The 121,896-nt window shown below is 43.4% G+C and overlaps 1 protein-coding gene and 1 pseudogene across 5 annotated transcripts; one reads left to right on the top strand and one right to left on the bottom strand.

The window, feature by feature from the left end:
• Positions 1–24,739: 24,739 nt before the first annotated feature.
• On the bottom strand, positions 24,740–94,218 carry JADE1 (jade family PHD finger 1). Of its 5 annotated transcripts, none has more exons than XM_073641594.1 (11): positions 93,858–94,218; positions 76,032–76,110; positions 64,421–64,497; positions 63,590–63,747; positions 56,408–56,598; positions 54,549–54,760; positions 46,872–47,039; positions 45,603–45,719; positions 35,187–35,708; positions 32,877–32,997; positions 24,740–31,457 (listed from the first exon to the last, which is right to left on the bottom strand). In XM_073641594.1, exons 1-11 carry the CDS (start codon positions 93,867–93,869, stop codon positions 30,583–30,585), a joined length of 2,532 nt encoding a protein of 843 aa, XP_073497695.1. In that variant the 5' UTR covers positions 93,870–94,218; the 3' UTR covers positions 24,740–30,582. The 5 variants fall into 5 exon arrangements, with proteins under 5 accessions (XP_073497695.1, XP_073497712.1, XP_073497703.1 ...); XM_073641611.1 differs by lacking the exon at positions 93,858–94,218 and adding an exon at positions 93,758–93,790; XM_073641602.1 differs by lacking the exon at positions 93,858–94,218 and adding an exon at positions 93,195–93,432.
• Positions 94,219–115,454: 21,236 nt separating this feature from the next.
• LOC141161583 (uncharacterized) lies at positions 115,455–118,320 on the top strand (annotated as a pseudogene).
• The last annotated feature ends 3,576 nt before the right edge of the window (positions 118,321–121,896 follow it).

The following is a 121,896-nucleotide window of genomic DNA, read 5'->3' as shown; positions in this document are numbered from 1 at the left end:
AAGTTGAAGACAGTAGTAGTCATCAGCCAGCGCATGACCAGCGGTATCCTTGACAGCTGCTGGCTCACACGCTGTCCTCTGTGTGACAGCGTGGGAACCGCGATACCCAGCGGCACTGACAGTGACTTTAGTAAGGGCAATCGGGAAGAGCTAAGGCTAAGCACCAGAATTGGTGCACCAAATATGTTGCGCCACTTCTGGGGTGGCTGCAGGCTGATATTTGTAGGTTGGAGCCTATTATAATATTTGGAGGGCTATGTGGGAGCCTTTATATTGTATGCAAGCAATTACACAGTGAGAAAGTTTGTGTGTGGTCCATCATACTGTTTGGAGAGCTATGTGGGGGCTATTATTCTGCTTGGAGGGCTAGTGGGGGCTATTATACAGTGTGAAGAGGTGTAGGCCCATTATTCTGCATGGAGGCCTGTGTGGTGGTCATAGTTGGGGATCATACAGTGCTGGGGCCACCATACCTTACCGGCTGAGTTGAGGGGGGTACAGTAGGCTCATCATACTGTGCACATGGAGGGTACTGTGGAGAAATGTACTGTGGGGGTATCATACAGTGTTTGTGGGGCTTCAATAGTATGACAATTATTTTGTAGGGGTTGAAAAGTTGTGAGATATGCTCTTCTGGGAAGGTGGAGCAATTAAAACTTCTACTATAGGGCCCCTTGATTTCTATGTACACCCCTGATCTCCAGCAAATCCATAGACAATGAAAGGAGCGATGGAAGCTAACTTACGATCTGGAAACGGAGCTTAGAGAAGTGGAGCTGTGTACATTAAATTTCCTGCAACATGTTTGGTCACACTATATCAAGGGCGAGGAACCTTTTTTCTGCCAAAGGCCATTTGAATATTTATAACATTATTTGTGTGCAGTAGAAAATTATCAACTTGAAATTTATCTTGCTATATTTAGTCAAACATTTAATTTACTCACCCCTAATGTGACGGCTGGAAAGCTTTTCTTTCATGAGGCAGGCGATTTTAAATGGTAATGATGATGCTACTCCTCGCAACTGATTTTCCAGGTTTGCATCAGTCTGGAGCACAGTTAACTCTTTGCAATAAGTTTTGTAAAGAACTAGCAGCATTAAGTTGTTCCGAATACATATGTGGATTGCACTGTATGTCTCCTCACAGTGGGTAATTAAACACAGCTTATGTTACATTTATAGAACTCACGCAGTGGGAGGTTTGATGTGTATACATCACATAGGAGACATTAAGACTGCTGCATATAAATCACAGAGAAGACACCAAGACTGCTGAACATACATCACAGAGGAGACACCGAGACTAATAATAATAATAATAATAAGACTGCTCTATAGACATCTTGTAGGAGACACAGAGACTGCGGTATACATAGCATAGGAGACACCGAAGCTGGTGCATATACATCACATAGGAGGTGCTGGGGCTGGAGCATACACATCATATAGGAGATGCTCGAGCTGGAGAAAATACATCACATAGGAGACGCTGGAGCATATACATCACTTAGGAGACACTTGGACAGGTACATCACATAGGAGACACTGGGGCTGCTGTCTTCATCGGTATTACAAGAGGGCAGAGAGTGCTGACTCCACCTACAAAATACATCTTAATGCTTGCAATTAAAGGGCCAGTGACCTGCAAATCGAGGTCGCCAGCCCGAGCACTGTGGTCTCCAGTAATCTGCCTTGGGGCGGAGAAAAGGACATCTCCCCACCCTTGAACTATATGGTTACATTTGTCATCTTTATTACATAAATTAGAGGTATGTTTGTGCTCTACAGTATAAGAAGAGTTTTGTCCAGAGATCATAAAAGACCATGGTGTTTTTCTTGAATGTGACATTCTAACCACTATTACAGCAGTTTCACCCAGCACATACCGAAATACAGAAGTATATCCGTTCTCATGAGACAGATTCGGAATTGCCTACAGTGCTCTAGCATGACAGCAGTAATCACCATATCCCCATGGAGTTACTTGTGCACCCCTGTGGATTTACACATTAAAAGAAAATGCCGCTTCGGCGCTCTGTGCTTTTAACAAGAGATTTTATCATGATTCTGATCTCAAGAACATGTCATAGTTTAAATCTATTTAAAGTTTTAGTATCTTTTCAAAAATGCTGCTTTTCTCATTGTAATAATTTTAGTTTACACTGCCTTTTCAAAGTACTTACTTCCACTCCCCCCCCCACCTTAGTGTTTTTCTTATTGTGTTTCATTACAACCTAGAATTAAAATGGATTTTAAATTGTATGTAACAGACTTGACAAAATAATCCAAATTGTTACAGTGGAAAGAAAAATGAAATATCTAGTCTAAAAAATAGGTAATTGAAATGTTGTGTATTCTTATATACGAAGTACAAATATACACTTTCTTAGCTATAAAACTCCCAAAAGAAGATCAAAGCCAAATAATTTTAGAAGTATGCAAATCATTACATGATGGTCAGCATAAATATACTTGTTCTGAAAAGTCCCCAAACTAGCAACACCTGACACAAAGCCCCGAATTCGTCAAGACCAGTGTTGTTTACACCGATCTTGATGAGGAGATATGTTGGAGTCAGACGTTCCTGATTCATGAAGAAGTGGACCTCTGTGTACACCTCGCCACAAATCCTACTCCAGCCCCTGCTTGAGTAAGATTTTTCGTATAGTGAACGCTGTCACTCACCTTGAATTTGATTAGCGGGAGTCGCCACAGCCCTGTCCTGACAAGTCCAGAGAGGTAGATCTGTGTGTCATCAGCATAGAGGTGATAATGAAAGCCGTGAGACCATGAGCTGTCCCAGATCCTAGACAGGGCCAAGTCTGTGATGCCAAGAGATGAGAGTCTGTAGTAAGAGCGTATGGTCTACTGTGTCGAAGGCAGATGACAGGTCTAGGAGGAGGAAGACAGAATAGTCTGGCTTGTATTTGACAGTTAGTAGGTCGATGGTGACTGTAGTCAGTGCAGTTTCAGTGGAATGGTGAGGTCAGAAGCCTGATTGTAAGCTGTCAAAGAGGGAGAAGGAGGAGAGGTGGGAGGACAGTTCAAAATAGATGTGTTGATCCAGTAGTTTGGAGGCATAGGGGAGAAGTGAGATGGGGCGATAGGTAAACATAGGATGGGTGTATCAAGGTATGTTTGAATCATGATGGGAAGATGCCAGTTGTTAGTGACAGGTAGAAAAGGAGGGTTAGGCTTGGGATGAAGACTGTAGTACGGTTTGGAATGAGGTGGGTGGTATTAGGTCAAGTTCACAGGTGGTGAGATGTGATTTGGAGAGTAAAGATGATCTTCCGTGATGGCGGAGAATCCGGTTAGTGAGGAGGAGGAGAGTTGAGTCGTTATAAGAGAAAAGGGGCTGTTGGGACTTTAAGCAAAATCTTTGCTCTATGTTGTCAATATTCTGCTTGAAGAATGAGGCTAAGTCTTCAGCTGAAATGAGAGGAGAAGGAGGGGAAGCTGGTGGACAGAGGAGGGACTTGAAAGTACTGAATAGCTGTTTAGGGTTGTGAGACACATATAATATAAGAGATGAGCAGTAGGTTTGTTTTTCTGCAGTGACCAATTGTGCAGCATTTTGAAAACTTCTGGTACTGGACTCCACTCTCTTTCTTTGGCAGTTGCACAGCGGTACGCCTTGTAGATGAGGTGCAGGAAGAACATGTGCTCCAGTAGATGACAAGCGCTGCATTAAGTGGCCTCTGCTCCTCTTCCTCCACCTTAACATCACACACAGTACAGTCCTCAGAAGTGTCATCCCAATTACCCTTGTTTTCACTCACGTCACAACTCTCCAACCGGCCAACTGACTATGGGAAAGCACAGATGGGCGAGTCTGCAGAGCTGTTCACACATTCTATTCCAAGGCATCAGAGGTCTGACCCAAAGCTTCACAGACTCAAGAGGGGTAAAGCATGTGTAGCGATGCCCAATTTTTTTTTCAGTTGATCCGGGCCCGGACAAAGTAGGGTCCGAGAAGACTCCAAACCCTCGTCACCAGACATTAATCCCTGGGGGTGTGCATGGATGAGTTGGAGAATGAAATAAATACACACCAGAACATGGAGAACTAAACTAATATACAACAGGGGTTTGAGAACTAAACTACTAAACAGCTAAAGTTGGAGAATGAAACAATTACACACCAGAAAATGAAGAACTAAACTAATAGAAAACAGGGGTTGGAGAACTAAACTAATAAGACAACAGGGGTTGGAAAACTAACCTACTAAACAGCTAGGGTTGGAGAACTAAACCACTACACACCAGGGGATGGAGAACTAAACCACTAGACACCAAGGTGTCACTAGACAGCAAGTGTTGTAATCCCCAAGGCTTGCAGGACAAACCTCTGTATCTAACACTTCCTCCAGTGCTTCTGCATCCTCCACGTCCTCTAGGGCCTCCACCTGCGCCCTCAACGTTTGCCTTACTGAGACAGACGTGCAGAGAGAATCCCCCCCACCTCCGTACTGCGCAGCCAGGTCTCACCGCAATCAGGCAGTGTTAAAATTAATATGCCTTGGAGATCGCAGTCATACAGCTGAAGAGTTGTAGACAGCTCTCCAGGCCGAGTTTGAGCAATGTCAGTCTCCACGGTACCTGGAGCAAGGGAAGGCCGTGTGCGATAACAGTGCAAACCCGGTGGTGGCCCTAAGCCGGGGCAACCTCAGACATGTGCCTTGCATGGTTCGCATCCTCAACCTGATGGTACAGCAATTTCTCCGCCACTATCCCCGCCTGGATGCGTTGCTGCAGAAACCATGGTCTCTGCGTACTCACTTAAAATTATAAAAATGAGCAGGATCTTTAGTATAAAAGACAAACTACTAGACAACAAGCAAACTCCTTCATGATGATAGAGGCCACCATCTCCTTAGCTTGCTGGTACTTTTCTGTGGGAATAAGCTTGTCTCCAACCAGCCAGGAATATCCAGTGAATGGCACGCCATGGTTTGGTATAAGCACCCAGTACCAGAAGCAAAGCCATCCACAATTTCCGTACGTCAGGAATTTTATTTGGTAGACTGGCTGAGCAAATATTAGTTTCTCACAAAGGAGCTGAAGACACTGAGTGGTAGTAGGTGCAAGTTTCTCCAGCATGACCTGTTTGTTATTGTTAGATATCAGACGGAGAACATAACTGGGCTTTACCAAGGTGCCATATTGCATCTTAAGTCTTATAGACCATGCACTTGCGGCATTACATTCTACAGGATGGTGGGGAAGGAGACAGTAGGTTGTGGAGTTGCATTAGCTCTGGTGGTGTTGAGGTGAGGTGGCAGCGAGGCAATGGCAGGCTGTAGGCTGTCTTGAAGAGATGGGTTTTCAGGTTGTGTCTGAAGGATCCGAATGTGGTGGCTAATCGGACGTGTTGAGGAACAGAATTCCAGAGGATGGGGGATATTTGGTAGAAGTATTGGAGGTGATTGGGTGAGGAGCAAATAAGTGTGGAAAGAAGGAGGTCTTGGGAGGACCGGAGATTATGGAAGGGAATATATTGGGAGATTAGTTCAGAGATATACAGAGAAGAAAGGTTATGGATGGCTTTGTACGTCAGTGTTAGTAGTTTGAACTGGATACGCTGGGCAATTGGAAGCCAGTGAAGGGATCTTATAGTTTGCAATCTTATAGATTGCTAGAGCCAGTCCACAGTAAAAAAGCAGCCATAGAGTGTCCGGGAACCTTCCCACACACTTTTCTTAGCCAAGGCTGCTTCTAGGCAGGGTTGGACTGGCCCACCAGAGAACTGGAGAATCTTCCGGTGTGCCCTGGCTTCTTCATCAGGAGAGTTCCTAGTACAAACCTTTCAGGTTGTGATGATGATGAGGCCATCCATCTCCTTAGTTTTCTGTTACTTGGAATGAAAAGCGCAAGTATGCAGCCAGCCAGCCATTCACCCACAGGCCGCAATACTAAACTGCCACATTTCTGGACATCTGCTTGCACTTGAAATGTTGCCTTTTTAGCCTCGTGGAGGCGGAAGCTTTTCACAACCTCATGCCGGCGGTGGCCGGGTCTTCATACTCTGTCCCCAGCAGCCACTATTTCTCCAGGTGTCGTCCCCGCCTCCCACAAGCACGGGTCCCAGAACATTACTGCTGGTACTTTTCTGTGGGAATCTGCTTGACTCCTACCAGCCTGGAATATTTACAATGAACTATGGTATGACGCCATGGTATTAGCACTGCCCCCAGTACCAGTACCAGTTCTCAGGAATTTTATTTCGTAGACTGAGTGGCTGTCCAAATAAATTAGTTTCTCACAAAGGAGCTGAAGATACAGAGTTGCAGTAAGTGCAAGTTTCTCCAGCCTGTTAGATGTCAGAGGGTGAACGGCAGCACATTGGATCAGTGTTCAGCACTGAAGCCTTGCAGCGCTGGGATCCTGGGTTCAAATATCAGCAAGGACAACATCTGCCAGGATTTTGTATGTTCTCCCCATGTTTGCGTGGGTTTCCCCCTCAGTAAAAAAAAGCTGCCATACAGTGTCCGGGAACCTTCCCACACATGTTTCTTAGCCAGGGTTGCTTCTTGGCAGGGGTGGACGAGCCCACTAGAGAACCGGAGAATCCTCCAGTGGGCCCTGGCTTCTCCATCAAGAGAGTTCATAGTGCAAACCTTTCAAGTTGTGATGATGATGAGGCCATCCATCTCCTTCGTTTTCTGTTACTTGGAATACAAGCGCAAGTATGCTGCCAGCCACCCACCCACAGGTCGCAATACTAAACTGCCACATTTCTGGACAGCTGCTTGCACTTGAAATGTTGCCTTTTAGCCTCGTGGTAGGGGAAGCTTTTCACAACCTCATGCCGACGGCGCTGGTGCTCCACACTTGGTCCCCAGTCACCACTATTTCCCCCTGTGTCGTCCCCACCTTCCACAAGCACGGGTTCCAGAACAGTAACCGTGCCCTCCCCAGTGCACTTACTGGGAAGTACCGCCTAACCACAAACACATGGACAAGTAAATGTGGCCAGGGACGGTACGAAGCCAATCCACAGTAAAAAAAAATCAGCCATAGAGTGTCCGGGAACCTTCCCACACACTTTTCTTAGCCAGGGATGCTTCTCGGCAGGGTTGGATGTGCCACCAGAGAAACAGAGAATCCTCCGGTGGGCCCTGGCTTCTCCTTCAGGAGAGTTCATAGTGCAAACCTTGCAGCTGCTATGGGGCTCTTTAGTGGGGGAGAAAGGTGGTCCCTCAGAATCTAATCCTCTGATGGGCCCAATGTTCTTCAGTCTGACACTGCTTCTTGGTGAGAGTTGTATTTCACCACTGCCATATTCTTTAGCTCGGTGAAAGGACTGGCATAGAGGGAAACTATATCTACTCCGGCTGTCATTTCTCCCAGGAAGTCCTCTAATGCAGCTTGTTGCATAAGCAATGGCATCCCGTCCAACATCAGCTCATACTTCTCGATGGTGCTTAGTCACAGACAAAGATCTTTCTTTACGCCTTGAATTTAATCACTATAGAGTTGGAAAATGGCCTGATCTGCAATGCGTTTTGAGAAATAACGTGAATAGACAAAGCCACGGTTTAGGCCACTGAAGGTTATTAAGCGAAACTCATACAGCTTTCCTACAGACTGAAAATGGGGTATCAAGACTTCCAAGACTTGCCTATCCTCCCCAAGAGGACGACTGTCCATGTTCTCCTCCTCATTATCACCCAATCCGCAATGAGATGAGGCTGGGCTGCATAGTTCCTTGCTCCGCCTGCAATACCTCCTCTTTAACTGTGAGCACCAAGCGTTTCAGTAGACAGAGAAACCGCTCACCATCTTGGTGGAGTCCTCAAAGTGGAGGACGGCACAGATGTCAGACATCCATGCCCACTCATCCGTTCTTATGTGCGGAGGCTGACCTGAATGCCGATGGGCGTGTTGAAGCTGGTACTCAACAACTGCCTTCTGCTGCTCATAAATCCTTCCCAACATCTGCAACGTTGATTTCCAAGATGTGGTGACATTGCACAAGACGGCGAGCTGGAAGCTGCATATGCTGCTGCAGCAATGCCAGGGTGGCGGAAGCTATAGCTGACTTTCTGAAATGGGCACACACGAATTGTACTTTCACAAGCAGCTCTTGCAGATCAGGGTAGGTTTTGAGAAACCGCTGAACCACTAAGTTGAGAAAATTTAGTGCTCTCTCATCACTAATGTGTACCCCTGTGTGGAGAACAATATCAGCACCAAAAAATTAAAAGATTAAATATAGCCTGCTTTATATACCACGGTACTAAGAAAACCAATTTCGATTATATCTTGTGTACCCCTGTGACAAAAATATTTGCACCAAATAATTAATTTCACTAGAGTAGAACTAGTATAAAGTGGTGACCGACATCTCTTCCACTACAGCCAAACCCAATAGATGGAGACTTAATCAGGATTCTCCACATTTCCAAAAATTAATGGCAGACACCAGCAAAGTGGTATCAATTTCACTAGAGTAGAAGTAGTTTAATGGAAACAGAAACCTCTTCCACTACAGCCAAACCCAATAGATGGAGACCCAATCAGGATTCCCCACATTTCCAAAAATTAGTGGCAGAAACCAGCAAATTGGCATCAACTTCACTACAGTAGAAATTGTAGAATTAGGAATGACACGTCTTCCCCTAAAGCCAATCCAGTAGATGGAGACTCAATCAGAAGTGTTTACATTTCCCTAAATTAGGGCCTAACACCACCAAAGTGGCATGAATTTCACCAGAGCAGAAGTAGTTTAATGGAGACAGAAATATCTTCCACTACGGCCAAACCCAATAAATGGAGACACAATCAGGAGTGTTCACATTTAAAAAAATGAGGACCTAAAACCTCCAAAGTGGCATGATTTTCACTAGAGTTTAAGTAGTATAATGGGGCCTGACACTGCTTCCACTACAGCCAGTCCAATAGATGGAGACATAATCAGGATTCTCCACATTTCCAAAAATTTGTGGCAGACACCAGCAAAGTGGCATTAATTTCACTACAGTAGAAATTGTAGAATTTGGAACGACACCTCTTCCACTACAGGCAACCGAACAGATGGAGACTCAATCAGGAGTGCACCATCCTCTCTAGTCGTTCACCACGTGTCAGACTTGTACTCTGTTGTGCAGGTGCACGAGCTGGTCTAAAAAATGTGTGAAAGGACTCACAGAAATTGCTTTTGCCACTTACATTACTCCTGCTGCTAATATTTTGGCATTGACGAATTGACATGCCAGAGGTTGGAAGTGTAGAGCTGCGATGAACTCTGTGTGCCTCACTGCTCGCTTGGGGAAAACCTATCTTAAGGTTGTGTAAAAGCATGTTTCGATACTCCAGCATTCGCGGGTCCCTTTCCAGGGCGGGAAGGATCTGGCAAAATTTACTCTTATAATGTGGATCTAACAGAGTGGCAACCAGTCGTCAGCACTATTTTGAATCATAACTATACGGGGATCATGTTGCAGATAGTGAAGCAAGAACGCACTCATATGTCGGCCTCTTTCCTGAGGTTCAAGCCCATGCTGTGTTGGTGGCTAGGTAATTCTGATGCTTGTTTCCTCCGTTCCCACCCGCCAAACACAAACAGAGGGGATGATTATCCCTTTCATGTTCTGACTGTTGCTCGCCCATCACCTCTTCCTCTTCCATTCTTTCCTCGCCTTCACTAACACCTTCACTAATAGTTTTTCGGTATCGCCAACCCCCTCGATCGCAGTGAACCACCCTCCCTTGGCACCCTGAGATGTTCCCTAGTGTATGACGTTAGTAACAGAGGAAAGTATGTGGATGAGGCCTGTATAACATACGAGATATTCTCCAAACTAATTCAAACTGAGATATCCCCTGCTGTATAACGTTAGGAAACAAAGAAAGTATTGTTTGACTGTGGATGAGGCCTGTATAACATAGAATATACAGTGGTGGCCAAAAGTATTTGCACCCCTGCATTTCTGTCAGAGAATACTCAGTTTCTTCCTGAAAATGATTGCAATCACAAATTCTTTGGTATTATCTTAATTTAATTTGTCTTCAATGAAAAAACACAAAAAGAATTGTCCTAAAGCCAAATTGGATACAATTCCACACCAAACCTAAAAAAGGGGGTGGACAAAAGTATTGGCACTGTTTGAAAAATCATGTGATGCTTCTCTAATTCGTGTAATTAACAGCACCTGTAACTTACCTTTGGCACCTAACAGGTGTTGGCAATAACTAAATCACACTTGCAGCCAGTTAACATGGATTAAAGTTGACTCAACCTCTGTCCTGTGTCCTTGAGCATGGAGAAAAGAAAGAGGACCAAAGAACTGTCTGAGGACTTGAGAAACCAAATTGTGAGGAAGCATGAGCAATCTCAAGGCTACAAGTCCATCTCCAAAGACCTGAATGTTCCTGTGTCTTCCGTGCGCAGTGTCATCAAGAAGTTTAAAGCCCATGGCACTGTGGCTAACCTACCTAGATGTGGACGGAAAAGAAAAATTGACGAGAGATTTCAACGCAAGATTATGCGGATGGTGGATAAAGAACCTCGACTAACATCCAAACAAGTTCAAGCTGCCCTGCAGTCCGAGGGTACAACAGTGTCAACCTGTACTATCCATCGGCGTCTGAATGAAAAGGGACTGTATGGTAGGATACCCAGGAAGACCCCACTTCTTACCCCGAGACATAAAAAAGTTTGCCAAAACTTACCTGAGAAAGCCTAAAACGTTTTGGAAGAATGTTCTCTGGTCAGATGAGACAAAAGTAGAGCTTTTTGGGAAAAAGCATCAACATAGAGTGTACAGGGAAAAAAAGAGGCATTCAAAGAAAAGAACACGGTCCCTACAGTCAAACATGACGGAGGTTCCCTGATGTTTTGGGGTTGCTTTGCTGCCTCTGGCACTGGACTGCTTGACCGTGTGCATGGCATTATGAAGTCTGAAGACTACCAACAAATTTTGCAGCATAATGTAGGGCCCAGTGTGAGAACGCTGGGTCTCCCTCAAAGGTCATGAGTCTTCCAGCAGGACAATGACCCAAAACACACTTCCAAAAGCACTATAAAATGGTTTGAGAGAAAGCACTGGAGACTTCTAAGGTGGCCAGCAATGAGTCCAGACCTGAATCCCATAGAACACCTGTGGAGAGATCTCAAAATGGCAGTTTGGAGAAGGCACCCTTCAAATATCAGGCACCTGGAGCAGTTTGCCAAAGAAGAACGGTCTACAATTCCAGCAGACCATTGTATGAAACTCATTGATGGTTACCGGAAGCGGTTGTTCGCAGTTATTTTGGCTAAAGGTTGTGCAACCAAGTATTAGGCTGAGGGTGCCAATACTTTTGTCTGGCCCATTTTTGGAGTTTTGTGTGAAATGATCAATGATTTGATTTTTGCTTCATTCTCTTTTGTGTTTTTTTCCTTGCAAGCAAATTAAATGAAGATAATAAGACAAAGAATTTGTGATTGCAATCATTTTCAGGAAGAAACTGAGTATTATCTGACAGAATTGCAGGGGTGCCAATACTTTTGCCCACCACTGTAAGTTCCAACATATTTCAAACTCAGATCTAGCCTGCTGTATCACGTTAGTCACAGTAAAAAATATATTTATTTACTCTGCATAAGCTCTGCATACAGCTGAGTTTCACCGCCACTAAATAGTATGTGGCTTTTAGCAAAGTGTATCACGTTTGTGACACCAAAAAATCTTTGGTGGACTGTGGCTAGCAACAGAAAAAATTTTTTTTTTTCACTCTGAAAACAGCTGAAATTCACCGCCACTAACGTAGTAGCTGACGTATAGCAGAGTGTATGACGTTTTCCACACAAAAAAATCTTTGGTGGACTGTGGCTAGCAACAGAAAAAAATCTTTCTTTTTTACTCAGAAAACAGCTGAAGTTCACCGCCACTAAGGTAGTAGCTGACGTATAGCAGAGTGTATGACGTTTACCACAGAAAAAAATGGTTTGTGGACTCTGCCTAGGAATACAAAAAATACTTTTTTTTTACTTTGAAAATAGCTGAGTTCAGCGCCACTAAGATAGTAGATGGCTTTTAGCAGACTGTATCACGTTTGCCACACAAAAAAAATCTTTGGTGGACTGTGGCTAGCAACAGAAAAAAAATATTTGTTTTACTGTGCATAAAGCTGAAGTTTATCCACCAAAAAAATGACAAACTGGGCTAACACAGCTTGCACTATCATATTAGGAAATGAAAAAAAAAAGGTTTTGTGCTCTGCACTGACAAGCTCTGCAGATAGCTGAATTTCAACCCCATAAAATCAAAAAGTGGCCTACAAGGGCTTGCTTTCTTGCTTTATCACATTAGCAAGTGCAAGAATAGATTGAAGGTCTTCATGGAGCACAGTACAACCAATGCACAGCACTGTTCTGAGTCATAGGCCCTGTTCTTTCTATGAGAATCTCAGTAATTGCACAAAGAACAAAAAAAAAAGGGCTGCAAGGTCGATTGAACAGGTACAGAGCACAGGACCTATCCACACTATCTGACTTCCAGCGCCCATCTATCTAGCTAATATCTCTCATTACACAGGACACAGCACACTCAGCAGCGTCTATCTCCTTCAGTGACATGCATAAAAAGGCGCTGAGGGAACATGTCCACTTTTTATATAGGGAGGATGTGATTTCAGCAGCCAATTGCAGAAGCCCTTGTGTCTGGGACACTGTGGATGCTTCCTGAGCTCTGATTGGCTAGCCGCGCTTTCCTGATTTAAAGTTACCGCCTACAGGAAAAAAAAAATAGTGTGCCGCTGATCTGAGCTATCACCAGCCCCCCCACTCATCTGCCACGTCTCCCCGCTCATCATACACAAGCACTATGGTAGCAAAACTGTAAAAAACGCAGTAGTTGCCCCGCAATTGCGTAACCAGGTAAATTTGCCGAACGTTACCGATTTTACCGAATTTAACAAATTTTGCTCACCTTTCCGATCACGAATCCAAATGTGCCACATTCGTGTCGAATTTAACTTTTGAGATCGGATCTCGAACATATTCGCTCATCACTAATTATGATATTGCGTACACTTTTGTATATGTTAACATACAAAGGTTAAGTACATATACTCACGTCATCCCAAAGGAGCTTTTAAACATCATCCGTCTGGAATATCGGAGAAGCAATTCACCAAGACAGAGAACCCCTGGAAATATCACAATACGGCATGGGCGTCCCACTTATGCAAGTATTAAATACAACACTGTCCAATATTCCAAAGAGAAGAAGAATGACCAGCACCTTTGCATTAACACTCACTCCACTTGCAGGACTAAACACCTATCCCGACTGGGTGCTTATCTTCTACGAAAGAATCAAAATGTCCATGTGCACATGAAAAAAGAGAAGGCACTCACCGGTCTGTTAAAAGCTTTCTTCTTTATTTCTTCATTTAACCACTTCATGCCAGAGCCTGTTTTTGCCTTCGTGACCAGGCCAATTTTTTCAATTCTGACCACTGTCACTTTATGAGGTAATTACTCTGGAACGCTTCAACGGATTCCCCTGATTCTGAGAATGTTTTTTCGTGACATATTGTACTTCATGATAGTGGTAAAATTTCTTCGATATCACTTGCGTTTATTTGTGAAAAAAAAAGAAATTTGGCGAAAATTTAGAAAATTTTGCAATTTTCAAACTTTGAAATTTCATGCCCTTAAATCAGAGAGATATGTCACACAAAAGAGTTAATAAATAACATTTCCCACATGTCTACTTTACATCAGCACAATTTTGGAACCCAAATTTTTTTTTGTTAGGAAACTGTAAGGGTTAAAATTTGACCAGCGATTTCTAATTTTTCCAAAAACATTTTTTTAGGGACCACATCTTATTTGAAGTGACTTTGAGGGGCCTTTATGACAGAAAATACCCAAAAGTGACACCATTCTAAAAACTGCACCCCTCAAGGTGCTTAGAACCACATTCAAGAAGTTTATTAACCCTTCAGGTGTTTCACGGGAATTTTTGGAATGTGGAAGAAAACAATGAACATTTAACTTTTTTTCACAAAAATGTTACTTTAGACCCAATTTTTTTATTTTCACAAGGGTAACAGGAAAAAATGGAATACACAATTTGTAGTGCAATTTCTCATTAGCGCGCTGATACCCCATATGTGGGGGAAAACCACTATTTGGGTACACTGCAGGGCTCAGAAGGGAAGGAGCGCCATTTGACTTTTTGAATGTAAAATTAGTTTGAATAATCAGCAGACACCATGCTGCATTTGGGGAGCCCCTGATGTGCCTAAACAGTGGAAACCCCCCACAAGTGACACCATTTTGGAAACTAGACCCCTTAGGGAACTTATCTAGATGTGTGGTGAGCACCTTGCACCCCCAGGTGCTTCACAGACGTTTATAATATTGAGCCGTAAAAATAAAATTTTCACATTTTTCCCACAAAAAATGTTTTTCATCCCCTAATTTTGCATTATCATAAGGATAACAGGAGAAATTGCACCATGAAATTTGTTGTGCAATTTCTCCTGAGTACGCCGATACCCCATATGTGGGGGAAAACCACTGCTTTGGTGTACAGCAGGGTTCGGAAAAGAAAGGAGCGGTATGTTGGCTGGGATAGGTTGCAGACACCATGTCACATTTGAAGAGTCGCTGACATGCCGAAAGAGCAGAAACCCCCATTTTGTAAACTACACCTCTCAAGGAATTCATCTAGGGAAGTAGTGAGTATTTTTTAATTTTTAAATTTATACCATTGGGCAGTGAAAAAAACATAATTGTATTTTTATTGCAAAAAAATGTTTCACCCTCAGATTTTACATTTTCACACAGGGCAATGGGTAAAAATGGTGCCGAAATGTGTCACACAATTTCTTCCAAAAGTGGCAATACCCCATATGTGGCTGTATCGTACCGCTTAGCCATACGGCGAGATCTGGGGGGGACGGAGCGCTATTTGACAATTGGAGAACAAATTATTGTAGAATAGGCATTTGGATTTGGGAGCACAAAATTTTCTGAATTTCTTTTCGGGGGCAAGGGCCATTTCGCTTTTCCAGAGCCTTTCTGCTACCAGTAACTTGGAAGTCCCTTATATTTTTAACAGATGACGGACCTGAATGGGAGCTAGCTTTTTTTGACGACTGAGTTAAAGCTTTTATTGGGAACATTTTATGTAACATTTATCCGGCGCTCTACGCTGAGCACTTACATCGGGGTTTCCATCTAAATTTCCAAGTGATGTAATTCAGATGAAACCCCTGCAGGATCCATTCACTATAATGAGGCAGCAGAGTTACTCTGGACTCCGTCTGGCCTCTGTTTAGCGGTGTCCTTTTTTTCAGAAGTGCACAAAACTGTGGCCAACCGCTCTTTTATGCACACCTAAAAAATCTGACACAGTGGGATCACAGGCCAGACGGCATCCACAGTGGCCTATATCTGCCTCATTACAGGGAATCTTCAGTCATGGGTTCCGTCTGAATCACGTATTTCAGAGATTTACACGGAAACTGTGGTGTAAGTGCTCAGCGCAGAGCGCAGGATAAGTGTGAGCAGAGCCTTACTGCGATCTTTGGGAGACATAATAAACAAATCAGTAGCAGGTGAAGAATTGGATTTATTTATTTTTTACGCCGTTCCTCGTGCGGTATAAGTGATGAGATTACTTTATTCTTCGGATCGGTGTGATTACAGAGATACCAGATTTATATCAGGTTTTTTATGACTGACAGCTGTCACACACTGAGACACTTTTTTTTGCAAAATCTAGTTTTTGCATCGCCATATTTTGAGAGCTATAATTTTTCCATATTTCAGCCGACAGTCATGTGAGGGCTTGTTTTTTGCGGGACGAGTTGACATTTTTATTGGTACCATTTTTGGGTACGTGACATTTTTTGATCGCTTTCTATTCCGTTTTTTGGGAGGTAAAATTAACAAAAACCAACAATTCAGGAATTGTTTTTGGAGTTTTTTTTTTATTCCGTTCTGCGTGTGGTAAAAGTGATAAGGCAGCGTTATTCTTCGGGTCAGTACTTTTACAGCGATACTACACTTATTGTATTTTTTTTTATGTTTTGGCACTTTTACACAATAAAACAATTTTATAGAAAAAATATTTTTTTTGCATCGCTTTATTCTGAGAGCTATAACTTTTTTATTTTTTGGCTGATGGAGCTGTATGGCAGCTTTTTTTTTGCGGAACAAGATGACGTTTTCAGAGGTACCATTTTTATTTCCATTTTGCATTTTGATTGCATTTTTTTCCACTTTTTGTTTGGTGATATGATGAAAAAGCATAGTTTTTTGCTCTGTTTTTTATTTATTTTTATTACGGTGTGCACAGAAGGAGTTAATTAGTGTGACAGTTTTATAGCTCGGGTTGTTTCGTACGCGGCGATATCAAATATGTGTACTTTTTTTGTTTTTGCATAAATATACGGATTTATTGGTTTAATATTTTATTTATTTATTTTTATTTATTTTGTGTTTTTTTTTTTTAACAGTTTGAAAACATTTTTTAGACTTTTTTTTTACATTTTTACTTAGTCCTGTATGGGACATTAATTTTTATTTTTCTAATCACTGTTCTCATGCAATGCAATAGACATTGCATGAGAACTTTGCTGACAGTTTCACACTGTCTGTCTCCTGCTGGACTCAGCTGCAGGCTGAGCTCAGCAGGACACCATATATGGCAGAACTGGAGGCAGTCATGTGACCTCCATCTGCCATAACAACGGCAGGTCCTGGAAGACATCAGGGGGCCTTCGGTGAGGTAAGTGGACGATCCCCTCTCCTCTCACTATCTTCTATATGCCGCGATCACTATAGATCGCAGCATATAGAAGATAGCAAAGGGTTAACATCATTGGGACATGATCCAATCAGGTCCCGATGATGTCCCCTGCCAGAGCTGTCGCTCTGAACTGCAACCGCAACAATTGCAGGACCCTGGGGGTCCTGAGCGCTGCGGGACCGCCGACCGTTCATAAACGTCAGCGCTGCACAGAGCCCAGGCAGCGCAGACGTTTCTGTACAGTGGGCGGTCATGAAGCGGTTAAAATCACAACAAGCAGGGGGGAGTATATGTGCAAGCTCATCAAGAGAATGCCAAGAGTGTGCAAAGCAGTCATCAAAGCAAAAGGTGGCTACTTTGAAGAACCTAGAATATAAGACATATTTTCAGTTGTTTCACACTTTTTTGTTAAGTATATAATTCCACATGTGTTAATTCATAGTTTTGATGCCTTCAGTGTGAATGTACAATTTTCATAGTCAAGAAAATACAGAAAAATCTTTAAATGAGAAGGTGTGTCCAAACTTTTGGTCTGTACTGTAGGTAATTTGGGAAAATCTGAGAAAATATTATTTGCATAATAATTTGGAACACAGTGTAGGGAGGCAACCTTGCCTTACTCACTCAGGACTTATTACCATGAAGCCATGAGACAACTAGCTGACATGAGAACTTATAAAAAAATTAGGATCAGACCCAACGCGTTAATATGAAAATGATTTACAGTGTTTCTTGAAACAATAGGTGGAGCAGGGATTAATTTCCAATAAAACAGCAGAGAAACTGCATCCCCAATTCCCTAGAAAGCCCCACTGGTACTTCATTCCCAAAGTCCACAAATCTATCAAAACACCCCCCCGGACGTCCAATAATTTCAGGGGCAGGTTTGGTCACTGAACCTTTATCGAAATACATGGAGTAGTTACTCAAACCATTATTGACATCGATTCCCTCCTATTTGAAGGATACCAGTGCTTTCTTAGAAGTTTTAAAAGATTTTGTCTGGCAGGATGATTTCTCACCTGCCTCGATTGACAGAGAAAGCCTTTACACAAGGATTCGGCACAAGACAGGTGTAGAAGCTATAAAATCAATTCTAGTCAACACGGACATCAGCATTAATATGATAGAATTCATTGCAGAAGGGGTTAATTTAGTTCTCACACACAATGCATTTCAATTCTCGGATGATTGGTTCCTGCAGAATAACGGGACCGCAATGGGGACATCTGTCGCTTGCACCTTTGCAAATTTGTTTGAGGATATATTTATTCCCCAATGAACACATATCTGAGATATATTAGATTATATCTCAGATATGTTGATGATATTTTCGCTGTGTTGTCTGGGACAAAAGGAGAAATTTGAGGATTTTGTCAACTTTTTATATTCCACTAATGACATGAGCATGGCTTTTACCTCCTGTTTGGGGGGGCACCAGCTAGAATTTCTGGACGTCAAGGTTAATGTAGACAACAACATTATAAGAACAGAAGTATTCAGGAAGCCTTCCTCTACAAATTCCCTGCTATATTATAAAAGTACGCATCCATTTTATATGAAAAATTCATTGCCGTACAGTCAGTTCTTGAGACTGAAACGGATTAATTCACAGGACAAACGATTTTTTGAACAAGCGGAGGAATTAAAAAGCAGATTTGTAGAGAGAGGCTACCCTGAGACCGTTCTAGACAAAGCTTTTCAAAAAGCAAATGATTCCACTTGAAGTAATCTGTTACAAACAGGTTGAAATAGAAAGAAGGACAAAAAGGAGAAAAGATTTATTTTCAATTTCAAATACAGTGCAATGGATAGGGCAATAAGATCTGCTATGCTTAAAAAGTGGCATATCTTAAAAGAAGTGATGCATTAGCTGAATTAGCAGAAAGGGGCAATATAGTGTCTTGTAGACGCACTGATAATTTGAAGGATAAATTAGTCTATAATAGATTGAAAAGGTATAAAAAAAATTGGCTAGGAACAGATTCCCCAAAGGGTAACTTCAAAAGTGGCCATTGTAATTCTTACCAGTTTCATATCACAGACAAATCTATAAAGGTAGGGGACATTAGTCAAAGTGCGAGATTTTATATCGTGCCACACCAAATCTGTTGTATATGTAATTCTATGCCCATGCGGCTTCTATTATGGAAGACAATCTGCCCCCTAAATTCCATGAAGATTATAAATCAATTCATACTAAAAAAAGGCTCCCACAGATTAATTCAACACGTATGGGATTGTCATTCAGGGGACGCACGGATGTTGCGCTTTGCGGGTCTAGAGCGGGTCCACTTGCCGATACAGGGTGGAGAACTACATAAACTCCTCCTTGTGGAACCTGCGATAAAAAAAAAAACCCTTTAGTCCCCATTACAGATTAGCATTTTCTTGTTCTTTTCTATGTGGTGAAAATGGATTTGTTATTGTTAGTATGCCCAACTGTTCCTTGGGGTAGCCGTTCTTGCCAGAGTCTCTGACCTCTGTTTTTTCCTAGCTTCTGGACACACGTGGTTGGAGAAATCTCCCTGTTTTTCTGTTCTAATTGCTCTTTGCCCTACTGTACTGTGATGAACTGTAGCTAGAACACAGACCATATTTTAGGGGGTGGGTGGCACATAATGAGTAAAGACAGTTCATCAGTGCTACCCCCTTCTCCCTATCTAGGCACTGAGTGTTCAACATCCACTGTCTTTTTGTGAGGACGGTATATGGTGGACGGCCAGTTAGGGATATATATTCCTTAAGTAGAAATTGAGGACAGCTTGTTTTTAAATGCACCTCTTTCCTGCTTTTTGCGGTCCCCTAATAGTGTAATCCTCTAATAGCGTGCGACTGCTAAATGCACAGCGCAACCTCAGAGTGCGCAGTGCTTTCCATTTATACATGCATGCATTCCGGTAACCGGAAGTGATATGACATCATCGGAAATGAAGACCAGGCGCGAGGAATGCGCTTCATCGAGGTGACTTGCGTTCCAAGTGCCAGAAGTCGGTCAGACGTGACTGGAAGTGACGCAGCCGTGAGTTGTATAGGCGGCTGGCATAAAAAGCAGCTCCAGAGTAGGAGCTACTATGGCGTACATGATCAGATGGAATGACCATTTAGGAGGATATGAACTGGTTATCTTGCAGTGCTGGAGCACTCTCAGTCATGAAAGCCTCCCCTGCCGAATCTAGATGAGAGAAACCGCGTAGGGAGCATCGTACTTCCATCTTCCTCTATTTTTTACCAGTTTGAGACTGGGAGTTTATACCACACTGGTAGGGAGAGAGCCATAGCCTATTGCAGGACTTGGTAAGACTGTTCTATGATTATTTACAGTTATAGTACTATGCATTTCCGAAGATATTTGTTCTGATTAGTGACAGACACCTCATCACTATAGCCATATGTGCCTTTATCCATCACATGAGTTTTTGCCACCAGGGTTGTAACAATTTTCTTTTGTGTGTGTATTCTGTAGGGATTCAGGTTTCTGCCATTAAAGGTTGTTAAATATATTCGTGGTGAAATTTGCATATATCTGGTCTATTTTGTGCGTTTGGTGAACTATTAAATCATCTCTACCAATTATTACACTACTACGGTTACTCATGAATTTATGTATTGGGTCTGCACCTTATCCAATACGGATGTATATCTGGAATTAGGGCTATACTCATGTGATGAGGAAGTGTATACCCAGTGATTTTCTATGTGGAGTTTATGACTGTGTATGTACCCTTTATGGTAATTCTTGTTTCTATAATTGGAGCAAGAGGTTCCTTTTATACTTACATTTGACAATTTTAATGTATATTTATTAAAAGTTATATTTTATATACCACTTTTTGCTTTACCTATTCATATCAGCCCACAGCTGTTTAACCTTTGCTAGTTAAAATTTATAGGAGGACCCTACTTCATTTTTTTTGGGATCCCCCTGTAAACTAACCAGTAAAGGCTACACAGGCAGCTGTTAATAGCCTGGGAACCTTTAATGCCAATGGTCCCTTTCCCAGATTATTAACATCTGCCCCCAGGGGTCGGCTTTCCCTTGGTTGTTTTTCTTTTTATTTAATACACACTAGACACACACACCGGTCGCTGACTATAAACTATCATCAGTGTCGCAGCTCTCGCTGATCGCAGGGAGAGCAGGCGACAATGATGACAGTTGTAGTTCGCAATATACACAAACGCCGGCCACTGACTACATCTATCATCAGAGTCGCCTGCTCTCACTCATCACAGTGAGAGCAGGCAACAATGATGAGAGCTGCCTTCAGCACCCAGGAACAGCGCAAACTGTACGGATTTTTCCCAGGCGCTGGTATGTGTCACACTAATGACACACGGATGTCATCCATGTGTCATCAGTGTGCGGCACGCATTTAGTCTGTGGTGCTGGTAAAAAAACGGACATGTCTGCGGGTTTTTCACATAGACACACGGCCGGTGTGAAAAACCTGACAAGTGCGCACCACCATTGAGTACAATGTGTGTGCGTGTGTCCGTATTTGCAGCCCTTAAAAAAAGGACCACATATGGACATGAAAAATGGACGTGTGAAGGTGACACATGTCACTCTTAACAGGAACATATATTGGGAACAAAAACTTTGATTGCAAACAAGACTGTTCACAACTCTTGAGAAACCCAGCTCGTTTTTAATAAAATTGTCCCAAATCTATTTGTTTTACTTAGACAGTTATAGGAAACACACTTGGTCCAATGGCAAATTGGGATTAGTCACTTTAGTAATCCCATATTTATGATCTGTATTAGGGAACTCTTACTCAAAAGAGAGGGATTCTCTCATCAGGATCCTTACGCCTTGACCACAGGGTAGATCAGGTACGTTTTTTTTTTTGCTCTGCCTTTTTGTTCTTTATAGCACAAAGAAATTTTGGTCCTGTGGTAGCGCTGCAGCGAAATTGAGCACTTAGGCTGTGTGCCCACGATGCGTTTTTCAAGCGTTTACGCTGCGGAATTTCCGCAGCGTAAACGCTTGATAAACCTTCCCCCATGGTCTCCAATGCAATTCCGCACTTTCAATGCCCATGCTGCGTATTTTTCCGCAGCATTTTTGCTGCGCTCAAAAATACGCAGCATGTCCATTAATTTTGCGACACGCAGCGCAATTGCCGCCATTGACTTGCATTAGAATGCGCCAATTCCGCTAGACTGCATCTGTACTTGCGTAATTGGCGCGTTCTAATGTGCGGATGGTACCAGGGTGTAGAGGAGAGGAGAGTCTCATCCAGACCTGGGTACCATAGAATCTTTAAAAAAAAAAAAAAAAAAAAAATTTGAAATAAAAAATAAAGTTTATACTCACCTTCCGATGTCCTCCCGGTGTTTTGTCAAGCCGTCCGGTCTCTTGCAATGTTCGCGCGGTTGTGAAGGACCTGCCATGACATCACTGAGTCATGTGACCTATCACATGACTCAATGACGTCACCGCAGGTCCTTCACACCACCGCAAGCAATGCAAGAGACCGGACACAGCAGAGATGACACCAGGAAGACACCGGAAGGTGAGTTTAATCTTTTTTTATTTTACCATTATTCTTTTTTTTTTAACTATTACTTGGTCACACTATATAAATCCATGCCGGTTGCATGGATTTATATTGTGTGACCAACTTGTCAAGCACTTTTCCAAGTGATGCTAAAATCGCTTGGAAAACGCATGTAAAAACGCTTCTCTCTGGCAGAAAAAACGCATGTAAATCTGCATGTGTTTTTTTCTGCCAGAGAGAGGCAAAAACGCTCTGCATCAAATCTGCTACGTGGGCACATAGCCTTAGTGTCAGGTTTTACAGAAAAAAAACAAAAACAAACTTATCCTGGAAACGAGAGCGAGAAAGAGAGGGAGCGCGAGACAAAGAGCGAGCGCGAAAGAGAGCGTGAAAGAGCGCGAAAGAGCATGCAAAATTTTCCAGCTTCAAAGTTCGTGCCCCCATTGATTTCTATGGGGCTCGGGTACAGTCCTGGTATCCAAACCAAACTTTGGAGACTAAAGTTCGGTCGAACTCAAACTTCCACGGGTCATCTCTATTTATAAGAGATTTGGAGAGGGGTTGTCTTTTCAAGATAGAAAGACCATTGCTTACACTTCCTGAATATAAGTTTATAAATCAATTTTCTCAACTACTGTATGAATGAGGAAGGTTATCGGTTCTATGATTGATTTGTTCTGTCATTAACATATATTATAATGATCATTTGCATCCAAATGATATTGATTGATCAAAAAAAGGGTTCCACAAATAAAATCAGACATAATTGACTTGTAAAGAGATATTATAGCTGTAAAATTCTACCTTAAAATCAGTATGATACAAAACAGAATTTCATAATGAAGAATTCAAATGAGGACAAGACTCAATCATGTAGCAAAATGTACAGCATTTATTCACATACAGACAAAAAGGCACAATTCTACGTAGTATCAGAGCTGAAAAAATAAAGCTGTAATTTACTAGCTTATAAATATTTAAATAAAAGTAGAAAGGGACAAAAGCAGTGAAAGCAGGTTCAGCAGATTACATAATGAAAAGAAATGGCCATAATCCTCAGGTTAACTTCATAATTGTACACGTTCTGCAAAATGACAAATCAGTGAAACAATCAGGGAAAAGATCAATAAATTACAGACCTCACACTACATTGTCTCACTAATCGGGACTTTCCCCATAAAACAATAGAGCCTGCAATAACCAGGGGTGAGTTTCTTAAAGAGGTGGTCTTTTGGGGAGATTTCATTGTATGCCAAATATAATTCAAGGGTAGCCAAAAGTTACCAAGAGAACTAGCATTGATCCAAAGAAACAGACCCCATAATCTTTCTTCTCTGTATTCAAATAACCAATATGTAACATCAGTATGAATGACGGGGTAAAGTGAAAGGTACCCTGCCCATTAAAGAGGGGGGTCCTGTCCTATCATCAAATAAGCTAGTAGCCACCCAAAAGGGAATCTGCATTTTTAGATTCATTTACCAGGCTTTGGCCAATAGAAGGTCCTATTAAAGACCTAGTCTGGTAAGAGACTCCAAACGCAGACTCCTTAATATATAGAAAAAATAGTCTCCCATAAGATTAACAGCCGAAAATGTGCAAACCATCCTTCATATTGCTGACCTACTGACCAGTTACCACCGATACGACGGCTGACTTTGGACCTGGCAAATATTCAAAGGAGATTATAGTTGACTACTGTAGTCATGTAATACTGTAGTAACAAATCTGTGGTAGCCCGCAGCTCTGCTGGCATTGGGTGGTACTAAAAGTGGCAGTGCGACATCAGCAGCAGAAAGAAAATGGAGCCTAATCTTTAGTTATAAAATTGTAGGGCTTGAATGGGCTGACGTAAGTGTAGTGAAGTGCGGCACCACGCAGGAGGAGCACGCCACTGATAAGATGCCGCACATTACCTGGCGTGAGCTTCTGCACATCATACTCCAGTGAGTCCCTTCATTACAGACTGGTGTGCGCAACGCTAGTGTTAATGAATCGGCAGCGTAGTGCGACTAAGCTTATTCCTAAGGATAGGTCTCTCCCATAACTGTTCTGTAAGTGATGTGGCAGTCTAGCCCAGGTCTATACCGTATAGCTGGTGGTCTTTCTGCAAATAGTTCTAAATTCTGCTGTCACCCATGTGCCAATGGGTTTTGTTGCGCTTGCCATGGTTAGTCACCAATATCAGGAGAAGATAGTTCATTTTTGTATATTATGGAGAATGTATATGAAATGGAAATCTTAGGGTAGAAAGACAAAGCTTTCTTCAAACATTGGAGATTGTCATCAGGTTTTCTCTTATTTAAAAAGAAAAAATCCCCAAAATCTCAAGTTGAAACATTAAAGGGAACCTGTCATCATGAAAAAGCAGTCCAATCTTCAGTAACAATGTTATAGCGCAGACAGATTAGCAGATCAATATATAATTTTATGAGAAAATATTTGGTTAAACTGTTTTATTCATTTAAACATCTGATGTTTGGTCCACTGGTTAGTCCCATCAGTGACTGACAGCTGCCTATGTATAAGACTGCATACACATATAGCTGTCAGCCACTGATAGGACCAACCACTGAACCAAAGATCTCAAAGAGCGGAGGATTAAATTATTAAAACACAGATTATACTGACTCTTTTCTTACAAAACTACCTACTCAGCTCCCCCGCTCTAACATGGTGCCAGCAAATTGGTCTGCATTTTCCTGATGACAGGTTCCCTTTAATGTTTGTGTAGTCTTATAGCACCGGCAGAACCATCCGTGATTACAGCAAGCAACCCCGACTGTCCGTGCCATGAGGTGGAATAAACCAGAGCTGCCTGTGGGTAAGTAAAACTTTATACATAAAAACTAATTTTACAGAATAAATGACGGCCTTGTAGGAGGTCATGGAGGACTGAAAAAGAATGAAGCCTATTTTTAAGAAAAGTCATTGACACAAATGAACTGGCATGTAACAGGAGCTCGTATTTTCAAGATATAGATAAGCAGTGTAATGTCCACTTCTACACTCAGTTATCCTACCAGTCACTACAAGCCGCACATCCCATCTTCCAAGACTCTACAGGCTAGAAATCAGAATTACCGGCACAACTACGAGCCGGACAAAGTTCTAACACACCTCATCCATTAGAGTGGCCATGACCTGGGAGAAATAGTGGGATTCTGCCATTACAAATGTATAGGGGTTCTGAATGTCTTGTCACTTAAAGGGAACATGTCACCAGGAAAAACGCTACTAACCTGCCGATATGGGGTTAATCTGCAGGTTAATAGCGTTATTAACCTGTCCGGAACTTAGCCGAACGCTGCGGGGAGAAAATTAACTTTATCCCCCCCCTGCAGCATTCGGATTTCAGTCACCGGGACGCCTGAATACAGAGCAGCAGCTGTAACCGCGTCCCCGGCAATGACTGCCAGCCGGCCCCAATGCAGAGCGAGTGTCAGTCTGGGCCGAGGGCGCGGTTACAGTTACTGCTCTTTACTCTCTGAGCGGGGACTGAACCTGTAACTGAAACCTGCGGGGGAATAAAGTTCATTTTCTCCCCGCAGTGTTTGGCTACGTGCAGGTTAGTAATGCTATTATACTGCAGATTAACCCCATATCTGCAGGTTAATAGCGTTTTTCCTGGTGACAGGTTCCCTTTAATACTAGAAAATAGTCTTAGGCTATGTGCCCACGATACAGAAATGCTCCGGATTTTTTCCTGAGCGTTTCTGCATCTCCCTGGCAGAAAAAAACGCATGCGGATTGTACATGCGGATTGTACATGCGTTTTTCCTGCCAGGGACAAGCAGATGTGAAGCGTTCTTCACATGCATTTCCACATGCGGATTGTACATGCGTTTTTCCTGCCAGGGACATGCGGGTGTGAAGCGTTCTTCACATGCATTTCCGCATGCGGGTTGTCAAGCGCTTTCCAGGTGATTTTAGCATCACTTGGAAAGTGCTTGACAACACTATATAAATCCATGCAAACAGCATGGATTTATATAGTGTGACAGTAAAGAATGGTTAAAAATAAAAAAAATAAATCTACACTTACCTTCCGATGGCCCCCGAAGTCTTGCTTCGCTCCGTTCTCCCTTGGCAGCAGCTCGCGGTACACTGAAGGACCTGCCGTCACATGACTGACATCAGCACAGGTCCTTCAGTCCACCGCGATCTGCCGGCAAGTGAGGAGGAGCACAGCGGGGGCCATCAGAAGGTAAATATAACATTTATTTTATTCTTTTTTTCACAGGTTCTATGGTACCCGGGTCCGGAGGAGAGTCTCCTGTCCTCTAGACCCTGGTACCATCCGCACATTGAAATGTGTGGAATGCGCATCTACATATGCAGTGATGCGTAATCCATGCGTTCCAATGCAAGTCAATGGCGGCGAAAACGCAGCACTTCAGCAAAATAATTGGTAGTGCTGCGTTTTTTTCAACAGCGGAAATTTCCGCAGCATGTGCACAGCACATGCGGATTATCATTGGGGAACATGACAGGCCTTCTACCAAGCGTTTAACCGTTTCTGCAGCGTTTTTGCCGTTGCGGAAAAGCTTAAAAAACGCATCGTGGGCGCACAGCCTTAGAGTATACCTCTAGATTGGAAATACACTTGCCATGATGTTAGGGAAATGCATTAAACGCAATTTCCTAATACACCCCCTATTTAAATAATTAGTCCTGATGAAGAATAAAGCGCAGGGAAGCTGTGAGGAAAATGCATTTCTGGTTGGTGCCCTTCAATCCTGCAGACGAGCTGTAGGTTACCACTTGCAGTGGGAGCAGCAGGGAATTTGCTTACCCCAGGGGTGTCCTGACACTTATTTGGATGAACGCTTTTAATAAATGTATATATTTCCGTTTCTCATTACATTAGCAAGTGGATGTAAAATCTGCAGGTACACTTTAATTACTAGCTCTACTAGAAATGTTTCACAATGGCTGCTACTATAGGAACTATAGCCTTGTATTAAAAATATGCTGCAAAAATGTATTCATCATTTATTTTATCTCAAAAAACTAGTAACAGCATAAGAAAAGAAAAAAAAAGAGAAAAAAAAGTGTCCCCTGTCTTTTCTGCAATAAATTTTTCCTTAAACTATAAATCTGAGAAATGTTAATTCTCTTCTTCATGTAATAAGGCCTGACCCATTGCCACAGTCACCCATGACAATGTCAATCACTTGTTTTAGACTATACATTATTGGGGTCTAGGCATCTATGGTAAAACTGTCACACATTTGATCTACCCTATTGGAAGTACCCTAATGGGGGAGCAGGCTGCATAGTTCTCATTTGTAGCCTCTTGTATTATACACCGTTTATAGGATCATCAGCCAGCTCAGGACCAAGTCACTTCTTAGTGGAAGAATAGCAGACAGATAAGGCATAGGTTCTAAAACACAACCCACAATAGTGCAAAATTAACTATGAACGCCATCTGAACAAATTCTGAAATGGCTTTGGAGAGAAGAACTAGAATTTTCATTTTGCTTGTGACATTTCAAAGTATTAACAAATAGATCTTCATGTATTACAATGCTTCACCCCCGCCAATGCCAAAATAGAAACACAAAAAATTGTGTTAAAGGATTTCTCCTAACACTGAAAGCTAACGCTCAGTTATCTCGTAGACAATGAATGGAGTGGTGGAGTGCATGCACAGTCCCTGCTAATTTCCAATGGGGTGTTTTAGAGCCCCGTTCTACGTGGCTGGACCCCACCAATCAGACAGTTAACACCAACCTAGGGGAGAGGCAATACCTTTTGATGTTGGACGCAACGCTTTAACAATAGCAACCAGCAGTTCAGGACATTGGGGAGGAAAAAACTTCTAGACCCCCTAACAACGTGACCTTCAAATAAGTGTCCATCAGCAGCAGAAGGCATCATACAGCTGAGTAGAGGAAAATAAACCCAGGTAGTGATAACAATCAGGACCGAGTAGAATTACACCTTAAAGGGATTTACCAGCTTCAGAAAACACCTGTACCCAGGCACAGTTTCTTACAAAGTGCTCTTTACTCGCCCTCCCCAGACCCAGATCTTAGTCTTCGCCACTGATCACAGGGTACACAGTGCTGATATCATATCGACAGTGCTGCAGCCAATCACTGAGCTCAGCGCTTCTGCCAGAGTAAATGGTAAGAGCCATGGAGCTCAAGTATTGGCTAAGACACCGGGAGCAGCAGTGGAGACTCAGCGCTGGACCCAGGGCGGGAGAGTTAAGAATTGTTTGGTTTTTTAATTAAAAAAACTTGCGCCAGATGACAGGAATGTTTTGAACAAAATAAATTGGGGGAAACTACTCACATGGCTAAAGATGGCCATAACCAATACTTGTGTAAGCCCCATTTCTACAAGATCGGCCAACCATCTACTGTGTATGGAGGTGTCATGACTCTCCCCTGTCAGGGCAATTAAGGACCAGGATGCTGGATTTTAAATGCTAGATCCTTTCTGGGGTGTAGGCCACTACCTGAGCATGCTGTGGCTTGCTACACACGAATGCTCAGACGAGCCAAGTGTGCATGTCCATCAGAGGGAACAGCTATCTGGCTACTTTATTCTGAAAGGTCTTTAGTGTTAAGGAAAAGAACAACGTCACTCATTGCATCCCAACACTGAAACAATGCATACAAACAAGGTGAAGTTGAGATTCAACAATACATACACTAATGTGCTGCCTATAGAAAAATACAATGGTGGAGACCGAGGCAGGTTTACAAGATTTAAATAACCTGTACGGGATTAGAAAAAAAAATCTGCATCAGAAGCAGCCCGAGTCTTGTCCATTGGCTGTGCCTGGTACTGCACAATTCAAGAGAATGGGACTGAGCAGCAATTCCAAAGACAACCCAGGGATAAGAGCGGTGCAAATCTAGAAAAAAAAGTGAGTCTTTTCCACAATCCTGAAAACCCCCTGGACTTTTTTGTGTTCTTTTCTGGAATGAAACAAGAGAAAACGCATAATAAAATGGTGTTTCCATAGTGAACATCTTGGAAGATCTTCTAAAGCCATAAAAATGTTGGCATAATCATGAAATGGTCAGATGTGTGCAGGTAAGGTCAGCTCAAGGTGAAATGTCTAAACACAGTGTTCATAGATCATGTCACAAGTACCAAAGAAAGAGTCCCTACCTACGGTATGCTTTCCCAGGTCCTCTCAGATAAGACACCATCACAATTACTTATCAGAGCTGAATAGTGCAGGAAGCATGCGTCAGTGTTCTCCATTTTAGCTAATCTGCTTAGATTTGGCTCTTCATTGTCTATACATGTATGCCACCTGTGACAGCTGAAGGAGCAAGCACACCACTGATCATATGCACAATTATGGAAACCTGCATCCATGTTGTGTATAAATCCTTCATCCCCGGATATGGAAGGCGATCAATTATTGTCTGCATTCAATACCCCACAACTCAACGGAACAAGTTCTGTATTAGTGAATACCCAAAAAGTGGGAGCGGAATGCATATTCTGAAGTCCCCCGCGGTAATGACCCATATGTACAGGGGCATCAATCTCAGCAATAGTCTTGCCCACCACTCCAGTGTAGATGGAAAGCTATGTCTTTTGGTTGCATTTCCGATGCTAGACATATAAAACAAAGATTATCTTGCAAATAAAAGATGGTATATAAATACGCCAATAGCCTAGAGGCCTCCTATGTAAGGAGTACGAGACCCAGACATGCACTGGGGCAAAGAAGTATGGACAGCTCATCAGTATGTGTGTACAGTGCAGTTTTATTTTGAGGAAGGAGATGCTCCCTTTTTTTTCCAGTTCCTCAAAACTTCCAAAATAATTTCAAGTGGATATAGCATCACGCACTCACCAGAGCCATTATATTATTGATTCCACTCCACCAAGTACCCAACACAATTGGCCATTGTGCTAACATAACAGCTTAACAGGCAAATTAAAAGATACTTAAGACCATGCCTGGAGATCAAAATAAGTGCAAGGAAATGTAACGGGCCAGAAGTGCAAGTTGGTGTACCCAAACCCCAAACCGTGTATTACTCCAAAATGTATACAGTGTGCTTCCACATGGACAAATGAAAGCACTTCCAGTGCGGCCTACCCTCAAGCTTGTAAACCTGCCTGATAAACATACTCTATGCCTAACATAAGCAGATGGAGGAAAAGAAGGGAAGATATTGTGGGTAGGAAGAAAGTCCTGGATTTTCAAGTGCAAGTAAACACACTGGAGCAAGTATAGGAAGAGCGGACTATTGACCGATCCAGTCACAAGTCTTTCTAGAGAACCAGTCTGTCCTGCGGTTCCAGCTTGGAGTATATGACAAGGTGGTCCAGTTACGAGGCTAGGATGCTTCTCCTAATAATGTCTGTCTTGTATCCTCTGCTGGATGACAGCCTCTGTAGTGGACACTTCTCTGTGGATTCGGTTTCAGAGTCACTCATCTCCGCATCGGGCATGTAGCCATCATTGTCACTGACTAGCTTTAGTTTATCTTTTGTCCTATCATTTGGAGAAACAAGCCCTATGTATTGGCAGTTCGTGTTTGATTGACAAGTTTCCTCTTTTTGTGGCTGCCTCTCTCCTTTCTTTGGAATTCGGAACCCCCCCCAGTTTTTCACAGGGCTTGTAGGCACTTTTACTGAAGTCTGGTTACAATGTATTTTGATGATGGAGCCACTGTACCTAGGTAAGCTGTTTCCAGCTGAGGACTTTTTTGTGGCTATGGTGGTCGCCTTATTACTACACTGGCTTAGGGTTTTCTTGTTTTCCACAGTCTTATCCACTGGCTCTCCTGTCCTCAAGGTCTTCGGGTGCAGCTTATGGGGCTTTTCCTTTAGCTCTGCTTTTATAATATCACACCGAGGGCGGCTGTCTCGCCGTTTCCTGTGCTCTGGCATACTGGCCCCATTTTTCTGGTGGATTGGTGAAACCTTGACAATGGCCTTTTCCATAGATAACGCAGTAGACTCTGCAGGTACTCCATCCCTCTTTTTATCACTGTAGGTAGATCGAGAGTACTGGGATTTCATGCTGCTCAAAGACCTTTCTCGGTCTCTATTCTTTTTGTGAGACACTTTCATGGAACGCCCCAAAGAAGAACCAAGTTGTTTCCTGAAGAAAGCAGAATGCCACTTCAAATCTTCAATTTTTGGAGCATCTGGACCAGATGGTTGTGTATTAAAAAGAAAGTCGCTTTCTGAAAAGGCACCTGAAAAAAAATATATAAAAAAAGGTCACAATGAGTAGTGAAATACAAAGACACCAACATACAGAGTGTATAGGCTGCCCTTTTACTCACTAGCTCATCTACCTCACCCTATAGGAAAAGGAGATTGGGAAGTGATCATGAGGACATTCATTGCCAGTTCTCATGAGTAATTACATGTACCCACTTTAAAAGGACCGCTCAGTTCTCCGGACTTGTTTTAGGAAAAATGGCAATACAGAAGCCTCTTAGATTAGAACTGTGCATTTGGCCTTTCCGCTCTTAGTCCTCTTGGAAATTTATGGCTACGGACACATCCTACTGACAAGGGACAACATGGTAACACAAAGTTGTGAATTTACTTTTTGCTTTGTAATCTGAAAGCAGCATGATATAGGGGCTGAGACCCGAATTCCAGTGATGTGTCACGACTTTGTGTTGCAGTTTCAGGAAAATCAGTGTTTTATCAGCAGATTATCACAAAAGCAGAAGCTGCCTCGTGCCTCCTAGTCATCTGATCGGAGTATTGCTGTCCCACCACTGATTGTGCATGGACAAAAAGCTATCAATATACACAGAAAGCTACCAATCAGGGGTGTGGGCAGGTTACACAGGGCTCAGCATTCAGGGAACTGGCAGATTTACAGCAGAGAAAACAAGGGATTTTAGCAAAATGATACCATGCAGCCCAGTAAGTGACACGTTGCTAGAATTAGGGTTTCAGCCACTACATTACGATGATCTCAGGTTAGATAGAAAAAACCTGATGACAGATTCCTTTTAACATACATGTCAAGGGAGCTAACAAGTTCCCCTTAAAGTGACTGCAGACCTGTGTATCCTCCCATCACACACACTGTACGCTGTGAAGATTCTCCGTGCCGGGAGCAGGGGGTCTGTGACTGCAAGTATTTGACTTGCATACATGCTGTTACATGCCGACTAGATGGGCACAGCCTCGCTCAATGCAAGTGTATTGATACAGTCTATCTAGTCGGAATGTGGCTGAAAGTATGTAAATCTCAAACAAGTGGACACATGACCGTCTGCTCCCAGACAATCCACATGCGAGGATTAACAAGTCTGCAGGCCAATTATTGCCATCAACAGTTTACAAGCAGTCACAATAATAATAATAATCTTGTAATGCAAAAAACAGTGTAATTTTGATCTTTCTTGACTTTCAGCCTGTATAAAATTCTAGGCATTGCCACATAAGTGGGAATTGTCACTCATACAGCAGCATTTACATAAGGGTGTTGTACTAATGGAAGGTCCATCGGATGATCGGTAGTGATTCAGCCATCATTCAGCATGATATGTGGCAGTGTTTCTGAAGTCACGCTCCTAAGTTACACCGAGTTATGAATTCAGAGCGATACAAGCAAAAGGTACATGTTGTAGTTCTACCACGTATCTTACCAGCGCTGCTTCTCTCCTGATCCAACAGCTTTGTGTACAGATTAAAGATTTGCTCCTGAACTTTACAAACAGAGCGCTTCATCTTCTCCCTCCTGGTCACCATGTATGTGAGGTTGCGTACCTAAAACAAGGGAGAAAGGAAACCTCAGCTTGTGGATACAGCATTTGTTTAGCACACAGGATGCAGCTTGACTTGACACCAGAATCCTCCCTTGGCTCGATCGGGATTACTACACCACAGCAGATGTACAGACGACAATGTAAAGCCACAGGATTCATGTAACAGAATCCAAGGGATAAGCAGTGCGGGAGACAGTCCAGACAGTATCCCAGCTCCAATGTAATGCACTCTTACCAGAAACCTCAGGGAAAAGGAACGGACCTGAAACCGCTACTGGTTAACTGCCAGTAACCCAATATCTGGTGCATAGTCATCAAAAATCTGTTAGTTTATGTGGAGAATGTATTCATTTTTTCCTGTTCGTTGCGGTAACTAATATTTTGTCTTGTAAATGAAAACTTTTCTGTTTCACAGCACTTCCAGCAATAATAGTTACATAGATGTGGACACTACAAACACTGAAAATTGGCTGGAAAAAAAGAAGGAATTTGTAAGCTGGCACCATGCAAAGGAGGTCTGTCTTCCCTACTACCAGCTATATTAAAGAAGTGCAGTGACAAATATGGCCGCAGAAATTTACACTTCGATACGTTCTGCTGACTATGTCCACCATAACAGCCCCTTTTTCTTTGCTGTAATGCATACTGAATAATAAAGACACTTTACAAACAGTATTGATTTAAAAAAAAAAGAAGTTATGTTCTTTTACTTCAACTCCTATGTAGACCTATGTGTCTCCATGGTAACAGACTACAAATGAGCATGATGTAGTCAGATCCCTCAATCACACTATTTTCTATCTGTGGAGCACTTTTATTAACCAACCGGATTTATATTAGTAAAAAGTAAGGGAAAGATGGAAATAGTATAACTGGCCAGTTACAATATTTTCCAACTTTCACATACACACACACACACAAACTAACCAACCCACCCCCTTCAAGGAAAAGTGTTTTGTCTGTTACCATGGAGAGACACATGTTTGCATAGAAGCTGGGAAAATAGTGCAATGTAAAAAAAAAAATAAAAAATTCTGACCAAACTGAAAAAAAAAACAAAAAACTACAACCTCAAAGAAACAGGAGATATTTTTGTTGTTGCACTTTTAATTTTTTTCTCCCTTACTTCCAAGAGCCATAGTTTTTTTTTTGTTGTTATTTTTCCATTGACCTAACCATATGGGGGTTTTGTTTTTTTGCAGGACAAATAGTATTTTTTTAAATTACATTTTACAATACAATGCACTAAAAAAAAAGAGAAAAAAAAATTCCAACTGATCGTGCATTGGTGGAAAAAAAAATGCAATTTCACCATTGTTTTTTGGGTTTAGTTTTTATAGGGTTCACTGTCTGGTAAAATGATGTGGCAACCTGATTCCTAAGGGCACTACAAATACAGCAATACCAAACCTAGGAGATATAGATAGATATCCATTTTAATTCTGAACTTTTACATTTTTTTTTTTTTTTTTTTTTTTTTTTTAATACAATCTGTGCCGAAATTATTTTTTTTTAAGATCAGTAACTTTTCCTTTCATGGATCTGTGCAAGGGCTGATTTTTGTGTATCACGCTGTTATTTTTAGATACATAATGTATGACATTTTGATCACTTTATTGCCTTTTTGGTGAAATTGTGGTACCTACAAAAAACACCAAATCAGGCATCATTTTGGCTTTCATTGTATGGGATAAATATTTTCATATTATATTAGTTGAAGCAATTATGCACACAGCAATACCAAAAGGGAAAATTTAATCTTGGATATATTGTTTTCTTTTTTTATATTAAAAAAAAAATATTTTTTATATTTTTAAAAGGGAATTGAACCTGCAATTGCTTGATCGCCTATCCAATACCTTAGTGCTGCAGTATATTGCGAAACTGATGATTTCCTATGATGGCCAGCCATAGCAATTGCTCGGGGTGACGATGGCTGGCAGAAGCGAAGGTTGCCATGTTGAAGCCCCTTAAATGCCGCTGTCACAGCTAACGGAGATTGTATCAGTTGCTTTGGGTGCAGGATATGTAATACAGCCAACACTCGAGCTGAATGGAGCAGGCTCCGCTAGGTCATCAATGGGTTAAATAGAGCCAAAGCAGGCTTATTTGCAGTCCTCCGATGTACCGATTTACAACCCCCTTACATCATATGAACTTACAATTGAGCAGAAGGAAACAAGCGCTCACCCGTTCTAGATCCTGTCGCAGATGAGTAAATAGTTGCAAACGACGAATCAAGAAGTCTTGTTCCCGCTTGGCCAAGTTGTCTTCCTCGTCCTTCTTAGGAGTTATGAGTGGTTTGTTAACATTGGCTTTCCTCTTCAGTTTCCAATACTGGTAAATAAAGTCTGTGACATCATATGGGACTTGCATGGCCTGACTCACATCCTGTACATTGACAAATGTATAGAAGTCGTCCTCAAGCTGCTGGAGCTTCAGCTTCCGTTGGCTCGCGTGCTTCGCCTCCTGCTGGCAGGCAGCAAGACCTTGTAACTCATCCAAGCAAGATGGGGACGCCCCGGCTGCGTCATTAAAGTCACTAGTGCTCTCAATGATCTGCCCATCCTCTGTTTTCTTGCTTCCACTATGCTTTGGGCAATAAGACTTAAATTTGACTTCATCTTCTTCTGTCAGGATGGTCTTCATCTCCAGGCCGCGATCAAAGGCGCATGTGACGTGAAAAGCAATCCGGCAATTTTTAACAGAGCACTGAAAGCAAAAAAAACATGGCGTTAGAGATTTCTACAGACCAATTCAAGGCAAAAAGGAGCAGACTCAAATCATACATCTGTAATAAGGAGGAACTTGACGTTATGGCTGCAGGGGGCACAGCTGAACAGTGCAACAGCATTTGCTGCGAGGCTAAACCCTTTTGGCTAGCTTCCTGTACAGAAAACTGAGCCCACCACATCGCTATCATGTAAGCAGAAGGAAAAGCCCACTGTTCTACATGGCCACAGTGAACAGACTGAGATCAAGATGGATTTTGCATCTACTATATGATGGATTGGACAATGCATTATGGATTCTGTAAGAATTGTGTGAACAGAGACCAAAGTGAGTGAAGCCCCAGTCCCCTTACACATAATTATCTGATTACTTATAGGAGTATGTAAAACACAGAAAACACTATTTAATCTCAGGACACTTCCACATGTGCCGTTCTGATAGTTTCAGGAGTGGACAGTAAAAGCAAAGGGAAGTATATAGAAAAGATTCTACTACTTTCTTTTCAACTACTAATTTTGTGATCAAAACCTGAACACGGCACTAAAAAAAGTCAAAAAGGATGAACATCTGCCATGAAAGGTGAAAATAACTTGTAGTGTATGTGTTTAGTCGTGAAGCAGCAGCAAAGCCACTATAAAAGACGGCAGTGTCTTCCTGAAGTGTCTTCCTATAGCAAAAACTATGCGGGTATGCCGCCATCTGCACATACTCTTAGGAAGTCTTCACATAGAATTTAGATTATTTTTTTTTGCTGAGACTTCGGAGCAAACACACTCCAATCAAAATGAGCGTTTTTTGAGCTCCTTGTGATTTTTAAAGAGTTTCTGCTCCGAAAATACAGCAAAAAAACAAACAAAAAAAAAACGAACCTCAATGTGAACACACCCTTACGGGAAAAAAATAAATAAATCAGTGACTCTACAGCAAAAGTTGCATGTTGTACATGTGGATTCAAAGATTTCACCCCTGCTACATAGCAAGCAAGAAAACTGCAAAAGAAATTGACAACTATGAAAACCTACACGGCATGTGAATCTGAGGAGCAGATGAGATCTGTAGAGTCCGGCCCTGTAATCCTCTGCCGTCTGCAGCACTTCGGCCCCGTGTGGACTAATGGAAGCAGATAACGGCCAGCAAATACAGGTGCAGGGCTTACAGACAGCACATGTGGAGGAGACCCAGATTTACAGGCATCAATAACATTAATATTGCCCATTACCTGTGACTAGTTGGTGGAAGGGGCCTTCCTGCCCCTTATATCCTCGCTACCTCCACAGTAGATGTTCATATTACTTAAGCATTAAATGAAAGGAAATACAATGCAATCTAATCACACTTGGGCTAGGTCCACACTTCTACTGTTTGTGTTTTGTAGGACGTATACTCTTAAATTGCAACAAACTGTAAATCAGATGTATATGGCAACTAAAATGGGCAAAACATAGTCAAAGCTATTTTCTTCTGAGTAAGTTGTATTTTTTTTTCTTTTTGCAACATTAGGAAAAGCATAGCTGACTAGACTTTTTGCCTATATACATATCACCCGTGTACTTTTTTCTTCATTACTCTCACTGGGCGGATGTTTTGAAAAGTAAAGCAGTATGTTTCATATAACTAACATCTAAGTTATTAATGAATTTGGTGAGGCTTTACTTCTCTAAACACATCCTCTGCAGCGCCCCAAAGTGTTTAGGCAGACGGAGGGTTACTTATTGCGCATGTTTGCATGCATTTTAGCATATTCTTCTTGGCTCCGATGTGCACCTCCACGCCACACTGTTCAGCAACTCACAGGTGGGGGGCACGGCTCCAACAGCCCTACCTAGCCACGGCTACTGGAGGTTTTCAACAATGGACCTAAACAGGACTAAGCACAGATCACCGATGACAACCTCCAAACTATTATACGGATTGTTACAGCACAAGACCTAATACCAGTCAGACACACTGGCCACGGGAAAATGGTGTCAGACATCCGGACAGAAAAAAAAAAAAAGAAAGCATTTTTAAACACCTAAAATAAATGAAAATAATAAAAATGTATTTTGACCAAGAAATCTAATTGAATTACATGTCATTTCAGAACATGATCAATGGATGCAGACAGTGTGTGATACGGTGTCTCTGATTTTAACAATATGTTCAGGAGTAGTTACGTTTATACAGTCTTACAATTATTAACGGCCCTGTGAAGGCAGCCATGATGCTGATGGCCGTCGGTGAGAAAGAGTTGGACGCCCCCGCTCTACTATATAGAGCTCTGTAGATAAGCAGCTTATAGCCACCATTGAGTTGTGGGGGTTGTGACAGTGCCCCATTATTGTATGGTTGTTACCTGGTAAAGCATAGACTTTTAGACATGATGTACACTAATAGAAAAAAAAAAAAATTTCTGAACGTCTCTAGTGAGCTATAGCCTGTAGTTGTATATTTCTGCTGCATTTGGTAATAGCCAGGGCTGTCCATTGCAGCGTGTGTAAACTGGCTTTCCGCTGCAGAGAGTGTTTTAGGCTGTGCTACATGACAGCTTTCTAACCTCAGAGACTAACACACAATGACAACAGAATATTTCAATGTTCCCTCTGAAAAGAAGCCAATCTCTGGGTTTTCTTGCTCAGGTTGATGAAAGGGAAAACACACAAGACAGTTATTAACCGGCTTTACATCATCTGAGACTACGCCGGACTGGCGTCAGAAATCAATACGCTGGACAAAATAAATATACAGGAGCAAAGGAAACAAGAAAATACAACAGCACAAACTACAAAAGATGTTATTGGAAAATGAACAGAAGACTGCGGGGCGGATGGAGCTGATCAATAGATGACTGCCATCACCTGGGCAATGGCGACTATCAGACCATGGAAAGCTTATAGTCATTAGCCCCTGGCATGTCAATGACTGGCAGCAATTCCAGGGATCGGCGCTGTTCATTTACAAGGCCGCCCGCTGCTGTCTATGGACAGGCTGGAAGGTTACCCTATCACGTACATGCAGAACAGTTTAATCACACATTATAGTCATCTTCAGCCCTCGGGGATTAGAGAAAAAAAACACCAGAACAAAAATAAAACCCTATAATTACATCTGTGATTATGTAACATCCCCGAGAGATGAAATTCATCCTGTTTTTATGATGCCCACAGGGGAGCGGATAATAATGACTGGAACACATTAAACATTATTCTATTTTTAAGGTTGCAAAGCTTAACCCTTTTTACTGCTAGAAGTTAGACAATTTTCACACTTTTGACAGGAAAAATGAAAGCATAAAAAACCCCAAACATACAGTACAGACCAAAAGTTTGGACACACCTTCTCATTTAAAGATTTTTCTGTATTTTCAGGACTATGAAAATTGTACATTCACACTGGAGGCATCAAAACTATCAATTAACATATGTGGAATTATATACTTAACAAAAAAGTGTGAAACAACTGAAAATATGTCTTATATTCTAGGTTCTTCAAAGTAGCCACCTTTTGCTTTGATGACTGCTTTGCACACTCTTGGCATTCTCTTGATGAGCTTCAAGATGTAGTTACCGGAAATGGTCTTCCAACAATCTTGAAGTAGTTCCCAGAGATGCTTAGCACTTGTTGGCCCTTTTGCCTTCGCTCTGCGGTCCAGCTCACCCCAAACCATCTCGATTGGGTTAAGGTCTGGTGACTGTGGAGGCCAGGTCATCTGGCGTAGCACCCCATCACTCTCCTTCTTGGTCAAATAGCCCTTACACAGCCTGGAGGTGTGTTTGGGGTCATTGTCCTGTTGAAAAATAAATGATGGTCCAACTAAACGCAAACCGGATGGAATAGCATGCCGCTGCAAGATGCTGTGGTAGCCATGCTGGTTCAGTATGCTTTCAATTTTGAATAAATCCCCAACAGTGTCACCAGCAAAGCACCCCCACACCATCACACCTCCTCCTCCATGCTTCACAGTGGGAACCAGGCATGTAGAGTCCATCCGTTCACCTTTTCTGCGTCGCACAAAGACACGGTGATTGGAACCAAAGATCTCAAATTTGGACTCATCAGACCAAAGCACAGATTTCCACTGGTCTAATGTGCATTCCTTGTGTTCTTTAGCCCAAACAAGTCTCTTCTGCTTGTTGCCTGTCCTTAGCAGTGGTTTCCTAGCAGCTATTTTATCATGAAGGGCTGCTGTACAAAGTCTCCTCTTAACAGTTGTTGTAGAGATGTGTCTGCTGCTAGAACTCTGTGTGGCATTGACCTGGTCTCTAATCTGAGCTGCTGTTAACCTGCAATTTCTGAGGCTGGTGCCTCGGATAAACTTATCCTCAGAAGCAGAGGTGACTCTTGGTCTTCCTTTCCTGGGGCGGTCCTCATGTGAGCTAGTTTCTTTGTAGCGCTTGATGGTTTTTGCAACTGCACTTGGGGACACTTTCAAAGTTTGCCCAATTTTTCGGACTGACTGACCTTCATTTCTTAAAGTAATGATGGCCACTTGTTTTTCTTTACTTAGCTGCTTTTTTCTTGCCATAATACAAATTCTAACAGTCTATTCAGTAGGACTATCAGCTGTGTATCCACCTGACTTCTGCACAACACAACTGATTGACCCAACCCCATTTATAAGGCAAGAAATCCCGCTTATTAAACCTGACAGGGCACACCTGTGAAGTGAAAACCATTTCCGGTGACTACCTCTTGAAGCTCATCAAGAGAATGCCAAGAGTGTGCAAAGCAGTCATCAAAGCAAAAGGTGGCTACTTTGAAGAACCTAGAATATAAGACATATTTTCAGCTGTTTCACACTTTTTTGTTAAGTATATAATTCCACATGTGTTAATTCAGTTTTGATGCCTTCAGTGTGAATGTACAATTTTCAAAGTCATGAAAATACAGAAAAATCTTTAAATGAGAAGGTGTGTCCAAACTTTTGGTCTGTACTGTATTTTACCCATGTGCCCACAAATCTTCCTTCATGCAATCTTGCACTAAATGATACATTATGTAAAATAAGCATACAAGTGTATGTTTCAGGTCTGTCCTAATCAGAGCCTTAGATGAAGGGCACAAAGTACAATGTGTGCAGTCAGTACACCCCAGTTAAGACTGGGCTTAAATGTACATCAAAAATGAAGAAATCAGAGTTATAATCAGGGGCAACGGCTTATCTTCTCTCACCTTCCTCTCTGATTACTAAGAGTGGTGATGACCTGTACTGATGGTCCGGTGTCACTTCCCGGGGGTCACAAAGGGTTCTTCCTAATGTCTGTCAGCAATGAATGTGAAAGTTCACAGTTGTCAAATTGATACATTTCCAGGAGGAATGACAGAGGAATATCACAGCACATGGTTTTAAGAAGAGATGCTCCAGGATCTTATGGAGAATGCAATGCTTATAGTCTGGTGGCTTTATTGCCTTTTCTGCATAGTTCATGGTCAGGAGTGAGCCATAAACAAACTAAAGGTACTAAAAATCATGTCTATCCACATGGTCTTTATATAACTAGGGACAGAAGAAACGCTGGGCAATAGAATGGAGACCGAGGGAAAGGAAACTTCTACCTGCAGCCAAGCAACAAGTGGACTGGGTACAAAGTGACAGAACCATTGTGCAGTGGAGCAAGGATTTACTTGGTTTCTTATTTTTACAGCCCAAGGTCATGCTTCCACTGCCCAGGTGCAATGTGAGTGGTCTTGGAGGATACATGTGAGGTTGTACTAATGAACTTTTTTTTTTTTTTTTTTTTTAAGGGTGAATTCCACCAACTAATTTATAGGGCAATGGCAGTAAGAGGGGGAGGGGGTGTTACAAAATGTGGACATGAACTTTGCAGATACTTTGTCAGTCATATATATATTTACATCTTCAGCATGTCATTTTTTTATTTTGCTAAATTAAAAGGCATGTCCATAGTGGACCATTAACCCTTCGTCCTCTGTCGGGTCAAGAAGTTCATGTGTACCTGGCCTTATAACAATGCTGTATATCTGCCACGTTATAACACCTTCCAATGCAAACATATATTTCATTACCTACATATTTACACACACACATTCACTACACAGACTCATGCACACAATCTACATTCATTATATTATTATGTCTCATACATGCATATACTTATGCACACACAATGGTCAGCTTCTTTTCACGTCCTGGGCTGAACTGAAGACTCCAGAAAAGGGGAGCAACAGGGACTAAAGTGAGGATAAGTAGCGGGAACTCTAGTGTATCGGAGCGGTGGAAACTTTGGCTTCCAGATTACTGGCCCAGCAGTAAGTGCCCTCACCAGCCGGCTGGGTGGCACTGTTCACCAGCGCAACAGTGACCGTTTGTAGGAAATAAGATTCAGGGCACAGGCCCCAAATTAAAATGCCTAGAGATGTCCCTGCGCACACCAGTTACAATGTCGGCATTTAGAATTACCTCTCGGTACATACCTTTAAGCCAGTTTGCATCATGCTACCACATCCTTTACATTTCTGCTTTGTCTAAATGAAATTCATGGTTTTCTAATAGTGATTTCAGATACAGAGTCGCTTTCAATCTTACAGCAATTCTTCCTAATTCTAGATTTGATAAGGTTACTCATAGGATTGTATTGAGAAGATAATACAATTGCTTTTTGATATGCTCTTTCAAATCATTTTGGAGTGACATTAAGCGGGTAACCCCAGTTTTGTAATCTTGAACTCAATTCAAGGGAGTATGTTAAAAAGGAAACTTCATAACCGTTAATGCAGCACAACTGTAAAAGACTGCCCATTAAGTGGTATGGATGATAATCCTAATGCTATAATTTATTAGTTACTGTAGGATTGGGATACCCGCGCGTGTGAATAATTCGGGTACCTTCAATTTTACTTGTAAAATGCATTTTCACCTTATTTTTATTTCAAATAGTTCACAAAGTTATCAAACACCGATTGAGTTCCCCACCACATTGAATTATTTTTGAATTTTATGCATGATATTTTTCAATGTGTAACTAAAGGGTTGAATGTATTGAAGACTACATTAATCTCTAAATGCCCCCGAAATATCCGCAATAGTTGGGGCCATCGGCGTCCCCACTGTTGTTCCTGCTGATTACTGGTTACACCAGCACAGCCAAGCACAAATTTTAGTATCTCACAAATAAAATCAATCCAATTCCAAACTGAGTTAGTCAGTCTCCGTCAGCACAGCACCCAGAGTACGCCGATCCACCAGGATGGCTGTATTGTACTTTACTGTATTCAGATTGCCTTATTGGATTGCAGTGCTTCTATGTGATGAGTGATTTTTAACTTCATGTCTGTCATAATTTGTGCTGTTGGAAGAAAACCAAAGACTAGCTCCCTGTTATTGTTATAGGGCGAATACTGCTGGAAAGAATTTGCAGAATTTCAAACCCCAAATATGTGCATGTCGCTCTTTCGCACACAAGTCCAGCAATATTTTTACATGACAAGTCAGTTCCTCCATTACTGAGAAATCAGCATTTGAACTGATATGCAAATGAGGCTGTAGATCTGAAGCCTCCATCACTCCAGCTCTATTCCCCGCCCAGCCTCTTACTACTTGACTTACAGCCTATTTTGCTTTGGGACATAAGGCAAATGAGCCTAGCAGGAGGTGACTATGCTGAGTGAGGAATAGAGCTGGAGTGACAGAGAATTCAGATCTATAAATTGTTCTTCAGCTTCATTTGCATATGTATTGAAACGCTGATTTCTCAGTTAAGGAAGAATGAACTGGCTATGTAAAGGTATTGTTGGACTTGTCTATGAAAGAGCTACACTTGTATATAAACAGTCTAGGGTGTGAAATCCTGCTGACAGATTCCCTTTAAAGAGCTATATACAGTACTGTGCAAATGTTTTCGGTAGGTGTGGAGAAAAAAAAATGCTGCAAAGTAATAATGCTTTAAAAAATAGAGGTGTCAATAGTTTCATTTATTAATTATATTGCAGATGTTGTCCTTGGTGGGAGATGAACCCAGGACCCCAGCGCTGCAAAGCAACACTGATTACTGAGCCACCATGCTGCCCAGCAGCCAAAAGAAAAATTGTGTGTACAATACTCTACAGGGTGGGCCATTTATATGGATACGCCTAAATAAAATGGAAATGGCTGGTGATATCAACTTCCTGTTTGTGGCACATTAGTATATGGGAGGGGGAAAACTTTTCCAGATGGGTGGTGACCATGGCGGTCATTTTGGATCCAACTTTATTTTTTTCAATGGGAAGAGGGTCATGTGACACATCAAACTTATTGAGAATTTCATAAGAAAAACAATGGTGTGCTTGGTTTTAACGTAACGTTATGCTTTCATGAGTTATTTACAAGTTTCTCTTTGTTTACAGCCATTGACATGTCTCAGAGGTTAACACGTGAGAAGTGGATAGAGATTGTGTTGATGTTTGGTGAACGCAGTACCCGTGTCATTGCAGCAGATTTCAATGCAAGACACCCTACGAGACCACCCATCTCCCATGCTACAGTTCGCAAACTGCTTGCCAAATTTCGTGAAACAGGTTCAGTGTTGGATTTGCCGCAATGTGGACGCAAGAAAACGGTCACTAATGAAGAAACATCAGTGGCTGTCCTAGCTTCATTCAGCAAGAGCCCACAGTGTAGCACTCGCCGCATGTTATTGAAGAGTGGCATCAGTCATACATCCCTTCGGCGGATATTAGCTACTCACAAATGGCACCCTTACAAAATCCAGCTGCTGCAGCATCTTGACGAGGATGACCCAGATCGGTACACTGAATTTGCAGAATGGGCAACACAAAAACTGGAACAGGACCCTCAGATTACACAGAGCATTATGTTCAGTGATGAGGCAAACTTTTTTGTGAATGGTGAAGTTAACAAACAAAACCACCGCTATTGGTCTGACACTAACCCACAGTGGATAGATCCCTCCACGACTGTTGGAACACAAAAATTGATGGTATGGTGTGGTATATGGGGTTACAAAGATAGTGGGGCCATTCTTCATCAATGGAAACCTCAATGCCACTGGATATCTGAAATTGCTACATGATGACGTGTTGCCCTCTTTATGCACTGAAGATGGCACGTTCCCTGAGTTTTTCCAACAAGATAGTGCACCACCACATTATGGGTGTCAGGTCCAAGCATTCCTACATGAACAGTTTCCTGGAAAGTGGATGGGTCGTTGTGGGCCAGTTGAATGGCCACCAAGGTCTCCCGATCTGACCACCTTAGACTTTTATCTTTGGGGTCATCTGAAGGCAATTGTCTATGCTGTGAAGATACGAGATGTGCAGCATCTGAAACAATGGATACTGGAAGCCTGTGCTAGCATTTCTTCTGCGGTGTTGCTATCAGTGTGTCAAGAGTGGGAGAAGAGAGTTGCATTGACAATCCAACACAATGGGCAGCACTTTGAACACATTTTATAAGTGGTCATAAACTTGTAAATAACTCATGAAAGAATAAAGTTACGTTAAAACCAAGCACACCATTGTTTTTCTTATGAAATCCTCAATAAGTTTGATGTGTCACATGACCCTCTTCCCATTTAAAAAAATAAAGTTGGATCCAAAATGGCCACCATGGTCCCCACCCATCTGGAAAAGTTTTCCCCCTCCCATATACTAATGTGTCACAAACAGGAAGTTAATATCACCAACCATTCCCATTTAATTTAGGTGTATCCATATAAATGACCCTCCCTGTAGTTTTGGACATTTGGATTCTTACACTTGCTTTGCCTGTTTAACAAAAATGGTGTCGATTGGTATATTTCTCTGAAATTCCTTTTCAGGTTTGCCTAAAAAGCATAATAAACCGTTTCTATTTTGAGTATAGCTGCAACTCTAATATTAAAAAAAAAAATCTCTAACAACCCCTTTAAAATAGTTACATTAAGCAAGCCTTACCTGTATGCAGGCCCCAAACTTATCATTACACAAGTTGCAGAGAAGAGCCCAGCGACTGCTGGGTATGTGAGACACTTTAGTAATGGGCTCCATCTTTTCTGGACTGCCAATGCTCACCTAGGAGAACAACAATATATCATTATTACACAAAAGGCTCTGCAGTAGCTGCAATAAAACCTCCCACTAAGAAGAGTGGGAGTAAATATACGAATAAGAAGCAAAAAAAAATGCTCGAGAAATTTATATTTGTTCATAGCGTGGTAAATTCTTACATTTAGGTAAGATGAAAACAGGAAATGCTCCAAGTATAAATATACTGTATATACAAATAATTTTTTTAATGGAAGCCAGTGGCAGACACATTCATTCTCAACAATGAAATTGCAGCAACAAGAAGGGAAGTCATGGGATCATGGAAATTACAGTACTGATAGACATTTTAATGATGTGCAAATGATGAAAAATAATTTTCGAAACATTTCGATTTAGTCAGTATCAAGTATGAGCACCATTTTTTCAAAGTGTCTTAGATCTGTTTTTCAACACGACAGTGCAAGACTGCATTTTGATTGTGCTACTGTGAGCAGCGTGCGTGGCTTAAACATGCCACCATCGCCTGTACCAAGACTTGTCTCTCATCAAGCATATATATGGCATCATTAGTTGGTAAAAAAGGTGCCAGCAGAAGATCTTGATGATTTGATAGCAACCAAGACGTGCAAGTGTGTATATTTCTGCGCTCATACTCAATACTAAATAAATTGAGTTGTTCTGAATATTTTCTTTCCCTTTTTTCATCATTTGCATATCACTAATATGTCTATCCCTCCTATGATTTCCATAGTTCTACAACTTTTCCTTCTTGGTACCATATAATATAGATAAGCGTGCTCTACTGCAAGAAGTTACATTCGTGCTCAGAAGATAGACATCGGAAAGGTTGTCAAACTTTGGCACTGAAACATGGATAAAGTCAGAATGGTTTCGTCAATGGTGCTTATTAAACCAAACAGAGGTATGTGTAATATATATATTAGTATGGTTATCTGTTTGAGGGAATGTTGGCCCCACTAAAGAAGCAGGTCTAGTTACGCTGCACTTTCCCTTCTTGGTGTTGCAATTTCAATGATGAGGAGCATATGTATCAGTAAAGGAATATATACAGCCACACTCGAAAACCACGTTACCAGTGTCCAAACATGTGTAGATGATATGGTTATCAATTGAATAAAAATGACTGACTTTACTTAGAGAAAGAACATTTAATACCTCAGGAATCCACAGAGCACAGCTGACATGGACCCACTTGGTGCCACTGCGTGTGGGCTTCATAGCCCCTCCTTTCTTCGGGCACAATAAGCACTTTGGCTGTACCCCTAAGGCACAGGTCCGGCACAACCAACTTCCTTCCGGCACTTTCAATATGCCATAACATGCCTGAAACCAAGGGAAGAGAGGATCATTAGCCTGCAGCATATACAGGATCAGGGCATCTCCAAAATAGAAGGACCTATGTGGTTTACTGAGGGAAAAGTACCTACCAAAAGATGCATGGGAGGACCCCACAGAAAGCTACTGTAGCACGAACTGATGAAACTCCATCCACTTCTGTGAGTGTATCAGTGTAGTGAGCGACATCAGCAGAGAAGGGTGGGCCTGCCTACTGTGCGCCTGGGCACTAACTTTAGGCAGAGTTTGCTCTGGGAATCAGAAGCGGTGAAAGTTTCCAACATGCAAATCAAGGGGGCATAATGGTGCTTAAAGGGGTTTTCCCACGAACAAAAGTTCCTTTTAATCAATGGCCGTGTCTGACCATGTACTGAACATACCACAGCTCCTGGGCAGTGGCGGAAGCAAAAGACCATACAGACAGAACATCAGGGGATCACAGAGGATTCATTTTGTGAGGTAAAACATTTCACTGCCTGTTTTAAACAATATTTTACCTCACAAAATGAATCCTGTGATCCCATGCTGTAATATCTGTATTGTCTCTTGCTTCCTCCCCTGCCCAGGAGATGTGGTATGATCAGACCAGATTCCGTACACGGTCAGACACCGACAATTTTTAAAATGAACTTTTGTTTGTGGGAAAAACCCTTTAAGCTCCTGTCCACGCCAAGGATACATTCTCTGCAGCCCCCTCATCTTCATACGATGAAATGTTATATCCTCAGGCACTATACCAGTAACAGGTGCAGTGCTAGTATGATATTTACAGTGTCTAAGTCCCCTATATCACAGTATAGTTTGAAATGCTTTTTGAAATTGACAGACTCCCTTTAAAGAACACAGTCTGGGGGAAGAGGGTGTGCGGTTACATGCACCCATCCGCCCTGCGACATGATTGCGGAGTGCCAATGACAGCCGGGGGTCAGCTGAAGACCCATGTGCCTGCCACAACGGTGCTCCTGTGAAGACCAGACTGTGGCTGGGCTTCGCAGTAGACTGTGATTTTTGACAATATGCTTCTGTACTATGGTATTGCTGTATGTAGAACAAGCAATAACACGACTAAAAATAAATTTAGAAAAAAAAAGAAAAAGCTTAAAATCAATTCACCTCCTTTGTTTTATTAAAAATATAGAAATGAAAAATAAAACATTTGGTATTGCTGTGTCTGTAAAAGTCTGATCTATCAAAATCTAAAGTTAAAAAATAAAAACATCAGAATTGTGATTTTTTTTGGTTACCACAACTCTGCCATAAAACACAATGGGAAGCGATCAAAACATGATACCAATCCCTAAATGGTATCAATAAAAATGTCAGCTTACCATGCAAAAAACAAGCCCTCAAACAGCGCCATCCATCTAAAAATATTACAAGTCTCGGAGAATGTAAAAAACAAAAACCTATATAGCTTGGTATTGTGATAATTGTGCTGATCTGGAGAATCATATTGCGCGGTCATTTTTTAGAGCACAATTAACGCTGTAAAAAAAATTAAAAAAACAAAAACCTTCACTTGGAATTTTGTTCCCCCTTTTCAGTACACTGAATGGTAAATGAATGGCATAATTCAAAAATAATGCTAGTCATTTAAAAAAACAAGCCCTCTTATGGCCATGTCGGTAGAAAAATAACAGAAGTTATGGCTCGTGGAATAAGGGGAGGAAAAGACAAAAGCACAATTACGGGTGGAAGTCTTTGCCTCAATGGGCAGAACCTATACAGTATTACAGCCATACCCAAATTCAGAGCACAAGTTCATTATTCAGGTTCCTGCTAAGTCCCGTGCTTATCTGCACATTATTTAATTATGTCATTACATTTCACAGAAAATCTATTTGGCCTTAACCATACAGCAGACAGCCGGGGAATGATGTCAGGCCTCCATCCCGCTTCTTTACCAAGTGCGCGGTGTCAGCCATGAAGCACGTATTGGACAGGCCTGTCATCACTCACATGACGTGAACAGTTACAATCTACGTCTCAGTGTCAAACATCTCTTAATGCTAAGAAAACACGTTTCTTATCAACTTTAACCAAGACGACTATTTGTCTCTATCACATACATTACTGTCACCAAAAGTGCTGAACCTCGGATTGCTATTATTAGTCACATGACCAGCCCATCATTAATCATCAGACCATGGATATTATGAATACTGTACAGTAGGCAGCATATGCTGTATAAAATGCGTGTTCGCGGTGTACACAGTGTGACGGGTAATTAATACCGGGAGGATGACGACTGTGACAAGCCTGTCGGCGGCTTATAACCCCATAACCACAGAGGCCTCAGATCACCTTGTACTCCATCAAGCGCTGGCTGAAGTGGTGACAAGTAATCCTGCATTACTATGTTACTCACCATCTCACAGTCAGAGGAACTTGGTATCCAACACATGCCAAGAGAACACTATCCACCTAAACCCCTTCCCAACCTGCCAATTTTCTATATTGTGTGGTTTTTCATTTTTTCCTCCCCTTCTTCCCAGAGTTAGAACCTATTTATTTTTCGTCCACATCGACGTATGAGAGCTTTGCAGTCAGATAAGTTGTAGCTTTAAATGACACTCCAGGTTTAGTCAAATAGCATAAAAAAATAAAATGCATAGTTGCAGTTGTTTGAGTTTCGATTTCACACCATTCATTGTGAGGTAAAATGACTCTCCAGGTTAGTACAATTGTGGCGAAAACAAATATATATTATAGTTGTACTTTGTTATTTTTATTTATGTAGAGGGGGGAAGAAAAATTCAAAAATTTGCAAAAAAAAATAAATAATCCACTTGTTTTGCCATTTTCTAAGATGCGTAACATTTTCATTTTCCAGCCGATGCAGCAGTATGAGGATGTGTGTTTTGAGTGGGGAGCTGACGTTTTTATTGATACATATATTGATTTATGCATTTATTGGCAGCACCTCTGCTCAATTGAAAAGTCAATTCACCTTCGAGTAAATGCTCCCAGATCTGCAGTGGTGCACAGCCAAGTGAATGTGAATCATCAAATCGAAGAAAAAATAAAGGTAGCACTCACCAATTTGTCTGAAAATATCTTTTATTTCTGCCAACAATTCATGTTAGCAAGCGGTGTTGGACGGAGACCCCGAAGGGTGTGCAGGTGGGAAAGAACTGAGGACAACGGCCGTTTCGCTGCCTTCCGGCGCATCAACTGGTCCAAGGTGTCATGAATTTCGATAGATTTTTGCTTTTTTTTTTTTTGCTGCGTTGTGTCATCCAAAAAAAACACAATTCTGTTTTGTTTTTTTCCGCTCTTCTGACGTCATTTACTTACAGGTAACTTAATGTTAATCAGACTTTTATGGACACCAATACCAAATATGCTTTTTTTTTTTTTCATTTCCTTATTTTTAAAGGGGGGTGATTCCAATTTTTGGAATTTTTCTTATTGTTAGTGAAAACGGATTTATTATTTTTTTTTTTTTATCAAGTACAATCATTATATCCCATACAGCATACTGAATGATTGATGGGTCTTCATATATATGGCTCATCCATAAACTCAGATCAAGCTTAACCCCTTTACAACCCAAGGTGGTTTGCACGTTAATGACCGGGCCAATTTTTTCAATTCTGACCACTGTCACTTTATGAGGTAATTACTCTGGAACGCTTCAACGGATCCACCTGATTCTGAGACTGTTTTTTCGTGACATCTTGTACTTCATGATTGTGGTAAAATTCATTTGATATCACTTGCGTTTATTTGTGAAAAAAAACAGAAATTTGGCGAAAATTTTGAAAATTTTGCAATTTTCAAAATTTTAATTTTTATGCCCTTAAATCAGAGAGATATGTCACGCAAAATAGTTAATAAGTAACATTTCCCACATGTCTACTTTACATCAGCACAATTTTGGAGCCAAATTTTTTTTTTTATTATTGGGGAGCTATAAGGGTTAAAAGTTGACCAGCGATTTCTAATTTTTCCAACAAAATTTACAAAACCATTTTTTTTTAGGGACCACATCATATTTGAAGTCACTTTGAGGGGTCTTTATGACAGAAATTACCCAAAAGTGACACCATTCTAAAAACTGCACCCCTCAAGGAGCTCAAAACCACATTCAAGAACTTTATTAACCCTTCAGGTGCTTCACAGGAATTTTTGGAATGTGGAAGAAAAAAATTAACAATTAACTTTTTTCACAAAAATGTTACTTTAGACCCAAATTATTTTTTTTCCGCAGGGGTAACAAGAAAAAATGGACCCCAAAATTTGCTGTGCAACTTCCCCTGGGCAAGCAGATACCCCATACGTGGGGAAAAACCACTGTTTGGGCGCACGGCAGGGTTCGGAAGGGAAGGAGCGCCATTTGACTTTTTGATTGTAAAATTTGCTTGAATAATTAGCGGACGCCATGTTGCATTTGGGGAGCCCCTGATGTGCCTAAATAGTGGAAACCCCCCACAATTGACTCCATTTTGGAAACTACACCCCTCAAGGATTTTATCAAGGGGTATAGTGAACATTTTGAACCCAGAGGTACGACACAGAATTTGACAACATTAGGTCATCATATTGAATAAGCTGTCATTAGTCTTGAGCTCAAGTGCTCGCTACTTGAGTTTGCATCGGGTACTCAGGTATGCACCATGTATCAAGGGTGCTCGAGTCGCCTGCATGTTTCACAGTTATTAGACACCCAAAAAAAAAAACATGCGGGGATCGCTCGTGCATGGCAGGCAATCCCCGCAAGGTTTTTTTGGCCGCGAAGCATATGGGGCGGAGACTCGAGCACCCACGATACTCAATTCATACCCAAGCACAAGATGCAAACTCAAGTAGCGAGCACTTGCGCCCAACATTGGTTGCCATATCATTTTTTTTTTTTTTTTTTTTTTTTACTTTTGAAAAAAAAAAAATAACCCTAACCCCAACCCCAGCGTTTAATTTTTACGCCGTTCCTAGTGTGGTATAAGTGATTAGACGACTTTATTCTTCGGGTCGGTGCGACTACAGAGATACCAGAATCATATCGGGTTTTTATGATTGACAGCTGTCGCACACTAAAAGACGCATTTTTTTGTACAATTTAGTTTTTGCATCGCCATATTTTGAGTGCTTCACAAATTAATCCGTAAAAATGAAAAAAAAAAAATTTCCACAAAAAAATTTCTTTTTTCATTTTACGGATTAATTTGTGAAGCACCAGGGCGTTCAAAATGCTCACCACCCATCTAGATAAGTTCCCTGGGGGGTCTAGTTTCCAAAATGGGGTCACTTGTGGAGGAGCTCCAATGTTTAGTCACACAGGGGCTCTCTAAACGCGACATGGTGTCCGCTAACAAATTGGAACCATGTTGCGTTTGGAGAGCCCCTGTGTGCCTAAACATTGGAGCTCCCCAACAAGTGACCCCATTTTGGAAACTAGACCCCCCTGGGAACTTATCTAGATGGGTGGTGAGCATTTTGAACCCCCAGGTGCTTCACAAATTGATTCGTAAAAGTGAAAAAAAAAAAATTCCAGAAAAATTTTCTTTTTTCATTTTAATTTGTGAAGCACCTGGGGGTTCAAAATGCTCACCACCCTGGGGTCACTTGTGGGGGAGCTCCAATGTGATTAGACGACTTTATTCTTCGGGTCGGTGCGACTACAGAGATACCAGAATCATATCGGGTTTTTATGATTGACAGCTGTCTCACACACACGCATTTTTTTTGTAAAATCTAGTTTTTGCATCGCCATATTTTGAGAGCTATAATTTTTCCATATTTTGGCCGACAGTCATGTGATGGCTTGTTTTTTGCGGGATGAGTTGACATTTTTATTGGTGCCATTTTCAGGCACGTGACATTTTTTGATCCCTTTCTATTCCGATTTTTGAGAGGCAGAATAAACAAAAACCAACAATTCAGGAATTGTGTTTTTTTAACATTTTTTTATTCTGCTCCGCGTGTGGTAAAATTGATAAGGCAGCTTTATTTTTCGGGTCAGTACGTTTACAGCGGTACAACATTTATATCGCTTTTCTACGTTTTGGCGCTTTTACACAATAAAAGCTATTTTATAGAAAAAAATATTTTTTGGAATCGCTTTATTCTGAGAGCTATAACTTTTTGATTTTTCGGCTGATGGAGCTGTATGCCGGCTTGTTTTTTGCGGGACAAGATGACGTTTTCAGCGGTATCATTTTTATTTATATTCGACTTTTTGATTGCGCGTTATTCCATTTTTTTGGGCAGTACGATGATAAAGCATTGCTTTTTGCTTCGCTTTTTTTTTTTTTTTTTTTTTTTACAGTGTTCGCTGAAGGGGTTAACTAGTGGGACAATTTTATAGGTCAGGTCGTTCCGGATGCGGCAATACCAAATATGTGTACTTTTATTGTTTTTTTTCATAATATTTATTGATGGGTACATTATATTTTTATTTTTGGTGGATTATTTTTTAAAAAAATATTTTTACAATTTTTTTTTATATTTTTTTTTCACCTTCTGACAGTTTTTTTATTTTTATACTTTGTCCCACTCTGGGACTTTCACTTTTTTCATTCTGATCGCCTGCATAGCATAGGGATGGAGCACCATCCCTGTGCCATGCAGGCTCTCAGCGCTGCACAGTGAGAAGATAGTTTGGTCATGTACTGCACATGACCAAAAATCTTCCTGCTGTCTGGTGACCCGGATGTTGTCATGACGACATCGGGTCGTCATGGCAACATCCGAGAAGCCGCCGCAGACAGCGCTGGAGGCCGGAAGTATTGCGATCACCTCCCCTTAGGGGGTTAATATGCCGGGAGCGGTGCGGGACCGCTCCCTGCACATTGTTCCTGGGTGTCAGCTGTGACAATCAGCTGACACCCGGCGGCGATCGCGCAATGACATACTAATACGGGTCAGGCTCTTAAAGCCCAGGGCACTGACGTGTATTAATACGTCATGACTTTAAAGGGGTAAAAGGAAAAACTGCTGCCTAATTAATGGCAATCATTACTATGCTATAAACTGAAAAAGGGGCTGCGACAATACTTGTCAGAGCAGTTTGCCAAATTTAACCACCCCCCATAAAAGGTAACAAGTTAAAGGGAATCTGTCACCAGGTTTTGCTACCTCATCTTAGAGCAGTATAATGTAAAGAGACCCTGAATCCAACAATGTATCCCTTAGATTACTGGGTGCAGTAGTTGTGACACAGAGTAGTTAGATTTAGAATGCAGCAGAGCTGAGAAAGCTAATCCCACCCCCACCAGGCTCTCAGTGTACATATCTATAGACAGTGAAGTGCCCATCACAAGAGGGGGTATGTCGGACTACCAGTGACCCTGCTCTAGTCCAGAAATGATATGCTACTGGTGCTAAAACAATCATTACAAATAAAACCAGAGCTTGATAAGCGCGGCATCACTGAAATCTGTGTTTTAACCCCTACCTCGTGCTGTCTTCAGATTACATAGCAAAAACCTGCTGACAGATTCCCTTTAATACATTGTGCAGTCTATAAGACCAGAACACATGACCAATATACCTTACCTGATGTACACAAATGTTACATTTATCACAGAAGACCATTTCATTGCCATCCTCTCCATCTGGGGACTGGCAAACATCGCATACGACATCCTCGTCATATTCTATTCCAAGGCCTTCCTGGGTCTCGATGGCATGGTTCATATTGTCATAGCACCTCTGTTCAAACTCCTCCATTACTCGCTCCATGACGTATTCATCCAGTTGTGGCATGCCTACAAATCAACAAATTAAGGATGAGCCCTCATCGGGCACTATGAAGGGATGAGAAGACCTTTCACAATTGTGTTGTAGGTTTCATTAGGTCTAATATGGCAGGAGGCATAGAATGGCGTGTAATGTTATTCTTCCTGTCAGAACGACAAACCCCACGGGGATCTGCGGTGTGATGAATCCTGCACAGTTTTGAGTCTTCCACTATGATTGGAAACCACAATTCATATATTAATAGAGACTTAAGCCTCCCAATCCTGTTAAATTCTCCACAAAATACAAAAAAACTGCCGCTTTTAGCAGTGTCTACTTGTGCTTTTTGGAAAAGGGGACCAGTGAACATGAAAATTCGCTTGCCCCGTTTTTTGGCCTATTATTGCCATGGAGCCATCTTACACCTTCACAGTTTGTTTGTTGTTTTTTTACTTTGAAATGTCTGATGCAGTTTTCTTAAAAAAAAAACAAAAAAACTTTAAGGCTATGTTCACACAAAACTCAAAATTTTTTTTGAGGTAGTAAAAAAAACCCACAAGATTTCCAAGCAAAAACAGCCTCCGGAAAAGTTCCTACTTTGGGAAGTTTTTTATCCCCTGAAGAGTTCGGATGGCGTTTTTTTTTTTTTTTTTTTTCAGTCTTTTGATTGGACAGTGCGGAGAGGTTCCCTTCAGGATCCGCTTCAGAGAAGGGACATGCACTTTTTTTTCCCACCAGGAGTTTTTCAAACAAAATCACTTCAGGAAAAAAAAAGGCTTTTCATATGATTAGTAAGATGGAATTACAATATAAATGAAATGGAAGAGGTTTTCAAGAGTTTTTTTTAGATTTTTGAAAATGCTAAACTCAAAATAAAGAAAAAAAAAAATCCTCAAAAAACATATGCACATATCGTTCTTAGAAGCGCACAGTTCCCCTGCCTCCCTGCTTGTCACGGGGGTAATTAACGCTTTGCACTCCTGAAGATTGACAGCTCGGTCGAGAGGCTGGTCCTGTCTGCGTGCTATTACATGCTGCTAGCAAGGGCAGCATCAGAGAAACGCAGACGCGGCACTGTTCCCGACAGCTTCTGAGCAGCTCTTGCAAACTCTAAGGCAAAGAGCTTGTAAGCGCACTCTCCATGCCTAGGAAACAAACTATCTACTATTTATACACTGCAGAGGCGGCTGGTAACCAAAGCAACAAACAGCATAATATGGAAAATACTTGCGTACTGGAGAAAGGAGAAGATTTTTAATAAGAGGTTCATTGCAAAGTTGCTTATTTTTACAAGCCCTTTGCAATCTTACCCATTTAAGAAGATGATACAATCCTTTTAATGAGATAAAAACTAACCCCGCATGACACTTCTTTTACATTTCTGAGACTGCTGCAGATTCAAGGAGAACTTTGATCATTTCAGGTTTTCAGTAAAAAAATGTCAGGGGCCATGGGATATGTGATCGAAATTAAGCCCTTTTATTCTAGAAATCAGTGATTTGAGATTACAATCTTTCCCAAATTTTAATAGCATATATATAAGTGAATTGTTATTTTCCTTTTTCATGGGAGAGATCACATAAATAGGACAAACCAATTCTGGCCTTTACCAGCTCTGCACAGGAGATCCTGGCTTCAGCCTATATAACAAGTGTCAGAAGATCAGTTACAATTACCCATGTCTCTGAATTCTTCATTAATCATCTCCAGCCAAGTGACATCCATCTCATTTAGGTCATAGCGACAAACACCATCTGCCAGAGTGTGGATATCAACGTATCCCAGCTCAGGAGGATCTGACCCCGATGAATGGATGTATTTTCGAGGTCTAGTGTATGAGACCACCTTGTCTGTCTCAGCAATAGCCCTAGGAGAATAAAGAGATATAGATTAATGAAAATGTAGTCCCGGCATCATAAAGTATTGCTAATCATTTTTATGAATTTCTCATTAAAGCCGACTTTCCTTTATACAATATTACACCTTGTTCTTAACTCGAAGGGGTTTTTTAGGTTACCAAAAAATAACACTCTTAAAATCAAAGTAGCTGATCAGTTTATACCATAATCAGCATTCATCATACCAAATAACCTGTACATATAGTCAAAAAAAATCCAATATCACACAAAAAGGAAAAAAAATAATGCTTAGACTTCATCATCACACTGCGCCCCCTGCCCAGTTAAAGGATCGAGGCCTCGAGAATCAGCAAAAAATGGGATTCTTCCTAGGTCTAAGTGATGCCATATTGTCCAGAAGCCTCCTGATGAAGCAGGGGAAACACGTAGAGGCACAATAGTTCCTTTAATATCTGGAATATAGGTTGCATTGGGGTGAGACATCGTTGAGCGGGGGCGCCAGCTGCACTGAATTTAGTGTGCAAACCTCCACGGCTAGGCAGGGCTGATAACAGGGAATAATAGGGAAAAAAAGGGAGGTATTCCAGCTTCAACGATTTGCAAAATGTATTAAACATAAAAAGAATCCACGGAAAGGTGGGCACAGCAACGCGTTTTGAATACAAGCCCATAACTGGACTAATAACTAGCTAATCTAAAGTGCCAAAGTAAACGCCCATTTACACAAGCCAATAAAACTGTGGAAGGAGCGTTGGAAGGAAAAGCTCACAGAAAAGGTAGGCTACGTGGCCATGAGTATTTTGTGTGTTATTTCTGCTGCATATTTCAATGCTTAAAAACCAAAAAAGATTACATTTCCTGCACGGTGGGTGAGATTTATGTAAGTTCAAGCCCATTGTGTTTTTTTTTTTTTAAATGAGCAAAACGCTTGTTTGTCGAGTGCAGCGATTTTTTAAGCTTGCTGAAAAATCATTGATGGTGGGCGCACATGGTCCTGAGTGAGCCGGAGATGTGCCGCTGATAACACCATATTGCAGGTTGATGGTTAGCTCATGTGTCAACTCATCTGTACAGGCCAGTAAACCACCGCCGATTGATTTGCATGTTGCCAATCGGCCAGTCGTAAGGGGCTATAAGACCAGTAACTAATTGCCACCGTCAGTATTATATAGTAGTGGTACACATAAATCAGTGCTTGTATAAACGGAGATCAGTTGGTATTTAATGGCTTACCTAAACTACCAGCAGTTCCAGTAATCAGCATTTATCATACCTAGTAACCTAATCCGTACGTAATGTAAAAAATGAACGCCGTCTACCATCAGACAGAGGAGAGGAAGGAAATACCAAGTAATGATATGCAGGTAAACAGCTGCCGTGTCTCCGCAGGAGCCCTCTAAACAAATCTGAATGTGAAATAATACACAGGCAAGCACACTGATTTGCCTTCCCACGCATGCCTGCAAACCGCTGTTACAAGTCATCGCTTCACAGTTTGCAGTCCCTCAAAGTGCATCCAACGCTGAGCCTAGACTAGAAATTAGACGTCAATTTCCACCTTTCAGGCACAGCTGGGGACTATCAACTGGCGGCTAATTTGTCCAGGAATGATTAGAACCATGGTGGTGGCAAACTCCAGCAAAATGCATGCTTTATTCAATAAGCCCAACGAAAAATAATGACATGATCAGTTCACCAATCATAACATTTCATCACACGCCACACTATTATGTTAGGAGAGAAAGTCAGGGCATCCCAGGCCAACTACTTATTGGGATTTCTATCCACCTGCCATAGGCTAATATTTATAGAAAAGCTGGATGGCAACCAATACTCCCATTATTCTAGCTTCCAAAGGTGTCATCCAGCTTTCCTGTAAGGACTCATCCATATGTCGGTTGCCTTCACGAGTGAGAAAAACTGACAGCGTTTCAGTGATTTTTGGTCAGGTTCATCCGAATTTGGTCCCAGTGTCTTTATTTTTTTCACATGCAAGAAAAACGATGTCTTTTTATATGCAACAGTCCTTGAAAATCTGACTGCACTCGGATGCCATCAGAGTGCTGTCCAATTTTTTTCATGGACCCATAGACTTGCATAGCCAGGTCTGATCAAACACTCAGATCAAAATCAGACATATCTCCGCAATTTTGCACAGACCACTCGGTCCGCACAAAACCACGGACATATGAATGACCCCATTAACAATTGTAGGTACGAGTGCCAGTCGTGAAAAACACGCATAGCACTCATATGCTAAAAATGGATGTCTGAAGGAAGCCTTATACTGGATGTGAAATGTACATAAGAGGAGACACACACTTAAAGGGAACCTGTCATCATGAAAATGCAGTACAATCTGCAGCCAGCATGTTATAGAGCAGGGGGAGCGGAGTAGGTTGATATATAGTTTTGTGAGAAAAGATTCAGTATAACCTGAGTTTTCATCATTTAAACCCCCATTCATTCTGGGATTTTTGGTCCAGTGGGTGGTCCTATCAGTGACTGACATTATCTCTATGCACACTTACAGAGAAACCTGTCAGTCACAGATAGGACCACCTGCTGGACCAAAAATCTCAGAAATATAAAAGGAAGAAAACACAGGTTAAACTGAATCTTTTCTCACAAAACTGTATATCAATCTGCTCACCTCCTCCTCCTCTATAACATGGTACCTGCAGATTGGACTGCATGGTGACAGGTTCCCTTTAAAGATCTGAAAAAGAGATGCTAATCCACGAGGATGCTGCAATGGCAACCGTAAAATCTGCCACCCAGCCTTTCCAAAAAAAGCTACGGTAAAAACTGGCGTTCTCCAGCCAGATGTCCCATCAACAATAGTGGTCATCTGTGAGACATCAGCATGTGATCTCATCCCAGGGAGTGACATCCTCCCCTTACTTAGAGAAAAATGGAAAGTCTTTACAGCAGAGATTTATAGCGAGGTTTGTAGGGAGAAATATTGGCCCCTCTGTGATCTAAACATTTATGTAGGAACTTGTGTATTTCTTCTTCTACTTACAGGTGATATTACTTCACTACAAGCACATGGGGTATACTGTGGCTCGGAACAAGCTCAGCATTCAAGGGGTATTACAATTACTACAAGTTAGCACCAAATCAACACAGAGACCCCCTACACGTTCAAAAGACTTCCCTCAATTCTGCAGCATTTCTGCAACAAAACTGCATGCAAAACATGCAGATTATGCAGCAAATATCAGTGGGGTTAGACTGTCTAAATTAGCCCTAAATCAAATCAGTTACCCCCCTGGCATCTAAAGTAAGGTAAAGCCAATGGAGTGCCAACCATGAAGGGACACCGGAGTGCTTCCCCTGGGTGATTCTGCTTGGTAGTGGGCAATACACTTGTCAGTAGACTTATTTCAGCAGCATCAAAAAGAGAAAGCTCCACAATATATTATGGCTAAAACCTTATCTGCAGGTGAAGACAAACTGGAGATAGATTTAGCGAAATGCACTAGAATGTAACCAGAATGTGCACAGCCAAAAGGGTCTTCCATGACTTACATTATAGGCCTGATTCATCAACATCAGCGTTGTTCACACTGGCCTTGATGAGGGAGTGTGCTGGAGGCAGATGTTCCCGATTCATGAAGAGGCGCACGCCTCTTCATGAATGTGAAGCACCTGACGAGAACCGTGTGCTACAGTCACTGAGACTGAGATGACATTTTTGGTATAGCCACAGATCGTCATGAATTAGATGAGTTGGGGCGCCGCACGCCCGTCCAACTCCCATTTTGGCGGAGCTGGGAGAAACTGGCATGAGAATGCTAAAATTTAAGCACAACTCCGAGTCGCACCCAAATCTTGTGACTTTACAAAGCTTTTACACCAGAATTCTGGCACAAAAGCTTTGATGAATCGGGACCTATATATTTATTATGCATTGTAGACAAGTGGAAAAAGGTGTGGTTTGATTTAGAAAATGGCAAGTACTTTGGTGCAACTTTATCCCATAAAGTAACCTAACTAAGAGATAACATGTCAAACAGCATGAAGCACTAAAAAACAAACTGAGCTTAACTTACCCCGTGCCAATTGGCTGCAGCACTGTCAACGTGATGTCACTCCTGCAACCAAACCATAGGGCCTAGGGCAGCGGTGGAGAAACCAAGCCATAGGGCCTAGGGCAGCGGTGGAGAAACCAAGCCATAGGGCCTAGGGCAGCGGTGGAGAAACCAAGCCATAGGGCCTAGGGCAGCGGTGGAGAAACCAAGCCATAGGGCCTAGGGCAGCGGTGGAGAAACCAAGCCATAGGGCCTAGGGCAGCGGTGGAGAAACCAAGCCATAGGGCCTAGGGCAGCGGTGGAGAAACCAAGCCATAGGGCCTAGGGCAGCGGTGGAGAAACCAAGCCATAGGGCCTAGGGCAGCGGTGGAGAAACCAAGCCATAGGGCCTAGGGCAGCGGTGGAGAAACCAAGCCATAGGGCCTAGGGCAGCGGTGGAGAAACCAAGCCATAGGGCCTAGGGCAGCGGTGGAGAAACCAAGCCATAGGGCCTAGGGCAGCGGTGGAGAAACCAAGCCATAGGGCCTAGGGCAGCGGTGGAGAAACCAAGCCATAGGGCCTAGGGCAGCAGTGGAGAAACCAAACCATAGGGCAGCGGTGGAGAAAGCAAACCATAGGGCCTAGGGCAGCGGTGGAGAAACCAAACAATAGGGCAGCGGTGGAGAAACCAAACCATAGGGCCTAGGGCAGCGGTGGAGAAACCAAACCATAGGGCCTAGAGCAGAGGTGGAGAAACCAAACCATAGGGCCTAGAGCAGCGGTGGAGAAACCAAACCATAGGGCCTAGAGCAGCAGTGGAGAAACCAAACCATAGGGCCTAGAGCAGCAGTGGAGAAACCAAACCATAGGGCAGCGGTGGAGAAACCAAACCATAGGGCAGCGGTGGAGAAACCAAACAATAGGGCAGCGGTGGAGAAACCAAACCATAGGGCCTAGGGCAGCGGTGGAGAAACCAAACCATAGGGCCTAGAGCAGAGGTGGAGAAACCAAACCATAGGGCCTAGAGCAGCGGTGGAGAAACCAAACCATAGGGCCTAGAGCAGCAGTGGAGAAACCAAACCATAGGGCCTAGAGCAGCAGTGGAGAAACCAAACCATAGGGCAGCGGTGGAGAAACCAAACCATAGGGCAGCGGTGGAGAAACCAAACCATAGGGCAGCGGTGGAGAAACCAAACCATAGGGCAGCGGTGGAGAAACCAAACCATAGGGCAGCGGTGGAGAAACCAAACCATAGGGCAGCGGTGGAGAAACAAAACCATAGGGCCTAGGGCAGCGGTGGAGAAACCAAACCATAGGGCCTAGGGCAGCGGTGGAGAAACCAAACCATAGGGCCTAGGGCAGCGGTGGAGAAACCAAACCATAGGGCCTAGGGCAGCGGTGGAGAAACCAAACCATAGGGCCTAGGGCAGCGGTGGAGAAACCAAACCATAGGGCCTAGGGCAGCGGTGGAGAAACCAAACAATAGGGCAGCGGTGGAGAAACCAAACCATAGGGCAGCGGTGGAGAAACAAAACCATAGGGCCTAGGGCAGCGGTGGAGAAACCAAACCATAGGGCCTAGGGCAGCGGTGGAGAAACCAAACCATAGGGCCTAGGGCAGCGGTGGAGAAACCAAACCATAGGGCCTAGGGCAGCGGTGGAGAAACCAAACCATAGGGCCTAGGGCAGCGGTGGAGAAACCAAACCATAGGGCCTAGGGCAGCGGTGGAGAAACCAAACAATAGGGCAGCGGTGGAGAAACCAAACCATAGGGCAGCGGTGGAGAAACAAAACCATAGGGCCTAGGGCAGCGGTGGAGAAACAAAACCATAGGGCCTAGGGCAGCAGTGGAGAAACCAAACCATAGGGCCTAGGGCAGCGGTGGAGAAACCAAACAATAGGGCAGCGGTGGAGAAACCAAACCATAGGGCCTAGAGCAGCGGTGGAGAAACCAAACCATAGGGCCTAGAGCAGCGGTGGAGAAACCAAACCATAGGGCCTAGAGCAGCGGTGGAGAAACCAAACCATAGTGAGTAGGGCAGGGGTGGAGAAACCAAACCATAGTGAGTAGGGCAGGGGTGGAGAAACCAAACCATAGTGAGTAGGGCAGGGGTGGAGAAACCAAACCATAGTGAGTAGGGCAGGGGTGGAGAAACCAAACCATAGTGAGTAGGGCAGGGGTGGAGAAACCAAACCATAGTGAGTAGGGCAGGGGTGGAAACCCAGTGCAGGACCCGCGGAGGATTAGTAAAGCTCAGTAACTGAGTATATGGGCAAAAGGTTTTTTTTTTTTTTTTTTTTGAAAGGGGACATTACAGTTATGCAGAATTGATAAATCTACCCCAATGTTGCACCTCATTTATTATGTATTTTTAATACTTTTTGCTCCTCTCTGGCTTAACGAGAAAAGATTGTGGCTTTGTTCAAAAAGGGAGGAAAGCTTAAAGATGTTACACATGTACAAACTTCTACGGTATAGTCAACTAATAGGTGATGTGTAGTTAGACAAGTGTCTAAATATGCGACAAATTCTCATGTGCTAATACGTGAATGTGCACAGGATCATTTCTAGGTTTATCACAAGCTGTATTATATAGGACCCAAACTTTACAGGCTAAAATAAAGCAGCCATTTCCAGTAAGCATTTCTCCTGTACACCCCACCCAAGTACTAACAAACTTCTAATAAAATATTTAACTAGTTACTTCCCCCTACTTGTACATTAATCTTCTAATTCTAGGCTGCTGCATTAATATTGACTGCACAGCCAACAGTGGCATTACAGTAGTGCTATCACACGGCCGGAGAATCCAGGCCTGGCAATTACAGCATGCTACAACCAGCATTTATAGAGGATCAGCGAGCAGCGGGATTTATGGGTTTCTGCTTCATGGTGCAAAATAAACGTCTGCAGCATATGGAGATTTCCTGGGTGTATAATCTGTGCTGTACCGCGTGTTAGAAAACAAGCTGCAAATTCTCACCTGGCGACGGGCTCCAGGATAAACTCGGAGTTCACAGGCACTTGCACCCCCTTTTCCCAATCCTGCCGCCATGGATCAGCTAGCACATAGTAGTCCTCTGGGTTCAGCTGGTGGGAGTCGTGCAGCTTCATGGCCGTGATCAGGTCTGTGCGGAACACCTGCATGACAGCATGGAGCGATTACCATTATAATGCATCCCATTACTATGCTGGCAGGACCAGTATGATCACCAGGGTGGACATTAACTGTAGATGGCCTATCCCGCTGGGCCAAATAATAGCTGCATGGCATTAAATATGACTCATCCAGTCAGCCGGATTGCCAGACACTGGAGAAAATGTTGTGAAAGCTAATGAAATGCACAAAATAATACAATTAATCACATCCTCATTGTTAAAGTACCACTTAGCTACTGTTTGTACAACGGATATCTCACTATGGGATCATGGAACTTATAATGGTCCTAGAAGGAGAGATCCGTCAGAAAATCTCAAATACAATATATAAAATGACTAAACATCCAGGATTTTTGCATACTAGCCGTATTAACGGTTATTGTGGGATTAGATCACGTAGCCGAGTAAGATGTAATGATTGCCATTTATTATACAATATCAGAATCATTTAGGAATTTTTGGTTTTATATTTTAAAATAAAAGTAAAAAATGAAGGGATATAAGTAGTCTGATCTTTATAGGACGGCATCAGGTTCAGAAAGTCATAAGGTACAAGAAACAGACAGATCGGCCGTCACCTCCGACTGATCACAATTACCATTAACTATTAGAAGTACACTGTAGAAGAAACCTGCTCTAACCCCCCGCACAGTACCTCAGAGGGCTTCCGATCTTCATGTCTTGAGAGTCTGCCATGTCGAGACCTTGTCTGAGACCAAGATGTGGACAGGCCTGTAAAACAAGCAGCAAATGGAGAATTAAGGCAATAGAAAAATCAGGCATTTAGAGACTATGCATCCTCCCGGACAGAACTCCACTAGACTGTTTCCGGTGCACTTAATACAAGTATATTGTGCGACGTCAAACAGTTGGGGTCTGGTCGGGAGTATACATATCGCATACTTGTGGTCTTGTGACTGCCGGCCCTGGCGCCATCACCGGCGAATCCTTGCAGCATGCGGTGTGTGCACTGGGAGGATTCACACTGTGTGTGACTGCTGACTTGTCAATTTAGCCAGGACAACCCATTTAAAGCAGCACTCCAGCCTTTATTTTATTATTTCAGAGCTGGTGTTGTGCCACTAATCTGAGTTCCTTGAGCCTAGTCTTACACTTACCCGCTGCAGCCTTCTCTTCCCGCCGCTGCACCATCTTGCGACCACAACTTCTGATGACTGGAAGTCAGAGATAACAGTCGCAGCTGTCAACTCAATGGCAGTCTGAGACCCTCGTTCTGCCTCTCAGACTTGCATTGAGTTGGGACTACTGGAGCAATCTGCAGGTCACAAATTGCTGGAGACCGACAGGAGTGGAGCCGATAACAGAAGACAGCGGCTGGTGAGAAGACTGAGGGCAGATAATTTAGATTAGTAGCACCACTCCAGCGCGGATATAAAAAAAGTGCTTTAGAGGAATGGTGCTTTAGAGGGGTATTTGCCTCTCAAGACATTTGTGTCATAGCCAATTTTGTCCAATAATGGTTTTGATAGATGTGACCCCACCTATATTGGGAACGAGTCCACCTTTCCCTGACTACTGTCAGGGAAGAAGTGTTTGTGAATGTGTGACTGAATATATAAAGACATGTGGGCTTCTCCAGCAGGCGTCATATCAAGACCAGTGTATAAAAAGGCCTTACATTTTCCCTGCTGTGTTTGTGGCACAAATCAATTTTATATTATAGTTTCAATGTATTTTGGTTTGAGGCTGCGTGCCCACGTTGAGTATTACAAGCGTATATGCTGCGGAATTTCCGCAGCGTAAACGCTTGTAAAACGCATGTATATCCGCACCCCATGGTCCCCAATGGCATTCCGCAATGTCAATGCCCATGCATGTTCATTAATTTTGCGTTTCCGCATGCGGAATCAATGTGCGGATGGTACCCAAGTCTGGAGGAGAGGAGACTCTCATCCAGACCTGGGTACCATAGAACCTGTAAAAAAAAAAGAATAAAATAAAGTTTATACTTATCTTCTGATGTTTTCCCTTTGTCGCGCTGTTGTGTGAAGGACCTGCCACGTCATTGAGTCATGTGACCCATCACATGACTCAATGACGTCACCGCAGGTCCTGCACACAACAGCGTGAGCCGCTCAAGACTCCGGACGGGGCAGAGAATGCATCGGAAGGTGAGTATAAACTTTATTTTTTTATTTTTTACCATTCTGATTCTTTTTTTTTAACTATTACTTAGTCACACTATATAAATCCATGCCGGTTGCATGGATTTATATAGTGTGACCAAGTCGTCAAGCACTTTTCCAAGTGATGCTTAAATCACTTGGAGAAGTGCTTGATAACCCGCATGCGGAAATGCATGCAAAGACGCTGCAAAGACGCCTCACAAACGCTTCTACCTGGCGGGAAAACTGCATGTAAAATCCGCATGCGATTTTCCCGCCAGGGAGAAGCGTAAAAAATATACGTCAGTTCCGCAACGTGGGCACATAGCCTAAAAGAAAACAAAAAACAATGAGTTGGCATTGTACCCAGTCACTTATTGGGTAGGGGGATAATAAATCTGATGTGATATAAAGATATGCTGGGGAATTTGATTAGTTGTACATGAATATTTTTTTCTCGCACTTTAGTCCACTGGTGTTTCGCTGCTCCACTCACTGTTTATGGGAAAAACGGTTATAATTGTACGTACTAATAGGCAACAGGCAGCACGGTAGCTCAGTGGTTAACACTGTAGCTTTGCAGTGCGGAGGTCCACCAAGGAAATCATTCTGTTTCCCATGGGTTTCCCAGTGGGGACAGTGATAATGTCTGTAAAGTGCTGTGGAATACGATGGCGCTATAGAAGAGAGTAAAATAAATAATTTAAATAGTGTACTAAAAACAGCCTATTCAACTTCCCCAAGCCACAGCAGGCCAGCCCCCCTTTCTCATAACGCAGTAACATTATGCACCCTCATCCCGTCTCCCCACACAGGAGAGGGTGAGCGGTCCCGATGTGACCCATCAGTGGTCACAAGAACTCTACATCTAAATTCTAGAGTACTTCTCAAAAATTATGTAAGTTGCCAGGCACTTTACATTCGGAATAAAAGGGGAAGTGCAGTATTAATACTACCCTAAATATAACAGCTTGAACTTTTGCGTCCTACAATAGCTGCGGAGTACCTCCTTATTATGACCTCTTGTGGCTGACAATATTAGGCAGCAAAAACAAAATATGTACTGGGCCAAAGTTAAAGGAGTATTCCCAAAACTGAAAGGTATTCCTTATCCACTGGACAGGATATAAGTCAGTGATCTCTGGGGGAATCTCAGTGATGGAGAACCATGGATGGAGTGCATGCTCATATCATGGCCTCTGGGACTGCCCAAGCATTCAGCTCCATTCAGAGCCCGTTCTCAAAATCATAGGGGTCCCAGCAGTCAGACCCCTAACAGTAAGTAAATTACCACTAACCTATGGATAGGGAATAACTTTCAATTTTGGGATTACCCATTTAAAGATAAATGTATAGCAGATAATTACATATATTTTAAAAGGGTTGCCGAGTTTAGAAAACCTATTTAGGGATCCCCCATCTTTTGGAGTGAAGAATGGTCACAAAGAGCATCTCTGGGTCTGGAGGCTCTGTCCTGTGCTAGATTACACAGACAACACACTGATATAAATGAGAACTGTAATCCTTCATTTCTACTGTGGTGGCACTGATTGGAAATTGAACAGTTAAGGAGAGGTGCCTCATAGATTACACTTCATCACTGGGGTCCGAGCAGGCCGGCACTTTGTCTTCTGTTCATTATTAAAAGACCCCTTAGTAGCAATAGTCCCCTATATCTATGTGCCAGAGCAGCTGTTGCTCAGGCAAACCCAGCCCCACCCATGTATCACAAGTATGGCCAGTCATGTAAATGGCCGCTTTCTGCACCTTACACTTTCCCTGGAGCACGGCTATGAAACAAGTCCTGTTTCCAATAGGAAACCACTTTGCTCCTCATCACAGCAAACATGTCCCATGGAATATGGGATTACAGTGTAATCCTGGCATCTGCAGCTCGGCTTCCTTACTGAACTGTAATCGGATCCTCACTCCATTCCTGCTCATGTCAGTGCTGATCCAGCGCCCGCTCAGTGCTCGGCAGCGTTGGAGTCATGCCTGCAGCACGTTTGTCACGCTGGATCAAACAGGACTGGAATTTCAGATTAAATATGACAACAGCATCATCGCTCACTGACTGACATCTAATGGCCTCACAGTAATCTACTGCAGACGCCATAAACCTGCTGAGGGGGGAGTTACAGAAAGGTTATGTAAATCCACAGCAGCCACAATGGCCTCTGCCCTTTTACTATAATGGAAAGTGATTTCAGCTGCCTGAGGTTTGCAGCAAGTTTCTGCATTTGACTTATTCCTTTCCAGTTCTATCACATTGTATACTTACAATAAAAAAGATGACTGTAATAAAAGCAGGACTATTAAAAATGATAAAGAATGATGGCTACAGCACTGACATGTGTGAGGCAAAGGCAAGGCCCCTTATAAGGGTCATAGACATACAAAGGACTATAGGAAAGCCCAGAAAGATGCCACCTGTCAGTGAGCAGGACTTACTGCGACAGTGTGCAAATAAAGGAAGCACCAGAGATTGCGAGTGCTGTGCTCGGCTGACTGTCAGTACTGCCATTAGAATGAATGGAGCGCCTTGGCGCATGATCAACCTCCGCTCCATTCACACGGGGCTCTGCAGAGTTTTCAAACTTGGGAATACCCCTTCAAGATTCCTGACAAAGGATAAAGCCCCCATACCCATTACGCTGAGGGCAGTTGAACCCGCCAATATCGGAGGAATTGGTCAACACCAATGTGTATGGCGGCCTCACAACTCTCCACAACAGATGAAGTTGGGGGAGACCAGGATCAGAAGGTTAAAATTTCAATGACTGATCTTTATGCGCTATGAGAGAAGCTGAGTGTTCCGGTGTTTGAGGCGAGATGGCTGTTGCTCAGGGGTCCTTAAATTAAAGGGAACCAAAAAATACAATATTAGTTTGCAGCCACTGCTGAAATCTGCAGGGAAACATCGTTTTAAAACATGTTTGGCACTGCTAATGGCAGAGCAGCTGCGGAGGGAAAATGAAGATATACTCTCCTCGCTTCCAGTCCTGGAGGAGGCGTTGAGGCAGTGAGCAGTCAGAGCTCACTATGTAGTGAGTACACTGTGATCACTCCCCTTTATCAATGACTGACATCTTGCTCTGCACACAGGATGTCAGTCAACAAAGGGACATGATTGCTTTCTCTCCCTGAAAAGACTACTGGAGCTGTCTTGATGATGCACGGTTCCAGTCACCAGTCCGCTGCAGTCAGTCAATCACAGGCCTCAGTGGTCAAGTGATCGAAGAACGGGATGTACGGCCTGCTCAGATCCCAATGGGATGTACGGCCTGCACTGATCCATAGAGGTGACAGCAGGTGAATACGTTTTATTTTGATGACATTGATGCAGCTGGTCCAATTTCCTTAGAGAATGGACAAGGACAACCCCTTTAAAAGGGAACTGGTCACTCAATTCATGCTGCCCAAGCTACAGGCAGCATGAATCAGAGCCATATTTGTAATCTAAAAATGCACGGCACATCCGGTGTTAACACAAAAATATAAATTGCTTATTTTAATCCACATAAAAAAAACAAAAACACCTGTCCCATGAAATCTTACATGACATACTGACGTGTTACTGGCGCACACCTCGCCCTTACTCATAGTCTAACATACAGCATCATGGGACTGCAATATGAAAATAATCACGTGTGAACTTGTGAATATTATAATTATGCAATGAGGATAACTCACTGGTCTAATCAAAATACTCAATAAATCAAAACCAAAAAAAAAAAAATCAGCCAAGAAATAATAAATGGCTTTTATAGTTCATAACCTTTGGCCACTTAGTATCCAATGTGCCCAACATTAGATTCCATAGCCAAATTCCTCCCTTTGTGGGACATTTAACATGTTCAATGCCAAAAGACTCAAAATCATTAACACTACGTGCATGAGGTTAAACAAAGTGCTGGAATTAGGGCCAGGTATGTTTTATTCTGAAAGACTGTGGCGGATAAGAAACATAGTATGTAAAGCAGCGCTCCAGCTGAGTGACAGGTCTGTTCCACGTGTGTACATATGAAGAGACCTGTCACTCAGCTGCAGCGGTGCCGGACTAGTGAAGTCAATTCCTGTGGTCCTCGGCCGGAACTTCATACCTGACTGCAATATAGCAGCCAGGCTCCGATTCACGCTGGCTACGATTCGGGCAGCATGAACTGAGTGACAGGTTCCCTATGAGTACATAGGAAAAAAAGCATGTTAAAATCCACATTGCACAAACATTGTTTTGTGATGTATTTTATGGCAACACTTTGTATATATTTATTTAATATGGGAAGCCTAAGCTGCAAGACAAGTGACGCCATTATATAAAGTATGTCCTATGTGAAATACTCGGAGGGCGCTATGTAAGATCGCCGCCATCCACACAGCCAGCACACGGAATACCACTAGCTGAGCTCATGACAAGCTGCACGTTTTAAAGGCCTCTAGTGGAAAATGATCTGAGTCATATGGTTTCAATGACTTTACTTGACAGCCTGTTACATAGATCAGCCGGGAAATCCAGAGTAGGGGAATAGAGCTGTAGAGCAGCCCGTCTGCTGTGTGAGGGCTGCACTCCAGTATTACAGTACAAGCATGTCATAGCCTCGTAGCTGGAACCTGCCTGCAGGGACACATCACCCATAATCATGCTGCAAATTTAGGTCCTTTATCAGAAAACACCACAAGTGGGAAGTGCGGAGGTGCCGTTCACTAGCACCAGGGAACTGCTATAGGCAGACATTATACGGTCATGAGTCTGCAGTGTCACGCCAACAATGGGAAGATCTGTGCTGCTGCCTGTTATTCAACCAATAGAAGTATTGGAATTACTGGAGACCACACAAGCAATGTCACTGGCCAGGTACGGAGCCGTCCGCAGCCCTGACATGTCTGCCTGCGATCACTAACCCTGTAGCCTTAGCATTACTGTTCAGTCTCTTCCTTCAGATCAGAGACATTTGGGGTTAGAACTAGTGAATCTACATTGTGATGCCCTAAAACTCAAGGAGGGCCCGTCAGCATTGTTACCATGACTGGTCAGTTTTAGCATTCCCTACAACATAACCATTCTGAAGCATCTTCTCTTCCAAATCTGCATTGTGCTGTTCCTCTACTATTCCTCCTGGAAATACATGAACAAACTGACAAATGGGCATTACCATTTTCATTGTCCCTTACAAGCGGGACACTGTCAGCCCTAACTGGAAAGTGACAGACTGCAGGGACTAGCCCAGGGGAATGGTAGCACCTAGTTATACTTTCTTTATACTTTTTTTTAATCAGATAATTTTTTTTATTAGTCAATTTCAACTCTTTTTCATTACAACACACACAATAAATAACCCAACAACATTGTATGCCACATAAGAGAAAAGAAATATCAATCGCACTCAACTGAAAAAAAAAACTGACTATCTTTATACATTTATAACAAAAACCTTAAGAGATGAACTGGAATATAAGTTGGTGTGATTGCAGCATGTAGGCACATGTTCACACGGGCCACTAAACAGTCAAAACCCATGGCTGTGTGTCCATTAGTTGGGGTCTGTGCCTGCTCTGCCCTTATACATATCTTAGGTCACTTGACAAATGATAAGATTTTAATACCAGAGGTTAGGACTGTCCCGAATAAGGTCACCTTGATGTGGTGGGATGGCTTTTACGTTTTTTATAAATCAAAATTATGTTAACTAAGCACCCTACATTATTTTCATGCACTATTGCCATTTATTTATTTACTGCAGGGTATTTTCTTATTTTATTTTTATCTTGGGTTTTGTCAGTTTATACATTTATAGTAGGAATAAGGCCTCATTCAGATGTTGCTGGTGTGAACCTACCCTAACGGGAATGAGAAGCTTGGAAATGTCTTTATTTGATGGATGTCCCATTTATAATAAGCATTTATGGTAAAAGCAGACACATGGACCAAAAGGGAATGAAAATGAGATCCACCACACTGATGAAAAATGGTTAGTATGCAAAAAACCCAGATGTCTAAATGAAGCCTGAGGAACTGCACAATAAAGAAAGCTAGGAAAAGACGCACCAGGGTGATCATATGATGAGGAATCCTGCTGTCAGTGTCAAATGGGAACCCAAACATTAGAAATGGTGAGATTTGTCCATAAATCGCACTGTGAAAAAGGCCAGACGATAACGGGTACATTTTCTACACTTAAAAAACCCTGGATGGAACATGTACATAAAAATCGGATTTGTAAATGAGACCTAAATTTGGGGCCAAGATTTTAAAAATCATGTTGCAAAAATGTACTTGCATAAACGATCCTGATATTTAGTGCCAAGCTGTCAACCTGAGGCCTCATGCAGATATTCAGTTTTCACCTGCGTTTGACACAATGATGACAATGGGATCTAAGTCATTGATGAAACTCCAACCCCTTTTTTTTTTGTGTATGAAAAAAAAAAAAAAAAAAATCACTGACGTCTGAACGAGGGCTAAGAAATCAACAACATTTTTGCAGCCCCATTTGTGCTCTGTGTCATTAACATTTGGAACTTATCTAATATATTAGCACTTATACAACATGCTGAATACAAAAAGTCTATACTAGTCTAAAACTAACCTGAAAATTCACATACATCTCAAAATAGGGTAAAACTATCCAGTCTCTTGTGTGTGATGTTATTAGCAGTCACACGTATAAACCCATTGCTGGAAGCTGCAGCATGGCCACCTGTGCCTATCCACATGCTACTGTCAGGACTACAGCCAAATCATGACAGGTGAGCAAACAACCTGCACGCCCATGCTGCCACAATAAGCAATTCTCTGTTCTTCTACACACTAAGCAACACTAATCCTCCACAAACTGAAGCAAGGGCTCAGAAAACATTGTTTTATCCAGTGGTACAAGGCGTCAGGAGATGCAGCTCCCTAGTGTAGCAAGGACATGTGTGCGGTATGGACCGAGTGATCGCCAGCCATACATATCTATGGGTTAGTGTGTGAACACAGAATACATTGTGTAATGAATACACTAATGACACGGTATGTTTATAGCATGAACTACTTCATTACAAATGTTATTAAAGGGCCACTACACCTATAAATGAAGAATACAAGTGAAGAATGGAGAATATCACCTAAAGGCATGTTCACACAGTAGTATTTGTAAGCCAAAATCAGCAGTGTCAAAAAAATGAAGAAGTTTTCCCACATTCTTCTATTATACGTTTTCTTTGATTGTTACACTTCTGATTTTGGCTTAATAAACTTGTGTAAAATATTGACCAAATACTGATGTGTGAACGGGGACAATAGTCTACTTTCTAGGAACACTCGTTTCACAAAAATCGTGCAATCTAAACAGGCTGCTAGTCAAAATGCTCGTTCATTGGGTGAAATGATCTTTTGGTTTGCACAAATAGTTGTCCTGTGTAAACAGGTCTTGTGGCGCGAGAAAAATAGTAGCTTATGCACACTGAAAAATGACTGACCATTCAGTGCACCCATTTACGGCCTACAGGTACGTCATAGGTCACCTCCCTCTTTGTGGTGCAGGCTCCGGCGCTGAGCCCGCACTTTTTCAGGCACATGACAGTTGATTTCATCAGCTGTCATGTGCCCCTAACAGCCGCTGTTGACATGTTAAATGCCGTAGTCAATCTCTGACAGCGGCATTTAACATGACTGCGCCGGAAGCGTGTCATTAGTTCCGCCCATCACATGATCGCGTGCCGCCGATGTTACTGGCATGACAACCCGGGGTGTGCAGGAGACCCCTGTGGTTGTCATTGCCAAACTGCAGTGAGCGCCGACCAGTGGCCAGCGCTCATAGCAGATTAGCATTTTTGTTATACATAGCAGGGCTGAAGCCCTACTGTGTGTAGCACAGGCGATCGCATAATTGCAGCTTCTAGTCTCCCATGCAGACTATTGAAGCATATAATAAAAAAATAAAAAAAAGGTTTTAAAAACATAAAATTCAAAAATATAAAAGTTCAAATCGCCCCCCTTTCGCCCCATTCAAAATAAAACCATTAAAAACATTCAAAAATACACATTTTGTATCACTGCGTTCAGAATCGCCCGGTCTATCAATACATAAAAAGAATTAATCAGATCGGTAAACGGCGTAACGAGAAAAAAATCAAAAAGCCAGAATTACGTTTTTTTAGTCGCTGCAACATTGCAATAAAATGCAATAACGGGCGATCAAAACATCATATGTACCCCAAAATACTATCAATAAAAACGTCAGCCTGGCACGCAAACAATAAGCCCTCACGGGTCTCGGAAAATAGTGCCATTTTTTTTTTTATTTTACAAAGTTTGGAATTTTTTTTCACCACATAAATAAAAAGAACCTATACATGTTTGGTGTCTACAAGCTCATAATGACCTGGAGAATCATAATAGCAGGACAGTTTTAGCATTTAGTTAATGTGGTAAAAAAATAAATAAAATAAAACTATTGTGGAATTGCACTTTTTTTTGCAATTTCACCACGCTTGGAATTTTTTTTCCCTGTTTTCCAGTACATGACATGGTAAGATCAATGGTGTCGTTCAAAAGTACAACTTGTCCGGAAAAAAACAAGCCCACACTTGGCCATATTGACGGAAAAATAAAAAAGCTATGGCTCTGAGAAGGGGAGTAAAAAACAAAAAAACTCAAGGGGGTGAAGGGGATAAATAACAGCCAATGGCTCAATATTTTCCAATCAGCGGTTATTTATGCAATAAAATCATCTCAAGCGTATGATCACACAGCTTCTTGACGACATAGACTCCTACAGAGAACACAAGGGTTAACTGCCTACTGAACTCCACATTTATGGCTGGGGGGTATATGGCTTAGTCAAGGAGACAACGCTTAAAGCACTCCTCCCATTAAAGATTTTATCCTCTTAATATATTGCCCCCTTTGCCTTTCTACCCAGCTAATTCTTCTCTTTTCTCTGCTCTATATAGAAACAGGTCTCTTGTCACTGTAGGACACATCCCCCTCTTCAGCTCCTGACCCCGCTGCTCCGCTCCTCCCCCTACCAGACTTTTGCACTGACTCATGACTTGTGCAAAGAAAATTGCCCTCCTGTTTCTACATAGAGCTTAGAAGGATTCAGCTAGTCAGTTTTTAATCACGTGATGTCATAGAACTAATGGAAAAGAGAAGAATTAGCTGGGTAGAAAGGAAAAATGAGCAATTGTAAGTACACAGTGCTATATAATATGATGAGTGCAATATATTAAGAAGATAAAAACTTGGAGAATAGGAGTACTTCTTTAAGTGCTCATGCAGGCGTCCGTGCAAATCAGTCCGAGCAGAGACCAATGCATGGGCCGGCCGTGGGGCTACCGACCCGAGCGCGACAACCGCAGAAATATATAAAGCGGTCACGCTCAAATCGGGAAAGCCGCAGCCAGTCCATGCAATGCGGTCTGAGATTGGATAAAGATCTACGGACATATGAATGAGCCCTTACACTCTGTGCTCGCCATCAAACAGAGCCGAGAGGGGAGGTTACTGCCGCAGCCAAACACAAGACAGTGAGGACAAGGAAGGGGGGGATATGGCGAAGCTCCTGTGACACACAATAACGCTTTACTTACTTCACAGTTATAATTGTAACAAGACAAAATAGGATCCAAGGGAAGGTGGTGGGCAAATTTTAATTGTGTATGCTATGTTTAGTATTCCTCTAAAACTCAAGTTTTCTTTCTCCAGTGGGTCCGATAGCAGAACGTTCTTTGTACTGTCAGACCAGCTGGCAATATACTCATATAAGATCCGGCACAGATCTTTAATATGCAAGAACCCCTCAGGTACAGATGGTCTCGGAGAATGAACCTACACATAAGCGCCACCTCTACTTCTTAACTCCAGCAGTGCTTTTGTGGCTCTGTACGTGATGAATGGAGGTATCCAGTCTTCTTACAAGCAGGTCCGGCAGCACAGAGAACCCAGGGGAGACTTAAAAACAAACTAGAGCAGGTGGAGCAGTTTCTTACAGCAGCCAATCCAAAGTCATCCCAACCTCTGCTATGAACACCTGCCTGAACTACCAGAATGACTTGATATAAACCATAGGGAGTGTATTATTTTTCTCCATCTCCATAAAGCTTCCTGTAATCTTGTTTTGGATAAATACGTATGAGGATAATGTGAAAACTTACTGCCATTGTCATCTGAATCATCACTGCTGCTCGGCAGGCGTGAGCGTTTCATGGTTTGCTCTGGGATACTACACGCAACCTGCAAGTTAAGAAAAGAAATGTGTCAATTGCATCAAACCTGATACATTGCTACCAATAACCAATATACCTGCCCCATGTACAAAGCCCACAAGTAACGTTTCACCATTAGTGAGTTGCCCCTATTCTGGCAGAAAGCAGTCATGAATCCACTATGTGGGCAGCGGTGACCCAATGTAAGACTATGTTCAAATACAGAGTTTTTGCAGCACATTTTTTTTTGCTGCGGTTTTATTTCTGCAAATTAAAAGCTGATTCTTACAGTACGTACCCAAGTTACAACAGTTCAGAAATCAGATGCACCCGCTTGTTTTTTTCCTGACTGAATCCGAACACTGCAGCGTTTTCTGAAATCTGCAGCATGTCAATACTTTCAGCGTTGTTTGCAGCATTTTTTACCCATAGAGAGCAATGAGAACATTTTTGGGGAATAAAACTAACTTTATTAAACATACTGTAGACAAAGTACACCCCAAAAAATGGCACAAAACCAGCGTATTCAATGCAGCGTTTTAACAGCCAAGAGAGCAGGTTTTGGTTGCAGAAAAAAAGCAGCAAAAACACTGCATGTGAATGTAGACTGATATTTCATAAATTTTCATCAACATTAAAGGGAATCTGTTACCAGGTTTTTGCCACCTAATCTGAGAGCAGCATGACGTAGACACAGAAACCCTGATTTCAGCGAATTGCCACTTACTGGGCTGCTTGCTGTAGTTTTGATAAAACTGCTGTTTTATGAGCAGATCATCACTACAGGACTAGTAAACCTGCTGCCATATAGTCCTCCTTATTCATGAGCTCTGCATAACCACCACCACCACAGATTGGAAGATGTATGCCTATGCACAGTGTACATAGAAATCTGCCACTCCGTGGCATGGGTGGGGTTATACAGAGCTCAGCATTCAGAGAACTGATAAACAGCAGAGAAAACTTTATCAAAACTGCAGCAAGCAGCCCAGTGATGAATCACAGGAATCAGGATCTCTGCACCTACATTCTGCCTTCAGATGGGGTAGCAAAAACCTGGTGACAGATCCCCTTTAAACTGTGATTACAGAGCGGTTCCCTCTTTTCTAGTAAAGAACAAAACGGCCTGTGACTTCTTTCTAATGACGCATAGGGAATTTCTTCTATTGTAATAGGAGTTACTTTTCCACACTGATCAGAATAATGAACGGCCGCTGCTAAATTTAAAGGAACAATTTCTCAAATACTTTTTGGCTCCGATTCACAATCGTCTTTACGCATTTTTTTCTGAGTAGTTTTATTTATTTTTTTTCCTTTTCAAAATGTCGTATTTTTTGAGCTCTTGTACTCTAGTACAAAATCTGTGTAATTGAAGACTAATAACCGACATTTTAAAGGATTGTGCAAATGTTTGAATTTGTGCAAAAAATCATCATCATCCCGCATGCACAATTTTGAAGAATTTGTAGCAAAAACAAGCGGGGAACACCACAAGCCAAAAAAGAAGTAACTTAACCCCTGCTCAACATGGCTATTTTTTGTTTTTGCTTTTCCCTCACCTTTTTACAAAAGCCATAACTTTTTTATTTTTCCATTAACATAGCTGTATAAGGGCTTGTTTATTGCAGGAAAAGTTGTGGTTTTGAATGACACCACTCATTTTATCATGTGATGTACTGGAAAGTTGGAAAAATTTCCAAATGCAGCAAAATTGTGAGAAAAAAACCCCGGTTTCAGTTTTTTTTTTTTTTATATAGTGTTCATTATATGGCAATATAATTCTCCAGGTCAGTAGGATAACGGAGATACCCAAATAGTGAAATAAATTCAGAAATTTGTATTAAAAAAATTCCTTGTGTCACCATGTTCCGTAATGTTTTCAATTTTCGGTTGAGGGGGATGTGAGGGTGCGTTTTTATACCCTGAGCTGACGTTTTTATTGATAGTATTTTGAGGTAGATAAGATGCTTTGATTGCATTCTGTGTAGTGCTGTGGCAACTGAAAAACGCAATTCTGGCATTCGGATTATTTTTGTCATTACAAAGTCTACAGATCATGTTAATTCATTTCATATTTTTATACATCAGACTTTTACGGACGTAGTGATACCATACGTGTATTTTTTTTTTCCTTATATTTAGTGGAGGAAAAGTGGTCGTGATTTGAACTTTTATTTTTAAAAACGTATTCTTTTTTCCATTCTTTTATCTCTGTATTTTAGAGTCCTCCTAGGGGACTTGTACTATACATATCAATACTACAGTACTGCGAGTATAGCACAAATCACAGTCACCTAGAAACACCATCCTGAAGCTAGCGTTCACAATGCACAGGGATATTCAGCTGACCCTCGGCCGTCATATCAACTCACTGATGCATCTCAATAGCATCATGGGGCGCCAATGGGCACATAGAATTACGTGCCCCTACGTCGGCGGGCTGTAAGTGCCACTGTCAGAGATTGACAACAGCATTTACCAGATTAACAGCTGCCTGTGGATCTGCTAGAGGCAGATGATGGCTGAACATCATAGCAATCACCTGCCAGGAAAGATGCGGGCTCAGCTTATCAGCCTGTATTAAAAAGTCAGGGAGCTGCACTAGGGCATAACTGTAGACCCTATTGAGGCAAGAGGTTAACCATGCCTCCTTCACCCCCCTTTGCGTTAACTCTTTAGTTCATATGGTTGTTCACCTTTGGGTATTTTCTATGCTTAATTAAATGAATATACTTTTGGCTAGAAATAATTTTTGTAAATGGGTTTCATAAAAAACAAAACCAACTTTCCTCCGTTTGCCTTCTATAGCCTCTATATTGCACAGGCCATGGCTATAAATTCACATACATGAATCGGATTTGACACTTTGTAGCCCACATGAATCCGGGGAGCAGGACAATCGAGTATCCAGGTTGAACTTACTTACATCTAGCATGTATTAGGAACAAATGGCAAGATTTTCTACAAAACCTGCTGTTATGTCAGAAAATGGAGATACATAACTAGGTGACCACAACATGCGTCAACCCCAGGATCACCATACACTGAAATTAATGGCAAGTCTGCGGTGCCCATTAACTCTTCCTGCCCCAGAATAGGCTCAAATCCTCTCATATGTTACAGCCACGTATTCCAGATCCCAAAAGTAATACTTCTGCTCCCACTAATCTAGAATTCAATTGATTCAAATCCTTTCTGGGGAGAAGCGGCAGTCATTTTCTTCCATTCATCTCATCTGTCCATGTGCCGGCAGTCTGTGAGAAGCACACGAACGACGAGAAGGGAGGACGATGATGGAAGCCTCAAAATGTAAATTCTCTTTAGAAATAACTCTATCTGCATTTTCACATTGGTTGCCTAAACTGACATGTTTTGCCTGTAAAGGCATTTGCATTTCTAATACAGCATGCAAAGTAGTTCTCAAAAGAGAAGTACAGACCGGCAGTCACAGGCTCCGCCACTCCTGGCTTTACCTCCTCTACATGGACTGTCCTCAGCTAGGGTCAGGCAAGATGGCTAAAAAAGAAAATCTAACATTTTTCTTACAATTTTTTTTGTTTTACATAAACATACGGTAATCCTTTCCTTTTCTCACCAAACAAAAAACAAACCCATGTGTATTTCAGAAGTGCACAGTGCTCTGGCTTGGCAGACACGGACAACCGGCAGAGCCGCTGGACCAAGGGCCTGTGACCCTTCTGGCTCAAGTCTAAACTTCAAACTATGACAATTCTGTACTTTCAAAGGGTTTCCGTCATGTCTGTCCTTTTATCGGAATAAATAAAGCAGCACGCTGAGCTATTTGGCTGGTATTTTTTCCTGGATCAGTGATAGACTTACTTCACATCAGGATTGGACTCTAAGGCGACGAGCCCGCTATCAGTATTCAGTCATTTTTTTTTTTATCAGGAGCGGGAGCCAAAACCAGGAGTGGGTGATAAATGCAGAATTGGTGACTTGTTTCTATTATACCTTTTCTCTGATTGTTCTTCACCGGGTTTTGGCTCCCACTCCTGAGAAAAAATACTGAGGCTATGTGCAGAAGATCAGTATTTGCTTGCAGAAATTTCTGCTGCGTTTTTGCAAGGTTCTGCTCCTCTTGGCAGCAAAAACGCTGCGGAAATTCCGTAGTTTTTTTTCATGCGTTTTCGCCTGTGGATTTGCCATGCGTTTTTTCCAATGCATTGTATAGGAAAAACAGATTCTCATTAAGGCTATGTGCCCACAATGGAGAAATGCTCTGGATTTTTCCTGAGCGTTTCTGCATCTCCCTGGCAGAAAAAATGCATGCGGATTGTACATGCGGATTGTACATGCGGATTGTACATGCGTTTTTCCTGCCAGGGACAAGTGGATGTGAAGCGTTCTTCACATGCATTTCCACATGCGGATTGTACATGCGTTTTTCCTGCCAGGGACATGCGGATGTTAAGCGTTCTTCAAATGCATTTCCACATGCGGATTGACAAGCGCTTTCCAAGCTATTTTAGCATCACTTGGAAAGTGCTTGACAACTTGGTCACACTATATAAATCCATGCAACCGGCATGGATTTACTGTATATAGTGTTACCGTAAAAGAATGGTAAAAAATAAATATACTCACCTTCTGATGGCCCCCGGTGTCCTTATCTGATCTGTCCAGTCTCCACGGTGTCTCGCGGTGGTCTAAAAGGACCTTCCATGACGTCATTGTAGGTCCTTTTAGACCATCGTGAGCTACGGGGAATACCGGACGGATCGCTATGAAGACCGCGGGCCATCAGAAGGTAAGTATAATGTATATTTTTTATTTTATCTTATTTATTTATTTATTTTTTTTTACAGGTACTATGGTACCCGGGTCTGGAGGAGAGTCTCCTCTTCTCCAAACCCGGGTACCATCCGCACATTGAACCGTATGATATCTGTATGATATCCTCATGTGCACATGTAGTGATGCGGATATCATGCGATTCAATGCAAGTCAATGGCAGCGAAAACTCCGCAATTTCGCAAAATAATTGGTAGAGCTGTGGATTTTTCCGCAATGATAATCCGCAGCGGAAATTTCCGCAGCATGTGCACAGCACATGCGGATTATCATTGGGGAACATGGCAGGCCTTCTACCAAGCATTTAAGCTTGAAATGCTTAAAAAACACATAGTGGGCACACAGCCTACTAAGTTTGATTTTTACTAAAATGACCCTTTATGTCACTTGCTGTCCTAATTATTGATTATCTTAAAAGTAATTAACCCAGTGATCACCTGTGAAATATTGCTTCAGACTTACCCCTATTAATTAAACACTGCCCTGCATTTGTCATTTCTAGCAACCCCAATGTTTAGGCAGAGATCCCAGTAAAATTACCTTTACAATATTCTGGAGCCACATATTCTAATTAGCTGGATTAGTCCAAGAGTTGCGCACTTAGTGGAGACCAGTCCAGCCCAGCAAGTCAGTATCACTATTCTCTCTGCAGTGCCCCTCTGCCTCCTCCGTGCTCCCTATATCCCACAAATGCACAGTTGTGAGTGAATTTGGGCATGCACTGTAAACTTCTGCCTATGTGCAGCGGAGGGAGGTGAACTGGTCAGGAATAGTTTACCTAAGACATTGGCAGTTGAGTTTGTAGGACGCTGTTTACGTTGCACACATCACTAATTTAATTAAACTGTATTAATCCTAACTGCCATTCTCAGATGACAATACCAAGACATTATGGTTTAAACTTGGGAAATATTACACGAATAAATGTTTCAAATACTGCACCTGCTTTTTTCCACTAAAAACACAGCAAAACCGGATACCTGCATTTTTTGCACTTACACCAATTCTGCAACATGTGCATTTTTGCTATGCAGATTTGCTAGAAAAACCTCAACCAATCCTGATGCCAGCAAAATGAATGAGAAACCTGAAGTATCATGCACACATAGCTTATTTTTGGCTTGCAGATTTGGGGCAAAAAATAATCTGCAGCATGTGAATTCTCTGTGCGTTTGTGCAAGCGTTTTTCACCATTGACTTCACTCAAAAACGCACGTTTTTTGCAGCTGAGTTTTTCCTGCCAAGAGATGCAGAAATGGTGCAAAACGTTTACTCAAAGTGTGCACATGGTGTGTTTTTTTCTGCGTGGAATTGGCCCAAAAACGCTAGTGAATCCTTATGCCACCAAAGTCAATGAGAATACTGAAGTGTAGTGCACATGATCAGTATTTTTCCTTTCAGGATTTGCTGTGCATTTAAATCCGCAGCATGTCAATTCTGTGTGCGGTTCTGCCTGTGTTTTTCACCCATTGAAAGCACTGCTTTTTTGCAATGTGTGAACATAGCCTTAGGGTATGTGCGCACATTGAGTATTTGGCGCAGAAATTTTTGTAACGTTTCTGCATCTGTTGGCAGCAAAAACGCAGTGGAAAATCTGCAGGAAAACTTGATCTCTTGCCAGGAAGTTTGTTTCAAGATTTTTCTTGCTTTTTTTTTTTTTTACTGTCCTTTTGTCTTTTTATGCATGCACATAAAGTTCAGTGAAAAAAAAAAATCTCATTCTGGTTTTGGCACAAAAAACACTGAAAACACCTGTGTTTTTGGTGCATTTTTTTTCACCACCCATTACTTCCAATGGGTGAAAAACGCTGAAGAAAAATGCTGAAAGAAGTGACATGCTCTATTCAGCAAAAAAAATAAAAAATGCAAAGCCCAAAATACTGATCAAGTAAATACCAAGCTGTGTGCTTGAGATTTCTGGAATATCAGACTTTGCTGGTACTGTAAAACACAGCTGAAAATTTGCATAAAAAAACGCAATGTGTGAACATACCCTAACTTTGTTTTCGATGGGTGAAAAAATACTGAAAGAAGGGACATGCTGCAGTTTTCCAATTCAGTCAGGAACAAAAAAAAACAATGTGTGTGCATGAGATTTCTGAAATTTCATAGCTTTAGCTGAAACAGGTAAAAGCAGCTTTTAAGTTGCATATATTTGCATAAAAAACGCAGCAAAAATGCAACATGTGAACACAGCCTTAAATGACAAATGCAGAGCTGTAATTAGCTAATGGGTAAATTCGGCTGTCAGGTCCCCTGTAAAGTGGTTGTTTCAACATACTAGGAAATGTCAGTAATATCGAATCGACTAAAATTTGACGAGATGACAACATGAACAGTCATTGACTGTCTAGACACCAGCTTTAATGAAATCCGCACTGCTTGAACTGCTGGGATTTCTTGAGGACTGGATTGGGACCCGACAGTCTCCAGAATTCAGCTAAAAGATGTCAAAGTAAGAATTTCACAAACAACTGTAAATATAATATATATTAAATCCTAGCGCTACAGGTTCTGATTTGATTACCTGGCTGGCTCTGCATATAACCAGGCTAGGTGTTCTCCTTAGTCAGTCTGCTGGGGAGGCTGAGCAGATTGGATTGTGTTGGAGCTACAGAGATACAAGCCAGAATCCCTTTCCGAGAAGAGTCTGCACAGGCCATGTGCACCAAACTGCAAGTATCAGTGGTTGCTATGGACAATAGCCATTTGTTTGACTGGACTGGAATTAGCTCTACCGTGTCTGAGTAGACAGGATCTGTTTAGTTTAGTTAGCACTTGGACAAGGCTAGGGATTGTGTGGTTATGGCTTTGTTTCCGTGCTGTGCAACTGAACATCACATTGTTTTGTCACAAGAGTCCAGTGCCTGTGTGAACACTGCCTATTGCGGAGCATAAATCCCTACACACAAACTAACAGACCACCAAGATGCTTCCCGAGTGCCCTTCCATACAACCCCCGAATAAAACAAAACAGATGATCCATAATTGTAAGCAGGGTCCGAGCCAAGCATGCAGAGGGCCTTCCTGACTATGTGCTTACAGCCGTTCAATGCCAATGACTCCAGTGTATTACACTGCACAGCTAGCGCTGCCCTCACTGGGGAGTTTGGAAAACTCTCTGATGAGTTATTACTGGATGGGGAGATCTGTTCATGTTATTTTCCACATAGTGTTCATAAGTACACAGTTACAGAACAATTAGGTGCATACCTGCACAACCCATGGAGCATAAACATGTAGAACTGGATTTGTGTATTTCTGCCCCTTAAGCTGAAGTCAGGATACTGAATATACAGCCTCGGGGAGAGTAGTAACCAGACGACATTACAAGGTGCACAGAGGAAATGATGATGCAGCTGCTTTCTAAGATCAGGAGCACAAGCTGACAGGCAGCATCAGCACAGAACACTGAGCAGATCCAGCGCGCAGAGGAAATGTTATCACAGATGTGCTTTCTAATGATGAGAGATCCTACCATGAGCTGGTCCTGGACCTGCAGGACATACACTGTATGGACAACAGTATTCGGACACCTACAGTACAAAAGTTTGGACACACCTCATTTAAAGATTTTTCTGTATTTACATGACTATGAAAATTGTACATTCACACTGAAGGCATCGAAACTATGAATTACATGTGGAATTATATACTTAACAAAAAAGTGTGAAACAACTGAAAATATGTCTTATATTCTAGGTTCTTAAAAGTAGCCACCTTTTGCTTTGATGACTGCTTTGCACACTCTTGGCATTCTCTTGATGAGCTTCAAGAGGTAGTCATCGGAAATGGTCTTCCAACAATCTTGAAGGAGTTCCCAGAGATGCTTAGCACTTGTTGGCCCTTTTGCCTTCACTCTGCGGTCCAGCTTACCCCAAACCATCTCGATTGGGTTCAGGTCTGGTGACTGTGGAGGCCAGGTAGCACCCCATCACTCTCCTTCTTGGTCAAATAGCCCTTACACAGCCTGGAGGTGTGTTTGGGGTCATTGTCCTGTTGAAAAATAAATGATGGTCCAACTAAACGCAAACCGGATGGAATAGCATGCCGCGGCAAGATGCTGTGGTAGCCATGCTGGTTCAGTATGCCTTCAATTTTGAATAAATCCCCAACAGTGTCACCAGCAAAGCACCCCCACACCATCACACCTCCTCCATGCTTCACGGTGGGAACCAGGCATGTAGAGTCCATCAGTTCACCTTTTCTCCGTCGCACAAAGACACGGTGGTTGGAACCAAAGATCTCAAATTTGGACTCCTCAGACCAAAGCACAGATTTCCACTGGTCTAATGTCCATTCCTTGTGTTCTTTAGCCCAAACAAGTCTCTTCTGATTGTTGCCTGTCCTTAGCAGTGGTTTCCTAGCAGATATTTTACCATGAAGGCCTGCTGCACAAAGTCTCCTCTTAACAGTTGTTGTAGAGATGTGTCTGCTGCTAGAACTCTGTGTAGCATTGGCCTGGTCTCTAATCTGAGCTGCTGTTAACCTGCGATTTCTGAGGCTGGTGACTCGGATAAACTTATCCTCAGAAGCAGAGGTGACTCTTGGTCTTCCTTTCCTGGGGCGGTCCTCATGTGAGCTAGTTTCTTTGTAGCGCTTGATGGTTTTTGCAACTGCACTTGGGGACACATTCAAAGTTTACCCAATTTTTCACACTGACTGACCTTCATTTCTTAAAGTAATGATGGCCACTCGTTTTTCTTTACTTAGAATTTGTATTATGGCAAGAAAAAAGCAGCTAACAGTCTATTCAGTAGGACTATCTGCTGTGTATCCACCTGACATCTGCACAACACAACTTATGGTCCCAACCCCATTTATAAGGCAAGAAATCCCACTTATTAAACCTGACAGGGCACACCTGTGAAGTGAAAACCATTTCTGGTGACCACCTCTTGAAGCTCATCAAGAGAATGCCAAGAGTGTGCAAAGCAGTCATCAAAGCAAAAGGTGGCTACTTTGAAGAACCTAGAATATAAGACATATTTTCAGTTGTTTCACAGTTTTTTGTTAAGTATAAAATTCCACATGTGTTAATTCATAGTTTTGATGCCTTCAGTGTGAATGTACAATTTTCATAGTCATGAAAATACAGAAAAATCTTTAAATGAGAAGGTGTGTCCAAACTTTTGGTCTGTACTGTACATGGGATTCATGACTTCCATTCTAAAGCCATGGCCATTAATAGAAAGTTGGCTGGCCCTTTGCAGCTCTTCTAGGAATGCTTTCTGCAATACCTTGGAGTGCGTCTGTGGGAATCTTTGCCCATTTATCCAGAAGAGCATTTGTGAGGTCAGCCGCTGATGTTAGATGAGGAAGCCTGTCACACAAGCTCAGGTTAAGTTCATCCCAAAGTTGTTCAATGGGGTTCAGGTCAGGGCGCTGTCGGGGCCAATAAAGTTCTTCCACACCACTCACCCAACCATGTGTTAAGGACCATGATTTATGCCCTGGGGCATAGTCATGGGGAACAAAAAATAGCCTTCACCAAACTGATACCACAAAGCTGCCCAATAAGTAGTGGTATGCTGAACAATTAAGCTGACCCGTCACTGGAACCAAGGGGCCTAGTCTGAGCCCTGAGATACTCTTCCAAACCTTACAGATGGTACAATGCAGTCAGGCAGGTAACGCTCTCCTGGCATTTACCAAACCCAGACTTGTCCTCAGACTGGCAGATAGAGAAAGATGATGTGTTCATGGAGTGACCAATTTCCACTGTTCCAGTAACACTCTTCTTTACAGCACTATCCGCTGCTTGGCATTGTGCTTGGTGATGTAAGGCTTGCACGCAGCTGAAGAGCTGCAGGTGCACAGTTTTTGGGCTGATATTAATGAGAGGAAGTTTGGAACTGCAGTTATGGGGTCAGCAAAGCACGGGTGACTTTTATACACTTTGCACCTAAGCACTGCAACCCGCACTGTAGCTTTTAGTGGCCTGACCCTATGGGGGCGAGTTGCTGGTTACTAATCATTAATACTCACAGTTGATGGAATATTTAGGAGGGAAGAAATTTCATGATCTGACTTGTGACTGGTGGCGTCCCATTACAGTACCATGCTGGTATCAGTGAGCACTTTCAGAAAGGTTTGTAAAGGCAGACTGCAGGGCTAATGGCTGGACTTCATACAGCAGTGGCAATGTGACAGAATGACAAACCTAAAGTTATTGATCAAGGCTATGCTTACACTGGGTTTTTAGGCATTTTTGTAGCAGAAACTCTCCCGTCAAAATCCTGTTTTTTGAAGAGTTCCTGCTGCAAGGGTATGTTCACATGGAGTTTTCTTTAAGTGAAATTTCAAATTGAAAGACTTAAAATCCCACACCCAATTGAAAATGCACATCAAAAAACCAGTGTGGATATACCCCCTGAAAAAGCACTAAATAAATGCTAAACAGAATGAACATAAGCAGTGCAATGTAAAACCAACTTGCTGTGCATATGTTCAGATTTTTTATAACGGCTTCTGTTCTCCAAAAACGCACAGCTGTTAAAAGAAGTGCCCAGATCATTCTTCTAAGCTCACTATTTCATTCAATAAAAGTAAAAAAAAAAAAAAAAAAAAGCCGGCCAAGACATTGCAGAAAATGACCAAAAAGACACCGAAAGCTGTTTCAGGACAAAACTCAGGCGTCTTCCTCCTGAAAAACTTGGAGTATTTGCACATGCCCTTCAAAATATGCCTTAACACTCTTGTCCACAGAGAGTGTGTGTGTGTGTGTGTGTGTGTGTGTGTGTGTGTGTGTGTGTGTGTGCTGTATATTTTTTGTTTGTTTTTTTATTGTATAATTATGGGACCTTATATGCAAGTAATCCACACAATGACCTATGTTTAAGGCTGCGTGCCCACATAGCGTTTTTCATGCGTATATGCTGCGGAATTTCCGCAGCGTAAATGCTTGTGAAACGCTATGTAATCCGCCCCCCATGGTCCCCAAGGGGATTCCGCAAGTTCTATGCACATGCTGCGGATTTTTCCACTGCGTTTATGATGCGTTCAAAAATCAGCAGCATGTCCATTAATTTTGCGTTTCCGCAAGCGGAATTGCCTTGTGCAATGCATTAAAAACGCAAGGCAATTCCGCATGTGGAAAACGCGCGATAAACGCGCAATAAACGCATGCGGTATTCCGCATGCGTTTTTCCGGGAGAGGACTTGCAGAAATGAAGCAGAAATTTTCTGCTTCATTTCTGCAACGTGGGCACATAGCCTAAAGGATGACATAATAGCCAGGGGATGACAATTGCCACGGTGTGTCACAGGAATCTTCTATGACACCACTTTGCATACATGAACATTACACAAGCTTCAGCTGGAATAGGGAGCGCCGTGGCCAACTACGTAGCATTGGTAAGGTGTGGCCAGGAGTAAAACGTGCCACTGATCACCCGATGTATGAACAATAAAGCACACGGTGCGATTTTGCTAGCATAATGCCCTTTGTAAATGGGAAGTGCTGCCAACAGCATGATGCTATATAGGAACAGAATGATCATATACTTCTTGTTGAAGTATATAGAAAAATAAACAAGCATCTGATGCCCTTCTATACAGTCAGTGCAACAGGGAAAAATCAGCAGAGCTAAATGGGATACTATATGTCCTCCATTTAGGATCTCGTCCTGGATTTGCCTATTTTATGTAGCTCTTCATGTATTCTGCTTTCATGGCAATGGCAGAAGCAGTGGTTATGATGCATCGATTTCAGTGCCCACTGAACCTCAATTAAGTGAGTAATTGACAGAGAATGAATCTGCTTGTGAGAAGCATAAACCATCTGCTATCCTATCCCCATACAATCCCTCAGGTCTCACAGACCGGCTAAAGATGCTGATCAAAGAGGAGCTGTCACTCCTAAATCACCGCCACTGCTGCCAATGTTCAGATTACACCAAACCAATGTGGGAAAATGCACACATCGGCTCACTGCTTTATTAATCCTTTTAGCAGATTATTTGGCTGAAGCAGAGAACTAAGGCAAGTTACAAGTGCCAGTTTTAGCACTAAAAAACAAAAAATAAACTTGCCCCAAGTGTCACATGGGACTTATTAAAGGGGTTATCCAGTGCCTCTCGTCACCATCAGTAGGTGAGTCAGCACATTGCAGCCATTGGGAAGATACCACATGAGTATATTATCCTGAAACTTGGGACTTTTATTTAAAACATTTTTACATATATTTCTTTCTTCATTTTACAACATTCTCTGTGACAAACTAGGAGATCCCCCACAGACTTTGTATGCCACCATCGGCATCGGTCACAGCATGCAAAGCGTTAAATTGTGGAAAACAGGGAATTCTCCATTTAACCCTCAGAGTGGTATTCTCAAGTTCCAATGTCATTTCCTATCTATGGGATATGGAACAGATTCCTGGTGGTCTGATCAATCTCAAGAACCTGCCCGACGCCGGCTCTTCAACCTCACGCTGCCGGAGGGAAATTAACCTTATTTCCCCCAGCAGCGTTTCAGTTCCAATCATGGAGGTACCAGCATGGATTCAGTCAACGTTCTGTGTATAGAGAGTAGTGGCTGTAACTGCGCCCCCTGCATGGACTGACAGCCGACCCTAATGCTGATCTGCTGTCAGTCAGTGCTGGAGGAGCGGTTACAGCTGCACAGAGCGGTGACTGGACCAGCGCCGACGCTGCGAATAAGTTAATTTCCTCCCAGCAGCGTGGGTCTGGGTGCCAGCGCTGGGCAGGTTCACAATGCTATTAACCCCATATTTGCAGGTTAATAGCATTCTTTCAGGTGACAGCAGATGGCCGAGCGCTCATTCTGTTGTCAACCATCTCCCCCCATATGAAGGAATGCTGGGCTCAGCCGAGCGTTCAAATGCTTTCAAAGGGTGTGCAAAGAAAGTAGCTGCCAAATGCCTCTGACAGCGGCCTGTCTCTGGTAAAACGAAAGGGTCGAGTGTCTAAACTTAAATTGCCAGACCCTTTTTTACCCTGGCAACATAATCTGTCATGTGAGAGTTAGGAGACCCCCCCCATACACATTATACGTACAGATGATCTTGACTATATTGGTCCACCCTAGCCCCCCCCCCCCCAGCCTTTAGTACGGCCTGAGCAGTGCTCTGTCAGAATGTAGCCCCCAGCTTCCTACTCATGTAAAGCATTTGATTTTTGCAAGCCAGGCGGCTGAGGGAAAAATGTACCAATACAAGGATAGCTCGATTGTGTGGCTAAAATGTTAGCTGCTCTTACAAAAACACCCTCCCCATCTGCAGAGTCGGAATGCCCCCAATAAGTCATATGGACAGGGATTGTCTTCAAGGAATAACTTCGCTAAATATTTCCTGCGTTCGTGTGGCATTTACATGACAAAAAGGGCAAGAAAATACCAGTCAAGAAAAGTCTGAACATGCCCTTAAATAATGCAAAAATGTCATCAGAGCTGTCAAATAAACAGCATCTGCCTTCCTGCTAGAAAGACTGTACCAGACACTGACCAGGACACACATCCAGCAAACTATTTATGTAACATACCTATTAGCGGGTACTGTAAAGTGAAACGCGCTGGGCTGCTGCCAAACCTTGTGCACTCAGCATTGTTACTATGTTTACATGGAATCAGCTGATCACTCCTCTACAGCAAGAAAAACCATCACTGGGAGTGTTCTCCACAGCTGATCCACCAGGTGCTCCCTCCTTATAGACACAGGGGGTGTGGGGCAGGCTGAGCTACAATACCCCTCCACAATGCTCAGAGATTATGTGCCTGACACAAGCCGGCCAGAGACATGACAGGATCCGCTCAAAATATCCCTACGGCCCATACCGGAAATGCGGGGTCAGAGGCTGCTGCTGTAGGAGTCCCCAGGCTCCCAGAATACCTGCGACTAGCAATCATATGGAAACCATACATAATGCTCTGCAGGTTCCAAGGCAAGTTAGAAGAGCGCACTTCTGCCAAGTGTCTGATGCATCACCAGAATTGTTGTTTTTAGCATAGTTACACATACCTGTGATGCAAACTGCAAGAGGACGTTAAAAATATTAGTGATCTATACTGCCATTTCATCAGGCTAAGTGCCCACGATGCAGAAATGCTGCATATTTTTTCCGCATCTCCCTGGCATGAAAAATGCATGCGGATTTTAAATGCGTTTTTCCCACCAGGTAGAAGCGTTTTTGCATGCATTTCTGCATGCGGGTTATCAAGCGCTTTTCCAAGCGATTTTAGCATCACTTGGAAAGTGCTTGACAACTTGGTCACACTATATAAATCCATGCAACCGGCATGGATTTATATAGTGTGACCAAGTTAATAGTTGAAAAAAAGAATAAAAATGGTAAAAAATATATATAAAAATAAAACATTATACTTACCTTCCAATGGCCCCCGGTCTCTTGTATGGCTCACGGTGGTGTGAAAGGACCTTTCATGACGTCATTTAGTCATGTGACAGGTCACGCGACCGCCGATGTCAGCAGTCGTGTGACCTGTCACATGACTAAATGATGTCATGGAAGGTCCTTTCACACCACCGTGAGCAGTACAAGAGACTGGACGCAGCAGAGAAAACACAGGGGGCCATCGGAAGGTGAGTATATGTTTATTTTGATTTTTTTTTTTTTTTTAAAACAGGTACCATGGTACCCGGGTCTGGAGTAGAGTCTCCTCTTCTCCAGGCCTGGGTACCATCCGCACATTGAATCGCTTAATATCCGCGTGTGCACATGTAGTCATGCAGACATTAAGCGATTCAATGCAAGTCAATGGCGGCAATTAGTCTGCGTGTCCGCAAAATTGATGGACATGCTGCAGATTTTTCCACAATGATAATCCACAGCATGTGCACAACATATGCAGATTATCATTGGAGACCACGTGGTAAGTATTACCAAGCGTTTTTGCTGCGGAAATTCTGCGGCAAAAACGCTTGAAAAACGCCTAGTGGTCACTCAGCCTCAGTGTGTTAGTTCTTACCATCAATTTATTTTGCATATGAGAAGTTTTCTCAAGTGTCTCCAATCAAACACGAAAATCAGACAGAAAACATCCGAGTGCTGTACAATTTTTTCACTGACCTATAGACTTGGTGAGTTTGATCCGTGACTTGGATGAATATTGGACATGACTGTGTATAGGTGTGGACCACGCAGCCTGGAAAAGTACATGGACCCAGAGACTAAAAGCAGCTATGGGTTCTCTGTAAAGATCACATTTGCACAATTATTATTTTTAGTCGTAAAACTGAGACAACAACTTTCTAGCTCTGGCCCAGAAAGAACCTAATTGGTGGTATGATTGTTATCTTTAAGAGCGTACTTAAAATATGCTGCCATTGTCATCCGCACGGTGTGCCATACATCCACCATTGACTTTCATATTATACATATATAGCTATTACGTTCATATTATATCTATATTTGAGTTTCATAAGATACACACACACCTAATGTATATTATGAAATATATATATATATATATATATATATATATATATATATATACACATATGCGCCATGGCGGGAGCCACAGGCCCCCTCTACTGTCTTCCTCCCCATTACCCTGTAAGCCCACCAGGGCAGGGTCCTCTCCCCTCTGTACCGGTCTGTTCACTGTAATTTATATTTGTATATAACCCTCCTCATGTACAGCACCATAGAGTCAATGGTGTTCTAGAAAGAATAATATACATATAATGTGGTTTTTTTTTTGCTTACTTGAAGATGGATTCAGCTTCTTAAGTAATCTTTGCTGTACAGAGTACGGCATCTGTGGTTTTAATACACATTTAGTTCTACTTGTCTTATCCGAAAAAAATAAAATAAAAAAATAAATAAATATAAATTATATATAATTATTTTTTTTTATCACACACTTGCTCTATTCTGTGCATGGATGAAGAGGGGGGTGTGAAGGAGGCCCATCAGGTCACTGATAGTGAGCCCTGTGCTCCGGGCACGGCCGGTAATGTTAGTGGCCATTGCTCCGTGGATCTCACATCCTACTCAGCAGTTGTGCGGCTCGGACACCTTACACGCTATAGGGCCCTGTGCACACCTGACACACAGGAGCCGGACACCTGTAGCAGTGCATGGATACACAGCCGTCTGCTGCAGTGAGGACACGCAGCCTGTTGTACACGGGTGTAACAATGGCTGCCAGGCCTGCTTGGTCACACCGGCGGTGCCCGGACCCGGAGGAGGCCACGGCCGGAGTTTGCAGCAGACAACAAGCTGTCAGTCCAGCGCCGGCAGCCGCCCGCGCTCCTGGTCTCCAGCTGGGTAGATGCCCATAGCAACCAATCAGGTTAACGCTTTCAATTCCCCACACCTGAACACTGCAATCTGATTGGCTGCTCCCCCGGTGCACCAGGCGCCGCGTCCCCCTCCACTCTCAGGCGTGTAACTTCCAGCAGCCACGTGTTCCCGCAGCATTAGTCCCCCGCTCCGAGGCGACTACCAGATAAACACGGGCCGCTCCCCCCAATGACAGCGCGCCACGCAATTCAAACCTGCCACATGACAGGCCAGCTCATTGGATGAGCGGCGCGTGCAATCCGTTACATGGCGGCCGGGCCGGCCATCAACGGGTCGCTAACCCCTCGCGGCCCGGGGCCAAGGTCGGCAGCCGCCAGAGTCCGTGCACCTGCCCCGTCACGCCCCTCCCCCATTAGGGTAACGCAACCTGTACACCCCGTGGTACTACAAGTCCCAGCACTCCCGGGAGGGCCACACATAACACGTGCATACAGCAGGGCTGCCAGAAGACAGAGGGGGCGCCCTCGTATTTCCCAGCAGGTCACATTCCGCGTGTCCTAGCACAACTCTGCCCAACCCACGAAAGTGCGGCGGCGGCGCCATGGGACAGTGCGGGCGGGCGGGCGCTGCTCTCACCAGCGTTTGGCGCCATATTAATGACGTACTCGGTTATTTTTCCACCAAGCAGCGACCTTGGCAGCCGCGCTCAGTCCGCCCGCCGCCTCGGTGACCGTACCTGGCCGTGCATCCGCCGGTGGGCGCTGTGTGGAGCTGGTCCGGTCCAGGGCGGCAGCAGGCTGAGGCTCCTCTCCCCGCACACATGCACTCGGCACTGACGTTATTTACTTGTTATGGAGGAAGGACGCGCTGGAGCCTCCGCTCATTTCTGGGTCACTGCTGCCACAGGGGGGAGCACTCTGATCTGCTGCCAGAGAGAGCGCCGCTCCGGAGGGAGGAGGAGGAGGAGGGAGACACCGGGAGCTGCGGGGAGGCCAGTGCACGGGACACGCGTGTGCGCCCACAGCACCACAAGCCTCACTCCTCCTCGGCCCAGAACTTTTTAGGTTTCCCGTGTACGGAGACGTGTGAGGGCCAGTAGTGGGTGGGAATCTCGCGTGGGGTAACGGGAGGCGGCCAGTGCCCTGAATATCCACCAGTTTGTTGTGCGGTAAACCTTCCATTATTCATGTGTGTGTATTTACAGTGGAAACCCGAAGATTACAGACTCTATAGAAAAAGACACATCTGCATGGAATCAGAGTCACGCACCATGAAGGTTTGAAGCAGAAATTTCTGCAGCGTTTCTGCATCGCCTTAGCAGGAAAAACCGTGCGGTTTTGACGCTGTTTGTGACGTGTTTTTGTACATTAATGACTGCTTTTTGGAGCTAAATAAAGTCATTTGGTGGGACATTGCTTTAACCCTTGGATTACAGAACTGGAGTGAGAATATTGGTTAATTTAAATGATTAAAGAATGTGTCTGTTGTATTTCAAATAAAGTGTTTACTCTGAGTCTGTGTTTATTTAACTCTTTACTTTAATTAGGTTTGGTGATGAAAGGGTCTGATTTACACCTTGTCATCACCAAACAAAAGAGCTAGGTACAATGTCATTAGCATTTCCATTCATGTAATTTATAAGGCAGCTGTTAGCCTAGGAAGGTGCCAATAGGCAAACATGTTACCTGGCTATTAGTAACAGGTGGCTCATTAGTCGCTAAGTCTCCCCGATCAGCACTCAGCAGCATTTTGGACTCAGCGTATTTTTGCTGCATCCAAAATGCGGTGTTCTAATGCCGCACTTTTGTTGTCGGTTCATGTGAGTCCACCACATATAATGACACTTCAATCGGTCAAAATCTGCAGCAGAGACTAGAGTGTCCACTACTAAAATTGACATGCTGCGGGTGAGTTTGGGTATGTGGCCATGATCAGGGGCCGCTGCTGGTTTGAAGCTGCTTATTTATACAGCGTCAAACCCGCAGCATCCAGATGTTACAGCATAGTGGATGGGATCTCTAGAAATCCCATGTCCACTATGCGTGCATCAGAGGCTGCGGATCACCCACGGACACTGACATGCGGCGCATCTTTCAGGACCGCAGCATGTCAAATTCTATTGCTTAGTCGCTAATCTCCACAACATAAATTTGACCACTAGAAAGTACTGAATGCAATAAATGCACATGGTTCAGTGAACACATGCGGATTTACCTGCGTTCAATAGAATGCAACATTTTGGACGCAGCAAAAATATGCGTCCAAAGCGCTGCTATGTCCGTATCGTGGGCACAGAGCCTAAAATTTTTTTAAAATATTGGCGTCTGCTCCCGCGTCATTTTTATAACCAGCAGAGGAAAAGCTGACTGCTGGGGGCTGATATTAGTAGCCGGGGAAGGGGCCATTAGCCAAAAATGTTCCCTGGCTATTAGCATCAGTCCACAGCTGTTTGTTTAGCCTTTACTGACTAGATTACAGGTCCTCCTATAAAATCTAACCAGCAAAGGCTAAACAGCTGTGGGATGATATTAATAGACTGTGTGGTACCCAGCTCGGCTGAGGAGACTACTGCTCCCCTCAGCCGCTCTCGCTGTTATCAGTGAGAGCGGCGGTTGGATGAGGGGAGTGGTACTCCTCCTCTGCCGACCCAGGTACCACCTGCAGTGTTTCCACAGCGTTTCACCGCCCATTGGCTTTAGTTGAATCGCAGCAAATATTAAGGTATAAATATTATACCTGCGGATTTGCTGCTGTTTAATTAAAGTCAATGGGCGGGAAACGCGCACAATTGACATGCTGCGTTTTTTTTCCACATCATGTGCACAGCACATCAGGATTACCATTGCAATACCTGGCAGACCCATTGACAAGCGTTTTCGCGGCAAAAATGCATCAAAAACACGTGTGCATTTAACTTAAACCTTTCCCGTTTTAGGTCAATTAGGATTACCATCATTTTTAATATTTGCCAAATGCCAGAATAACGAGAGAGAGAATGTTTTAAGGCATTTTTATTACTTACTGCAAAGTCAAAAGTTTACATACATTTCATTAGTATTTGGTAGCATTGCCCTTAAACTGAATGACTTGGGTCAAACGTTTGGGATATCCTGCCACAAGCTTCTCACAATAGTTGGTCGGAATTTGGGCCGATTCCTCCTGACAAAACTGGTGTAACTGATCCAGGTTTGTAGGCTGCCTTGCTCGCACCTGCCTTTTCAGCTTTGCCCATAAATTTTCAATAGGATTGAGATCAGGGCTTTGTGATGGCCACTCCAAATCATTGACTTTGTTATCCTTAAGTCACTTTGTTACCATTTTGGCAGTATGCTTCGGGTCATTGTCCATTTGGAAGACCCATTTCCCCCCAAACTTTAACTTCCTGGCTGATTTCTTGATATGTTGCTTCAGTATTGCCACATAATCTTCTTTCCTCATGATGCCATCTATTTTGTGAAGTGCACCAGTCACTCCTGCAGCAAAACAACCCCACAACATGATGCTGCCACCCACGTGTTTCACAGTTGGGATGGTGTTCTTAGGCTTCCAAGCTTCTCCCTTTTTCCTCCAAACGTAACGATGGTCATTATGCCCAAAAAGTTCAATTTTAATTTCATCAGACTACAGGACATGTCTTTGTTACTGTGTGCATTTGCAAACATTAATCTGGCTTTTTTATGTTTCTTTTGGAGTAATGGCTTCTTCCTGGCAGAGAGTGGCCTTTCAGCCCATGTTGATACAGTACTCATTTCACTGTGGTTATTGACACAATCTTACCAGCTTCCGCCTTAACCTTCACAAAGTCTTCTGCTTTTGTCCTTGGGTTGATATGCACATGTCGGACCAAAGCAAGTTCATCTCTGGGACACAGAACCCGTCTCCTTCCTGAGCGGTATGATGGCTGGACATTCCCATCTTGTTTGTACTTGCTTATAATTGTTTGTACAGATGAACGAGGCACCTTCAGGTATTTTGAAATTGTTCCCAAGGATGAGCCAGACTTGTGCAAGTCCACAATTCTCTTCCTGATATCTTGGCTGATTTCTTTAGACTTTCCCATGATGCTACACAAAGAAATAGTGTGTTTCAGGTGTGCATTAAAATACCTCCACAGGTGTGTCTCTAACTCAGATGTTGCCAAAAAAACAGAAGCTTCCAAACACATGACATCATCATATGGGCAGTCCAGAAATGTTTAAAGGCATTCTAATCTTAGTGTATGTAAACTTTTAACTTTGCTGTAAGTAATAAAAATGCCTTAAAACATTATCTCTCTCTCATTATTCTGGCATTTGGCAAATATTAAAAATGATGGTAATCCTAATTGACCTAAAATGGGAAAGGTTTATTCTGATTTCATGTCAGATATTGAGAAAAACATGCATATGTGTCTTTTTATATAGTGTATGTAAACTTCTGGTTTCAACTGTACATATATCTATCTGTGTATGTGTATAGACACGGTCGTATACAGTGCACCCTGCCGGACAGTCACTTCTCAACATTGAAATTGTGACACCAAGAAGGAAAAGTGGTGGAAATCCCAGGATGATAAACATGTTAATGATATGCAAATGATGGAAACATTTTTAAAATATTTATTTATTTTACTCGCTTATATAGCGCCATTAATTCCACAGCGCTTTAGAGATTATCAACACTGTCTCCATTGGGGCTCACAATCTAGATGAATCTCGATTTATTCAGTACTGAGCAAGCGCCACACACAGGAATCCCGGCACCTACACACCTCAGCTGCTATCAGTGAGATTATTAATGGGTGTCTGATGATTGTTCTGCCCTGATTGCAGTTGGGCAAATCATCAAGATCCTCTGCTGGCAGCTCCTTTGTGATTTCTGACCAATAATGTCCCCAAATGTGCTCAATGAGAGACAGGTTTGGGGCAGCTGCATGCCACCGTAGCACATTTAGGCCACACAAGCTGCTCACAGTACCACAAGCAACATGGGGTCTGGCGTTGTCATGTTGAAAAATGGAGACAGCTGTACCACTGGGCCCTCAAACAATTCAATAAAATTCTGACCCATCAGTGTACCTGGAATGAAGACTGGTCGGGTCCAGCTACCATACATGATGCCACACCAGAATCCCGGGAGTGATGTTCCCTGATACAGGCCGTATTCCCATAGAATTGCCCATGTGGTCTCCAGATGGAGACCAGAGACTGAAATGGAGGCCTGTCCTCTCCAGCAATGAACCCTGCTTTTGTCTTGGATACAATAATAGTCATAGATTGGCCTTGATACTTCACATGGGAATGTGATACTGATCTTACTCCCACCATTATAACTGGAGCTCGTCTGACCCTAATCTTACATTGATTTGGTGGTGGAACCAGTGATACTGACGATTCTCTAAAACTGTCCCAGGAACCGCTTTTCAACACAGCACCAAGTACCATGTTACGCGTGCTACTGTGAGCAATTTGCATTGCCTAATCATACTACCATGGCCTGCAGCGTCTCCAGACTGGTCTTCCTTGGAGCACATGTGGGACACATCATTGGACGGCAATTGCAAAGGGAGCTGCCAATAGCGGATCTTAAAGGAGTTGTCTGCTACTTTCTATAATGCCCCCAATGTATTTAACCTGTTGAGGGAAGATTATTTCTAATTACCTTACTTTATCTTTATGGCCTGTGCGCGGCGCTATCACTGGCCGCTCACAGGCATCATGTGACCCCCGGCTGCAGCCGCCTCTTCCTTCTGCTGATGTCGCGTCAAGTGAGGCGTGACATCAGTGACACGCTCCCCGCGGTGGATGCTGGGCTGTGGGTGGGGTTTCCCTCTCCTGTATTCATTGGGATAGCGCGCGGTGAATGCTGAACTGTGACGCAGGGGGAAACACCGCCCAGAGCCCAGCATCCACCGCGGGGAGCGTGTCACTGATGTCACGCCTCACTTGACGCGACATCAGCGGAAGGAAGAGGCGGCTGCAGCCAGGGGTCACGGGCCATAAAGACAAAGCAAAGTAATTAGAAATAATCTTCCCTCAACAGGTTAAATACATTGGGGGCATTATAGAAAGGAGTAAATAGTGGTGGACAACTTCTTTAATGATTTGTTTGACCAAATGCATTCAGGGTGGCAGATCATTCCTCAGACAGCCATTGATAGCAGCTAAGACGAGGAAGTGTAGGGATTTCTGCACGTGGCGCTTAAACTCAATACTGAATAGATCACAATGTTTTTAAACAGAATTTTAAAAAAAATCTTAACTTGTTTGTGTTGCCATTTTCTGAGACCTGTTTGTTTGTCACTGATGGACTGGTACGAGGTGTTTTTTTTTTGCATGAGGAGCTGAGTAAATGCTGCATTTTTCTGTTGCTCTTTATCTGCATGTTTTCTGCAGGTGTCTGCACTAATTTGTGCATTAACAATTTTCTCTAATTCCTGCAGTTTTGCTGCAGTGCTTTTGAATGCATTTTTTAGTGCAGAAAACATTAGATTCTGCACTTTAAAATGAAACTGCGTTTTTTTGCATCCATTGTTTCAGGTTTCCTGTTGAAGCCTATAAAGAAACACACCAAAAGGGCACAGTTCAGTAACATCTTTAAACACACAGTGCTATGAGTTTTCATGAAATCACATCCACTTTATTTGGACTGTTAAAAGCAGTTGTTTGTTGTTGTTGAGTGGGAGGTCCGGTGCCAAAAAACTGCAATTCTGGCTTTTCAGATTCTTTATTCTTTAACTCCTTCACCCTCGAGACTGTTTTCACTTTCCTGACCAGGATAAGTATTACAATTCTGATCAATATGTCAATATGATTTGCGTTTATGAAAATATAAAAAATTGGAATTTTCCCAATTTTCAAACCTTTAGTTCTTATGCCCTTATACCAGAGTTATGTCACAGAAAATAGTTAAGAAATAACATTTCCCACATGTTATTTCACATCAGCATCATTTTTGAAACATATTTTTTTTTTGTTAGGGAGTTAGAAGGGTTAAAAGTTGATCAGCAATTACAAATATTTTTAGGGACCACATCACATTTGAAGGGACTTCGAGGGGCATATGTGACAGAAGATACCCAAAAGTGACACCATTTTAAAAACTGCATCCCTCAAAATGCGCAAAATCACATTCAAGAAGTTTATTAACCCTTAAGGTGTTTCACAGGAACTGAAGTAATGTGGAACGAAAAAATTAAAATTGTAATTTTTCCCACAAAAATGTTGCCTTAGCCCCAAATTTTTCATTTTCACAAAGGTAACAGGAGAAATGGACTGTACAATTTGTTGTGCAATACCTCATATGTGGAGGAAAACTACTGTTTGCGCGCACAGCAAGTCTCGGAAGGGAAGGAGCGCCGTTTGACTTTTGGAGTGCAAAATTGTCTGGAATAGATAGCAGATACCATGTTGCATTTGCAGAGCCCCAGATGTGCTTAAAAAGTGGAAACCCCCCACAAGTGATCCCATTTTGGAAATTACTCAAGGAATATATCTAGAGGTGTGGTGAGCACCTTGACCTCACAGGTCCTTCACAGAATTTTATAACGTTGAGCCGTGAAAATGAAACAACACAATTTTTCCCTTCAAAAATGTTGCCTTAATGCCATTGTTTTCTGTTAACAAGGGTAATAGGAGAAATGGACCCCAAAATATGTTGTGCAATTTCCCGAGTACACAGATACCCCATGGGTGGTGTAAAACTACTCTTTGGGCAGACGGCAGGGCTCGGAAGGTAAGGAGCACCAATTGAATTCTGGAACACAATTTTAGCTGGAATAGATTGTGAACACCATGTCACATTTGAAGAGTTCCTGAAATGCCAAAACAGCAGAAACCACCCACAAGTGACCCCATTTTGGAAACTACACCTCTTGAGGAATTTAAGTAGGGGTGTAGTGAGCATTTTTATCCTTCAGGCAATTCACAGAATTGTATAACATTGGGCTGAATAAATGGAAAATTACCATTTTTTCCACTAAAATGTTGCTTTGGCTTCAAGTTTTTAATTTTCAAAAGGGATAATAAGACAAAATGAACAGTACAATGTTACACAATTTTCCAGACTACGCCAAAACCCCATATGTTGTCGAAAACTACTTTTGATGCACAGGCAAAACGTAGAAGGGCAGAAGTGCCATATTGGAGTTCAGATTTTGCTGGAATGGTTTGCGGCTGCCATGTCACATTGGCAGGGACTCTGAGGTGCTAGAAAAGCAGAGACCCCCATAAGTGATCCCATTTTACAAATTACACCTCTCAATGAATTCATCTAAGGCAGTAGTGATCACATTGACACCACTGGTGTGTCACAGAATTTTATACCACAGTGAAGAAAAAATAATTACATTTTTACCACAAAAATTTAGTTTTAGCCTCAGATTTTACATTTTCACACAGTAAAATGGGTAAAAATGGCACCAAGATTTCACACAATTTCTACTGAACATGGAAATACCTCATATGTGACTGTACCTTACTACTTAGCACACCGTCCCTCCCGAGCCTCGCCGTGTGGCTATTTGACTCTTGGAGAACAATTTTCTTAGAATAGTTTGTTGATTTCCTATACAGAGCAACCAAGTGCCAGAAGAGCAGAACCCACCCTTAAGTGACTCCATTTTGGAAATTATACCCCTCTGGGAATTTATCTGCAGGAGAGGTGACGATTTGGACTTCATGGGTGTTTTACAGAAACAAGCAGCAGTGGATGTTACTGAGTGAAAATTGCAAATTTGCCATTGTAGTGCCTAGTGCATTATGCCCAGTTCATGCTCCTAGAGACAGGCATCCATTAATTAAGCATGATCTCATCGCTACAGAAATGGCAAACGTGGATCCTGTTATGTGTTACACAGAGGGACCCAACAAGGCTGGCACCAAACCAGCAAAGGAACAGATGCACATGGTACAAGTGTTATGATCTGCAACAAGTACTAAGGAAAGAAAGGGGAAAGCTATCCCTATAGTCAGACTAAGCTGAATCCCTACGATGTAGCGGGCTGCCTGTTCCTTGTGAACAGACCCGCCTTAGTCCTCGGCTAGTCTGAACGAAGACCTATAGCATAAAGGGAGGGGTCCCTAAAAGAACTTATGACTGGGACAAAAATGGGACACCTCCTAACAGAGAAAGTTGTTGCAGAACACAAAAAGATAAACTGACAAAAAGGTACTGGAGGTCCCAGAAGGACCAAGCAAACTGACAGAGATAGGCTCAGAAGCACCTGGCTAGCAAAACAGTCAAACAACACTGAAGTCCAGCACAGCCAAAAGGGCGGAGCTGGAATATAAAGGCAGATGGTCACGTGACCGCAAAACACAAGATGGAAAAAACAAAAAGGTGGGTTCTAACAACAAGCTGCCTAGCTAGGTAAGCCCTTGAGGGCCAGCCCCAAGTAAATGGAAGTGGGACTTTGGCAGAGCCCTTCCCAGGCCCACTGTCGCCGGACAGCTGGTGTCTTGTGATATGGCTGGAGCCTAATCAAGAACCTGTTGAGTACCTCTGCAAGAACCCCAGGAAGTGTAACCAGAACATAAAATGAGAAAACCATTGAAAAGATAGCAACACTACTGCCAGCACCACTAACCACCACAGCACATAGGAATTGCAATAAACAGCAAAGGACTGAGCAGGAAACAGGATTAAATACCCTGCCTAATAATCAGGTGTTGAATACCTCCCAATCATCCCCAGACAGCTGCTCCCTGCTAGCTTGCACAGCAGAATGGACAAAATCCGACCCGTGCCTAGTGCCAGACACCGCAGCATCCTGCGTTGCATTGCAACCGCAGAAGACAGCGTCCCATGTTCCCCGTGCAGACAAATAAGTGAGAGACATGGCGTCTTCACACATCCTACAACACCAGAATGCGATGCTCCATAAGATTGGGACAGTTTCCGTGCACTCGTAGTAGCTGCGCCTCCAGGGTCAGGACAATGGCGGCGCCTGCGACCAGAGTAGCGTAGCACCGGATCTGCTCCATTCCCAGGTGGGAGTACAGAACCACGATCCTAACAGATGCTAACTGCGGTTTAGGCACACTGGGCCTCAGAAAGGAGGGGACATTTGGATTTGGGAGTGCAGAATTTGCTGAATTTCTTTTGGGGGCGAGGAGCCATTTTGCTTTTCCAGAGCCTTTGTGCTACCAGTAACATGGATGCTCCCTATATTTCCAGTGACAGATGACGGACCTGAGGGGGGGCTTGCTTTTCTTGTGAATTGAGTTGAAGCTTTTGTTAGGAACATACTATTACATAACATTTTGGATCACGTTTATCCTGTGCTCTACGCTGAGTACTTACATCAGTAAGTTTCCATCGAAATCTCCGAATGACGTGATTCAGATGAACTCCCAAGGGATGCATTCACTATAATGCAGCAGCAGAGTTACTCTGGACTCTGTCTGGCCTACGTTCAGCGGGGTCCTTTTCAGAGGTGCACAAAACTGTGGCCGACCACATTTTTATGCACGCTTGAAAAGATGGACACCGCCGGATCATAGGCCAGACAGAGTCCACAGTGTCTCCATCTGCCTCATTACAGGGAATCTTCTGCCGGCGGTTCTGTCTGAAAATCACATATTTCAGAGTATTACATGGAAATCCCGGTGTAAGCGCTCAGCGCAGAGCGCAGGATAAATGTGACCGAGCCTTACTGCGATCTTTGGGAGGCAGAATGAACAAAAATCAGCAATTCAGGAATTATTTGTTTTTTTTATGCCGTTCACTGTGTGGTAATATTGTTAACACAGCTTTATTCTTCCGGTCAGTACGATTACAGCAATACCAGATTCATATAATGTATAGTTTTAAAATGCTTTGCTGCTTTTACACAGTAAATTTATTTTATAAAAATAGAATTGTTTTTGTATCGCTATATTTTGAGAGTTACAGCTTTTTTATTTCTCTTTTGATGGAGCTGTATGGTGGCTTTTTTTTGTGGGAAAAGATTGTGTTTTCAGTGATACCACTTTTATTTACATTCATCCATTCTATTTTTTTTTTTTTCGGCATGTATGACGTTTTTTTCACGCTTTTTTTTGGTTTATTTTATTTTTGAAAAATTTAATTATTTAATTTAGAATTATTATTTTATATTTTTTACGGTGTTCACTGAAGGGGTTAAATATTGTGACAGTTTGATAGATTGAGTCGTTCCGGATTCGGTGATACCAAATATGTGTACTTTTGTTGTTTTTACGTAAATATACGTATTTATTAATATATTATTATAATATTTAAAAAAATGTTTTTATTAATCTTGTGATTCTTAAAAAATATACACTACCGTTCAAAAGTTTGGGGTCATTTAGAAATTTCATTATTTTTGAAAGAAAAGCACATTTTTTTTCAATGAAGCTAACATTAAATTAATCAGAAATATACTCTATACATTGTTAATGTGGTAAATGACTATTCTAGCTGCAAATGTCTTGTTTTTATTGCAATATCAACATAGGTGTATAGAAGCCCATTTCCAACAACCACCACTCCAGTGTTTTAATGGTACATTGTGTTTGCTAACTGTGTAAGAAGGCTAATGAATGTTTAGAAAACCCTAGAAAACCCTTGCACAAGTATGTTAGCCCAGCTGAAAATGGTTTGGCTGATTTGAGAAGCTATAAAATTGACCTTCCTTTGAGCTAGTTGAGAATCTGGAGCATTACATTTGTTTGTTCTATGAAACTCTCAAAATTGGCAGAAAAAGAGAACTTTCATGTGAAACTCGACAGAAATGAAGGCTATTCTATGCGAAAAATTGCCAAGAAACTGAAAATTTCCTACAATGGTGTGTACTACTCCCTTCAGAGGAGAGCACAAACAGGCTCTAACCAGAGTAGAAAGAGAAGTGGGAGGCCCCGCTGCACAACTGAGCAACAAGACAAGTACATTAGAGTCTCTAGTTTGATAAATCGATGCCTCACAGCTCCTCTACTGGCAGCTTCATTAAATAGTACATGCAAAACGCCAGTGTCAACGTCTACAGTGAAGAGGCGACTCCGGGATGCTGGCCTTCAGGGCAAAGTGGTAAAGAAAAAGCCATATCTGAGACTGGCTAATAAAAGGAAAAGATTAATATGGGCAAAAGAACACAGACATTGGACAGAGGAAGATTGGAAAAAAGTTTTATGGACAGACGAATCAAAGTTTAAGGTGCTTGGATCACACAGAAGAACATTTGTGAGACGCAGAACAACTGAAAAGATGCTGGAAGAGTGACTGACGCCATCTGTCAAGCATGGTGGAGGTAATGTGATGGTCTGGGTTTGTTTTGGTGCTGGTAAAGTGGGAGATTTGTACAAGGTAAATGGGATTTTGAATAAGGAAGGCTATCACTCCATTTTGCAACGCCATGCCATACCCTGTGGACAGCGCTTGATTGGAGCCAATTTCATCCTACAACAGGACAATGACCCAAAGCACACCTCCAAATTTTGCATGAACTATTTAGGGAAGAAGCAGGCAGCTGGTATTCTATCTCTAATGGAGTGGCCAGCACAGTCACCAGATCTCAACCCCATTGAGCTGTTGTGGGAGCAGCTTGACCGTATAGTACGCAAAAAGTGGCCATCAAGTCAATCCAACTTGTGGGAGGGGCTTCAGGAAGCATGGGGGGAAATTTCTCAAGATTACCTCAGCAAATTAACAGCTAGAATGCCAAAGGTCTGCAATGCTGTAATTGCTGCAAAGGGAGCATTCTTTGACGAAAGCAAAGTTTGAAGGAGAAAATTATTCTTTCTAATAAAAATCATTATTTCTAACCTTGTCAATGTCTGGACTATATTTTATCATCATTTTGCAACTCATTTGATAAATAAAAGTATGAGTTTTCATGGAAAACACAAAATTGCCTGGGTGACCCCAAACTTTTGAACGGTAGTGTATATATTTTCAATCCTTTTAAACCTTTTTTTACTTAGTCCATCTATGGAAGTTTAACTTTTATTACTCTGCTCATTGGTATAATGCATTGCAATGCACCAATATTCTACTGCAATGTATTACACCTGTCAGTATTAGGCCCTCTTCACAGGTCAGTGTCTCTAGTAAGTGTGGTGACAGTTTTCACACATACTGGAGACTTTTACACTCGCACACCCATTATAATCTATGGGGCTGTGCACATATCCTTGTGACACTAAGGTAGACATGTCTGTTTTTTTTCCGGCAGCATGCGCCGTCCGTGTGACACGTAATGGAATAGAATGCAGAATAGAAATTATGCATGTTTAGGTGTTAAAGATGTGCAAAGATAGAGTTAGATAGGATATGGGGTAGATAGATATCCATGAGATATATAATTAGTGCCTTGCGTGTGTAGTTCACAGCAGATGTATTAAGCTAATAAATAAATAAATGCAAAAAAACGACGTCCCCCCCCCTATTTTTGATAACCAGCAAAGGTAAAGCAGACAGCTGAGAGCTGATATTATCAGGATAGGAAGGTCCTTGGTTATTGGGCCTATCCCAGCCTAAAAATAGCAGCCCGCAGCCACTCCAGATTTGGCGCATCCATTAGATGCCACTATTCTGGCACTTTGCCTTGGCTCTTCCCGATTGCCCTGGTGCGGTGGCAATCAAGGTAATAGTGTTTGTCAAAAATCACAGCTGGCATCAAAACCTGGGGTTAGTAATGGAGAGGTGTCTATCAGACAACCCCATTAGTAACCCAGTAATAAGAAAAAACACACACACACACACAAAAAAAAAACTTTATTTGAATAAAGAGTCCCCCACACTATCCCTGGTTCACCAACTTATTGTAAAAAAAATCCCATGCACGTCCAAAGTAATCCACCGAATACGATGTAGTTCAGAAATGGATACCTGAAAAACTTAAAAAGAGAGAAATAAACACCAGAGACTGACCTTCGTTCGCCAATTTATTAGCAAAAATTTTCCCACGCAGGTCTGATGTAGTCTATGTTTTATTTTTAAAAACATTTTTTATTACATTTGACTTAGTCACTTTTTGTGGACTTGAACCTGCAACCGTTTGATCATTTCTTCTACAGCGGGGAAAATAAAGTATTTGATACACTGCCGATTTTGCAAGTTCTCCCACCTACAAAGAATGGAGAGGTCTGTAATTTTTAGCATAGGTACACTTCACCTGTGAGAGACAGAATCTAAAAATAAAAACCAGATTGTATGATTTTTAAATAATTCAATTGCATTTTATTGCATGAAATAAGTATTTGGTCACCTACCAACCAGCAAGAATTCTGGCTCTCACAGACCTGTTAGTTTTTCTTTAAGAATCCCTCCTACTCTGTACTTATTACCTGTATTAATTGCATCTGTTTGAACTTGTTACCTGTATAAAAGACACCTGACCACACACTCAATCACAATGCAGCCTCTCCACCATGGCCAAGACCAAAGAGCTGTCTAAGTAAGGGCACCAGGGATACAATTGTAGACATAGAAATAAATAAAGGTCATATCTCATTTGACTTTCATTCACTGGTGTACACCACCATAATTATATCAAGTATGAAATGGAAAAGGGAAAAGGGGAAAAGATGTGAATGGAAAATAAAATATAATATTTATTGAAAATTACTCTTAAAATTAGATAATTGAAAGAACGTGCATTAATACATGCATACAAGGTCACCATCCATAGACAGTGACCCACAAAAACCCGGTCTGTAGTGAGGTAGGAAAATCACAATGGGAATGCCTAGCCCAGTCCCTTATTGTGGTGGGTTATGGCTGTATATTTTACACATAAATGGGTCCAATGATAAATAGTTGGCTTAGTGTGGTCCACTTTTATAGATTAAGTCAATGAATCGGAGCAAAAATTTTTTGCTATCAATTTAACCAGCAGGCATAGATTATTCATATGTATAATATCCTGCATTAAATGTCCAATCCATATGATCTAATAGGCTCATATATCATCTCACTTATACGGTAATGTAATAGGTGTATCTGTGCACATCAAAGAAAATTACAGCTTTCCGTATTATACTCCATTAAGGGCTAATTCAAACTATAGGCACAACGCCCCGCATCGTCTAATAGCAGCTAATCACAGGATTTTATTAGCGCAGATAAAATTGGCTAGTCGGCTTGATGATATTGAGAGTGGTCTCAGGGTATTGATCCCTGGCCACATCATTTGCCTTACAGCCCCTGAGATTGCGGTCGATATATTCAAACGCCCGAGCAGCTGAGCTGAGAGCTACACGTGTCGGCACCTGATTCTCCAAGACGCCGCTCACAGGGAGCTGCGGTCAGCGTGCTGCTCCAGGCAAAGAGTACAAAGCAATCTACATTGCACATATATAACATTGATCGTGCCCTAATCAGATCATCTTATGTCCGTGGTATTTGGAGTGTGATATCACATAAGAAGCTATTATTTGCATTGGCATTATATTCAATTCCCTATTCACCTACACTACAGAACCCGGGACTCAGTCCCTGACGCGCGTTTCGCCGGTATACCGGCTTTTTCTAAGGGCCTGTTTGTAGACCTGCACAAGGTTGGGATGGGCTACAGGACAATAGACAAGCAGCTTGTGAGAAGGCAACAACTGTTGGCACAATTATTAGAAAATGGAAGAAACACAAGATGACTGTCAATCTTCCTCGGTATGGGGCTCCATGCAAGATCTCACCTCGTGGGGTAAGGATGATTCTGAGAAAGGTCAGGAATCAGCCCAGAACTACACTGGAGGACCTGGTCAATGAGCTCGGACCACAGTCTCAACATTAGGCCTTAGTCACACTAAACGTATAAAAAATCATTCCGATTCTCAGTTCCGAGAGTCGCACGAGTGTTGTCCGTGTAACGGGTCTGGGAGGTGGAACCTCTGAGCAACTATACAAAGTGGCAGTCCTTGTAAGGAAGCGGGTGGCTCCCAGGGAAGGCGGGCAGGTAGTCACGGCAAGTGACAGGGACAGTCTCTGGGTAGAAGGGGCAGGAAGTCACGGCAAGTGACGGGGACAGTCTCTTGACAGGCGGATGGTCACGGCAAGTGACAGCAGGGTCAGAGTCTCTAGACGGGCAGGTGGTCACGGCAAGTGACAGCAGGGAAAGAGTCTCTAGACGGGCAGGTGGTCACGGCAAGTGACAGCAGGGAAGAGTCTCTAGATAGGCTAGCAGGCAGGTTGCAGGTGAGCGCTCCCAGGTGAGCGGGCAAGAGTCTCTGGACAGGCAGGTGGTCACGGCAAGTGACGGCAGAGCCTCCAGGTAGGCTAGCAGGCAGGTAGCAGGTGAGTGCTCCCAGGTGAGCGGGCGAGAGTCTCTGGACAGGCAGGTGATCACAGCGAGTGACGGCTAAGCCTCCAGGTAGGCTAGCAGGTAGGTAGCAGGTAAGCGCTCCCAGGTGAGCGAGTAAGAGTCTCTGGACAGGCAGGTGGTCACAGCAAGTGACGGCTAAGCCTCCAGGTAGGCTAGCAGGCAGGTAGCAGGTGAGCACTCCCAGGTGAGCGAGTAAGAGTCTCTGGACAGGCAGGCAGGTATCAGGCAGGTATCTGGCAGGTACTTCCTGGTCCGCAGGCGGACTGATCCATAGACAGACTGGCAGGTGCTGGTAGGCAGACTGTCGGACCACAGGATAGCAAGCAGGTAAGCAGATATCAGGCAGGTATCAAGCAGGAATCTGGCAGGTGACTGGCAGGTAACTGGTAACGGGACCTGAGGGCTGAAGCAGAGTTGAAAGGCTTTGCAACAACATTGCTCGGGCACCTCCATTTTGGAGGAGGTGCCTTATATATGGTGAGGTCCTCCGGCCATTGGCCGGGGACTCCTTAGGACGACGCACGCGGCCACTTTAAGAGAGGGGGAGCGTGTGCGCGCCCTAAGCACAGAGGCCGGGAAGCAGCGCGCGCTGCCAGCAGAGCGGGAGGAAGACGCCGGGCACGGAGCGGAGAGGTGAGGGGAATGGCGTCCCTGCCTAGCAGGAGGCAGGGACGCCGACGCTACAGTACCCCACCCTTTAGGCCCCCCCTTTTTTAGGCCAGACAGAAATTTATCAAGGATGAGCGGGGCATGGATGTTCTCCCGGGGCTCCCATGTTCTCTCCTCAGGACCAAACCCCTTCCAATCCACTAGAAAAAAGGTTCTTCCTCTTACCCTTTTTGTGGCCAGAATGTTCTCTACCTCAAACTCGTTTTCAGCAGAAACCGGAGCAGGAGGCGTACCTGTAGACTTGGAAAAAGAGTTAAGTATCACGGGTTTGAGTAGAGATACATGGAAGGAGTTAGGAATCCACAAATTGGCCGGGAGTTTCAATTTATAGGCCACCGGGTTGATTTGTTTGATAACTTCCAGTGGGCCGATGAACCGAGGCCCTAACTTGTAGGAAGGAATCTTGAGCCGGACATATTTGGACGAGAGCCAGACCTTATCTCCAGGACGGAATTGTGGTGGATCCAGACGTCTCTTGTCAGCCTGTTTTTTCATCCGCTCGGATGACTGAAGAAGTGCGGATCTGGTACTTTCCCAAATGGAGGAAAATTCGTTAACGAGAGATTCCGCAGCCGGATTGTCCACCGAGGCGGAGACGGGAAACGGGATCCGAGGATGCTGACCGAAGACTACAAAAACGGGGATTTGGAGGAAGATTCGCTCTTGTGATTATTGTAAGAAAATTCGGCCCACGGTAAAAGGTCCACCCAGTCGGAATGGTGAGCATTAACAAAGTGCCGGAGGTAACTGGTTAAAATTTGGTTGATCCGTTCTACTTGGCCATTGGACTGTGGGTGATAAGCAGAAGAAAAGTCCAAGGTGACCCCCAGCAGTTTACACATGGCTCGCCAAAAACGAGAAGTGAACTGAACCCCTCGGTCGGATACGATGTGGAGAGGAAGACCATGAAGACGGAAGACATGATGGATAAAGTCTTTAGCTAACTCTGAAGCAGACGGGAGACCCGGCAGGGGAATAAAGTGAGCCATTTTGGAAAAGCGGTCAGCGACCACCCATATGACCATACAACCGGCAGAGACACGGGGCAGCAGGTACAGGAAGAGGAAGGAGACGGCCGGCTGGCAGATGTCTCGGAACCTTGTTGCGGGCGCAGGACACACAGGCTGAAACAAAGTCTATTACGTCCTTGTGCAGGGTAGGCCACCAGTAATGCCGGGAAATAAGCTGGAGGGTCTTTTTCTGACCAGCGTGGCCAGCTAGCTTGGACGAGTGTCCCCAGTGTAGAACCTTCTCGCGATCAGGAACAGTTACGAACGTCTTACCGGGTGGAAGACGATTTAGATTCACGGGGGCCACCTGCATTACTTTGGCGGGGTCGATGATGTGTTTAGGCTCCTCCTCAAGATCAGAGACCAAAAAGGATCGGGATAAGGCATCAGCTTTGATGTTTTTGTCAGCCGGGCGAAAATGAAGAATGAAATTAAAGCGGGCGAAGAACAAGGACCACCGGGCTTGGCGCGGGTTAACTCTCTGGGCACTCTGGAGGTAAGCCAAGTTCTTGTGGTCCGTGTAAATTATTACCGGGTGAAGAGCCCCCTCGAGCAGGTAACGCCACTCCTCCAGTGCCAGCTTAATGGCCAACAATTCTCGGTCTCCTATAGAATAATTGCGCTCAGAAGAGGAGAAGAGTTTGGAGAAGAAGCCGCAAGTTACCATTCTTCCGGAAGACGACTTTTGGGTAAGTACTGCTCCGGCTCCGGAGGAGGAAGCGTCGACTTCTAGAAAGAATTGTTTGTTGCCGTCCGGACGATGCAGCACAGGGGCGGAGGAAAAAGCTCGTTTTAAGGAAAGGAAGGCCTCCTCTGCTTCGAGCGACCATTCTCTGGGATTAGCGCCCTTACGGGTGAGCGCCGAGATAGGGGCAGTCCGGGAAGAGAAGTGCGGAATGAAGAGGTGGTAGTAGTTGGCAAAGCCCAGGAACCGCTGAATAGCCTTCAACCCCTCTGGTGGGGGCCACTTCTCGATGGCAGACAGTTTCTCAGGGTCCATTTGTAGGCCGGTCTGAGAGATTATGTAGCCCAGAAATGGAAGCGAGGTCTGCTCAAAGAGGCACTTCTCATATTTAGCGTAGAGGTGGTTCTGCCTGAGCCTGAGCAGGACCTGACGAACGTCCCTCCGGTGAGTGAGAAGATCCGGAGAGAAGACCAAGATGTCGTCCAGGTACACCACCACGCAGGAGTAGAGAAGGTCACGGAAGATGTCATTGACCAACTCTTGAAAGACGGCGGGAGCGTTACAGAGACCGAAGGGCATTACAAGATATTCATAGTGGCCATCCCGGGTGTTGAATGCCGTCTTCCATTCATCCCCCTGACGGATACGGACCAGATTATACGCCCCACGGAGGTCCAGCTTGGTGAAGATTCTAGCCCCCCTCAGACGGTCAAATAATTCAGGAATGAGCGGAAGGGGGTATTTATTCTTCACTGTGATCTGGTTAAGGCCTCTATAGTCTATACAGGGACGGAGTGAGCCGTCCTTCTTTTTGACGAAGAAGAAGCCTGCTCCCGCCGGGGAGGTAGATTTCCGGATAAATCCCCGGGCCAGATTCTCCTCAATATATTCAGACATGGACCGGGTCTCAGCAGCGGACAAAGGGTAAATACGCCCACGGGGAGGAGTAGCGCCGGGCATCAGGTCAATTGGGCAGTCGTATGGTCTATGAGGGGGTAATGTCTCTGCTTCTCTTTTATTAAAGACGTCCGCAAAAGACCAATAGGGAGCCGGTAGGCCGGGTAGATTGGCTGGGGTAGGAGAAGGACGAGCAGGATGAACGGGAACTAAACAAGTCTTATGGCAGTCCTGTCCCCAGCGAAGAACTTCTCCGGTCTGCCAATCAAGCACGGGTGCGTGTTTCTGGAGCCAAGGTAGGCCTAGCAAGAGGGCGTGAGAGAGTCCAGGCAGAACATGGAAGCAGATGCTCTCAGAGTGCAGCATTCCCACATGCAGAGTTATGGATTCGGTGATGAGTTGGATGGGATGTGGTAAGAGGCCCCCATCCACGGCGGCGACTGATAAGGGTACAGCCAGAGGTTTGGTGGGAATGCGGTATTTCTCTACCAGGGACTGAGAAATGAGATTTCCGGCAGCTCCAGAGTCAAGTTGAGCCAGTTCAAAATAACGGTTCTCCCCGCAGATGATAGAGACCGACAGCATTAGAGATGGAGAGGGTTTATTTCTGTCTAGGGTGACCTCTCTGAGCGATCCTAGACACAGGCGTTTCCCGACCTCTCCGGGCAGGAACGGATCAGGTGCTCCTTACTGCCACAGTAGAAGCAGCTCCCCTCGGCACGGCGTAATTCCTGACGGGTCTTGACCATCTTGGTCTGGTCGACCTGCATAGGCTCGGGTGAGTGCGCCGGAGGAGTAACGGAGGAAGTGACCGGCGAGTTCATCTTTAATATGGTCGGACAGACCCTCCCAGAAGACGTACACCAGGGCGTCGTTATCCCAGGCAAGCTCCGAAGCAAGGGTATGGAACCGTATGGCATATTGGCCCACGGTGAGACTTCCTTGGCGGAGGCGTAGCAGAGATGAGGCGGATGAGGTCCTCCGTCCTGGTTCATCGAAGACCTTCCAGAAAGCCGAGAGAAAGGCTGGCAGATTGGACACCAGGGGGTCTCCTCTCTCCCATAGAGGATTTAGCCAAGCCAGCGCCTCCCCCGTGAGATGGGACATGATGAAGGCTAAGTTGGCTCGGTCGGTGGAAAACTGGTGTGCCAACAGTTCGAAGTGCAGAGTGCACAGGTTAATGAAGCCCCGTGCCTGACCGGGATCTCCGCCAAAACGAGGCGGGGCGGTGAGGCGGGGACCGGGAAGAGATGCCATGGAATTGATGGGCAGCGGCGCTGCCGAGGTAGGAGTCGTGCGACTGGAAGCCGGTTCACCAAAGATGTAGTCAGTGTGTCCAGGCGGGAGTTAACACTACGCAGGTGGCTCAGGATGGACTCCTGTTGGGACCTCTGACGGGACAGTTCATGGCATAGGTCCGAGAGCGAGGGAGCTTGGGTGCCACCAGGTTCCATGGCCCGAGCAAACTGTAACGGGTCTGGGAGGTGGAACCTCTGAGCAACTATACAAAGGGGCAGTCCTTGTAAGGAAGCGGGTGGCTCCCAGGGAAGGCGGGCAGGTAGTCACGGCAAGTGACAGGGACAGTCTCTGGGGAGAAGGGGCAGGAAGTCATGGCAAGTGACGGGGACAGTCTCTTGACTGGCGGATGGTCACGGCAAGTGACAGCAGGGTCAGAGTCTCTAGACGGGCAGGTGGTCACGGCAAGTGACAGCAGGGAAAGAGTCTCTAGACGGGCAGGTGGTCACGGCAAGTGACAGCAGGGAAGAGTCTCTAGATAGGCTAGCAGGCAGGTAGCAGGTGAGCGCTCCCAGGTGAGCGGGCAAGAGTCTCTGGACAGGCAGGTGGTCACGGCAAGTGACGGCAGGGCCTCCAGGTAGGCTAGCAGGCAGGTAGCAGGTGAGCGCTCCCAGGTGAGCGGGCAAGAGTCTCTGGACAGGCAGGTGGTCACGGCAAGTGACGGCAGAGCCTCCAGGTAGGCTAGCAGGCAGGTAGCAGGTGAGCGCTCCCAGGTGAGCGGGCAAGAGTCTCTGGACAGGCAGGTGGTCACAGCGAGTGACGGCTAAGCCTCCATGTAGGCTAGCAAGCAGGTAGCAGGTGAGCGCTCCCAGGTGAGCGAGTAAGAGTCTCTGGACAGGCAGGCAGGTATCTGGCAGGTACTTCCTGGTCCGCAGGTGGACTGATCCATAGACAGACTGGCAGGTGCTGGTAGGCAGACTGTCGGACCACAGGATAGCAAGCAGGTAAGCAGATATCAGGCAGGTATCAGGCACGTATCAAGCAGGAATCTGGCAGGTAACTGGTAACGGGACCTGAGGGCTGAAGCAGAGATGAAAGGCTTTGCAACAACATTGCTCGGGCACCTCCATTTTGGAGGAGGTGCCTTATATATGGTGAGGTCCTCCGGCCATTGGGCGGGGAACTCCTTAGAACGACATACGCGGCCCCTTTAAGAGAGGGAGAGCGCGCGCGCCCTAAGCATGGAGGCCGGGAAGCAGCGCGCGCTGCCAGCAGAGCGGGAGGAAGACGCCGGGCACGGAGCGGAGAGGTGAAGGGAACGGCGTCCCTGCCTAGCAGGAGGCAGGGACGCCGACGCTACAGTCCGTATGGTAATGCGATTGCAATGCAATGGTGTGATATTTTCTCGCCTATGTATCCGTATGGCCTCACATTCCCCACATATTTTTCCAATGTAACGTCAAATTAAATTTAACAGCCTCAATGGTCTGAAACTTATAAAAACCTAATGAACAAGGCCATACACTGGGTCCACAAGAAGATTTGTCTTCAAATCTTTAACATATACCCCTGCTGGTGTTGTCCTGGTCTGCTTATAACATGTCTGACAGGCTTACCTTAAATACAACTGAGCGGGTTCTTTTGCATTGGGTCTTGTCTCAACGGTTTGGGGAGCCATACCCAGTTATTGTTGATCCTAGAAGATGGAGATGAATGTGGGTCCATCCTATTTTGATGCGAAGGGTCACTAAAGGACATTTCCACCGTCTATATGGGGCTCTACGCAGCCATCCTGACAAGTTTTATGGCTACTGTCGGATGAACATCTCCACTTTTGATATTCTTTTGGAGGCCGTGCAACCTGAGATAACATTCAAGGAAACAAAGATGCGGAGGTGTATTTCACCAGAGGAGCGTCTTTTACTTACATTACAGTATGTATTCATTCAAAATGTGTTGATCTATTCATTGATCTTTTTTAAACACGTTCCGGCCATACGTTGGGACCAAGTGGTTATGTTATTATTCTGCTTAAATGTACTTGATGCTAGTTGTGCTTATTATATATGTGAATGACATCATGTTGTGAATGTGTGTTTATTTCATGCCACACAACTTTACATTATTTTCATGGTTCAGACATATTGTTGATTTTTTTTGCATTGGACTACACTGTTAATGTTATGTGTGCAGATGTTATTTATATGTTAGCACTGTCTTTTATTTTACAAAATGATACGCAAATTTTTTTATGACTCTTACTTACAAATGTGTTGAAAGTCTTTAGTTTATTATTAGAAATTGCCACTTATAGGTTGTTATTCTATATTAGGTTTCTATCCACCTGTATCTCCTATGCGGCACTTCATCTGGAGTTTCTTATTGGGAAATCTACCATCTCAGGCGTTGTACGTACAACTTTTACAGAAATCTGGTCCTGCCTTCAGAATTCCATTATGCCTGAGCCCAAACAAGAAGACTGGCTGCGGATAGTCCGAGGCTTTGAGGAAACATGTCAGTTCCCCAACTGCATTGGATCCCTGGATGGCAAGCACATCCGCGTTCATAAGCCGCCAAACTCAGGGTCCCAATCAGGGCCGGCTCCAGGCTTTTGTGGGCCCTGGGCGAAAGAGTCTCAGTGGGCCCCTTTAACACATATCATGATTCATGATGCACAGATACCGCAGATAAATATACAGTATATATAGTATAATGCCGAAGATTTCACTTCTTACATTACATGAGCGATATCTATTGTAAATTCTACAATAGCTCAGAAACCAGCAAATTCTCTCAACGCACATTGCAGACTTGACAGTATAGTCCTACATACAGTATTATGGGCCCCATATATTGCTCCTTGCAGAATACTGGTCCCCATGTAACGCTCCATACAGGATACTGGTCCCAATATAACGCTGCATACAAAATACTGGTCCCCATATAACACTCCATACAGGATACTGGCCCCCATATAATGCTCCATAGAGGATACTGGCCACCTTATAACGCTCCATACAGAATACTGACCCCGACATAATGCCGCATGCAGGATGTCACCCCCCCTTATAATGTCCCATGCAGGATGTCACCCCCCCCCCATATAATGCCCCATGCAGGATGTCACCTCCCCCCCCATATAATGCCCCATGCAGGATGTCACCTCTCCCCCCCATATAATGCCTCATGTAGGATATCATCTCTCCCTCCCATATAATGCCCCAAGCAGGATGTCACCTCTCCCCCCAATATAATGCCCCATGTAGGATGTCACCTCTCCCACCCATATAATGCCCCATGCAGGATGTCACCCCCCCCCATATAATGCCCCATGCAGGATGTCAACTCCCCCCCTCCCATATAATGCCCCATGCAGGAGGATGTCACTTGTCCCCCCCCCATATAATGCCCCATGCCTCCATATATATAAATAAAAAAAAGATCAAATACTCACCTCACTTCTCACCTGCTGCCACTGCTCCGGACCCCTCACCCGTGCCGGCGTCTTCCCGCTCTACGCTGCCTGTGATGGCTCAGGAGAGAGCGCGGTGTAAAGACATCCCCGCACCCTCTGACCTGAGACGTCACAATGCAGCAGCCACGAAAGAGACCGGAGCTGCTGAGGAGGCATGGGGAGAGGTAAGTATTGTGCCGGCTGCCGGGGCCCTGAGCAAGCAGGGTGGAGCGGGCGCTGATACCGGCACCTCACCGCTCACGGGTCCCATAGTGCGCCGGGGTGTACGATGGTGAGTGGGCCCCCCCCCGCCTGCTCAGGGCCTGGCACTTGCCCAGGTGCACTGGGTGCTGACGCCAGCCCTGGTCCCAATATTACAATTATAAGCAATTTTTTTCTGTTGTGCTGCTGGCCTTGGTTGACAGCACATACAGGTTTATAATTGTTGATATTGGGGCCTATGGAAGAACAGGAGACTCCAGGGTCTTCAATTCTTCCATTATGGGTCGGCGGCTGCGAACTAATGATTTGTCTATCCCACCCCCACGGGTTCTCCCCGGTTCACGTTTGGAAACAGTTCCTTATGTAATGCTTGGTGATGAGGCATTTCAATTGACACACAATGTAATGAGGCCGTATCCACGGAGAGCCCTGGACCACTGGCGGCAAATTTTTAATTATCACCTATCACACGCAAGACAAGTGGAGTGCGCTTTTAGGATCCTTTCTGCAAAATGGAGGGTCATGATGTCTGCCATCCAATTAAGTGAAGCTAATGTGATTACAGTGATTAAGGCCTGTGTCATCCTTCATAATTTCACAAGGATCCATGAATGTTCACCTAATGATGATGACGCTGGTGATTTTCGCAATAATGCCAGGCCTACAAGACATGTTGCCAATCCACATCGTCAGCCTTCTGGTCTCAAAGTTCAGGATATATTTACAAATTATTTTGTCTCACCACAGGGATCTACTCCTTGGCAAGACTATGCTGTGGCTATGTTATAATATCCTGTTTTGTTTTGTTTTGTAAATAAAATGTTCTTGTCAAAAATGTATGATGCCTGGTTATGTCACAAAATATATCTTATATCTGAGGCATACAATATATATTAAAAATGACAACACTCATATAAGTATAACAAATAACTGTATTACAAACAAGGTTTATTTGTCTGCAAACAGGCATATTTCAATCATATGCCAAATTTGCCTAAACAAAAATGTCAACATGAAAAAAACAAAAAAGGATAAAAGTCCTGAATACACTATTTCTTACAAATTTTGGTATGAAGGTGGTGATGATGGCGGAGGGATAGCATGACTTGTTTGTTTAGTTTGGCTTGGTGGATTATTTTGCCCCTGGGAGGTGGATGAGGCAGGATTACGGGTCAAGGGAGGAACTATTTGTGGGCCCTGTTATGGAACATGGTATTTGCCACTTGGGTAATGGTAGCCAAAATTATGCAGATTCTGGTTTGGCATTTGGCTAAACCCCCCACAATGGCCATGTCAACCATACCCATGTTGAGACCACTCTCCTACAGTGAGTATGTTCAAGTGGCCATATTGGGAAGGTGCAGCTGGATTTTGTACATAAGGTTGTGGTGGCTAGGTTTGGAGCTGTTGGTAAGGTCTTTGTTGTGGTTGAGTTGATGGGATCCGTGGTGGAGGTGGTTCTGGGAGGACTATAGGCTCTTCATCCACACTTCCAGGCATGTGTAGGTGGTTGTCAGTGGACATCTGCCATCTCTCGAGGCAGTTGAAAACAAGTCTTGAATTGTTAGGTGCTATGCAGGAATCAATTACAATCTGCAATGCACATCTAACACGCAGCCTCACTTCTCGGGGAATTGGGCGCAAATACTGAGCCAGGCTCCGTGCATAGGCCACCTCCCCATCATCGTTAACAGTGCGCGCTAGGTATTGCAAAACACCAATGTCTACTTGGCGCCTGTTACCGGTGGTGGGGAGCTCCCTTCTGCACCGGCCATGGCGTGGGATGGCTGCAGCCTGTGGTGAGGTATCCAGGGGGAGCGTAGGACTACTGCTACGTCCGTGGTCATCATCATCTGGGTTGGCCTCATGTCCTGCCGTAGGTGGTGGTCGTTCTGACGCTGATGCGTCAGAAGAAGGTCCGGCCTCCTCATCGTCTTCTCCAACAGGGTCCAAGATCGCCTCAGAATCCGATGCTGTCTCCCTTTCTCGTAGGTTGGATTCAGTTTTGTTGTTGTTTAAAAAAAATATATTTTTTATTTACACATTTGTAGAGCCAAGACAAACATGCACTTACTGTCGGAATTCGTGAATGGGAGCTAGGAAATTCAAGCGGTCAAAATAAATGTACTTCCGCTTTCTTGAGGCTGCTGCACCACTCCTGGCACAATGCGGAATTGATCACGGCAGCTGCTTCACCTTCTTGTCACATCTGCTACTGCAAAAATAAAATAAGAAAAATGTGAACACCTTGCTTGGGTGTTGATTGCTAGATTACCTTGTCATCATGCTACACTTTGGCAAGTGGATTAGCAAACATGGATATTGAACAAAACATGTTCATAAATGATTTATGTACATTTACAGACACACATGCAGTATCTAAATGTTTTGCACTTAGTAATTTCCTGCTGCACCTCTTGTGTACTTTCCTCAAAATTGGGGTACATGTGGCAGCATATGTGTCTCCAAGCTGCATCATTTTTATTGCAGTCCGCATAGTTGGCATCACGAGGGTCCCAGATTTCTGGCCTCTCCTGCACCAGGACAATCAACATTTCCACATTGATATGTCTGGCCATGTTGCTGGTATCCGTGGAGACGTGTTCAGAGTTTTTTATACGTTGCCAGGTCAATCTGCATGACAAGCTTTCTGTTCTTAGCTGATGTAATTTTCTGGCTTCAGGGAGTTGTGTGCGTATTTGTGGCGCGCTATACGGATGCTCCGTGTGTCGTCCGATTTTTCCTAGCACCCGTAGGCTTACATTGGCGAGTCTTGCGCGATATACGCATACAATCGCAGCATGCAGCGATTTTGCACGCACTCCGAATACGCCTGAGAAATTAAACGGTGATCTGAGCTGGCCCATAGAATAACACTGGGCCAAGTTCTATGCGATGTTTTATTGAATAGCACTCGGCTGTGTTATACGTTAGTGTGACGCCAGCCTTACCGTTAGTAACACACTATGCCGTCATGGATTAAAATCCTGCAGGGCACGCAAGGTTCCCCTGCTCACGTCAGGACATGTCCAGGCCCGTTTGAAGTTCACCAATGACCATCAGATGAGACCAAAATAGAACTTTTTGATATCAACTTCACTCGCTGTGTTTGGAGGAAGAAAAAAGATGAGTACAACCCCAAGAACACCGCCCCAACCATAAAGCATGGTGGGGGAAACATCATACTTTGAGGGTGCTTTTCTGCAAAGGGAACAGGACGACTGCACCGCATTGAAGCGAGGATTGATAGGGTCATGTATCGCTAATAGTGTTGAGCATTCCGATACTGTAATATCGGGTATCGGCCGATATTCGCGGTATCGGAATTCCGATACTTAATTCCGATACTTTTACAATATCGGATACCGGAATCGGAAGTTCCCATAATGCCTGCGCTCTGCAGTGTCTGTGAAGGATGACAAGTTGGATGGCAGCGCGATCCAGCCTGTCATCAGAATGCCATCCCAGCGGGGGAGAATTCTCCTGATTGTTTAAAAGCCGGCGGGCGGTATAAAGCCGCCGGCTTTTAAACAATCACACAGCCCCATACTGCTTCCCCGCAGCCTCCCACCCCGATCCTCCACTCCCCTCGCCACCTCCCATCCCGATCGTAAGTTAGGACCGGGCGGGGAGCGCAGCTCCAAGGAGCGGGGAGTGAAGGACCCGGGCGGGGAAGCCGGCAGTGAAAAGACTTCACCGCCGGCTTTCCCGTTCTGTGCTGCGCTTTCCCGCCGGTTATTTCAAATGAACAGCTGAGGTATCAGCTGATGCCGATCAGCTGTTCATTTGAATTAGCCGCGGTGCCCTCAGAGGGTTCATGTGAGTTCATGCTTGACTGCATGAACTCACATGAACTTTCCCACGGCCGCACAGGTCAGCCTCACCTCCCAGACCATCAGCCCGTCATGATTAGTGTGTGTGCGGTGTGTGTGCGCGATGTTTGTGCGGGTGTGCGCGGTGTCTGTGCGATGTGTGCGGGTGTGTGCGGTGTGTGTGCGGGTGTGTGCGTGCAGGCAGACATAGGCCGATGTGACACTACTACTCCCATCGGCCTATGTCTGTCCCCCGTCCACTCCTGCCAGCAGGATCAGCTCGATGGGAGCAGTAGTTCCCATCAGACTGATCCTGCTATTTAAATTGCCCTACTGTGTCCCCAATAAATGTTAAATACATGTCATTGGTGGCCAGTGGTTACCTAAAATAAATTAGTTCATACATTACCTGTCCCCTCCGATCGCCACCTAAAATAAAGTAAAAAATAAAAAACTACACCTATACTCACCAAGACACCTAATTCCCCGAAGCCATCGATCTCCTGTAATAAAATATAAAATAATAAACCACAACCTTATCCTTACCCCTCCG

This window comes from Phyllobates terribilis, unplaced genomic scaffold, assembly GCF_046119375.1.
Source record: "Phyllobates terribilis strain yellow unplaced genomic scaffold, ASM4611937v1 Scaffold_1__5_contigs__length_1240528914, whole genome shotgun sequence".
NCBI classification, from domain to species: Eukaryota; Metazoa; Chordata; class Amphibia; order Anura; family Dendrobatidae; genus Phyllobates; species Phyllobates terribilis.
This window is presented reverse-complemented; position numbering and strand designations above follow the sequence as displayed.

Bases quoted from the DNA above. Each gene is read 5' to 3' on its own strand.
- JADE1 (XM_073641594.1), bottom strand. The intron at 63,748-64,420 runs GTACTGTGCGGG...GCTGTCATGCAG, and splicing joins AAGATCGGAAGCCCTCTGAG to GTGTTCCGCACAGACCTGAT. The intron at 47,040-54,548 runs GTAAGGTATATT...CCTTGGTTTCAG, and splicing joins GTAACATTTGTGTACATCAG to GCATGTTATGGCATATTGAA.